The following is a 116,333-nucleotide window of genomic DNA, read 5'->3' on the forward strand; positions in this document are numbered from 1 at the left end:
CTATCTTTTTGGCTTTTTATTTGTGGTTTCTGTCACCTCCTCCCCTCTCCTTCCACTGTCCATTCCTTGAGTCTTGGTGTCCTTAGAGCGTAATCTTCACTTTCTTTTCTTACTCCGTATATTTTTCCTAGCTCAGTAGTTGCCAATGAAAGAAATCTAAGCATCACCTTGGATCCTCCCCTTTCCTTATCTCTCCTATTTGTTCAATCCCAAATCATCTTGACTATCCCTTTATCATTGAGTTCACTCCTTGGATCAGTTAGAATGCTGTGGTTACAAACACAGAAAACCCAACTAAAACTTGGCTTAAAAATAAAGCAATGATTTTCTCAACAAGTTAATATATTTAAAAAGGTGGAGAAAGGGAATTTTTAAAATAAAATAGGACTAATATGACATAATGATTGTCTTCATCTAGTTTTTGTTGCTATAAAAGAATACTACAGACTGGATAATTTGTAAAGAAGAGAACTTTATTTCTTACAGTTCTGGAAGTTGGGGAGTTGAAAGGCATATGGTGCTGGTGTCTGGTGAGGGCCTTGGGGCTGCATCATCCCGTTGTGGAAAAGTGGAAGGGCAAGTAAGCACATGCAAAAGACAAAAGCAGGAGGGGCGGAGCTTGCTTTGTAACAACTCACTCTAGCAACAACTAACCCTGTCCCATGATAATGGTATTACTCCACTTATGAGGAAGGAGCCCTCATTACCTAAACACCTCCTATTAGGCCTCAACTCCCAACACTGTTGCATTCAGTATTAAGTTTCAACATGAGTTTTGGAGGGGACATTCAAACTACAGCAACCATCTACTGCTATGTGTGGACTTTGTTTGGATCTGACGTAAACAAAGCAGCTATTTAAAAGTTTTCTGTAACAATGAAATTTGGATATTAGATGACACAAAAGGTGATCACTAATTTTTGTTAGATGTCACAATGGTGCAGCTATGTCAGAAGATGTCCATATTTGGGAGGAATGTATACTGAAATGTCCAGAGTGAAATTTCTTGATGCGTTTTAAATACTTAATCAGAAAAAGGAAAATAAATGAAGAATTGTGACAGAATCTTGACAATTGTTGAATCTGGTTTTGGGAGATATGAGGGTTCATTATACTATTCTTTCTACTTCTTCAATGCTTGCAATTTGAAATACAAAATTTAAAAAATTATAATAAAGGAAATTTTTACTCTCATAACTAAAAAGTTTAGAAACGGGGTAGACATCAAGTGAAGATTCATATAGTCAACAATATCATCAAGGACTCAGTTTCTTTTTAACTTCCTCATGACTTTCAATGGTGTTTGCTTCATCCTAAGGCCATCTCTTCTCATGGTATAGGGACCATATATCCTGGTTTGCTAGACAGTCTCAGTTATATCTATTGTCTAACATAATTATTTATAGCACTATCTTTCTTTCAAATGTGACCTCGTTTTGGATGATAAATTAAATGGTCACTCTAGTTTATGGTTGTCAAATGACTGCCAACTACAATTAGTGCTTCACGCTTCTCTGTTCATGTCTACCTAAAGACAGAAGCTGCTGTCCCAGAAATAACCAACAAACCTTTTCTATAATCCCAATGTCCCAGAAGGGCAAAGTGTCCATCCATGAAACAGACATCATGGCTAGAGTGATGGGATGCATCGGTTGGCTTAGGTCAATCAGGGGCCACCCTGAGAATAGGGGACAAAGTCAATGGATGGGTCCATGGTAGGTGGGGCCAAGAGGGATTAAATGTGGAGAAGAATCCAGTTAAAGCCACTATACTCCTCCTTGCCTTATCTTCTGCCAGTGCCCTAGTTTAGGGCTCAGCATCTCTTAGACTATTGCAATAACTTTTTAGCTGATCTCCCTCCTTTTGCTTTGGCCTATCACTACATTGCTGCCACAATGATCTTCTTAGTATGTAGATCTGATCATGTCACTGCCAGATTCAACATTTTTTGATGTCCTGCTTTTACCTACGAGATAAAGTCTAAATGCCTCTGCTTATTATATACAGCTGTTCAATACTCGGCCTTTGTCTAGTTATCTGTCCACCCTCATCCATCTTCAGTCTTTTCTTTATACTTTAAACTTCAGCAAAACTGAATGACTTTAGTATTGTTTACATACAAGGCTTTCTCACACATTGTTTCCCCAAGTCTGCCTCATATTTATCAGTTCAGCAAATTTGTTTTCATCCCCCCATTGTCATCTTGATGCTGGCTTCTCCGACTCCTTCCTTGAACATTTCAGGCCCGTTTTTGGTGCCCACTGCAGTTTGTCATACAGTAAAGCCAGCCTCTTTTCTGACCAGACCAGGCTAGTGGTTGGTGGGTTAATTGAAAAACCAATTAAAATCTGAGATCACAACAATATACATATTTTAACCTTTTTTTTTTGAGATGGAGTTTCACTCTTGTCACCCAGGCTGGTGTGCAATGGCGTGATCTCAGCCCCCTGCAACCTCTGCCTCCCAGGTTCAAGCAATTCTCCTGACTCAGCTACCCGAGAGCCTGGGATTATAGGCACCTACCACCACGCCCGCAAATTTTTTTTTTTTTTTTTTTTTTTATGAGAGGGAGTCTTGCTCTGTCACCCAGGCTGGAGTGCAGTGGTGCGATCTTGGCTCACTGCAACCTCCACCTCCCGGGTTCAAGCAATTCTCTGCCTCAGCCTCCCGAGTATCTGGGATTATAGGCACCCACCACCACGTCCGGCTAATTTTTTGTATTTTTAGTAGAGACGGGGTTTCACCATCTTGGCCAGGCTGGTCTTGAACTCCTGACCTCATGATCCACCCGTCTTGGCCTCCCAAAGTGCTGGAATTACAGGTGTGAGCCACCGTGCCCGGCCAGTAATTTTTGTATTTTTAGTAGAGATGGGGTTTCGTCATGTTGGCCAGGCTGGTCTCAAACCCCTGACCTCAGATGATCCGCCTGCCTCAGCCTCCCAAAGTGCTGAGATTACAGGCGTGAGCCACCGTGCCTGGACACTTTAACCATTTTTTTTTTTTTTTTACAACATATATAAATTACTGTTTCTCAACCTTTTTTTTCTTCATTATCTCCACCCAAAAGTTTTTTTTTTGACTTTTTCTCTAATACACTCCCTCTACCCACATGAAATTTCAGTGTCACAACAGACACACTGTATGTGTACTCTATGTACATCCGCAGGGCTGCAGGGCCAAGGCCTTTTATTTGGATGTGGGTCCTCTGGTTCAGTTCTGCCTTGGATTTCTTCGACACTGGTAATCCATCCTCTATGATTCCTAATTTGAGTTCGTTTAAAATGAAGGTGGAGCAAGACATTTTAAAAGCAAGCAGTATAGAATCACAGTCAGTATTTGTGATTCTCTTCCCATGCTCACCATTCAACAGCTTTTTAAAAATAACCTGTTTTATCAAATATTTCCAAGGCATTTAATTTCATTTTCATGAAAACAACTATTTCCTCTCCCACAATTATATTTTATCACTATGCGATGTTAGTCAGATTTTGTAATTTCAAAGACAAGACAATTGGTTGGGGATCAACACAACTGCTGGGGGAAGGAGGCAGAGCTAGTGAGAAAAAATACACAAGGAAATAAATCAGTGAAAGAGGTAACATAAAGATAATAGTAACTAACAATTTTGTAGAAGTTACTAAGTATCAAGCACTGTTCTAGGAGCTTTTCAAAAGTGAACTCATTTAATCCCTACAAGAGAGGTGCTATTATTATCACCTACTTTACTAATGAGGAAACTGAGGCACAGAGAGGTCAATTGTCTTTGTTTTTTTTTTGTTTGTTTGTTTGTTTTTTCATTTTTTATTGATCATTCTTGGGTGTTTCTTGCAGAGGGGGATTTGGCAGGGTCACAGGACAATAGTGGAGGGAAGGTCAGCAGATAATTGTCTTTGTTAAAAGTCCTTTCAAACAATAAATTTTTAGAACATTTTCCGCTGAGATGTTTCGAAGACATACTACCAATGCAGTCTGCCTTTCTTTTACAAAGTCTATTGAACATAATGTAATCTGTCTTTGAAGTGGCATAACTAATAAAAGTAGGCCAATGAAAATTTAATGTGGCCTCCCTTTTGGGTTTCACAAAAATATTTTTCTTTGTTCTCAAGAAGCTAGAAAATTGAGTTTAACTAAATCAGGAAGAGATCCTTGTGGGGGAGAGGAAAGGACTTCATGCCCTTTTTTCCATCCTTTCTTTGCTGAGGAGGGTGAATTTACCAAAGAACCAAAGGCTGGGAACTAAGTAATCTTTGTGGATGAGATTTTTCTTTAAAATTGGCTACATCTGCAAGAGTGGATGCCTGAGGCAGCAGTGGAATGAGGTCAGTCAAGTCTACAAGCAGCCAGCTATCTGATCTCAATAGTTTGGGGTCTGAGCTGAGATGCAACCCTGCTGAGTCCACCTCACCTCCACCTTGCTATATTCTCCCCTTCCCACTTCTTCAATTCCCCCTTTTCCTGGCTTCTGCTCTGAAAGCTTCTCTCCAGTTCCTGAGCAGGGGCAGTAGCTGCCCTAACAGGAGCTGAAGCTAACCTGGGTCTTGCTCTAATTGTTCATTTGTTTCAGGCCAGCAGCCTGTTACTGCTAGGGCCTAGCCGCTAGAATACTCCAAACTCCAAGGAATCAGAGACCTTATTTGTATGTTTGACTGTATAGGTCCAATGCCTAGCATAGTTCCTCATATCTAACAGATACTCAATAAGTATTTATTGAATAAATAAATGAATGGAAGAATGACCTGTAGGCCTTGATCCAATTCATTTGCTTAGTTTACTAGTGTCCTTCATAGTTGTGGATCCGTTTAACAAAAATTAATTTCTGTAATGAGATTATTTCTGTGAAGAGTCCTGGAATATTTTTTACCCAGTCCTATAAATTACCGTTTTTCATTTCCTTCCATTTGTTTCCAGTTGAAATTTCTGGCATTTCCTCTCTTCCATCTAGAAAAATGTTACCCATTCTTTACCTCATCTCAATGGCTAAGCCTTCACTAAACCTTCTCCGATGACCCCTGTTAAAAGTGGCCATTACCTCCTGTAAACTCCAAGAGCACTATGGTTGTAACTCTTTTCATAAGTGCATTATACAAGTTGCTTCCATATCCTGTCGTTTTCTTTTTTATCCCTATGTAAATGAAAGAAGAGAATTTAGAGGAGAGAGACTATCCCAATAAACAGTTTGCAAACCTGAGAGCCACAGATTTCAGTGTAAAAGGAAGGTTTGGCTCTATTTTAAGTTAGTCCTAGTTAGCCACTTGGGATCCATCTTGAAGGATTGGTTCTTTGAGGTTTATATTTGTTTGCACAACTTCCCTGAGTCAGAATGTTGGACAAATGTTATTCTCCTTTTACAGGTAAGATTTGGAGAGGTTAATGGATATGTTTAGTTATACAAGCCCAGAAAATAATGGAGGTACACTAGAACTCAGACGTCTTCCTTATTCCTGTAACCACCCAATGGGTTTACTTTGCTGGCTGTCTAGACAGAGCCAAATTTATAAAGACAGGGTAACTGCAATAGACAAAGAGTAATTCATGCAGAGCTGACTGTGCAGGAGACTTGAGTTTCATTATTACTCAAATCAGTCTCCCAGAGCATTCAGGGATCAGAATTATTTATTTATTTATTTATTTATTATTATTACTTTTTTGAGACGGAGTCTCACTCTGTCCTCAGGCTGGAGTGCAGTGGCGCGATCTCTGCTCACTGCAACCTCTGCCTCCCAGGTTCAAGCGATTCTCCTGCCTCAGCCTCCCGAGTAGCTGGGACTACAGGCACCCACCACGCACAGCTAATTTTTGTGTTTTTAGTAGAGACGGGATTTCACCATGTTGGCCAGGATGGTCTCACTCTCTTGACCTCATGATTCACCCGCCTCGGCCTCCCAAAGTGCTGGGATTACAGGCATGAGCCACCGCGCCCAGCTGGGGATCACAATTTTTAAGGACAGCTTGGTGAGTAGGGGGAAGCCAGTGAGCTGGGAGTGCTGATTGGTCAGGTCAAAGATGAAATCACAGGGAGTCCAAGTTGTCTTGCGTTATCAGTTCCCGGGTGGGGGCCACGAGATCAGATGAGCCAGTTTATCGATCTGGGTGATGCCAGCTGATTCATCAAGTGCAGGGTCTGCAAAATATCTCAAACACTGGTGGTAGTTTTTACAATAGTGATGTTAGCTCCAGCAGCAATTTGGGGAGGGTCAGAATCCTGTAGCCTCCAGCTGCATGACTCCTAAGTCATAATTTCTGATCTTGTGGCTAATTTGTTAGTCCTACAAAAGCAGTCTAGTCCCCAGGCAAGAAGGAGGTTTGTTTTGGGAAAGGGCTTTTATCATCTTTGTTTCAAACTATAAACTATGAATTACATTCCTCCCAAAGTTAGTTTGGCCTACGGCCAGGAATGTACAAGACAGCTTGGAGGTCAGAAGCAAGATGGTGTTGATTAGGTCAGATCTCTTTCTCAGTTGTAATTTTGCAATGGCGGTTTAATTTCCAGTCCAGTTCTCTTTATACTGCTATGCAATGCATGTGCTCATGTTCTGGTATGTACTATTATTCTGTGTCAGTGTTATCTTCCCTACAAGATTGTAGGACCTAACTTCTTAGACATGCTAATAATATTAACTAAGTGAACAAATTAATAGACCCTCAAAACTTTAAATTCAGGAATAGAAAAAAAAAATAAAGCTTTTTCTTCCTGTCAGCTGATTTTGCAAAGGGTATAAGGAGCCAAAGAGCTGCCAAGTTGGTACAGAAGTTGGAAAACACCATAAGCTTCAACTGCTGGTTAATTTTTGCTCTAAAAAGCTTGATGGAGGCCAGGCGCGGTGACTCACGCCTGTAATCTCAGCACTTTGGGAGGCTGAAGCGGGCGGATCACCTGAGGTCAGGAGTTTGAGACCAGCCTGGCCAACATGGTGAAACCTCGTCTCTACTAAAAATACACAGATTAGCCAGGTGTGGTGGCACGTGCCTTTAATCCCAGGTACTCGGGAGGCAGAGGTTGCAGTGAGCCACGTTGCGCCACTGCATTCAGCCTGGGCAACAGAGCGAGACTCCGTCTCAAAAAAAAAAAAAAACCTTAATAATAAAATGGGCTTTTATATATACAAATCAGCACAAACTCATTTGAGGGAGAGTAAGATTTACCTACTTGCTTACAACTTTTTTTCCCCTGCCTCAGGCTCCTGAGTAGCTGGGATTACAGGGACGCACCACCACACCCAGCTAATCTTTGTATTTTTAGTAGAGACGAGGTTTCACCATGTCGGCCAAGTTGGTGTGATCCACCCGCCTCGGTCTCCCAAAGTGCTGGGATTACAGCGTGAGCCACCGCACCCGGCCACAACTTTCTTCTGTGTAATTTCACCTTAAATACAGCCATTTACTTGGGGGTGGAGTAAGCAAATTGCCTCTTTAATTTCTCTCCCGGGGTGGGAGAACTGTGGCATTAAACAGAAGTGCGAACAGAAGTCGAGGATGGGAAGAAAGGCTGCCCGGAAGGGGGTCAGGAAAGCTCAGGCAAAGCCCACCCTCAGGCACTACAGCTAGACTCCGAGCTTACTGGGCAGTCATCTGATTCCACCAACATCAGTTCGCAGGGCTTAAGCCCAGTCCCTTAGGGCGGCCTGGGGAGGGGCCAGGCCCAAGTATATAAAGCTCCCTGAGGGTCCGCCTTGGCTTTGCGCCTGCGAGTGTGATTCAAGAACGTCCCAGTGCCCTTGGCTCTTTTCGGAGTGTGACCCCGGGCTTGCACGGGACACGTTACCCAGCTCGGGTGAGAAAGGTATCTTCCGGGACCCTCGCCTTTAATAGCACAACGAGCGCAGAGTCCACTGGATCTGCGAGAAGAAACCGCGCTAACTAGTTTGTCCCTACGGCCGCCTCGTAGTCACTGCCGCGACGCCTTGGGCCTCCGGGCCGCATTGCCATGGCTGCCCGTGGTGTCATCGCTCCAGTTGGCGAGAGTTTGCGCTACGCTGAGTACTTGCAGCCCTCGGGCAAACGGCCCGACGCCGAAGTCGACCAGCAGGGACTGGTGAGTCCTGCCAGCGGCCCCCACCCCTCTCTGGCTCCCTTGTAGTTTCTGCTTCAGCCCCCTCTACCTCCTCACCCTTGAACCTTTGTACTCCCCCGCATTCGCTCACAGTCTGTGCCCTAGCGCTCACTTGTTCAGTGGAGAGACCGCTTTGTGCTGGGCTTTGACGCCTGGGCGTGGAAGATGGAGCAGTTCTGAGGATCTGTCTCCTCAAGGAGCTTCCAGTCTTGTCTGGGACACAAACGAGAAAACAGGCAATTGCAAATATAGTAAAATAAGTGCTGTACGTGGATTTTCCTATCTCATAGGAGGCCCTAATACGGTCTTGCAGGGGACGTGGTGGGATCAGGGACGCTTCTTGGAGAAAGCTGTAGTTAAAAATTAAGATCTGAATGAATAAAAACAGTCCATTCAGCAAGGAGAAGGGGAAAAAGTGTTTCGGGTACCAGGAGTACTGTCTCCAAAGTCTCCGGCACAGAAACAGGGCCCAGTTGGAAACTCCAAGTGGTGTATTCAGGATGAACTGTAGAGCTGGAAAAAGGAAGGGTCTAACAGAAAACTGTTCAACAGAAACATATTGTGAGCCACATACGTATTTTTACGTTTTTTTTCTTTTTTTTTTTTTTGAGACGGAATCTAAATAGAAAGTAAACTTATCCTTAAACAGTATGTTAATTACTTTTTTTTTTTTTTGGGACAGAGTCTCGCTCTGTCGCCCAGGCTGGAGTGCAGTGGCGCGATCTCAGCTCACTGCAAGCTCCGCCTCCCGGGTTCACGCCATTCTCCTGCCTCAGCCTCCCAAGTAGCTGGGACTACAGGCGCCTGCCACCACTCCCGACTAATTTTTTGTATTTTTAGTAGAGACGGGGTTTCACCGTGTTAGCCAGGATGGTCTCCATCTCCTGACCTCGTGATCCGCCCGCCTCGGCCTCCCAAAGTGCTGGGATTACAGGCGTGAGCCACCGCGTCCGGTGTATTTTTAAGTTTTTTGTAGCCATGTTAAACAAGTGAAGAGAAACAGGTGGGTTTGATTTTAACAATGTATTTTCTTTAACCTGATACATGCACAGTTGCACGGTAATTTTCGACATTCAATATGAAATATTGCCCAAGTGGTGGTTTAGGCTTGTAATCCCAGCGCTTTAGGAAGCCCAGGCAGGAGGATCACTTGAGGCCATGAGTTTGGAGGCCAGCCTGGGCAACATAGGAGACTCCATCTCTGCTAAAAAAAAAAAAAAAAAAAAAAAAAAAATTAGCTGGGCGTGGTGGTGTGAGCCTGTAGTCCTAGCTGCTTGGGAGGCTGGGTCTGGAGAATCACTTGAGCCCAGGAGTTTGAGGTTATAGTGAGCTATGATTTCGCCACTGCACTCCAGCCTGAGAGACAGAGCTAGACCCTGTCTCCAACAAAGAAAAAAAAATGAGGCAATAGAGATTTAGAAAGTTTTAAGTAACTGGTCCAGGATCATCCCTGGTAAGTGGCAGATCTACGATTCCAAATGCTATACTTTTTCCCTTATGACTTGCTGACTCCTTAGAAATAAGGATTTCTGGATATAGTATTCAGTGTATGATATAGCTGAACAAGATTAGGCAGAAGTAATTCTTTTGTGGAGAGTTGTAAAAATCCGAGTATCAGGCTTTCAAGGTAGTTGGGAGCTGTGGTAATTGGAAGATAGAACTAATATTGGTGACTTTTACATGTGTAGGTATTTTTACTTGGAAGAGGAGAGAGTTTACAGAATCCAGAGTACCACATAGGAAGCATCTTTAGTAGTCCAGGTACTTGAAGGCTAAAGTGTAGGCCAGTGATTCCCAAACTGTCTGTGTCCTGTAATATCCAGAAATCCTGAAGTCAGATTCATAGACAATAAAATCTACCTGTAAACATAACTTTTAATAATCAATATAATGCTTTAATTGAGACATAAAGGTGAAATATTTTATTAGACAATAACATGTCTACAGGCTGCGAGCGGTGTCTCGCTCCTATAATCCCAGCAATTTGGGAGGCTGAGGTGGGCGGATCACTTGAGTCAGGGGTTCGAGACCAGCCTGGCCAACAGGGCAAAACCCTGTCTCTACTAAAAATACAAAAATTAGCTGGGTGTGGTAGCACAAGTCTGTAATTCCAGCTAGTAGGGAGGCTGAGGCAGAAGAATTGCTTGAACCCAGGGGTCAGAGGTTGCAGTGAACGGAGATCACGCCACTGCACTCCAGCCTGGGCGACAGAGCGAGACTTTGTCTCAGAAAAAAGAAAATAACGTGTTAACATGTCTACAATTTAAATATGTAAATACTTAAACATTACTACATTAGAAAACATAATGAAGTAATTATTAGTTGCTGGCATATTGCACCAATTTGTAGAATCACTGTGTATGTGACAGCTACCAATGCAAATTGTTTATCAAATGTATTATATTGGCTTTTCAAATAGCAGAAGGACCATTGTTCTCTACAAACTTATTTCTCCTAAATGGTGAACAATTTCTGGTAAAAACTTGAACATAACAGTGGAATCTCCCTCAATTTACATGGCACTTGCACTTATGGAAGATTCAGTCTGTACTAAAACAGTGTAATAATGATATATTTATATATAATGAAGTTCTGGACTAAGATTATCTTAAACTTTTCACCTACTTAATCTTTTAAAATTGAGGGATGCAAACAGTTCTTTGTTATACAGGCTTGTCTCATATATTTTAGGACTTCTACTATCAATAGTCCCCCATCCACCAAATACCCTCCCTTCTATTCAAATTATTATGCAACCAAACAGGGCCTCATGTACTTTCAGAATGTCCCTAAGGGGTTGTTCTGCTTCTTTTGGGAGTTGTTGGTCCAGGCAATGACCAATAATGAGGCAGAAGATTGTTGATAATAACTTTAGGGAACTTGGAAGTACTGAAAGCAATGAGAAGCTGACAAAAGGTAAATATTAGGAAAGAAAAAAAAAATGGCCTAGGTGTAGGGCATATTTGGAAATCTTATGGAAAATAGAAAATAATGTTTGTCAATGAGTTAAAGAAAAAACCTTTCACACTGTATTTTAAAAGTGTAATTCATTTTAAGGTTTATGAAATATATCTTGTTGGGCTGGACACGGTGGCTCATGCCTGTAATTCTAGCAATTTGGAAGGTCAGGTGGGAGGATTACTTGAGCCCAGGGGTTCGAGACCCAGGGTGGGCAACATAGTGAGACCCCTGTCTTTCTAAAAGAAAAATCAAAAAGAAATAAATATATCTTGTCATATTTGTTAAATAACTTTTTCTTAGGTAAGCTTCTCTTTTGAAACTAAGAACTAATGTTCATTAGCCTGCTTAGGAGATTAAAATAATTTTTAAAAATAGGCAAAATATGTAGCATCTTGAATAAAGTTAGCATTTTACAATTAATGGTTTAATAGAAGTCATAATCAAACTTTGCACTAGCAAAGCTGTTTCTCATGGAAAAGTAGAAAAGAAACTTTAAGAGATTATTATCAAATTTTAAAGCAGTTTGAACAAAACTCAGTTTGTATGAAACAGTAGTCATTTAGTTTCCATTACTTTCCTGAAAATTGTAACTCCTATTTTTATTTTTCTTCAATTTTTATTTTAAGTTCTGGGGTACGTGTGCTAGATGTGCAGGTTTGTTACACAGGTAAATGTGTGCCGTGGTGGTTTGCTGCACAGATTGTCTCATCACCTAGGTGTTAAGCCCAGCATGCATTAGCTATTCTTCCTGATGCTCTCCCTCCTCCCACCCCCACAACTCTTGTTATTATTAGGATAGTGTAACATGTAAAAAAAACTAGACACATATGTTTCATTATAAACAGTCCTGATATGTGAAAACTAAAACCTGTCAAACTAATTTTCAGGCATTTATTCATTTCCAAAAATAAGACAGTACTTTTACTATTTTGCAATGATAACATGATTTAAAACATGTTTTAACAATACTTTGAAGCTTACATTGGTAATCACATGGATTATGTACTGTATACTCATATTTTTAACTTTTTTTTTTTTTTTTTGAGGTGGAGTCTTGCTGTGTTGCCCAGGCTGGAGTGCAATGGCGGGATCTCGGCTCACTGCAGCCTCTGCCTCACAGGTTCACCTGAGTCTCCTGCCTCAGCCTCCCAAGTAGCTGGGACCACAGGCGCCTGCCACCATGCCCAGCTAATTTTTATATTTTCAGTAGAGATGGGGTTTCCCCATGTCAGCCAGGCTGGTCTCAAACTCCTGACCTCAAGTGATCCACCCTCCTCGGCCTCCCAAAGTGCTGGGATTTCAGGGGTGAGCCACCACACCCGGCCTAACTGATTCTTCCCCGCTGGTTTTTACACCGTAATAGGAGGCTAGAATGTTAAGTTTCATGGACAAGGACTTTATTTGTTCTCTGGTATGTATTTCTAGCATTTATAATGGTGCCTGATGTGTGGTAAACATTCCAAAAAGAAATTGTTGAATGAATGAATGTTATTCTTGAATGGGAAGAAATGAGAAGAACTTTTCTTTCAGTGAGTGGAGTAAGAATTTCCAGATGTCTACCAGTGAGTACCATACACAAAAATAGAAAATTCAGCCTATTTAAAATGTAGCTCATTATAGTCTTCCCTGAACATGATGATTCTCCTCTTCTTTCCCCCTTTCTTGACTAGTGCCATCACGTCCACTTTCTCCTTTACCTCCACCATTCAGTTCATCAGTCACTTAGCCTCATCTCTGTAATTTTTTTCATGGTATTCCTTCCCTTGTTATTTTCTTAGTCTTTATTGTTTCTCCTCTGGCCTGTAGTGATCGCCTTTAAAAACAAGTCTCTTTGCTTCTGGTATTGTATCCTTTCTAAACTTCACACTGCCATCAGTTATTTTTCTACAATACAGACTTGTTAATGACACCATCCCTTTTTATGAGTTTAACATGATCTAAACCTTTCTTAGGATCTTACACAGGACTCTTCATGTACTGATCCTTAAATGATGTATCCAGCCACATTTCCCATCCCCTACATTGCACTGTACCCTGTACTATAGTTACATTAAGTTTCCTTCATGAAATTTTATGGTTCTGTGACTTTACTAGAGCTTTCTCTTCTGAAATTCTTTTCCTGGCTAACTCCTATTCATTTTTTTTTAAAAGACACATCCAGTGTGAAGCCTTCCCTGACCCCAGTTCCCTTTGCCTAGTAGGAGAAAATTGTTTTATACTGTGTGTTTCCTCATGAAGTTGCACAAGTTTTTATTATAGTTTATTAAGATACATCAAAATTATTTATATTTGTATAAGCACCTATGGTGTGAAGTCCTCAGGGAAAACACTTGTATCTGTATTTGTGATTGGCATTGTAATTGGCACATGATAGCCATTTAATTATTTGTCTATGAAATAGCTATTAACTTCTATTATTATTGAGCAACTTAATAAATAAACATGGATATTTGATTTTAATATCATTGACACCTGTATTTTTTCCTTGCAGGGTCCTCTTATATGTTAGCCTCTAAGGGAGAGCAAGAGTCTGTGTCTGTCTTGCTCACTGTTTTTTCCCCAGAACTTAGCATAAGTCCTGTCTGTCTTGCTCACTGCTTTTTCTCCAGAACTTAGCATAAGTCCTGGCACATGCCAAATAAATGTTTATATATTTGTATGGTAAAAGTTAAATAAGTATTTGTTGAATGAGTGAATAGTCTCCGTCTTTCCTCTCTCCATCACAACTACCACCCCTCTTGTGAGGAGGAAGAATACTTTTTTTCTTCTTCATTTCCCTCTGGTACAACTCTTGTTTTTCTTGGACTGAAATGTTCAGTCTCAAAATAGAAGTTTTAGCATTTTATAACACTTTCAGGCAACTTATATTTATCTAAAAAGTTATTTACTGCCTATGTTGTTTAGGGAGAATAAAATGCCATAGGGAATTTGTAAACAATTTTGGTGCCTTTTTTTTTTTTTCCCCAGCTGTAGCAGCTATGATGGAGTGATCTTTTTTCCCAGTTTTCAGAAGTTTTTTGATTCATGGTAGTGGAACATTTATAGTAATTTTTCTGTTTTTTTAATTGTTGCTGTTGTTATTTTGGTTTTTTAGTGGATATTTGAAACCAGGTAGTGGTAACAGATACCTGACACAGCCCATTTGTTGATTTGCTGGCATTATTTAAATAATGTTTCTTCTCTTTGAAATATGCCTTTTTAACTAAAATTAGATATTCTTTATAGATGGGGATGAAGTTTTAAGAATACTCATTCTCTCAGTTCCCAACATAGTACCAGGCACATGGTTGCTCTGCCTCATAAATTTTTGTTGAATCATTAAATTAACAAATGAATGAAACCAACTAGCTTGGAGATAAGTAGATTAGGGAAATGTTATAGAATGATGAACGGACAGCCTTCAGGAATTAAAAAAAGAATAAGATAAATGAGACTATGTCTCTTTGACTTTTGTAATAGTCAGGAGAGGCCTAAAATGTAAGTACCTAATAAATATGTGTATAATCAGAGTACGTATAATACTCTGACTTCTGATGTGCTTTTTCAAGTTTTGATCATTGCTTATTAATATCTGCAATAACACAGGCAGTCTCCAACTTAGAAATAGGTTCTGTTTTTAAAATTTGTCAATTAAATTCATTTTAATAGATTTTTGGGTAACACCAAATATATGGAAGCTATAAACTAAGTGGGTATAGGGAGGATATAAATAAACCAAGATTGCCACCCTCAAGGGCAGAGGATAGCAAACTTAATTTGTAAAGGGTTAGATAGTAAACATTTCAGGCTCTGCAGACCGTATAGCATCTGGCACACATTTACCTGTGTAACAAACCTGCACATCTAGCTGCAACTACACTGTTGTAGACTGAACACATAGACAATAAATAAATGTGGCCATGTTCCAATAAAACTATTTATGAAAACAGTTGCTCTAGGAGGCAAATTTGGAGCAAATTTAAATACCCAATTAAAGACAGTCTCTCTAAGTGCTATCATATTTTTGTTCATTTATTTATTCATCCATTTAACACTTTATTTATGGAGTCGTACATTATTAGGTAAGGTTCTGAGTCTAAGTGCTATAGTGGATACAAAGATGAATCAAATATGCATTTTTTCCTCAAGGGACTTGACCAGAAACTAAACCTAGACTCTGAGACTGGGAACTCCCCAGCAGTGGAGATCCTGTCTGATTCACTTTTGAGAATGACTTCTAGGGCCAAGCACAGCACGGGGTAGGTTGCAGATACTTAGTAAATGTCTTTTCAAGGGTAAGGGAATGAAAGACTAAGGCATAGGTGTCATAAGAGAAATATATGGATAAAATGCTTGATTTCGTAGGAATGAGCCATTGTTTCTTATTTGGGAAATCAGAGAAAACTGAAAAGTGAGTTGAATGAGTAGAACATTGAGAAAAGGGAAGAATGTGAGCTAAGTTAAAAAGATAACAAAATCTTAGGCAGAGGTAGCAAATTCAGATGCTTAAAGGGGGCAGTCAGGTAGCACAAATGAATGAGGGGATGACTGGGTTAAATGGTGTTGCATTATATGAGTGATGATTATAGCAAAATGAGAGAGCACTTGCTTTTCTAAAGGAGGCAGATCATTGGAATAAACCATTATTACCAGATGTTTGATTTTTCGAAAGAAACCAGAAAGAGAGAAACAAGTTTTTCTAAAATGTGGGTTACATCAAGGAAGAAAAATAGGGAAAGGTAGGTTGGGTTAACAACTGTAGATAGCTCCAAATGGCGGGTTAAGGAATGTGGACTAAATTTATAGGCAGTTAATTTTGTAGGAGTTGTGTGATCAGTGGAGGCCTTCAGGAGAATCAAGCCCAGAGCAGTGTTTAAGAAGGGTAGAAACTAAACCTAGACTCCTAGACTGGGAACTCCTCAGCAGCGGAGATCCTGTAGAAGAGGACAAGCCCAGTTGAAAATGCGTTACAGTGGGCAGTACTCTGGGAGTGTAGAGGAGGAGATGATGGCAGCAATAAGAGTGATGATAGCTGAAATGTTTTGTGCCAGGCTTTATGCTAATGTTTTAAATGCATGAACTCATTTAGTCTATATAATAATCCTAGGAGGTATAGATACTACTAATATTATAACCCTCTACTTGTAGATGAATAAATTGAGGCTTAAAGCACTGAAATAATTTGTGCAAAGTCACACATTTGAGAAGTAGATGAATCCCAGAGGTACTCTGCTTTGTTGCCTCTGTGCTCTTATTCAGAATATTATCTTTGTTTCTCTTTTCCCTTCAACTTCTTAAATTATGTCAAGGTCTAACTAGGAAAACATATAACTTAAATAATATAAAACAAGGGAAATGTAATTCAAGGAATTGGCTTCATAGCTAGTGGAGTTGTTGAGAAATGAAACTAGGATGGTGAAGCAATCCAGAGACTGGGAACAGCAAGGAACCACTAGCACTCCTAGAGCTATAGGGCCAAAGGGAGGAGATGGTGTTTTTCAAAACCACTCTACATTGGAACCACGGATGTCTGTTTAGGGGGAGCTGGAGCCACTGCTGCTGCTGGAGCAGTTGCTAAAGATGGAGAGGAAGGGGCGGTAATACTGTGGTTTCTTCCTTGTTTTCACTGTCCAGTCTTTCACCATTGCATCCCATTGGTCTGACTCTCCTAGGACCAGCTGACACAAGAGCCTGTAGGACTTAGCTCTTCTAACAGAACAGAGAATAGCCAAGGAATTGATTGGTGAATGCATATGGGCCTGCGACCAACACATTATCTGTTTTCAGCTGTAATTTGAATTCCACTGATAATAAGAAATTTGAAAGCACAGTCTCCTAAAAGCAGTGTTAGAAAACACTTTTTGAAATGCTAAGTATTCCCTTAATCCACAGTGTAAGGGAAAGAGTATTATTTTGTGGAATTCCATTTGCACTGTCTTATGTCCTTGGAATATCATTTCCATGCTATTGGAGATAAAATAAGTACTGTTGCCAAGCGTGGTGGCTCACGCTTGTAATCCTGGCACTTTGGGAGGCCAAGGTGGGCACATCACTTGAGGCCAGGAGTTCAAGACCAGCCTGGTCAATATGGCGAAACCCCACCTTTACTAAAAAATACAAAAATTAGCTGGGTGTGATGGTGCACACCTGTAGTCCCAGCTACTCGGGAGGCTGAGGCAGGAGAATACCTTGAACCCAGGAGGTGGAGGCTACAGTGAACCCAGATCACACCACTGCACTGTAGACTGGGTGACAGAGCAAGACTCTGTCTCAACAACAACAAAACGAAGTAAGTACTGTTAGCTTATAAAGAAAAGAGGTTTAATTGGCTCACGATTCCATAGGCTGTACAGGAAGCATGATGCTGGCATCTGCTCAGTGTCTGGAGAGACCTTGCAAAACTTACAATCATGGCAGAAGACAGAGTGGGAGCCACCACTTCACATGGCCAGAGCGGGAGGAAGACAGAGACAGGGAGGTGCTGCATACCCCCAGAAAACCAGATCTTGCAAGAACTCACTATCACAGGAATAGCACCAAGGGGATGGTGCTAAACCACTCATGAGAAATTGCCACCATGACCCAATCACCTCCCACCAGGCCCCACCTCCCACATTGGGGATTACAATTGAAAGTGAGATTTGCTGAGGGACACAGATCCAAACCATATCAAGACAATATAGTGAGACCCCATTTCTACAGAAAACTTAAAAAATTAGTCACTTGTGGTGGCACATGCCAGTAGTCTTTGTTTCTTGTGAGGCTGAGGTGGTAGGATCAGTTGAGCCCAGGAGTTAAAGGTTACAGTGAATTACGATCATACCACTGCACTACAGCCTGGGTGACAGAGTGAGACCCTACTGGAAAAAAAATAATAAACCAATATTGATCCATTATTATTAACCCAAGTCATATTTTATTCAGAGTCCCATACTTTTTAGCTGATGTCCTTTTTCTGTTCCAAGATCCCAACCAGGTACCACATTACATTTAGTTTTCGTGTCTCTTTTGGCTGCTTGTGGCTGTGACAGTTTTTCAGACTTGCTTTATTTTTGATGATTGACAGGTTTGAGGCTTACTGGTTAGGTATTTTGTGGGATAGTCTCTACTGGAATTTCTTAGGTGTTTTTCTCATGATTGTACTGGGGTTTTAGGTTTTTGGAAGGAAGATCAATCAGAAAGGTGAAGTGCCAGGCTGGGTGCAGTGGCTCATGCCTGTAATCCCGGCACTTTGGGAGGCCAAGGTGGGTAGATAACTTGAGGTCTGGAGTTTGAGACCAGCCTGGTCAACATGGCAAAACCCGTCTCTACTAAAAATACAAAAATTAGCTGGGCATGGTAGCAGGCACCTATAATCCCAGCTACTTGGGAGGCTGAGGCAGGAGAATTGCTTGATCCTGGGAGGCAGAGGTTGCAGTGAGCCGAGATCATGTTATTGCGCTCCATCCAGCCTGGGCGACGAGAGTAAAACTTCATCTCAAAAAAAAAAAAAAGAAAATGACGTGCCAGTTTCATCACATCATATGAAGTATACATACTATAAACATGTTTGTTGCAATTGATGTTGATCTAATCTGATGCGGTAGTATTTGTGAGTTTTCTTAACTGTAAACTTTATTTTATTTGCATACTGCACTTTTTGAAAGAAAGTCACTTTGTGCAGCCCACATTTAAGGAGTAGAGAGTTATGCTCTCTACTCCTTAAATGTAGAGTAATCTGTCAGATTATTTGGAAGTCTTCTGTATGGGAGATTTGTCCTTCTTTTTTTTTTTTTTGAGACGGAGTCTCGCTGTGTCGCCCAGACTGGAGTGCAGTGGCACGATCTTGGCTCACTGCAAGCTCTGCCTCCCGGGTTCACGCCATTCTCCCGCCTCAGCCTCCTGAGTAGCTGGGACTACAGGCGCCCGCCACCGCGCCCGGCTAATTTTTTGAATTTTTAGTAGAGACGGGGTTTCACCGTGTTAGCCAGGATGGTCTTGTTCTCCTGACCTCATGATCCGCCCGCCTCGGCCTCCCAAAGTGCTAGGATTACAGGCGTGAGCCACCGCACCCGGCCGAGATTTGTCCTTTTACTCCCATTTATTACTTATTTATATTAGTTTGGTTTCATGGATATTAATTTTATGCTTTGGATTATAATCCACTACCACATTTATTTTGTTGTTCAAGCTGTTTTATCTTTGGCCATTGGGATCTCTTTCAGTTGACTCTTGTGTACCTTTGACATACCCCCAACATTGTGGGGGTTTTTTTGAGCACTTCCTTGCTTTCTGGCACTACATGGTGCTCTAGGCTCATTTTGTGTATTTCCTGCCCCAGTCCCAAAATCAGGCATTTCTCCAATGAGTTCTGTGTATATAACATTTTATCTCATGGGGAGCTTCATTCTGGGTCATAACTTCAGATCCTAATCCATTTTTATCCTCCCACCCAAATTTTCCCCAATTCCTTTATCTTTTCCCTATATAGCTGATGAGGTAAGAGCAAAAGATATCCATGTCTTGGTACACATGGCTGCTGCTTTCAGCCCATCAAGGACAGTAGAATTTTTCCCTGAAGCTTCAGTAAAGCGCTTTTGTGTCTGTTTGGTTTGGGCTTTATTTTTGTTTTTCAATATCTGGTGTTAGGGACTGCTAATGGAGGGAGGGTGCTAGGGGATTGTGAAAGGAAGTAGAGAGAGAGAAAGAGACTCATTAACCTTTCTGCCATTGTCATTGTATTTCAAGTTTGTTATAGAATCTTAGTACAGGTCAAGTGAACAGTAAAGAACCTGTCTCTGGGTATAAGGTTAAATATTGCATATTCCTTCCTCCAAAGGACTGAATATGGTCTTCAAGAGAATGATTTTCACTTCTTTTGGAATACCTAGAATTTAACAATCACCACCACACTGAAAAAATAGTTTTTGTATAGTAGGCATTAGAACTGAAGAGAACTAAACCAAGGGAGAAAAGAATGGTACTTTAAATAGCACTTTCCTCCCCAAATAATGCCTAGCTGCAGTGATGTTAAAGTTTAACTCAAGGACTTCATTACTATAAGTACTTAAGAGATTTCTATATTTTTATGTGGTTTTTGAATAATTTCTGTATTCATTTGTAAGTAACTTTTTTCAAAGTACCAATTTATTTTTTAATTTTAATTTATTAATTTTTTTATTTATTTTGAGACAGGATCTTGCTCTGTTTCCCAGGCTGGTGTACAGTGGCGTGATCATAGCTCACTGCAGTCTCAATTTCCCAGGCTGAAGTGATCCTCCCACTTCAGCTTCCCAAGGAGCTGGGACCACAGGAGTGTGCCGTCATGCCTGGCTAAATTTTTATTTTTATATTTTGTAGAGATGGGGGTCTTGCTATGTTGCCCAGGCTGGTCTTGAACTCCTGGGCTCAAGGGATTCTCCCACCTCTGCTTCTCAAAGTGCTGGGATTACATGTGTAAGCCACTGTGCCAAGTCCAAAGTACCAATTTAATTTTACATTTTAAAAATTGGATTCTAAAGGTCTGCCTTCTTATCTGAACACTATTTTTCAGATTCCATTTTATTTTGTTACTTTTTTAAATTGTGATTGGACAAAATGTTTTTCAGTTTCTGTCTTTTTTTTTTTTTTTTTTTTTGAGACAGGGTCTCACTGTCATCCAGGCTGGAGTGCAGTGATGCAATCTCAGCTCACTGCAACTTCCGCCTTCCAGGCTCAAGCAGTCCTCCGACCTCAGCTTTCCAAGTAGCTGGGACTACGGGTCGCACCACCACACCCAGTGCAGCCCTCAACAGAGAGGAGACTGGAGTGGGTAGCTCCTATCTGCAGGCAGGTCATCCTGATAAGGGTGTCTGGTAAGTCTGCAGGTTTTTATGTGCTCAGAATGGAGGAAGTGCATGTTGATTGGTTGATGGGTGGCCGTGGGCAGGCCTGGAAAAAGCACCATCCAATTGGCCGATTGGTCATCATGATATGAACTTCATACTCCTGTTGGTGGACTTCATCCAGAACTGGCAGCCTGGCCCCCAGGCTTCAGGCCAGTCCTAGCTTGAAGGAGGGGTTCCGCCGGGGACCCACCCTTTCCTGCCCAGGAAACTTTCAACCTCTTGCTGCCACCAACATGACCTCCACAGCACCCTGGCTCTAGAGGCTGCGGGGAGCCCACAGGCCCATGCCAAGCTACTACCCTCAGCCCCCTGGCTGGACCTCCCTCCTGGGCTTGTGCCCAAAGTCTAGAGGGGGCCGAAGTGGCAGGGGGCTGGCATGTCATCACCGCTCTTAGTGCATGCACACCCGGCTGGGTTGAGACAGTGCCTCAGCTTAGCCACAACTTTGCCCCACCCTGGAGTGGATGCCGGGAGTCGGGAGAGGCCAGGGAGCGGGAGAAGGCACTTCTAAGCCTGTAGGGGCAGGGGACTTCCTGGGCCCCTGAGAGTGCGGTTGGGCGGCTGCAGCTGTTCCTGGGAGCACTGGCTCCTACCCTGCCAAGCTGATAGGTGGCTAGCCTCCTGCCTGTTCGCAGCTCCCGGCAGCTCTGCTGAATGTCCAGCCCCCATGGTGCCTCCCGCTCTGCAGCCAACATCCTTGTGGGGGCCGCTCCAGACGGGCCGTAGCAGCCACTGCCTTAAAGTAAAATCGGTTGCTGTAAGGGAGTAAAAGTAGCTTTCATTAAAGGGGATGATTTCCCAAGCAAGAAGAAATAAGCAAAACTACAAAATGTTGCAGATAAGGTGTACATCAGATATAAGCCGAAAAAGAGTTTGAGGGGTTCTTGCTGGAGACTTCAAAGTCAGTACAATAAAAGCTTGGAGTACTTGATAGGAAGGAGGCCAACTAGAGATGCAGTGGGATCATTTTTATGATCAGGGTGCAGATTTAAGTGCAAGGATAAAAAGGGAGACACCAAAGATCAATGTAGTTATTCTTGAAGAATGTAAGGAAGAATTCATTTTTAAAGTTTATTTTAAAGTAGACAGGTCAGAGGGTTTTCTGCCTTCTGATGTTAAAACATGTTAAACCCATCTCACCAGGTGAGATCTTCCTTTTTCTTTTTTTAATAACCTTTATTTTTACCTCCTGATTTTAAAAAGACGATTATGTAATGTTATATAGTAATTGTAATAGCTACCATTTGTTGAATGTTTATCCCATGTTAAATATACTAGTTTATATATATGAATGCCCTAACTTAAAAAAATTCTTATCAACCCAAGGAATTACGTGCAGTCATCATCCTCATTTTACAGATGAAGGAACACATGGAGGTCATGTAACTTGGGCAGGTCATGGAGCTGACAAGTAAGGAGCCAAAACTCAAACCATATTTCTTTGATTCTAAAGTCTAATGATCCCAAGACTACGTTTTAATGAAAATATTCTTTTTTTATAGGCTGCTTTTATTCTGTACTTAACATGTGGTTGCTAAACATTCCTCAGTAATATATTTAATTGTTGATCTATATTTTACATGTGCCTTAATTTATTTAATGATTCCCCCATTGTTGGGTAGTCAGATTGTTTCCATTTTTTTGTATTACAAATAAAACACAGTGATGAATTTTCTCTTAAATGTTTTTATGGATTTTTCTGATTATTTTCTTAGGATAAATTTTTTGAATCTTAGTTACTAAGCCTAAAGACATTAGTATATTTAAGGTTGTTGATTCCTGTGATGAAAGTAAGCTCAAGACACATTGTCCCAATTTGCATTCCCAGCATCAGTTCAGGAGATTGTTCATTGAACCATTCTTTTGACAATTTGTAAGATTTTGATTTGTTGGCCAAAATGTATACCTCTCATGATTAACAGGCTGCGTACTGGAGGTATGACAGATTGTCACATGGCCCCATCCAGAGGAAAAGCTGAAAGAGGGACTAGTAATGCCACTTTCATACTTACCAAACGATTCCATTTTTGTATTAAACATAGGAGTATTAAAAATACGACTGGGGAGGCCAGGTGTGGTGGCTCATGCCTGTAATCTCAGCACTTTGGGAGGCCAAGGCGGGCAGATCACGAGGTCAGGAGATTGAGACCATCCTAGCTAACACAGTGAAACCCTGTCTCTACTAAAAATACAAAAAATTAGCCGGGCGTGGTGGCTGGCTCCTGTAGTACCAGCTACTCGGGAAGCTGAGGCAGGAGAATGGCATGAACCCGGGAGGCAGAGCTTGCAGTGAGCTGAGATTGCAGCACTGCACTCCAGCCTGGGCGACAAAGCGAGACTCTGTCTCAAAAAATAGGAAAAAAAAACACACAAAAAAACAGAAAATACCACTGGGGGAAGGGAGACCAAAGAAAATTTCATGAAATAAAGAATTAAGGACACCAAGGACTGGTGCTAGGATCTAGCTTGACGTTAGATAATAAAAATGACACTGTATTCTCTAGAAAATTTAAAAACCTACCTAGTAATAAGTTGTAGAAGACTTTATATGTTTTTTGTGAATGGGCAGATAAGGGTGTTTTGTTGAGTGTGAGCTTACACTGGAAAAAATCTTGAGTAATTTTTATAATCCATTAAAGGTAATGTGAGAGTGACTTCAGATTGTTGCTTGAAGGCATAAGCTCTGGTCTGGAATTAGGATACCTGGGCTCTAGTCCAGTGTAGACACTGATAATTGTTGCTGCAATTTGCAAGTCGTGTAACTTCTCGGGCCCTCAGTGTCTTCCTCATAAAATGTGGGTTTTGGCTAATGTTCTCTGTCATTTTTTTCAACTCTATGATTCCGTGACATTGACTTAATTTATTATTACAGTCAGAAATGTCAACAAAACATTCGTGGAAACTATTGAAAATGGAACAGAAACATCTTTTTGTATAAAATTATAGTGTTTCTATACCTAGAAGTCTGTGTGTGCCTTTGCATGTACCTTTCCATGCAATCAAACAGAAATGAAAAATTTCCAGAAAAGGTCAACAAGTAAATTTACTGAGGGGAGAAGTGTGTGATTGAGTGTCTAGGAGTCTCAGGGGGTGGGGACACCAAGGGAAGGCTAATTTGAAGACATAGGCAAAATAGTTCAGAACTTAATTCAGGACTTTAGAAATTCATTGGCCAAAAAATTCTAATAAAATTTCAGTACAATAATAAAATGATAAAAGCTGTTGGTTGGGTGAAAAAGGCCCTTTCCTTCAAATGTTAGAAAACAAAACTAAGGATACTATTTAAACTTGAAAGAGATAAATTTGGCCGGGCATGGTGGCTCATGCCTGTAATCCCAGCACTTTGGGAGGCCGAGGCAGGGGGATCACCTGAAGTCAGGAGTTCAAAATGACTAACCTGACCAATATGGTGGAACCTCATCTCTACTAAAAATACAAAAGTTAGCCAGGCGTGGTGGCGTGTGCCTGTAGTCCCATTTACTCTGGAAGCTGAGACAGGAGAATTGGTTGTCCACGGGAAGCGGAGGTTGCAATAAGCTGAGGTCACACCACTGTGCTCCATCCTGGGCAAAAGAGTGAGACTCCGTCTGAAAAGAGAGAGAGAAAAAAAGGAAATATATACATTTAGGACTAGTGAATTAAATAGCAGGGATGAGCAAGTTAAAGAATCTCACTCCTAGACCCAAATGAACCTTGAGCTGCCTAGAAGACTGAACCTTTGAGAGCAGCTGTATCTGAAGCTTCAGGCCAAAGAACAATTCTCAGAAGTTGCATTACTAGACTTGACATGTGCCAGCCATCAAGACCCACAAAGCAAAAATATAGAGCCTACTGTAGTTCTTTCTTCCTAACAAATTCGTTTCAAATGCTGAAGGTTTTAAAATATTTTTTCAGGCCGGGTGCGGTGGCTCACGCCTGTAATCCCAGCACTTTGGGAGGCCGAGGCGGGCGGATCACGAGGTCAGGAGATCGAGACCATCCCGGCTAAAACGGTGAAACCCCGTCTCTACTAAAGATACAAAAAATTAGCCGGGCGTAGTGGCGGGCGCCTGTAGTCCCAGCTACTTGGGAGGCTGAGGCAGGAGAATGGCGTGAACCCGGGAGGCGGAGCTTGCAGTGAGCCGAGATCCCACCACTGCACTCCAGCCTGGGCAACAGAGCGAGACTCCGTCTCAAAAAATAAATAAATAAAATAAAATAAAGTAAAATATTTTTTCTGGCTTAATTTTCTAACTAGAATTTGGTTTTGGCTTTGAAATTTTTGTCTCTTTTTGACTTACCTGTTTATCTGTGGGGGTAATAATCTGTTACCTGGTTATCATCTTGAAGTGACCCCATAATGTTAAGTAGGTGGAAGTTGACTTTACATTTTACAAGTTGTCTGGTCTAATCTTTGTTTAAAATATTCTGCAGGCCTAGTCTGTTTTTGACATATTCTATATGAAGGGGTGGGTTGCCCCTCCACACCTGTGGGCGTTTCTCGTTAGGTGGAATGAGAGACTTGGAAAAGAAAGAGACACAGAGACAAAGTATAGAGAAAGAAAAAAGGGGGCCCAGGGGACCAGCATTCAGCATACGGAGGATCTCGCCGGCCTCTGAGTTCCCTTAGTATTTATTGGTCATTCTTGGGTGTTTTTCGGAGAGGGGGATGTGGCAGGGTCATAGGATAATAACGGAGAGAAAGTCAGCAGATAAGCACGTGAACAAAGGTCTCTGCATCATAGACAAGGTAAAGAATTAAGTGCTGTGCTTTAGATATGCATACACATAAACATCTCAATGCCTTAAAGAGCAGTATTGCTGCCCGCCTGTCCCACCTCCAGCCCTAAGGCAGTTTTCCCCATCTCAGTAGACGGAACATACAATCTGGTTTTATACTGAGACATTCCATTGCCCAGGGATGGGCAGGAGACAGATGCCTTCCTCATGTCTTAACTGCAAAGAGGCGTTCCTTCCTCTTTTACTAATCCTCCTCAGCACAGACCCTTTACAGGTGTCGGGCTGGGGGACAATCAGGTCTTTCCCTTCCCACAAGGCCATATTTCAGACTATCACATGGGAAGAAACCTTGGATGATACCTGGCTTTCCTAGGCAGAGGTCCCTGCAGTGTTTTGTGTCCCTGGGTACTTGAGATTAGGGAGTGGTGATGACTCTTAACCACTGCTGCCTTCAAGCATTTGCCTTCAAGTATTTGTTTAACAAAGCACATCTTGCACAGCCCTTAATCCATTTAACCCTGAGTTGACACAGCACATGTTTCAGGGAGCACAGGGTTGGGGGTAAGGTTACAGATTAACAGCATCTCAAGGCAGAAGAATTTCTCTTAGTGCAGAACAAAATGGAGTCTCCTATGTCTACTTCTTTCTACACAGACACAGTAACAATCTGATCTCTCTTTCTTTTCCCCACACTATAGATATTTAACATCTTGTAGATGATCCCTGCCTCCCAACACACACATTGACTAGATTGCAGTAACAGTGAGGTGAGGGCAGAATCTCAGTCAGAATTCAACATCTAACCTTTGTTCTCTCCCTGTATCCTCACATTTCCCTCCTTGGCCTAACCTTGACCCTATGCTTCAGTTTTAGTTCTACTTTTCTAAGAAGCAATCTATGATTCAGAAGCAGAGTACTCAGCCAGCTGGCCAGCTGTCTGTTTTACTGTCTCTCCATGCATATACATCCATGCAGTCAATTAACTGCTAACTTTTATTTAGCCTATACTATATACCGGGAATACAAAGGTGAATGAAGCCTACCTCTTGCCTTCTAGAGGTTCATAGCATGGTGAGGGAGGGAAGTTTTGAAGTGTGGCCTGGGATCACAATGGAGCAGTAAGCTGGGAAGTAGTCAGGTAGTGATATTTAAATAGATAAGACCATAACACTGACATTGATTTCTTTCATGGTTGGATGTTTACTTAATCCTGCTGCCTGTCTATAGTGTAGTAGGCCCCCTCTTATCTGTGGGGTCTGTGTTCCAAGACCACCAGTGGTTGCCTGAAACCATGGATAGTACTGAACACTACATATACAGTGTTGTTTTCCTATAGTACTGGTCCCTTCATACACAATGTTTTTTCCTATATATACATAATTATGATAAAGTTTAATTTATAAATTAGGTACAGTAAGACATTAACAACAAACAATGCAATGGAACAATATATAACTATAGTTGTAATAACACTTATGTGAGTATGGTCTCTCTCTGGAAATATATTATTATAACCATGGAAAGCAAAACTGTAAGAGAGGACTACTATAGTTTTGTTTCTTCCTCCTTCTTAGTAGCTGAGAAGCAATATAGAGCAGGCACTCTCCTGTGTTAGGGACAGGGACCAATCATAACATCTTTACATGAAGGGCGGTGAAACAGAAGGGCAGGAATGCATTAAGAGTCAACTAGGATGGGGGGATATGACTCAAGTGCTCCAGCTCCCAAAGTGAAAGCCAGCAGATTCAAAAGAGGGAGAGCTTATCTTGAGAAAAAATGTCATGGTTCCACATAAGGTAGGGACCAGCTGTGGTGGTGTAGCTGGCAAGTCTAAAATTTGTAGGGCAGGCCCACAGTCTGAGAGCTTTCAGATAGGATGAGATTCTTGAGGCAGTATTTCTTCTTCTTCAGAGAAACTTCAATTTTGTTCTTAAATCCTTGCAAATGATTGGTCCATATAGATTGGCCCACATAGATTATCAAAGATAAACTCCATAGGTGTTAGCCACATCTCCAAAATACTTTCATGGCAACCCCAAGATCAGTGTTTGACTAACTGGGTAAGCATAGTGTAGCCAGGTTGACACATAAAATTAACTGTCACCATGTTCCTGGGTTCAAGAACTTAAAGCCAAATATGCAACCTGGTTTGGCAAGCCTGTGATGAGTTCAGGGACTGCAAGTGCTCTCCAGGCTGTGAGGAAGGACATGGTTGATGACGGGAGCAAGATTTTCTGACCAGTCACATTTATTCACATTTTGGTTTAAAAAAGCTGCTTTTTAAATTTTTTTATTTTTATTTTTTTGAAAGGCAGTCTTGCTCTATCACCCAGGCCGGAGTCCAGTGGTATGATCTTGGCTCACTGCAAACCTCCGCCTCCCGGGTTCAAGCGAGTCTCCCCCCTCAGCCTCCCCAGTAGCTGGGACTACAGGCGTGTGCCACCACTCCCAGCTAATTTTTGTATTTTTAGTAGAGACGGGGTTTCACCATGTTGGCCAGACTGGTCTCGAACTGCTGACCCTCAGTTGATCTACCCGCCTTGGTCTCCCAAAGTGCTGGGATTACAGGCATGAGCTGCCATGCCCGACCTCAAAAGCTTCTTATATTATGGGAAAGTAGAGCCATGACTCACACCATTATTTTGAGTAAATGCAAAACAGTACTTAAAAGATCATTCTTGTTATTATTTATTTACTTATTCTAGACCTTTTCTGACAGTGTGAAAAAGATTATTCTTAAAAAATCATTATCTATAGTGAAGATTTAACTTTGAGGAGTTTTTAATTATGCTGGAGAGTGGAGTAACATTCATTTGGGGTAAGCAAGAGTTTTGTTTCTTAACATGTTTGGCCTCTGATTTTGTTGTTTCGCTCTTTTATTTATTCACTAGTCTTGCTGTGGATACTAATGCTTGCCTGTGGTTTGAGAGAAATTAAGCAACTTAAAAACAGAGCAAATAGAAATGTAGCTAGCTTTGCCTTTCTTTTTTTGCTTAATGTAAGGGTTTCATGGGAATTGGTGTTTTGGGAGAAGTTCAAATGTATTTGCTTTTGGCAGTGGAACAATAATGGTAAAGGTAGGGTGTATTAATGTAGATTGGTTCAATTTAGATATGAAAGTCTGAAATTTATATTGGCTTGAAGATTTTAGGGCAGGATAATTTTATAAATTCTCTTGTTGTCATTTTATCGTGTCTGACACTTTTTCTTGAATGTAAATTCTCCTCCCCTCCTTATTCTTTTTTTTTTTTTTTTTTTTGAGACGGAGTCTTGCTCTGTCGCCCAGGCTGGAGTGCAGTGGCGCGATCTCGGCTCACTGCAAGCTCCGCCTCCTGGGTTCACGCCATTCTCCTGCCTCAGCCTCCCGAGTAGCTGGGACTACAGGCGCCCGCCACCACGCCCGGCTTTCTTTGTGGAGATTGAACCTAATAGTAAGCATAAAACACTGAGTTCAGCAGAAAGTGATTTGCTTGTAATTAACCCTTGAGAATTAACTCACTGCAAGATAATAAAGAATGAATGTTTTCCAAACATCTGACTCATTCTTCTCTTCCATTAGTAGATGAGACCTCTCCATTTACCCTCTAGGTGTTAGGAATTCTCATACTGTTTCGCTTAGGCTTTATCATACTCGTCATGGCATATTGTTAGAAAGTAAGTCCAAAAGAGAGTTCATGGCATACCCTTTCTCTGCCACAGACCTCACAGTCCTTGCAGCAAAAGGCAGTTAGTGTCATTCTTTTAGTTGTTCAAGACAATAACCTTGCCTCTTTTCTTTTCCTTTTAGTTGCTCAAGACAACTAAAAGGTCCTTTTAGTTGCTCAAGACAACTAAAAGGTCCTTTTAGTTGCTCAAGACAACTAAAAGGTCCTTTTAGTTCCTTTTAGTTGCAAAGACTTTATTTTCTTTGTCTTCCCTGAGACTTTTGGATATATTTACCTGGTCCAGGGTATTTTGAAGCATGACCATATGTTAGATTCTTAATTACGTTTAACTAGCATTGTCCATTATATTTTCTCATTTCAAAACCTTGACTCCATATCCAGTCTCTCAGCAAATCCTATTGGCCTTACCTCCAAACTCTATCTAGTATCTCACCACTTTCCTCATTTCCATCATTAATCACTGTAGCCCACGTGACCATTATCTCTTTCATGGATTATTTTAATAGACTTACAACTCATCCCCATGCCTCTGCTTTTCATCCTCTACAATCTATTCTCAACATGACAAGTAGAATGATCCTTAGAATTTTAATTGAAATAATCTTAGGCCTCTGCTCAAAACAATGATGTACTGTATCATTCGGAGAAAAGCTAGTCTTTATGTTGACCGTATAAGACCCATCATGATCTGCTCTCCTTGTGACCTGTTCGACCTTGTTGCCTATTTTTTTCTCTTTCTCTTCCTGCTGTATGCACACTGGCCTTCTGGCTATTCGTTAGGCACACTGGGCACACCTGTGCTTTAGGGACTTTACACTTGTTCCCATTGCTAGTCCAAAATATAAGGAATCCTTTTTCTTGCTTTAATTTTTTTCCAAAAGTCATTTTTTTCAGTGAAGCTTGCCCTACTCACTTTAAATTTGTTGCTCTTGTAGCAGGACGAGCCGCAGGCAAAACCTCTCAGACATCGAGTTATAGAAGGAAGGGCTTTATTCAGCTGGGAACATCGGCAAGCTACTGTCTTAAAATCCAAGCTCCCCGAGTGCACAATTTCTGTCCCTTTTAAGGGTGCACAACACTAAAGATTTTATATGAAAGGGTTGTGATTGATTGAGCAATCTAGGGGATATGTGACAGGGGTTTCATGCACTGGTAGTCGAGAGTGAAACAGAACAGAGCAGGGAGTTTCACAATGTTCTTCCATACAATGCCTGAAATCTATGGGTAACATCGGGTTCTAAGTCATGAGTTAATTTTTAACTACTAGGTTTAGGCCATGCAGGCCCGAGCCTGGTTTTGGGCCTGGGGCTGGGCTGCCTGTCTTTGATTTCACTTCCTTGTTTTTTTCTTAAAACAGGTACTGAGTATAAAATATAAAACAATATGAGAGGGTCTCTCTCTTCCCTCACTCTCACCATACAAACACATACCTACTTCTTTATCTGCTTAATTTTTTTCCATAGCACATATCACTGTGTAAAATAATTATATATTTTTCCTGTTAAATTTGTTTGTTGTCTGTCTCTCTTGCTAAAATGTACCTTCATGAGGATAGGGATTTTGTCTGATATATCCCTAGGGCTTAAAATCACGACTGGCACATAGTAAATACTGAGTATTTATTGAATTAATTAATGAACCAGTCAGAGATGGGAAATAGCCTTCAAATGCCTGTTTGCTAAATTACCTAACCTTTTTATTGGGAGTTTATTTTCCTTAATGTTTGTTTAACAAATTAGTTATTCTTTCATGTTTTCCACATAATCTGTGGATTATCTTCATTTTTTTTTTGTAAGGAAATTTACCAGACATAAGGTCCTAACTTTATTTTCTTTGTCTTCCATGAGACTTTTGGATATATTTACCTGGTCCAGGATATTTTGAAGCATGACCATATGTTAGATTCTTAATTAAGTTTAACTAGCATTGTCCATTATATTTTCCCATTTCAAAACATAATTTCAGTCACCAGTATGGTACACATAAAATATGAGCTACAAGAGACATCTCGGTGGTGGTGAGAGACAGGACTAGTTGGATTTCCTAGGCCGACTAAGAATTCCTAAGCCTAACTGGGGAGGGTGACCGCACCTACCTTTAAACACGGGGCTTGTAACTCAGCTCACGCCCAACCAATCAGGTAGTAAAGAGGGCTCACTAAAATACAAATTAAGCTAAAAGCAGGAGGTAAAGAAATAGTCAAATCATATATTGCCTGAGAGCACAGGGGGAGGGGCAGTGATTGGGATATAAACCCAGGCATTGGAGCAGAGAGTGGGCAACCCCCTTTGGGTCCTCTCCCATTGTATGGGAGCTCTGTTTTCATTCTATTAAATCTTGCAACTGCACACTCTTCTGGTCCGTGTTTGTTACGGTTCGAGCTGAGCTTTTTGCTTGCTGTCCACCACTGCTGTTTGCTGCCGTCGCAGACCTGCCGCTGACTTACACCCCTCTGGATCCAGCAGGGTGTCCACTGCGTTTCTGATCCAGCGAGGTGCGCATTGCCGCACCTGATCAGGCTAAAGGCTCGCCTTTGTTACTGCACGGCTAAGTGCCCTAATCGAGCTGAACACTGGTTGCTGGGTTCCACCGTTCTCTTGCATGACCCACAGCTTCTAATAGCTGTAATACTCACCACATGGCCCAAGGTTCAATTTCTTGGAATCCTTGAGGCCAAGAACCCCAGGTCAGAGAACAAAAGGCTTGCCGTCATTTTGGGAGCGGCCCACCCCATCTTCGGAGCTCTAAGACCAAAGACCCGCCCGTAACAGTGGGAAAGTTTCTTAAGATCATTTTCATGTCATTATACAAACTTTTAGAAAATGACGCTTTGCTAGATTTTGGAAATCCAAAGAAATAAAACACAGTCCCTACCTCCGGAAGCCTACATGTTGGAAGGGATTTGAAATAGGTAAATGAGTATTAACTAATGTAATATATATTACAGTAGAAAGATCTGCTGAATACTATGGAGTACTGAAGAGTTTTGTTTGGGTGAGAGGTGAGTGAAGAAAGCTTTTTTGAGAAGATGAGCTTGAAGTTGATTGCTGAGTAAGATTTCCCAGGAGTAAAGCAGAGAGGAGCAAAAGGAGTAAGAGTAAATAATATGAGAATGAAAAAAGGACCAACATGGAATGTCTGTCACGTTCACATAGGTGCTGGTCATTTTTCATAACCTTGTTTGAATCATTACGAGCATGTTAGGATACAGGTATTTGTATCTTAATTTTATAGATGAGGAAATGGGCCCAGAGAGAATAGCTTAGGATCACAGAATGTTGAATTGGAATTGGAGCCCAGGCCTGATTAACTTGAAGCCCATGGACTTTCCATAGCAGCCCCATACATAGCATTCAGATGTGAAGGAGTAGAAAGTATAAGGGGCTTATGCTTGCTGCATGGATGAAAAACTTGAAGGCTTATTTAGAAAGTAAAAGTTTAGTAAGAGCCATGAGGAATGGGAAAGGGTACTAATTAATGATGAGGAAGATGATGGTACAGAGTAGGCTTGAAGGGCCAGCAGGCATCAGAAACCATAACTGTGTAATGATGCTATTTAGTGAGAACATAAGATTTTTCTTTAGCTAGACCTAGCAGTCTAGGATGAGGATTCTCTGTGGTAACTCTGCCACCATTTTGAAACCATTCGATTTCACTGACAATTTGCCATCTGTTGCTTTCTGCAGTGCTATTATGCATATGCCCGGAAGTTTTTAAATCCAAAATATTCATGCATTGTATATGGTCAGAGAGAATGCAGTGAAAGCTATGCTTTTTGTAATTTTTGACAAGTGTACTCTAAAGTAATGAATTTTAAAAACTTAGGCTGGGTGCATTGGCTCACGCCTATTATCCCAGCACTTTGGGAGGCCAAGGCAGGTGGATCACCTGAGGTCAGGAGTTCAAGACCAGCCTGACCAACATGGAGAAACCTCGTCTCTACTAAAAATACAAAACAAAACAAAAAAATTATCTGGGTATGGTGGCTCATGCCTGTAATCCCAGCTACTGGGGAGGCTGAGGCAGGAGAATCGCTTGAACCCGGGAGGCGGAGGTTGTGGTGAGCCGAGATTGCGCCATTGCGCTCTGGCTTGGGCAACAAGAGCGAAACTCTGTCTCAAAAATAAACAAAAAACAAAAAGCTTAAATACCCTTGTCCCATATCACATAAATTTGTTTTTTGAATATATATCATCTTTTTTTCCCCATGGTGACCATGACAGATTATTAAAAACTAAATTTCTAAATTTGACGTAAGTAGAATGTTAGGTTTTTGGTTTTTCTTACATAGAGACCACTGTTCCCAAACATTAGGCTGGACCAGTTGTAAAAGAATTTTTTTGGTGGCATTTGTAACTGATTTCATTTTTAAGTATATATGTGCATATATTTATAGAAAGATCAGCTTGTTCTATAAGTAGAAGTATGTGCTACCCTAATTTTGTGTAACAACAACAAAAATATATCCAATAATTAGATTTTCTGCAGGCCTAGAAAATGTTAGCTACTTTTTTAAGCCATAAACGTCTGAATCTTCAAATAAAATGTTTCAAAACTAAAACTTGCCCAAGGCAGCCTTGTGACTTTTTTTTTTAAAGAATTAAAAAAAAAAAGCCTCATATGGCATCCACATTCATCATCTACTGCTACATATGTGTGACACTTATGGCAGTTTTAGCCTATACTAGGGTACAGGAATATACTTACTTTTTTAAATCATACTTCCTGATTTCTTTTATTTTCATATCCCAATTTTTCCTAAGTCAAAGAAACAGCAACATTTCTCTGTTTCTGCAGAATTTAACCTGGTTATTGCCTAGTTGGTAGAAAATGACTGTAGTTGTGGTACCAACACTATGCCTGATTCACCATTTTACTATTATGTAGTCTTTTCAATGTCATTTTTTCTCATTCTGTTACTGGCAGTTTAGTTTTAAAGCATCATTGTTTAAAAAACATTCAAAATAAAAATCGAAGTACATCTTCATGTTTACAACTGGACCAGATATGGTGTTGTGCATATAAAAGAAACAAAATACAGATCCTCTTAGCCCAAGGATATGATACTGAAGTTTAGTAAATGAGAAATAGCATAGTGATGAAAGCATGCTAATTTTTTTTCAACAATAGTAAAATAGAGAACATGTTAATGGAATTATCTGATATTTACACAGTTATGCCAAGTAAACCATAGGTTATTCAAAAACCCCAGTGTGTTATAGATGTTATTTTATTTTTAAAAATTAAAGCCAAAGAAAGGTATGGTCAGGAGTTCTGTGTTGAGTTACTTACTTAGACTTAGATTGACTCCCTTTCTCTTATACTTCTGTTTTCTACATTTGAAACTAGTTTCTTTTTCCTGTTTGAGTCATTCATATATGTGGAAGTTTGAGGAGAATTGTTACTGTTTACAGCTCACAAAATCTGTGTCTGAAAAGAAATACCAATGGCTTTTTAGCAAATAAAAAAATGTTAGGTAGTAGATAAATTTTTTTCTAGGAAACCATATTATTCTGGGCCAGTTAAAGTTTTGTTTGTTTTATTTTATTTGTTTGAGACAGAGTCTTGCTCTGTGGCCCAGGCTGGAGTGCAATGGCATGATAATCTGCACACTGCAACTTCCACTTCCCAGGTTCAAGCAGTTCTCCTGCCTCAGCCTTTTGAGTAGCTGGGGCTACAGGCACCTGCCAACACACCTGGCTAATTTTTTGTATTTTTAGTAGAGACGGGGTTTTGTCATGTTGGCCAGGCTGGTCTCGAACTCCTCACCTCAGGTGATCCACCTGCCTCAGCCTCCCAAAGTGCTGGGATTACAGGCATGAGCCACTGTGCCCGGCCAGTTTTAATTGCTTGTAAATCTAACAGCCTTACTATTTCCACAGGAAACTTTATAAGGACTTTTATTCTTTCCTTTAAAATTTTAAAAAATTTTTTAGTTTTTTTGAGACAGGGTCTCACTCTGTCACCAAGCTGAAGTACAGTGGCATAATCACAGCTCACTGTGGCCTCAATCTCCTGGGCTCAAGCAGTCCTTCCACTTCAGGCTCCCAAGCAGCCGGGACCACAGGCACACCCCACCACACCCAACTAACTTTTCTTTAGTAGAGACAGGGTCTTCTTGTGTTGCCGAGGCTGGTCTCACTCCTGGGCTAAATCAGTTCTCCCATCTCAGCCTCCCAAAATGAAGACTTTTATTCTTACTTCACATTACAAAATATGATTGTATAGGATACATGATTTAAAAAAAAATTTCAAGTTGATTTCAACTTCTAAATATGTTTTTGTTTGTTTACTATCAATTGTTCATGCTCAAAAAGTTTTATTTTAATATCAAATTAAAATACAAAGAAGGAGGTAGTTTAGATTAAACCCTTTCAATAGAGAATTTTTAAGATTTAAAAAAATTTTTTAGCCTTGATTTGAAATTGAATAAGGAATTTTAATTCCAGTAAATAAATGGGTTTTTGATTAGCTGTGCTGTATTTTATCGTTTTAGTGTGGATAAGTAAGATTTGATTGCTCAATTTTGGTTATTTACTGAACATCCTTTTTTACTCTAGTGATCTACCTAATTTGGGTTTCTTTTTGTTGTTTTTGTTTCTTGGTATTTTATTTATTTTTTTGAGACTAAGTCTCACTCTTGTCGCCCAGGCTGGAGTGCAATGGCACGATCTCAGCTCACTGCAACCTCCGCCTCCCAGGTTCAAGGGATTCACCTGTCTCAGCCTCCCGAGTAGCTGGTATTACAGGTGCCTGCCACCACACCCAGCTAATTTTTTTATTTTTAGTATAAGCGATGGGGTTTCACCATGTTAGCAAGGCTGGTCTCGAACTCCTGACCTCAGACGATCCATCCACCTCAGCCTCCCAAGGTGCTGGGATTACAGGCGTGAGCCACTATGCCCAGCTATTTTATTTTTTATTTCAATAAGTTTTGGGGCAACAGGTGGTGTTTGGTTACATGGATAAGTTCTTTAGTGGTGACATCTGAGATTTTAGTGTACTCATCACCTGAACACTGTACCCAGTGTGTAGTCTTTTATCCCTCATTCCCACCCATTACCTGTCCTGTGAGTCCCCACAATCCATTGTATCAATTCTTATGCCTTGCATCCTCATAACCTTAGCTCCTAGTTATAAATGAGAACATACAATATTTGGTTTTCCGTTCCTGAGTTACTTCGCTTAGAATAATGGTCTCCAACTCCATCCAGGTTGCTGCAAATGCCGTTATTCATTTTTATGGCTGAGTAGTACTTCATGGTGTGTGTGTGTATGTGTGTGTATATATATATATATATATATATATATATATATCACATTTTCTTTATTCGCTCTTTGATTGATGAGCATTTGGGCTGGTTCCATATTTTTGCAATTGTGAATTGTGCTGCTATAAACATGCATGTGCAGTATCTTTCATATAAACATGCATATGAAAATATGATTGCTTATTTTCCTCTGGTTGGATACCCAAGAGTGGGATTGCTGGATCAAACGGCAGTTCTACTTTTAGTTCTTTAAGGAATCTTCATACTGTTTTTCATAGGGGTTGTACTAGTTTACATTCCTACCAGCAGTGTAAAAGTGTTCCCTTTCACCATATCCATGCCAACATCTATTATTTTTTGATTATTATTATTATTTTTTTGAGGTGGAGTTTTGCTCTGTTGCCCAGGCTGGAGTGCAGTGGCGTGATCTCGGCTCACTGCAACCTCTGACTGCTTGGTTCAAGCGATTCTCCTGCCTCAGCCTTCCGAGTAGCTGGGATTACAGGCATGCTCCACCACAGCCAGCTAATTTTTGTATTTTTAGTAGAGACAGGGTTTCACCATATTGGCCAGGATGGTCTCGATCTCCTGACCTTGTGAAACACCTGTCTCAGCCTCCCAAAGTGCTGGGATTACAGGCGTGAGCCACCACGCCCGGCCTATTTTTTGATTTTTAAATTATGGCCATTCTTGCTGGAGTAAGGTGGTATGGCATTATGGTTTTGATTTGCATTTCCCTGATAATTAGTGATGTTGAGCATTTTTTTCATATGTTTTTTGGCTATTTGTATATCTTCTTTTGAGAATTGTCTATTCATGTCTTAGCACACTTCTTTTTTTGAGTCTCACTCTTGTCACTCAGGCTGGAGTGCAGTGGTGTGATCTCAGCTTACTACAACCTCCACCTCCTGGGTTCAAGCGATTCTCCTGCCTCAACCTCCCAAGTAGCTGGATTACAGGTGCCTGCCACTACACCTGGCTAATTTTTGTATTTTAGTAGAGACAGGGTTTCACCATGTTGGCCAGGCTGGTCTCGAACTCCCTGACCTCAGGTGATCCACCTGCCTTGGCCTCCCAAAAGTGCTGGATTACAGGCATGAGACACCATGCTCGGCCATTAGCATAATTTTTGATGGTATTATTTGTTTTTTTCTTGCTGATTAGTTTGAGTTTCTTGTAGATAGTGTATATTAGTCCTGTGTTGGATACATAGTTTGCAAAGATTTTCCCCTACTCTGTGGGTTGTTTATTCTGCTGATTATTTCTTTTGCTGTGCAGAAGCTTTTTAGTTTAATTAGTTCCCATCTATTTATATTAGTTTTTGTTGCATTTGCTTTTGGCTTTTTGATCATTCAGGAGCAGGTTATTTAATGAAATCTTTGCCTAAACCAATGTTTGGAAGGGTTTTTCTGATGTTATCTTCTATAATTTGTATGCTTTTAGGTCTTAGATTTATCCATCTTGACTTGATTTTTGTATAAGGTGAGAGATGAGGATCCAGTTTCATTCTTCCACATGTGGCTTGCCAGTTATCTCAGCACCATTTGTTGAATAGGGTGTCCTTTCCCCACTTTATGTTTTTGTTTGCTTTGTGGAAGATCAGTTGACTGTTAAGTATTTGGCTTTATTTCTGGGTTCTCTATTCTGTTCTATTGGCCTATATGCCTGTTTTTGTACCATGCTGTTTTGGTGACTATGGCTTTATAGTATAGTTTGAAGTTGGGTAATGTGATGCCTCCAGATTTGTTCTTTTTCCTTAGTTTTGCTTTGGCTGCATGGGCTGTTTTTTTGGTGCCATATGAATTTTAGGATTGTTTTTTCTAGCTCTGTAAATGATGATGCTCGTATTCTGATGGGAATTGCATTGAGTTTGTAGATTGCTTTTGGCAGTACAGTCATTTTCACAATATTGATTCTATCCATCCATGGGCATGTGATGTGTTTCCATTTGTTTGTGTTGTGTGTGATTTCTTTCAGCAGTCTTTTGTATGATAGTTTTCCTTGTAGAGGTCTTTTACCTCCAAGGTTAGATATATTCCTTTGTAATTTTTTGTTTGTTTTTTCTTTGCAGCTATTGTAAAAGGGGTTGAGTTCTTGATTTGATTCTCAGGTTGGTCACTGTTAGTGTATAGCAGAGCTACTGATTTGTGTACATTAATTTTGTATCCTGAAACTTTGCTGAATTCATTGATCAATTCTAGGAGATGTTTGAAGGAGTCTTCAGGGTTTTCCAGTATACAATCATATCTTCAGCAAATAGTGACAGTTTGACCTCCTCTTTACCGATTTGGATGCCCTTTATTTCCCTCTCTTGTTTGATTGCTCTGGCTAGGACTTCTAGTACTATGTTGAATAGAAGTGGTGTAAGTGGGCATCCTTGTCTTGTTGCAGTTCCCAGAAGGAATGCTTTCAACTTTTCCCCACTCAGTATTATGTTGGCTGTGGGTTTGTCTTTTATTACCCTAAGGTATGTTCCTTCTATCCTGATTTTGCTGAGAGTTTTAATCATGATGGGATGCTGGATTTTGTCAAATGCTTTTTCTGTGCCTGTTGAGATGATCAGGTGATTTTTGTTTCCAATTCTGTTTAGTATATCACATTTATTCACTTGTGTGTGTTAAACTATCTCTGCATCCCTGGTATGAAACCCTCTTGATCATAGTGGATTATCGTTTTGATATGCTGTTGAGTTTGATTAGTTAGTATTTTGCTGAGGTTTTTTGCATCTATGTTCATCAGGGATTTTGGTCTATAGGTGTTCTTTTTATTGTTGTTATGTCATTTCCTGGTTTTGGTATTAGGGTGATAACTGGCTTCATAGAATGATTTAGGGAGGATTCCCTGTTTATCTTTTGGAATATTTTCAATAGGATTGGTACTAGTTCTGTTTTGAATGTCTGACAAAATTCAGCTGTAAATCCATCTGGTCCTGGACTTTTTTTTTGTTGACAGTTTTTTTGATTACCATTTTAGTCTCACTTCTTGTTATTGGTATGTTCTGAGTTTCTAGTTCTACCTTGTTTAATCTTGGAGGGTTGTATATTTCCTGGAATGTATCCATCTCCTCTAGGTTTTCTAGTTTCTGCGTGTAAGGGTGTTCATAGTACTCTTGAATGATCTTTTTATTTCTGTGGTATTGGTTGTAATATTGTTATAGGAAATAGAAATAAAGTATTTGGGTAGACGGGGAGAAGAGAGTCCCTGGCAGAAAACTTTCCTTCTAACATAAAGTAGCTCAGAAATAGCTCCCTTCTAACCTCATGCAGTTCAAAGAAATCACTTCTCTAACTAAACAAGCAGCCTGAAAGATCAGGCTGTAAATCACAGATAAACCCCTGGAGCACAGAAGGAGGGCGGGGAGTCTCCTGGGTAATCACCAAACTTCACAATGGGCCCCAGTAAAAACAGTGGGCCTTAATAAGCACATTCCTTTCCCTTTAGGACACCAAGATAGAGAAGCTAAAAGTGGACTTGGGGAGGCGGGGGCGGAGACGTCGTGGGGGAGGGGTGTTGGGGGGATGCCTGCAGCTGCAAGAAGATGTCTGGGAACAGACCCAGAAACTCTCCCTCTCAGATAAGCAAAAGAAGGCATCACAGACTAAGTCTGCCCATGTGATCCAGGAATGAAGTGAGATCTGATAAAAAAAACTCTGCTCTATAAAGATAGCACACCTGGTCCCAACTAAATCGTCAGGCCCTAGGAGGATAAGACATCCCCTCCTCACTGGCACCACCCCCGCCACCTGCCACTAACTCCCTCCTCACTAGCCCATTTATAAAAACCCTGACATTTTTACTAAGCAACCCACTCGGGACCCATCTCTTCAAGGGAGAGCTGTTCTTTCTTTTTGCCTATTAAACTTTGCTCCAAACTCAAGTCTGTGTGTGTAGTGTGTGTCCCCGACCTCCGTCTCCTTGACTGTTCGACGAAGAGCCTTGGTATTTACCCCAGACAACGAGGCTGCTTCAGTATCTCCCGTTACATTTCTAATTTAGCGTATTTGGATCTTCTCTCTTCTTTTCTTGGTTAGTCTAAGGGTCTACCAATTTTACTTATCTTTTCAAAGAACTGAACCAGTTTTTGTTTCACTTTTGTTTTGTTGTTGTTGCTGTTTCAATTTCCTTTAGTTCTTGTCTGATCCTTCTTTCTTTTCTCTTGCTGGGTTTGGGTTTGGTTTGTTCTTGTTTCTCTTTTTCCTTGAGGTGTGACCTTACACTGTCTATTTGTGCTCCTTCAGAATTTTTGATGTATTACATACATTTTGATTTAATATTATGAACTTTCCTCTTAGCACTCACTGCTTTTGTTTTATCCCAGAGGTTTTGGTAGGTTGTGTCACTAATGTCAATTCAGTTCAAATAATTTTTTATTTTTCATCTTGATTTCATTGTTGACCCAAAGATTATTCAGGAGCAGGTTATTTAATTTCTATGTATTTGCATGGTTTTGAGGGTCCCTTTTGGAGTTGATTTTCAGTTTTATTCCATGTGGTCCGAGAGAGTACTTGATATAATTTTGATTTTCTTAAATTTATTGAGACTTGTTTTTTAATTTTTTTTTTTTTTTTTTTAGAAGGAGTCTCACTCTTGTTGCCTAGGCTGAAGTGCAATAGTGCAATCTCAGCTCACTGCAACCTCCACCTCCTGGGTTCAAGCAAGCCTCCCAAGTAGCTGGGACTGCAGGCATGCACCACCACGACTGGCTAATTTTGTATTTTTAGTAGAGACATGGTTTCACCATGTTGGTCAGGCTGATTTTGAACTCCTGACCTCAGGTGATCCACCTGCCTCAGCTTCCCAAAGTGCTGGGGTTACAGTGTGAACCACTGTGCCCAGCCGAGACTCATTTTGTGGTCTATCTTGGAGAATGTTCTATGATGAATAGAATGTATATTCTTGCAGTTGTTGGGTAGAATGTTCTATAAATATCTGTTAATTCCATTTGTTCTAGGGTATAGTTTAAGTCCACTGTTTCTTTGTTGACTTTCTGTCTTGATAACCTGTCTAGTGCTGTCAGTGAAGTAGTGAAGTCCCCCACTGTTATTGTGTTGCCATCTATCTCATTTCTTAGGTCTAATAGTAAATTTGGGAGCTCCAGTGTTAGGTACATATATATTTGGGATTGTGGTATTTTCCCGTTGGACTGATCTTTTTATTATTATATAATGTCCCTCTTTGTGTTTTTTAACTGTTGTTGCTTTGAAGTCTGTTTTGTCTGTGTAAGAATAGCTACTCCTGCTGGCTTTTGGTGTCCATTGTCATGGAGTACCTTTTGCTACCCCTTTATCTTATTATGTGAATCTGAAAATTGTTTTGTTTAAGGAGGCTAAATATAGGACCCAGATTCCTTCTTGATTGTAGGGTTTCTGCTGAGAAATCTACTGTTAATCTCTGATAGGTTTTCCTTTATAGATTACCTGATATTTTTGCCTCACAACACTTAAGATTTTTTCCTTCATCTTGACTTTAGATAACCTGTGTTTGTGCCTACATGATTTTTTTGCAATGAATTTTCCAGGTGTTCTTAGAGCATCTTATATTTGGATGTCTGGGTCTCTAGCAAGGCCAGGGAGGTTTTCTTCAACTAGTCTCTCAAATACATTTTCTTTTTTTTTTTCTTTTTTTTATTTTTTATTGATCATTCTTGGGTGTTTCTCGCAGAGGGGTATTTGGCAGGGTTACAGGACAATAGTGGAGGGAAGGTCAGCAGATAAACAAGTGAACAAAGTTCTCTGGTTTTCCTAGGCAGAGGACCCTGCGGCCTTCCGCAGTGTTTGTGTCCCTGGGTACTTGAGATTAGGGAGTGGTGATGGCTCTTAACGAGCATGCTGCCTTCAAGCATCTGTTTAACAAAGCACATCTTGCACTGCCCTTAATCCATTCAACCCTGAGTGGATACAGCACATGTTTCAGAGAGCACAGGGTTGGGGGTAGGGTCACAGATCAACAGGATCCCAAGGCAGAAGAATTTTTTCTTAGTACAGAACAAAATGAAAAGTCTCCCATGTCTACCTCTTTCTACACAGACACGGCAACCATCCGATTTCTCGATCTTTTCCCCACCTTTCCCCCCTTTCCATTCCACAAAACCGCCATTGTCATCATGGCCCGTTCTCAATGAGCTGTTGGGTACACCTCCCAGACGGGATGGTGGCCGGGCAGAGGGGCTCCTCACTTCCCAGTAGGGGCGGCCGGGCAGAGGCGCCCCTCACCTCCCGGACGGGGCGGCTGGCCGGGCAGGGGGCTGACCCCCCCCCCACCTCCCTCCTGGACGGGGCGGCTGGCCGGGCAGAGGGGCTCCTCACTTCCCAGTAGGGGCGGCCGGGCAGAGGCGCCCCTCACCTCCTGGATGGGGCGGCTGGCCAGGTGGGGGGCTGAACCTCCACCTCCCTCCCGGACGGGGCGGCTAGCCGGCGGGGGGCTGACCCCCCCACCTCCCTCCCGGATGGGGCGGCCGGCCAGGCGGGGGGCTGACCCCCCACCTCCCTCCCGGACAGGGCGACAGGCTGGGCGGTGGGCTGACCCCCCCCACCTCCCTCCCGGACGGGGCGGCTGGCCGGGCAGAGGGGCTCCTCACTTCCCAGTAGGGGCGGCCGGGTAGAGGCGCCCCTCACCTCCCGGACGGAGCGGCTGGCCGGGCAGAGGGGCTCCTCACTTCCCAGTAGGGGCGGCCGGGTAGAGGCGCCCCTCACCTCCCGGACGGGGCGGCTGGCCAGGTGGGGGGCTCACCCCCCCCACCTCCCTCCCGGACAGGGCGGCTGGCCAGGCGGGGGGCTAACCCCCCCACCTCCCTCCTGGACGGGGCGGCTGGCCGGGCGGGGGGCTGACCCCCCCACCTCCCTCCCGGACGGGGCGGCTGGCCGGGCGGGGGTGCTCCTCACTTCCCAGTAGGGGCGGCTGGGCGGAGGTGCCCCTCACCTCCCGGACGGGGCGGCTGGCCAGGCGGGGGGCTAACCCCCCCACCTCCCTTCTGGAGGGGGCGGCTGGCCGGGCGGGGGGCTGGCCCCCCCCACCTCCCTCCCGGACGGGGCAGCTGGCCAGGCGGGGGGCTGACCCCCCACCTCCCTCCCGGAGAAGGTGGCTGCCAGGCGGTGATGCCCCTCACTTCCCAGACGGGGTGGCTGCTGGGCGGAGGGGCTCCTCACTTCTCGGACGGGGCGCCTGCCGGGCGGAGGGGCTCCTCACTTCTCAGGCGGGGCGGTTGCCAGGCAGAGGGTCTCCTCACTTCTCAGACGGGGCGGCCGGGCAGAGACGCTCCTCACATCCCGGGCGGGGCGGCAGGGCAGAGGTGCTCCCCACATCTCAGACGATGGGCGGCCGGGCAGAGACGCTCCTCACTTCCCAGATGTGATGGCGGCCGGGAGGAGGCGCTCCTCGTTTCCTAGATGGGATGGCGGCCGGGCAGAGACGCTCCTCACTTTCCAGACTGGGCAGCCAGGCAGAGGGGCTCCTCACATCCCGGACGATGGGCGGCCAGGCGGAGACGCTCCTCACTTCCCAGATGGGGCGGCAGCCGGGCAGAGGCTGCAATCTCGGCACTTTGGGAGGCCAAGGCAGGCGGCTGGGAGGTGGTTGTAGCGGGCCACTGCACTCCAGCCTGGGCACCATTGAGCACCGAGTGAACGAGACTCCGTCTGCAATCCCGGCACCTCGGGAGGTTGAGGCTGGCCGATCACTCGCGGTTAGGAGCTGGAGACCAGCCCGGCCAACACAGCGAAACCCCGTCTCCACCAAAAAAATACGAAAACCAGTCAGGCGTGGCGGCGCGCGCCTGCAATCGCAGGCACTCGGCAGGCTGAGGCAGGAGAATCAGGCAGGGAGGTTGCAGTGAGCTGAGATGGCAGCAGTACCATCCAGCTTCGGCTCGGCATCAGAGGGAGACCGTGGAAAGAGCGGGAGAGGGAGACCGTGGGGAGAGGGAGAGGGAGAGGGAGAGGGAGAGGAGGGAGAGGGAGAGTCTCAAATACATTTTCTAAACTTTTAGATTTCCCTTCTTTGTCGGGAACACCAGTTGTTCTTAGGTTACGTCATTTAACGTAATCCCAAACTTCTTGGAGGCTTTGTTCCTTTTTTAAAATTCTTTTTTGTCTTTGTCAGTTTGGGTCAGTTTGAAAGCCTTGTCTTTGAGCTATGAAGTTCTTTTTTCTACTTGTTCGATTCTGTTATAACTTTCCAGTGTATAAGTGTGTCTTTCATTTCCAGAAGTTGTGATTGTTTTTTCTTTATGGTATCTATTTCTCTGGATATTTTTATCCATATCCTGTATTATATTTTAAATTTCTTTAAGTTGGTTTTCACTTTTCTTTGGTGCCTCCTTGAGTAACGTAATAATCAACCTTCTGAAATCTTTATCTGACAATATTTCTGACAAGATTTCTTCTTGGTTTGGATCCGTTGCTGGTGAGCTAGTGTGGTCTTTTGGAGATGTTAAAAACCTTGTTTTGTCATATTACCAGAATTGTTTTTCTGGTTCTTTCTCGTTTGGGTAGACTACGTCAGAGGAAAGATCTGGGGCTCAAAGGCTGCTGTTCAGATCCTTTTGTCCCATGGGGTGATCCTTTGATGTGGTGCACTCCCCCTTCCTCTAGGGATTGGGCTTCCAGAGAGCCAGACTGCAGTGATTGTTACTGCTCTTCTGGGTCTAGCCACCCAGCAGAGCTACTGGGCTCTGGGCTAGTACTGGGGAGTGTCTGCAAAGAGTCTCGTGATGTGATCTGTGTTTGAGTCTCTCAGCTGTAGATACCAGCACCTGCTCCAGTGGAGGTAGCATGGGAGTGAAGTGGACTCTTTGTAGTTTTGTTTAGTGAGTTGATTTTCTTGAATACTGGGTACTAGTAGTACAGTTGTTACATGGACAGACTCAGGACCTCTGGTTAGCCAGGATGCTACAGGCAGTGGAAATAGCTGTTTTCTTTTTTCTTAGAGTGTGGTTGTTCTTTTATGAGTTGCTATAATGGCTTGAGTTTGTTGGCTTCTAGCCAGGAGGTAGAGCTTTCAAGAGAGCATCAGCTGCAGCAGTATGGGGGATACAAGCTTGCCCTAAGATCACCTGGATAAGTATTTGGTTTTCTCAGCTGATGGGTGGGGACATAGAGCTCCCAAGAGATTATGTCCTTTGTTTTTGGCTGTGGGGTGGGTTGGTGTGGGTGGTGGAAGGTGGCAGTGTGTAGAGAAGGATCACCAGGTTGGGGAAGGGTGAGGCTTGTCTGAGCTCAGATTGTCCTTGGGCAGGGCTTGCTGTGGCCACTGTGGGGTATGGGGGTGTGGTTCTCAGCACTGGGAATTTGCCCCAGGCTATAAGCCTCCCACTGAGAAAGCAAGCATGGCTTTCAGGCTCCCTGCATGCTGCATCTTCTGTGTTCATATCTGCACTTCCTGTTTGACCCTCTCCCACCCCTTCCTCGATTCCTCCCGGGAAAATTCATGCTCAATTGAAATTATCACAGAGTTCATCTGGAACTTTCCTTCTACCTGTGGTCCTTCCCTAATTCCAATGGCAACCCTCCCGAAGGACCCCTGTGAGATAAAGTCAGAAATGGCTTCCCTGGGGACCAGGAGTGCTTATAGGGCTCTTCCTGCTGTTGCTTCTACTTTTAATTTTCGCTCAGCTCTCTTCAGCTCTAGGTAAGGTTAAATCCTACTGTTTCCTGGATTTTCAGGTTCCCCAGTGAGGATGCATGTTCAGAGGCAGACTTTCCCCCTCTCACACTTTGCGCACTTAATGGTTTTTCTGCTGTCTCATGGAGTCTGCAATGGCAAGCTGCTGCTTTCAAAGGGTCTGTGAATTCTTTTGGTTTTCCTGATATGTTTCTGGAGTAGTTCTTGGAGCAAAAGTTCACGGTGTGAGCCTCCACATGCTGTTTCTGCACGTCCGAGTGGGAGCTGGAAGTTAGTCCAGCCTCCTCTCCACCGTTTTTTTCTTTTTGTTGTTTTTAAAGGTTACAAGCCCTTTGTTTTTCCTTCTGTAAAATAAGTCTTTAGAAGTAGTCTATTAATTTTATTATTAAAAACTCAAGTTTTTATTACATTATTATTGAATGAAAAAGTAAAATATATGTGACAGAACTTCTGATGTGCTCTAGGAGTCGAAAATTGAATGAGAGATCCTCTCTGACTTCAGTGAGCTCATATTTATATTTCTTCTTCTCTTTCTTTTTTTGGAGACGGAGTTTTGCTCTTGTTGCCCAGGCTGGAGTGCAATCCCAGGTTCAAGCGATTCTCCTGTCTCAACCTCCCGAGTAGCTGGGATTACGGGCGTGCGCCACCATGCCTGGCTAATTTTGTACTTTTAGTAGAGCCACCGCACCCAGGATTTGTTTCTTTTTAAAGAAAGATTCTTATGTTGGAGCTTGTGAGCTGAAGGACTTCAGGAAAACCCACGGAATCCCCTCAAATTGTATACAGATTTTTGTGATGTTTGTGTTTTCCTGAGTGTCTCACGTGTCCGCGTGAAGAGACCACCAAACAGGCTTTGTGTGAGCAACAAGGCTGTTTATTTCACCTGGGTGCAGGCGGGCTGAGTCCGAAAAGAGAGTCAGCAAAGGGTGGTGGATTATCATTAGTTCTTACAGGTTTTGGGATAGGCGGTGCAGTTAGGAGCAATGTTTTGCAGGCATGGGGTGGATCTCACAAAGTGCATTCTGAAGGGTGGGGAGAGTCACAAAGAACCTTGTTAAGGGTGGGAGAGATTACAAAGTACACTGATCAGTTAGGGTGGGGCAGAAACAAATCACAATGGAATGTCATCAGTTAAGGCTATTTTCACTTCTTTTGAGGATCTTCAGTTGCTTCGGGCTATCTGGATGTATACGTGCAGGTCACAAGGGATATGATGGCTTAGCTTGGGCTCAGGGACCTGACATTCCTGTCTTCTTATATTAATAAGAAAAGCAAAACAAAATAGTGAAGTGTTGGAGCGGCGAAAAATTGGGGGTGGTATGGAGAGATAATGGGCGATGTTTCTCAGGGCTATTCGAGCGGGATTAGGGGCGGCGTGGCAACCTACAGTGGGAGAGATTCAACTGAAGAAAGATTTTGGGGTAAGGGGTAATACTGTGGGGTTGTTAGAAGGAGCATTTATCATATAGAATTATTGGTGATGGCCTGGATGTGGTTTTGTATGAATTGAGAAAGTAAACGAAAGACACAAGGTCCGAATAAAAGAAGGAGAAAAATAGGTATTAAAGGACTAAGAATTGGGAGTATCCAGGACATCCAATCAGAGCATGTCCAAGGGGGTTCAACGTTATTGTTTGCTTGGTTGGCGAGTTTTTGGGCTCTATCCTTGAGTTTTTTATGTTGTCATATACCAGGCCAGATTGATTTAGGTAAAAACAACACTCTTCATTTAAAAATATACAGAGTCCTCTTTAACAGTAAGTCGAGGCCTCGGTGATTTTGGAGGAAAGAGAAATGCAAAGCCAGCAACTGTTTGTTGAAGAAGGATTAGAAACGTTTGAGGTAAAACCAGGAGCCACTAAATACCAAGAGCCTGAGAAACAGCTTGGGTGATCTGACTAATAAAGGCCGGTCTGTTTTTGGACTGTATAGAGGTGGGAAGGCCAAACTGAGGAATTATGTCTGACAGAAGGGAAGAAATGACTGCCGTGGTCTTCTCAGATCCTGTGGGAAAGGCCTCTACCCACCCAGTGAAAGTGTCTACCCAGACCAAGAGGTATTTTAGTTTCCTGACATGTGAGTAAAGTCAATTTGCCAGTCCTGCGCAGGGGCAAATCCCTGAGCTTGTTGTGTAGGGAAGGGATGGGGCCTGAGAAATTCCTGAGGAGTAGTAGAATAGCAGATGGAATGCTGAGAAGTGATTTCCTTGAGGATAGATTTCCACGATGGAAAGGAAATGAGAGGTTCTAAGAGGCGGGCTAGTGGCTTGTAACTTAACATGGAAGAGGTTATGAAATGATGACAGAATAGAATGGGCCTGTGAGGCTGGAAGGGGATATTTTCCTTGGTCCAAGAACTATTTGCCTTGTGTGGGAAGAGATTGATAGGTGGAAGTTTCAGTGGGGGAGTGGGTGGGAGTGGCCAGATGAGAAGGAGAAAAGGGATAGAAGTTTGAACGCTAGCTGCTTTTTTAGTTACCTTATCCGCATAAGCATTGTCCTGAGCGATGGGATCTGATGCCATTTGATGGCTGCTTTTTTAGCCACCTTGTCAGCATAAGCGTTGTCCTGAGCGATGGGATCTGATGCCTTTTGATGGTCTTTGCAGTGAATGACTCCAGCTTCCTTTGGAAGTAAAGCGGCTTTGAGAAGAGTTTTTATTAAAGAGGCATTGATGATGGAGGACCCTTGCATAGTGAGGAAACCTCTTTCAGCCCATATAACATCATGGTGGTGCAGGATATGTGAAGTGGGAGCAGGCATTTCAAATGGCGGAAAGCAGTACAAGAGAGGGAGAGTGTGGTGGGAGGTGCCACATACTTTTCAATGACCAAATCTCATTTGTATTCAGAGCGAGAACTCACTTATCACCAAGGGAATGGCCCAAGCCATTCATTAGGGATTTGCCCCCATGATCCACACAGCTCCTGCCAAGCCCCACCTCATTACATTTCCACATGAGATGTGAGTGTGGACAAATGTTCAAACTATAAGGATAAAAAGCAAGATCTTTAGGAGATAAGCATAGAGATTTAGGAGATTAGCCTACCTATCATGTTCAAGTTTCTATGTAGAACTCATACGATATAGACCCTTGGGCCAACTTTACCCTGTTGCATGCCCCATCTCTCACATGCAATACAGTGACTGGTATGTAGTGATGATTTTATCAGTGAGGATCCTGGTAGTAATAGGTGGATTTTTTTTTTTTTCAAGATAGTTTATTGAAGGGGCTATTTTCAGAGGTGTGACCGTGGTTTAAGATAACCAAGAAAGGATGATGAATCACTTAGGGACTAGCAACACTTGGAAACTGTTATTCATCCAGGTGACAGGGCAAGGGTAGAAATCATGTTCCAGAACTCAGTGAGAGTTGTAGGCATGAAAGAGGAGCCTTCTCAGCAGGAGCTGTGGCCAAACAAGAAACAAGGCAGGGAAGAAATGGGGAATAAATTATGCCATTATTTCTCTTTCCTTCCACTCTTTCTTTTTCTGCTGATGCTTCCTCTCACTGGTGAAACCCAACCAGAAGCTAAATGGCAAGTGAATCCCTAGAAATAAGGTGAGGCAGAGATGCAGAGCAAGGCAGATAAAACTAGAAAATGGGTCTAGGGGGAGACAAATGGAAATAATCAACAGAGTGCTCAATACTTATTTGTTGAATTAAATTGAATTTTTATTGTTAAAGTGGAAAACGAGCAAATGCCTGATGGTTTAATGTTTTCTTATACAAAACTTGAAATAAAAATCTCTTTGAAATTTTGGAGGCAACTATTTCATCTTTTGAATGGTTGAAATAGTAAAAATGTTGCAATACTTAATCTATAAAAAATTAAATACTTTATATTTTTCTTTTTTCTTTTCTTTTTTTTGAGACAGAGTTTTGCTCTTGTTGCCCAGGCTGGAGTGCAACGGTGCAATCTTGCACCATTGGAGGCTCACTGCAACCTCCGCCTCCTGTGTTCAAGTGATTCTCCTGCCTCAGCCTCCTGAGTAGCTGGGATTACAGGAGCCCACCACCACGCCCGGCTAATTTTCATATTTTTAGTAGATACGGGGTTTCACCATGTTGGCCAGGCTGGTCGCAAACTCCTGACCTCAGGTAATCCATCTACCTCGGCTTCCCAAAGTGCTGGGATTACAGGCATGAGCCACCACACCCAGCCTTTATTTTTTGAGAGAGTCTCACATCTGTCGCCCAGGCTGGAGTGCAGTGGCACAATCTCAGCTCACTGCGACCTCCACCTTCTAGGTTCAAGTGATTCTCATGCCTCAGCCTCCTGAGTAGCTGGGATTACAGGCACACGCTCCCATGCCCAGCTAATTTTTGTATTTTTAATAGAGACGGGGTTTCACCATGTTGGCAAGGCTGGTCTTGAAATTCTGACCTCAGGTGATCTGCCCGTCTTGGCCTCCCAAAGTGTTGGGATTACAGGCGTGAGCCACCGCGCCCAGCTTTTATTGATAGTATTAAAAGCAGTTCACATTTACTGATTGTTTGACATGTCCCAGGTCACTGTGCTAAATCTTTTACATATATTCTTATATTTTATCCTCACATAACCCTGTAACGTGTCAATACTGTTGCTATACTGTTGGGATGCATCACTGTACAAAACAAGTTCCACAAAGGCCACAGATCTTTATATTCTGATATTAATATTTCTATACCATTCTGTTGTTGTTGTTAGTATTCTCTGGTTACTCTTGAAATTGAGCACCTTTTCATATGTTTTAGCCATTTAATTTTGTGTGTGTGTTTTGTGAAATCACTGACTTAGTCTTTTGCCCATTTTCTATTTGGTTGTCTGTCTTTTTATTATTAATTTGGAGAAAGCCTATGTATATTTGGATATGTGCCATTAGCTATGTGTTGCAAATGACTTCTGCCATCTGGGAGATTCAAGCTGAGGTATTAAGAGCAGGTAGGATTTGGGTAGGCAAAGATGAGTGTTTCTAGTGAGATGAAAGAATAAACATAAGGGAAGAAGATATAATTCACATATGAAATAGTTGAATAGTTTGATTGGACTAAGACCAGAAAGCTCAAAATATGTAGCGCCAGGGAAGCGCTAGAAAATGGCAAAAATATACCTCAGCAGAACATTTGCTTTAAATCAATACGTCTTCTATTCAGGAATAACCTGTTTCAGGCAGGCTAGACAACCTGAAAGGAACCCCAAAGATAGTTTGCCTCTCTGGTAGGTAGCTCTAGGCTTTCGCTCCTCTGCCAGGGAATGAATCTTCTTTTACTGAAATGGCCTTGCTGTCATTGCCTTGTGAAAAGGTGTGACTTAAAACTGGAACTGATGGGGGGAGAAACCTAGAGGAAAGTCCTTCTTCTTGTCCTCCGGCTCTAGATTTCTCAGAGTTTTTGCATATTAAAGTTAGAACACCTTCATGCGGCTGCCCTTGCTGACCTGATGTTTCTCATTATAGAGTCATTCCTTGAAGGTTGGGACTTTGATTTCCTATGACTTGGTGTGTATTTCCCTACAGAACTTGAATGCCAATGGCTGAATGGCTTTTTGGTTTTAGCCTCTCTTTAGTCTCAGTCTCCGTCTTACTATGTCTGCACCAATGAAGAAGTCTATTCATTCTGTTCCCTAGGGAGATTGTGCTAGTATTTTAAAAGTCTCTGCCGACTCTTCAGGATTTGCCTCTCCCACCATTTATCAGACAAAAATGTTTCTGTGGTTTCACTTCTTAATTTTGTATCCATTAGAATTTGTTTTGGCTCCAAGTGCCTAAAACCCAAAAATATAGTGGCTTAGGAAGATAGAACTTTTATTTTTATCCCATGTATTAATAAATAAAGGCAATTCAGGGATGGGAAGGCAGCTCCGTGATCATCTGGAACCAATGTCTTTTCATCTCATTGTTCTTCCTACTTTATCCAAGAGGGTTGCTCCAGCAACAATGTATGCATTCCAGCCAGCAGGAAGGAGAAATGGAGAAGGACATCTCCTTACCCCTCTGTAGGACTTCTCAGAAGTTGCATACACTACTCTGGTTGTATCTTACTTGCCAACGCTTAGTTAGCATAGCCATACCTAAATCTAAGGGAGGCTTGGAAAAATATATCTAGCTAAAAACAGGAATTCCTGATCCTATTGAAGAAAAAAAAAAGAGAATGGATATTGAGGATTACCATTGATCCTTGCCACATAAATCTTTTGTTACTGTGACACTAATAGTTTCCTGAGATGTTTAAGGAGAAAAGCTCAGAATATTATGAGTATATAGCCAATTTAAAATAAATTCTCATCGGAATTAGCTTATATCTGACATTCTGAATTTTGGACCCTTATTTTAAAATTTTTACACTGGTCTAGAAGGGTAGACCTGCTAACTTTTGAATTTTTTATCATTTTTGATAAGTTTGGAAGCTTGACTTCTTTCCTAAACATTGATGTAAGGTTTCATGAAATTTTTAAATATAGCAAATGCTGTTGAACATTGCAAATGTAAAATATGGCGGAGGAAATATGTGCTTTTTATCTTTATAGAAGATAAATATATTAAAGCCACTATTAAAAATCATCTATAGAAAAAATTATACCAATAGGTAATATAAAAGCTCTGGGTTAGAGTGGATTAAAATATATGGAAATTAAATGAAAATCTAGAATCAGTTCACTGAGAATTAGCTGATACAGTGAGCAGCAGATATAATCCCATAGATACTGCATATTTTTTTAAGTCCTGGTCTTCACAGTAGAGCTTAAAGAAAGTGTAGTATTGTAACGTAATTATTCTCATTATTAAAAATGATTTACTTTTAAAACCCAGCATGTTACATCATAAGTAATATTCATTTTTTCTTCCATAGGTAAGAAGTTTGATAGCTGTAGGACTGGGTGTTGCAGCTCTTGCATTTGCAGGTAAGATAAAGAATATATACCAATAAATTGCAGGAGAAATCTTTCCAAATAGCATCTACAGTGATTCATGAGTAGACCCTTAGTATTCTGAGGTTTTGGTTTTCAGACATAATACATTCTCATTCTTTCCACCATTTGTAGTTACTGAACATTTGTCATTGTAGCAAAATCTAGATAAACTTTATAGGGAAGAAAATTAGTGATAAAAAGCCAGAAAAACTAGCTCCAATAATAGTTTATTCCTGGCATTTTTTTTCAGTTTGAAGTATAGTATACTACAAAAAGAAATTTTAATATTATGCAATGTAAGTGGCATGGAGTGCCTTTATTCTCTCATATTTATTTTTTCTTGCAGACAGGTTTATACATTTTAAGCTGTCAGTTCTTTCTCATGAGCATAGTTGTTCCGTGTAGTTTATTGATTTGTCTCTAAACGTATTGGTATAATTACCTTGATAAACCCTGGGGAATTTTTTTCACTGCTAAAATTACGTTTTTCGAAAGAATAGTTCTTTTTTTTTTTTTGGAATGGGCAAGACTGTGCCCCTTCCAGAGGCTCTGGGGAGAACCCCTTTCCTTACCCTTCCTGGCCTACAGAGTTTGCCTTCATCCTTGGCTCATGGACCCTTCCTCCATTTTCAAAGCCAACAGCTTAGCATCTTCCAACCTCTGTCTGACTGTCACTCTCCTCCTTCCCTCTTAAAAAGATTTTGTGATTACACTGGGCCCACCTGGATAATCAAGGATCATCTCCCCATCTGAAGATCCTGAACCTAATCACATCTGCAAAGTCAGTTTTATTACATAAGGGTAACATATTCGCAGGTTCTGAGGATTAGGACATAGACATCTTTGAAGGCCATTATTCAGCACAGCACAATGCTAGTTTTTCTTTTTTTTGAGACGGAGTCTCGCTCTGCCCAGGCTGGAGTGCAGTGGGGCGATGTCTGCTCACTTCAAGCTCCGCCTCCCGGGTTCACGCCATTCTCCTGCCTCAGCCTCCCAAGTAGCTGGGACTACAGGCGCCAGCCACCATGCTCAGCTAATGTTTTTTGTATTTTTAGTATAAAAATACAAAATTTAGCCAGGATGGTTTCGATCTCCTGACCTCGTGATCCGCCCACCTCGGCCTCCTAAAGGGCTGGGATTACAGGCGTGAGCCACCGTGCCCAGCCCATTCGAAAGAATAGTTCTGAAGATCTAAAGTAAATTTGCTGAGTCTGTCATTAACTTACAGCAGTTTTAAATTACATAGCTATATCCTAATTAAATGTTAATTTGAGAATATGTCCTTATTGATAAAGATTTACTTTTTTGTTCTAGCATTTGTGTTTGTAAGTTCTATCGGTTTGATCTTGTTAATTGGCTCTTTTAGGCAGAGCTGCATTCCATTTTGGCTATATAGAGTTTAGTAAGATCTAATAGAAAAATGAGAAATAGGAGGGTCTTGTTTTGTATGGTATTTATTTTCTCACAATTATCATTTAAAACACTATTTTAATCTTTTGTCTTGGAAATGATGAAACACTTCAACAACCAGAACTTTAAAATCTAGATCAGTGGTTCAGATTCTCTTGATGTTTTTGTCATCAAGGTCTTATGTCTCAGTTATATAACTTATACTTAATGAATTTCTGAGGTTTCATGAGAAGAATATCATGTCTCAAACAGAATTCTGACAAACTTGCCCCTAAACATAAAGGAATTTTAGTATTTAATTAATGCTACTCTAATTGAGTAGGCATAGTTATGAATTCAAATGTAAGGTTTTGATTTGAAATTAGATAAAGATGTATTTTTTCCAGGGTCGTCTTTGTAAAATGACAAGAATTGGTGTGTGTATTCTGTATAGACCACACTATTCCCAAACTCGTATTACTGACTAGAATATTATATTAAATAACAGCGAGATCTCTTCCAGAGCCAAATACAACCAAATAATAGAATTTAGGAGAAAGTACACTTAGATGTGTTAGAACTAGGTCTTCTAGTTAGAGTAAACCTCCAGATGTCACTTCTTGAAGCATTTAACTGCTTTTTAACTGAGATTAGAAGTCAGTCACTGTGGTTTTGAAGAATTTTGAGGTAATATAAAAGCTACATTTCATACTATTATAAAATCAAATGGAAGATGACATCTATGTGATAAGAGATACAGGCAAGTTAGGGAATCAGCCTCATTTAATTTCACTTTATTTAATGTTCTCCTTTATCTCAAGACCTTTTTATCTTCACATTTTCCCATTTCTGGCATCCTGTCTTTCACTGTAACATGTTTGCACAGAATAACAGTATACATAGGCCGGTAAATTTTTCTAAAAGGTCTAGGTAGTTGAATTTTTGCAGTAGAACTCTTGATTTGCAAATAGGCTTATGGTTAGAGTTGAATTAAAGCCTGTAGTGTCATATACTGGTTTTCTAGCAAGACTCTTGGAGAAAGAGATACTAGTAGAAGACACAATCTGATTGGGGTGCAAAAGATAAAGTAGCTAGATAATATTTTACTCTTATTTGATGCCCTCAAAATAATTTAGAACCTGTTTTACTATTGACTCTTAGTTGTTAAAACTCAGGGGAGTTTTGATTATTGGGATTCCCAACTAGGGAAAGAACTAAAAATAAGTTTTCAGAGAGAGTAGCCATCCTTAGTAAGAAAAATTGATAATTAACATCCTTGGTAAGTATTTCATATGTAATTGCTTTTTTACTTTAGAGATAATTCATTAAAACCATTTCTATGTAGTATAGATCATAAATATAATTTGTTTTCTATATATTTCAAAGTGATTATCATAAAAAGCAATACAATTAATCATTTTAGTATTATAAGTATCTTTTATATGTAATAGGACTTTACAGTTTGTTGTATAAAGAATACTAGGATGTTATTTTTTTGTGACCTATACCATAATATAAACGTAAGATATTATACATAAACATTGAAAATTTCTAGTTTTATGATCATAAACTAGAACTTGATAAATTTAATGGCTATGATAATGGTATTAACATGAAATTTTGCCCTCCAATAAATTAAAAATTTGAAAAAATTGACCATCTTTCTGGTAAGTTTTGAAATACTTATTGCAATAACATATATAAACTATCAATAAATACTGTTGCAAGCACTTTGAAGGTGTTGATTGATTTTGATTATAGAAAATACGTTTGCTTTTATTCCTTTTACTATTTAGGTCGCTACGCATTTCGGATCTGGAAACCTCTAGAACAAGTTATCACAGAAACTGCAAAGAAGATTTCAACTCCTGTAAGTTAAACGTGGCTTTAGTTAGAAGACTCATTTTGATTTTTGTTCATATGACATATTTCAATTAACTTAGAAAATGTCTTGGATTTTCCAATGTTTGTAGAAGTTTGTTTCCTTCACTATATCATTGGTGAGTTTGTCTAATTTACTGGCTCAGTTTCTTTTAAGTTATTGGTCACATTATTTTTATATCTAACTTTATTCCTGGTTTTGACATCTAATTATTATAATCTGTTTAGTAGTATTACATCAAATTTGATGTAACTTACTTTACCCGTTTAGTTACTGTTCATTTATTCAATAAACATTTAGTAAGTCCCCCATCCCTGTGCCAGGAGCTTGGAATAGCTGATGAACAAAGAAGACATGGTTCTTGTCCTGATGAAGCTTTTCCAAGAGTTGATGCCATCTTGTAATTTGAAACTAGTCCCCTTATACCATCATGCCTGGCCATCTCAAACATAAAATTACGAGATTTCAACCATGAAATCCTGTAGAACTTATTATACATTTTCGTACCAGCATTATAGCTACTCTGGGGAGCTGAATGTAAGTGAAAAAATGAATGACAGTGTGTATCCGTAAAAGCAACAGTATGGACTGTAGTTTATAACCACTGAAGACAATATAAGAAAAGTCAGTGAGGCCCTGCAGCATAAACGTTGGCTTCAGGGAAACAGAAGCAGATCTGGGATAGATCAACTTGGTTGAGATTTGAGATTGTCAAATTGCTGCAAACCAAGTTGATCATCAGCTATTCTGAGTTCCTGGCACAGGGATGGGGACTCACTAAATGTTTATTAAATAAACGAACAGTAATTAAACAGGGAAAGTAAGTTATGTCAAAGTTGATATAATACTACTAAATGTAAAACTACTAAACTACCTACTTTATATATGTTATTTCAATAAATATTTCAAAACTTACCAGAAAGACTGTCATTTTTTCCAAATTTGTAATTTATTGGAGGACAGAATGTCATGTTAATACCATTATCACAGCTATTAAATTTATCAAGTTCTAGTTCATGATCATAAAACCAGAAATTTTCAATGTTTATGTATAGTATCTTATATTTATATTATGGTATAGGTCACAAGAAATGAATTGCTTCTTTTAGCAAAGACATTACAGGCTTGTGAGGCTTAGTTAGCCATGAATAATGACAGCACCAAAGGATGACATACTGACAAATAATTAAACTTAGATTCAAAAAAACAGCAAGTGATTTTACAGTCCTATAAATGCATGTCTGTGATTAGAGGGAACATAGGTGTATTTTCTGTTTTCCTATTTATATTTTATTTGGCTAAAATATTGGTAGGTATTCAGTAAATATTCTTGGAGCACCTACTACATACTACATTACCATAGACAGTGGGATATAGTTATGGACCAAAGACATTGCCGTCTAGGAGCTTACATGTTAGTGGAGAGACACAGTGTAAAAAAAAAAATGAAGTAAGATATATAATACCTAAAAGTGTCGAGTGCTTTTGAGAAAACCAAATCAGGGTAAGAGGTTAAAGAGTAACAGCAATGAGGAATCTTTACCTTAGATAGGCCAGGTAAGGTTTCTCCAAGAAGATAAGGGAGCAGGCCATACGAGCCTCTGGTGTAAGAGCTTCCTAGGTGGTGGGATCACTGCAAAGGTCCTGAGGTGCAAATGAGTCTAGCAGCAAGAGTAACTCCAAAGGAGTGTATGAAGGGAATAGTGGTAGCTTGGGCCCAGATCCCTTAGGGCCTAATAGACAATGAAAAAAAACTTCAAATTTTACCTTAAGCGTGAAAGAGAGCCCTTGGAAGGGTTTGAGCATGGAGGCAATGTGATGTGCATTTTAGGTTATCACTCTGCTTGCTACCTAGAGCCAGAGTAGAAGCTGTGAAACCAGTAAGCGGGTATTGAGATAGTCCAGGTGATAGGTGATGATGGCTTGAAAGAACTATGTTACTGTGTCCATTGCTACTACTCTAACATAGTTCTTTAAATGAATTCTATTTATATATTTCCATATATTTATAAATAATAAATGGAAAGAATTTCAGAAATCGTTTCTTTTCTGTTATGGTGATCTTCAGTATAGTGTAAATAGAAAATTACCAAGCTGTGCAAAACTACATTATTTAACATTGTAAAGGAAGAGAGAGCAAGAAAATGAGAAAATCTTCAGTAGTTGGTAGAGGCTTACAGATAAGGCAGGGTAATTCAAGAGATTATAAGGGATATACTCATGTAAACTCTTTATTCAGTGGCTCATATGACCTGCTCCCTCATCTCAGAGGAGCCTTACTTAAGAGTCTGAGCCTGGTACCTGCATTTCTTAAAGGGAAATGATGTGTGTACCCCCTTTTCCCTCTTTGTGGGGCTCAAGGTAAGAAACTTAGCCTTCAATAAATCTGGCTTCTTTTTCACAAAGTGCTACTCTTAGAGTTTGCAGTAAAACATCTCAGAATATCTTTATCATTGTCATAATCATAATTATATTTCTACCTCAGGAAAGATGCAAGTACTTTTAAAGAATTTTAAAACTAGTAATCATTCCAGGGAAACTGAGAAATGAAATATGTGCATACTTTCTGTTGGTACTAATGAATCCCAATGTCACACCTCATAAACACAGTATACACAGTGTTTTGATTTTGTAAATATTATTAATTATTGAACCAAATAGGGTTACTAAAAAGACAGGAACTGTAATTGTGGGTCACTAAATCTCTGTCATTCAAAGAAGATTGTCCAGGGCTCAAGTTTCAATGGGGGTGTCTTTTCATTGTTTCTTTAAACTTTATTTGCTTTCTCTAAGCTTTAACATGTTGTTTTTCAATCTTATCTCTTTTTCATACTTTTTTTTCATCTTGCTGAAATAGTGCCTTGGATAAGTCTTTTATATGGAATGCATGGATGGTAAATGTATTTTCTGCTTTGTTAAACAGTTTGTTTCTTTTGTTCTCACTGTTAATTATCAGCTGCTAGCTCCTTGAAATCTGGTGAAGCCAACATTAGAGAAGTATAGAAATCTCTGCTGAGACTAAGCCTCAGTGCCTGAACTCCCGCATTCCTGCATACTCACAGCTAGATTTTTTGGTGGTCTTATTATTCTTATTCCATTGTAGACAACCTATTGTTTTGGTTTTCTTTTGTTGTTTGGGTTTTGGGGTTTTACGTTTTGGTGGTGGTGGCTTTTATTTTTAGCTCTGAAAGTTTGTAGGATTTTCTCTTTCTTACTGATGTTCTGGAATTTCACGAGAATTCTTAGTGAGCCCTAACTTATTTGAAAATGGTCTTTAGTTCTGTAAGATTTTCTTACAGTTTTTTCTTTTATTATTTCTTCCTTTCATTGTCTCTCTTTTCTGCTTCTGGAACTCCGAACAGAAAGATGAGAAAGATGTTGGACCTGATAAAAAGATGTCTGTCCTCTATGTCTCTTACCATTTTATCTCTTATTTTCCATCTCCTTATCTTTCTTTGCTCTTCATTCTACAATATTTTCACAGCTTATTTTCCAGATCACCAGGTTGGCCTTTAGAAACGTCCATTCTGTTTTTCATCTATCCACCGAATTCTTCACATCGGTAATTTTTTTTTTTTTTTTTTTTTGGAGACAGAGCCTAGGCTGTAGTGCGGTTGCGCAATCTCGGCTCACTGCAACTTCTGCCTCCCGAGTTGAAGTGATTTTCCTACCTCAGCTTCCTGAGTAGTTGGGATTACAGGCACTCGCCACTACGCCCAGCTAATTTTTGTATTTTTAGTGGAGATGGAGTTTCACCATGTTGGCCAGGCTGGTCTTGAGCTTCTGACCTCAAGTGATCCACCCACCTCAACCTCCCAAATTGCTGGGATTATAGGCGTGAGCCACTGTGCCCGGCCAACGTTAGTAATTTTCTAACTTCCAAGGATTCTTTCTTGTTTCTTTTTTCTGGCAACCCATTTTTTAATTAATGTGGTATCCTTTTGAATATTTCTAAAGCCATTAATTAGAATTTGGCCAAATTCTCTTCTGCTTCCTAATTTATCTCCTTTTCCTAAAGTCAGTTGTTATGTGTTCATATTGGTTCTTTTTTTCCCCTCCATGATAATTGGGTTTGCTCAAATGTCCAGTGATCCTTGGTTGTTGATTCATATTTATGATGACTAAATTGACTAATAGAAGTAATGTTCTTGACTTTTCTTCAGCAGTTTGGTAGGGTTGCTTCAACAGCTTAATTGAATGACAGTGTTGACAGTGGGCTGTAAATAACATAGGTGGGTTTGTTAACAGGCATGTCTTTCAGAGCAAGGAGACTAGAGGCAGGATTGGTACCTGGAGAGTCCAGGAGAGGTTGAGCACCGTGTATATTTTACTTCTTGGCATAGCTTCTCACCTCCCTAGGCTTCTGGGTTCTGAAATGGGATCTGCTGGTATGCCTCTTTGGTTCTCTTAGTACCTACCACCCAAAATAAGATGCGTATCAGAAAAAGAGGCATATGGTTCTCTTTCTCAGCCTGAGGGCAAAAGTGACAGGTGCCTGGCCTCTTATGCTCTATATGAGTAGAGTAGGAATGATCTGTTTATATTGTTCTGGTTTAATAAGTTTCGCTGATTTTTTTATTGTTGTTGACTCTGAATTTAGTGTTCTTGTTTTCCTGAAAAGGGTTTCTTTTTTTCTCTGTTTGAAGCTGCTGGGATTTTTCTGTACATGCAAATTTTACCTAGGATTTCTTTAAACTTTCTGGTTTGCTATTTATCCCATTTCTTGTTTTCTAGGCCTATTAAGGGTGTTTTAAAATTTACAGTGTCTTTACTCATTTCAAAGGCACTTCGGAAAGCAAAAGATCTTTATGATTCAGTCTGCTCTTTTGAACAAGTGCCCTTTTGCTTGTTTTTTTTTTTTAATTAATGTATTAATGTATATTATTGACTCAGCCAATGTCTAATTACCCTTAAATTTTTTTCTGGGGGAGAAAACCCATCCTTCATCTTTTTTTTTTTTTTGAGGCTTTTAATTTTCTATTTGTGAATCTGTCCTTTTATTTGAATATAATTTTTTAAATTATTTTGTTTTATGATCAAGTGAAATTTATGGAAAAATGTACTAATTAAAATCATCCTTTGTTAGCTTTAAATCAAATAGATTATTTTACATAATAAAGTTTATAGTTTATGATAAATGTATTCTTTTAAAACTATGGGATGATCCAGTTCTTCTCTAGTTGCCTGGAGGACTTTTGTGTTTCAAGCTATTGAGTGAATGAATTAGCTAATGAAGACTTTGGTTTAACTTAGCAAAGGAGACACAAAATAATCTAACATGGCACTATAGCATTTAGTGCTAATTTTAGAAGGAAAATGATTTTGACTTCTGTCGTTTATATGTACAATATTTTATGAATGGGATAGTACAAAATAATCATTTGTAAGGTCCAGGATGTGTTTCTGTTTTTAGAAAAAAAGGACCATTTACTCCATCTATTTGATGGTATACTTGTTCCTTACAGTAATCTCATTTTTTGGATCTAAACATTTTCTTTGACCTACCACAGTGTTGTCAGAAAATGGTTCTGCAGTGGCTTATACCTGTAAGTCCTAATATAATGCAATATGGGTATATTATTTTCAAGCTTAAAAGGACCTTTCAGTTTTATTAGTGGGGAGGAGTACAGAGTTACAATTTTGTGCTTTCTCATGACATAGATATTAATTCAAACATAATAATGGATTAAAATACTGTGATAACAGTTTTGTTCTATTTAAAGTTATATAAGACCTAAATTTTCTGGAAGTTTAGGAAGCATGATTTTCTCTGAAGAAATGTGTAAATACAGTTGACCCTTGAACAACCTGGGTTTGAACTGCACAGGTCCACTTAATCATGATTTTAAAAAATAAACTCAATGAGCCCTCCATGTCTGCAATGAAATGTAGATCAAAAATGTAGTATTCATGGGATGCAAAACTCACCTACGCTGAGGCCAACTTTTTGTATCTGTGGTTTCTGTAGGGCTGACCGTGGTGCCTGAGTGCAGATTTTAGTATGAGTGGTCCTGGAACCAGTCACCCACAGATACTGAGGGTTGAATGTATTTTAGTAGTGTGTAACATAGCAATTTTTTGTTTTCTCTTTGTATACTTTTCTGCACCCAGCCCCAAATGTTAAGTCTCTATTCTCAAAATGGTCTAGATCTTTTTGGAAGAGTTTGTGTTGATTATATGTATATACAGATTGACTTACTGGTAATAAAATCAGTGTTCATATGAACTTCTTCCCGACACTAGATTTTTGGCAGCCTTTTCTGAAACTCTATGTCTACCTGGGCAAAACTGAAAGTGAAAAAATTGCTCAGATGCCAATACCTGCTTTTAAGATTAATGAGCTTGGTGACTATAGTGGGAATGACAGTTTATGAAACATGATAAATTTATCTTTTTTATTATGCTGGCTCCAAATTTTAGAGCTCCCTAAGGTAAATAAAGACTCATTGAAATATTTTTTTCCTGAGTAAAGAATTATTCTATGTAGTAGTTCAGGCATGATTTAAAAACAAAAGTAGGAGCAAATATTTGGTGATACTTCTGTTTTGTTATGACTAAATCAACTAATTACCTTTAATTTAGGGAGTAACGTATGCATCTAGTAAAAATTTTGGTTTCCTGAAAGAAACCTTAAAACCAGCCCCTATTCCTCTAAGTCCCTCGTTTTTTGAGACAGTCTGTCTCCATTGCCCAGGCTGGAGTGCAGTGGTGCAATTTCAGCTCACTGCAACCTCCACCTCCCAGGTTCAAGTGATTCTCCTGCCTCAGCCTCCAGAGTAGCTGGGATTACAGGCGTGCACCACTACACCCAGCTAATTTTTGTATCTTTAATAGAGACGGGGTTTCACTGTGTTGGCCAGGCTGGTCTCTAACTGACCTGAGGTGATCCGCCCGCCTCAGCCTCGCAAAGTGCTGGGATTACAGGCGTGAGGCACCACAGTCGGCCCCCTTACTTCTTTCCATTTGTATCTGTATCTGTAGTTCTCTCTATATCTCTCTTTATATATGTGCATACTCTCTATGTATGTTTAGAAAGATATAAAATTTGTTCAGGTTAGTATGTGTACTTAACCCAATTTGATTATCCTTCCTCTCCTCAAAACTTGTGTCAGGGGTGGGGGACTATTTGTTTTTTTACTGGATTATAAATTACTTGAAACTTGGAGAGTATATTATATTCTCACAGTATTGATTCATTGATAGACTAGCATCTGTGTCATGAAGGACAGTCCTTGATCTCTTATTTGAAAAGTGCCTGGTACACAGCAATTGCTGAAGTGTTTATTGAATGAATTAATTGCCAGGAATTATTTATTACCAGGTATAAATTTATAATAAGCTGTTCAAAGAGTATAGCTTATATAAATGGCCAGATCTGACTCCCTAGAACCCATTTTTTAAGCTCTAGTCATTTCCTTAGTTTCTTTTAGTATTCTTCTTTTTTCTTTAATTGTATAAATAGCCTGTGCTCATTGTTGAAAATTTAGAAGTTAAAAAAAAGAAAAAATTATAATCCCACCAGCTAAAAATAACTTTAAAGTTATATGCTTTCAGATTTTATTTCATGTAAGCATACCTATTTTTCCCTACTTTTGTAAGGAAATGGTTTCATGCTTAGAAACATTTATGCCTGTAATCATATATGTGTATGTTTCCTCCTAAAAGCTAAGTTTGTCCATCCTGTTTCTCTGTTTAGAGCTACTGAAAATAGTGTCTTTACTTGCTGTCTCCATTCCTTTCTTTCCATTCTGTCTCAAATACACTCTAATCATAACGCTCACCTCACTTTCTGCAGCTCTTCTCAGTTTTTGATGTCCTCTTTGCTAAATCCAGAGGTCAGTTCGTGGCTCTCATTTTACTTTACCTATCAGAAACTTTGAAACCATTTTTCATTTCCTCACTCTTGACTTGTAGTTACCATCCTCCTTTACTGCTAGGCCTTGTCAGCCTCCTTGACTGATTCCTCTCCATTTCTATATCACGAAGTGTTGCAGTCTTTAGGGAAGACTCCTTGGACTTCTAATTTTTAAACCATCTTACTTCAGTCTCATGGCTTTAAATGCTATCTGTACACTAATGACTCTCAAATGTAAAGTCTGATGTTAAGTCAGACATTCTCCACTTGGATATTTAAGACATTTTAAACTTAATATATCCGAAATCATTCTCCTCATGTCTGTTATTCACAACAAATAAACAGCTGCTCCTTTCCTCAGTCATTAAATGGCAATTTGGCAGTTTAGGCCAGAAACCTTGAAGTCATTTGCACAGCTTGGGTTCTCTGGAAAGCAGAGTGAGATAAAGATTAGCAAGCTATACCTTTATTAAAGAGTGCTCTTAGCATAAACAACTCCAGAAAGAAAGGGAAGGACAAGTTAGGCTTCAGTGCATTCCTACAAAAGCCTCAGCCAATCTCACAATAACCTCTAAGCAAGGATGGCTCATTGTAGTTATCCCAAGTTGGGGCAAGGGGTCATAGGATTAAATGACATTACCCAGGAAGTGAGCATATATAAGAAGTCCAAGGACTGAACCCTAGAGAAATGCAATGTTTCTATCCCATGTCAACCAGTCAGTAGATACAGGCTGCCCTGCAAAGTGGGATAAGCTTGACTTCTTAAGGCAAGGCAATTCCTAAAGTGTCTGACAGCTGGGAGCTATCAGCCAGCCACAGCCCCAGTGTCTGGGGAGTAAGTCCTTCACGCCTGATGGGGGATCTGATGAGCACATAACAGTGTCCTCAACATCATTCTTAATTGTTCTTTTTCTCATATCCCAAATTCAATCCATCAAGGAAATGTTAGTTCTGTTTTAAATATACGTCCAGAATCTAACCACTTTTATCACCTCCTCTGCTACCGCCTTAGTTCATACCATCATCATCTGTTGTTCATCTGTTGTTATGTTTTCTGAACTGGTCTGCTACTTCTACTCTTGCACCTTTCTGTTCTCTACATGGCAGTTAGATTAAATCGAAGTTAGATTGTTATTCCAGTGCTCTGGCTTCTCCTCCCACTTAAAATTCTAAATTCCTTCCATTGTTTACAAGGCCATCCACAATCTGGTTCCCATTATATCTCGAGTCCTCCTTTTCTCCTTGTTCACACCTCTCCAGCAGCATTGAAACCTTTTAATCCAGCTTCCCAGCCTCTCTTGGCTTGCCTGTCTGCTAGTGTGACATACTCCCCTCTTCATTAGTTCCTCCCCATTCTCTGTTGGCTAGTGTGATAGGCTAAACGATGTCTGCCATGTCAACATTAAATGACTTCATCAAGGTTATCCAATGAGAAAAGTACTACAGAGCTTAGAAAAAGTTCAAGCATTTTGCTTCTACCAGTCTGTTTTGTTCTTTCTGTTGTATCTTGGTGTAGAAAAATTAATGTTTTAAAGTGAAAAAAAGTATTTTTTAAAACTTCATATTGGTCAGAATTTCTTGAAAAGTTTCATTGTTTGGTGCTTCCCCCCGCCCCGTAATTTTGAGTTGACTTCTAGTAAAATGCATTACTCTCACTGCAGCTACATGATGAGATTGAGGTCATGCCACCTCATACGTGGAACTAATGATTTCTTGCTCTTTCTTTCCTATACAGAGCTTTTCATCCTACTATAAAGGAGGATTTGAACAGAAAATGAGTAGGCGAGAAGCTGGTCTTATTTTAGGTGTAAGGTAGGTGTGCAGCATAAGTATTGTTTTGTTGTGTGGCCAAGCTTGTCTTTAAAAAAGAGAAAACGTTACAATAAGGTTATACTTACACTTAAAATTATGAGTAGGTGGCAGAGGAGAAAATATCAAATTTTTATATTTTAAAGCCTCAAATCTGAAAGTATCCCACTCCCCTAAAAAAACAAAACAAAACAAAACAGGCAAAGTTGTGAAGTACCTTTATTCTTTAACAAGGATCTATAATATTTGAATACTGATGTTTCAGTTAACCAAAATATCCTTTTTTGTGACATTCTCTCTGGACTCAGTTTTATAATTTGATATCATATTTTTAATTATAATCCAGGATATGTTTCATAGTTCTTTTCTGCTTCTGCAGTGTGACATCAAGCATATTTATTGTGCTTGTTTCACCTTAGTATCCTTTTATTGTCTAACTTTGAACAATATGAGAGAAAATTAATGATATTATATAATTGCTGTGTGATATCATTTAACATTTAATGTTAAGAATATTTTCCCCTATGATAATCATTTGTTTACCATATGTTCCCTTAGAGCCTACTCTCAAGTTTTTGTGGGAATTGGTTACAGTATGTCATGTACAACAAATCTTCTGATGATATAATCAACACAATTAAGCAAATTAGATAATAAAGTCCTGTATTGACAAAAATGTTTTGATATCTTGTAAATTTTTTAAAATTTAAAGATTTTTTTAAAAGCCAAAACATTTTATTATTTCTTATGACCTAGCAGAAAAAACAAAAGAGTTGGGAGGAGGAGCCCAGTTTAGTTTGGTGCTTTATTTAAGAGATCTCATCTCTTCTTAAATGAGCTCTCTCCTTACCAGACAATAGAAAATAGGAAATGATTTTAAGCATGAGAGTCAGATTAGGAAGTTTGCTATACTGCCAACTATTTCTTGCTTAATATCATTGAGAATGGCATTGTTATTTTTCCTGAACTTTTATTGGCCTCCCAAAATACCCTGTTGATTATCTTGAAATCTGAGTATGAAACACATTATAAAACCAAGTACAAAGGTTTTTGAGGATATCCTTTAATATTATGCAGGGCACTTACGTTGTTAGGACAGACAGGAGTTGACTATATTTTTACATTCTCTTAAGATATATATTTATAAAGTTTTATCCCATAGAACTGAAAGCTGTATAAAATTCACTTGGAAAATTCAGTGATTAAGAGCACAGACTCTGGTATCAAGTGTATCTGCGTACAAATACCAGTTTAACACCTATTAAATGGGTGACCCCAGTTTCATCATCTGTAAAATAGAGATAATAGATTAGTTTTAACTGCATAAAGTTGCCGTGAAGATTAAATTATATAATATATGTGAACTTCTTTTTTTGGAAGTTTTTTTCTTTTTTAAACTTTTAGGTTCAGGGTTACACGTGCAGGTTTATTATAAAGGTAAACTTGTGTCACAGGGGTTTGTTGTATAGATTATTTTGTCACCCAAGTACTAAGCCTAGTACCCAATAGTTATTTTTTCTGCTCCTCTCTTACCTCCTACCCTCCACCCTCAGGTAGGCCTCAGTGTCTGTTTTTCCCCTCTTACTATTTAGCTCCCACATGTAAGTGAGAACGTGTGATATTTGGTTTTCTGTTTCTGCATTAGTTTGCTGAGGATAATGGCTTCCAGTTCATCCATGTTTCTGCAAAGCCCACCATCTCATTATTTTTTGTGGCTGCGTAGTATTCCATGGTGTATATGTACCACATTTTCTTTATCCTGTCTACCACTGATGGGCATTTAGGTTGATTCCATATCTTTGCTGTTGTAAATAGTGCCACAGTGAACATATGTCTGCAACACATGGTACTTACTAACTACTCAATAAATATCAGCCAAGCAAAGCAGATTCTTGCCCTGATTCTGTCGCTTAGGCGCTGCCCTGTATGATCTTAGTCAAGCTTTTTTGTTTTGTTTTGTTTTTAGCTTTTCTATACTTTGGCTTCTTCATTTTTGAATTGAGAGTAATAATATTCTGCCTTGTTGGAATAATATAAGAATGATATGATGATACCTTTTTACATAATACCTACCAAATATCAGGTGCTGAAAAAAATTTGGCTCCTGTTTCTTTCCATGTCTGTCACAAACGCAGAAGCTAGATATTTGTCCTAACACATTAAGTGGAATGGTAAATGAAACTTATCTGCTTTCCTCTAGCCCTTTCTTTTCAGTCAGGCAATGTTGATTATGACAAGATAATTTTAAGATGTGAGTATATTCATTGAATCTCAGCTATGTAGACTATATAACAGGTAGGTGAAGGCAAAATGGAGCTGATCCTTTTGATAACCTATTTTAAAAATACTGTATGTGTTCTAGATGATACTATACATTCTGACATATTGCATATGAGAATTGTTTATTGAAATGTGTATTTGAGTCTTTGCCTTATGTTTTTCCTTGCAAGAGAATAGTGTCCTACAATATGACTCATGTCTGTAACAAAAAGCCTGAATTATTTTACAAAGCTGCCCAGGAAAATTGTTTTTATACCTGGTATAGTAAGTCCTCACTTAATATCGCCCATGGGTTCTTGTAAACTGTGACTTTAAACAAAATGACTATAATGAAACCAATTTTTTAAATCAATGTTATAAAGAAAGGATGTTGAAGGAAATGACATTATTCAGGGACCTGCCATACATCATTTTGCTTAAAATCACAGTTTTTAAGAACCTATCAACAATATTGTGTATTATATGAAATGATGCACATTTGTGATTTTTTTTTTTTTTTTTTGAGACAGACTCTTGCTCTGTTGCCCAGGCTGGAGTACAGTGGCACGATCTCCCCTCACTGCAAGCTGCGCCTCCCAGGTTCACGCCATTCTCCTGCCTCAGCCTCCCAAGTAGCTGGGACTACAGGCGCCCACCACCACGCCTGGCTAATTTTTTGTATTTTTAGTAGAGACGGGGTTTCACCGTGTTAGCAGGATGGTCTCGATCTCCTGACCTTGTGATCCGCCCGCCTCAGCCTCTCAAAGTGCTGGGATTACACGCAGAAGCCACCATGACTGGCACCTTTATGATTTTTAAGCTTTCTAAAAACTTTTGTAGAATTCTGTTTATAAACTATATTAGTCCATTCTCAAGCTGCTATGAAGAAATACCCAAGACTGGGTAATTTATAAGGAAAAAGAGGTTTAATGGACTCACAGTTCCACATAGCTGGGGAGGCCTCAATAATGGCAGAAGGCAAAGGAGGAGCAAAGGCACATCTTACATAGTGGCAGCAGGCAAGAGAGCATGTGTAGGGGAATTGCCCTTTATGAAACCATCAGATCTCATGAGACTTAGTCACTATCATGAGAACAGCACAGGAAAACCCGCCCCCATCATTCAGTTACCTCCCACCGGTTCCCCTCCCATGACATGAGGGGATTATGGGAGCTATAATTCAAGATAAGATTTGGGTGGAGACAGAGCCAAACCATATCACTATATGTTACTCAAAAGCTCAGTAGTAGAAAAAAAAAGATGAAACCAAAACTGCTCCATTTGCCAGAAGGTCCAAGAACACCACTCCACATACCCCCACTGCCAGCCAGATGCATTCTAGGGAGCTGTTTGAAATCTCTGGTCTAGGTAACATCATATTTAAAGTTATATTTTCAGCTTCATAGTGAAGTTGTGTATACTGGAGGTATATCATCATAGCTACATTTAGTTTTTATACTAAGCTTTAAAACTAGGCTTCTCTCATGTTTAATCTTTACAGCAACAAACATGTATTAATATTAAAATGTATTAAGGTCCAAGAGACTTAATATAATAATAACTAAAAGGAAATAAACACTGCCAGCAAAGCAGAATAGGTCTCATTTCCAGAGCTCACCATTAGGAGTCTGATCATTATTATCTTAAAGGCAGAGTGTTTTGAATGCCATACTTGTGCATATGAACTTTCCTTCCTTGTGTTTACTTTCGTTCAGTGGTTGGTGGACCTCAGTATGCATAATGCGTTGTGGAGTTTTATGTACAAAACTATGTGGAACTGATTTTCAGAGCATTGTAATTAATTATCAAGGAAATTTTGACGGAGTAATTTTCAGATTTTGTTTTATGTGCTCAACTAAAACTTAATATCTAGAATAAAATGGACCTTGCCATGTATCTTCTAAAAAAATATACAATGGTTCAGCAGAACATTCACCTATATATATATATATATATATATATATATATATACACACATATATGTGTGTATGCGTATATGTGTGTGTATATATATGTGTGTGTGTGTATATATATATATATGAAATTTGGATTTTACTGAACTTATCTCATTATTTAGAGGGCCACATGGTGATGAAATTTATGAAATAGGTTTTTAAAGCTCCCCCTTTTTTACTTTAAAATTATTTGCATAGTAATCCTTTATAATATTAGTATTTACTAATATGAAGTATTTGTTATAGTAATCCTTTATAATATTAGTATTTACTAATATGAAGTATTTGTTATTTTAAGGAGTTTACCTTTTTACAGTCATTTTTGGAGTGTGATGTAAAATGCATTAAGCACTTGTATTATATATAATCCTAATTTCTTTTTTTTGTTTTTTTTGAGACGGAGTCTTGCTCTGTCACCCAGGCTGGAGTGCAGTGGCGCTATCTTGGCTCACTGCAAGCTCCGCCTCCTGGGTTCATGCCATTTTCCTGCCTCAGCCTCCCGAGTAGCTGGGACCACAGGCGCCCGCCACCACGCCTGGCTAATTTTTTGTAGTTTTAGTAGAGACAGGGTTTCACCATGTTAGCCAGGATGGTCTCGATCTCCTGACCTTGTGATCTGCCTGCCTCAGCCTCCCAAAGTGCTGGGATTACAGGCGTGAGCTACTGCGCCTGGCCTACAATCCTAATTTCTATTTTAAGATACAAATCATAGCTTCAGCCCTAAAGTTATTTAGAATCTACCTAACATGACATGCCAAATACATACAGAACAGCTAGAAAACATAAGTAATAAAGGCAAGATGTGCCACAGAGCACCTGTGTAGCAAAAAAAGGAGTTGATAAATGTAGATTAGCCACAGAAATCGAAATCATTCTGCTGTAATTTTTCAGTGTAATTTTTTTATTTCTTAATAGGCAATTAAACAGTATAGTGTTCATACCTCTGGTATGATGTTTAACAGTTATTTTCTCAAAATTCAGTTGTCTTTTAACCAGACAATGTTTAATTGTTTATCTGGGAGGTACCTACAAGCCAAAAAGTAAGTTTAGAATGCTGCCTCAAAGACATAGGTAAACAGCCAAGAGGAATACTCTTAAGTCCTTATAGGAAAATATTTAATTCATTTTACTCATGGAAGACTATTTTATGTGCTTACTCAGCAATTAATAGTGCATTTTAATGTGCTTGGTGATCTGTCACTTACCCACAGATCAGAGGTAGCAAGTAACTAGCAAGGAACTGCCAAAGACTAGAACAATAGCAGAATCAGGGATTGACAACTGATAGCATAGGGGAGGCACTGTTCAAAATAGAACTTAAATGAATAACATTCTAGGTCCATTTAGTAGGAGGACAAGCAAACATCTGCAGACCTTGAGAGTTTAATTGGTAATAATGACAATGCTGCGAGCCATCCAAGAAATGTTAAGTTAGGTTATTTACACTTTATTTTCAAAATGCAGGAGATATCTAATACAGTCTCATAAGCATCTTTTACTTTCATGTGTGCTAGGTTATGTTAATCTTTTTACTTATATTATCTAATTTTTCTTTAAAATAAACCTGGGGGTAGGTTTTATTACATGTATGCTACGAATGAGAAAATTGCAACTGAGTTTAAGCAAGACATACTTTCACAGCTAATAAGTAGTAGAATCAAGAATTTGACCCTGTTTCTGACTAACTGTAAAAGCACATGCTTTTAGCTATTATGTTGTGGTTCATCCATGCAAATTAAATTATTTTGAGCTTTACAATAATTACACTGTGCTTTAAAGTCAACTATTATTATCCCCATTTGAGACTCAGAAAAGTTAAGTAGCTTAAACAAGATAGTATAGCTATTAAGTAGCAGTAGTAGGATTTTGTTGTTGTTAGTGTTAATTTTTTTTCCTTGCCTAGAAAATGTACTAATAAGCAACATTTCCAATACTGGATACATTGGGTTTTACCCAAATAATTTTAGGATTATTTAATTATCTACTTTAATTTTTGTTTACAGCATAGGCTTTAACAGCCAAGCTTTTCCCATGGGTTTTTTTTCACAAAGCTAAATAACTATGAGACATAAAGAGTTTTGAGATCCTCTGTAAAGGTAAAAGATAACTATAATGAAGCACTTGCTACATTCCAGGTACTGTTCTAACACTTTGTAGGCATTAACTCATTTAATCCTTACAGTTGCTCTAGCCCTGTTTTACAGTGGGGAAACAAGCACCAAGAGGATAAAAATTTGATCAAGCTTACCCAATCTTAAGTGGCAATGCTGGGATTAAAATCCAGCAGTGGGCCAGACGTGGAGGCTTACACCTGTAATCCTACCACTTTGGGAGGCTGAGGTGGGCGGATCACGAGGTCAGGAGTTCGAGACCAGCCTGGACAACATGATGAAACCCTGTCTCTACTAAAATACAAAAATTAGCCGGGTGTGGTGGCGCGCGTCTGTAATCCCAGCTACTTGGGAGGCTGAGGCAGGAGAATCACTTGAACCTGGGAGGTGGACTTTGCAGCGAGCTGAGATCATGCCACTGCACTCCAACCTGGGCAACAGAGCAAGACTCCTCCTTCTTGGGGGGTGGGGGGAGTCCAGCAGTATACCTCTGGAATCCAAATACTTGTCTGCTACACCGTATATACCACCTTCCCCCCAAATAACTTAGAAGCATAAGTTTTCAAACTTACAGTATTGTCTGCAGAAGCTGACTCCCCTAACCTATATGTTGTTTTGTTTTTTAAATTGATTGAGAATAAAGATTGGCATTACAAAGGACTGAAGAAAAACAGATGTAACATTGAATCAATGATTTATTTTGATGGTTAGTGGAATTAAGTGGAAAGCTGTAATTTCATATTTGTCCACAAGATGGTGAAATTCTCATTAGGTATAATTTCTTGAAACCCATATAAACCCTTAATTTATAATCTGCATTTGGTGCTATTTATTATAAGCACTTTAATTTCTTTTTACAGCCCATCTGCTGGCAAGGCTAAGATTAGAACAGCTCATAGGAGAGTCATGATCTTGAATCACCCAGATAAAGGTAGGTAGAATTCCTATTTTTCATAATATGTATATCAAAATATGCTGTGAATTCCTTTCAGATTAAAGTCATTATATATGATATATAGTTGAGATGGAAGTTTGTGCACCACATGCATTGTGATTTTTTTCTCATAAATGAGCATTTAGATTGGAGTTCAGTGATTCACACAAGTAGTGGATTTATATTATCTGCTTTCAAGAACTTAGTTGCTGGTTTTTTATATATGACTTCCTGAACCCATCTGATGCACCTACCATTTTTATCAAGAAAAATCGGAAACACGAGTTATGGACTCTTTGGTTGTCTAAACTGATTTGGGCATCACGAATTGTATTTATGTAACCTTCAATGTAAAAGCACAAGAGTTAGAGGATTTCCTCCAAATCTGTGAATGTAATATGTCATAGATGATTCTGAATTTCTTAATTTTATTCTGGAAGGCTCTGAGGCTGAGCCATTTGTTTTTAACTGGCCAGGTTTTTAATGTAAATTTATCTTACAGAAAGACAATTATTATAACTTTAACTACACTGCAGCTGCTTGAGAGGGAAAGCCCATATGTTCATTGCTGTTTCTGCTTTAAAATAACAGATGGTAGAAAGTTACACTGTATTTCAGAAGTCAAAGGGGGGTGGGGGAGGAAAGTGAAGGGTTTCTTGGATTCTTATTTACAGACTTTCAGTTTCCTAATTATTTCAAAAAAATTAAAAACAAATTTTGGATTCCTCTCCATCGTAACCAGTACCAAAATAAGGCATTCTTCTTCAGCTTTCTCACTTAATTACTTACTATAAAAGTTTTTTTCGCTAAGCATCATCTCTGTTGGTTTTTGCACTTATTATTCTTTAGTGTGAATAAACATGAGAATAAACTTTGAAAAGAGGTTTTGCTAAAAATTTCTAAACAGTTTCAACAGTTACTGAAAGATTCACTCAGCTAATTTACTTTGCATTGTGGGCTATCTTATGAGCCAGTAGTGTTTAAAGAATTACGATTTATTTTGAGATGGTATATTTATTCGAGGTGGGATTGTTGACTATAGTGGGCTTACTAATATCCTTTAGTCTCACCCTGTGTTGGGTAGCTGGGTGTGAAAGAATGGACTTCGGAGCAAGGAATCAGCATTTTTCTTTGGCTTCTACCTTCCAGTCAGCATTGTGGCCTTGAATACTCCCTTAACTCCAAATATGAGTTTTATTATTTACAAAATGACAGGACTTATTTCTAAAGTCCTTTTTGTTTGCATGATTTAATAACCTTTTTTGCCTATTCAATTAATATAGAGGCTGTACCCTATGTTTCTGTTCAGATCAGATTTTTAACTTAAGAAAGACGCTTTTAATGTTTTTGGATTATTGTTCCCTCTGAGAATATATTGACAACTGTGCACTTTTTTCCCATATAACTGCTCATTCACCCAAAATTTATAAACATTTGGAGTTTCAGAAAGTTCATGCACTTCCTAAAACCCATCCGTATACTCACAGTTAAGAACTCCTGCTCTAGTAAAAGTGTAGTGATAGGAATGTTGGAACTTCTCTCTTTGATGGAGTTGAGAGATGATAACTCATAAATCTCAAGATTATCCTTTGAGAAGGAAGATTGTTTTGTTTTCAATGGGAAGCTAACAGATTTTAAACAAAAATGCCTCATTGCCTTCGGAAAGCGAAATCCAAGAGTATTTGGGGAAGTATGAGAATGGGCAGCTTTTAATTTTGTTTCTTCTTAGAATCCTTCAACATATTTACTTTAGCCAGGTCACCACTGGGTATTATAGGTAGTTGGAAATACTTAAATCTCATTTCCAGTGCTTCTGAATTCATGAATATGTTTCCCCACCCGCCCCCAAGGAACTCTTCTGTTGGTTTTGCTACCAGCTGATAGAACAAGTTTGGAATTTCAAATGTGTGACCAACTATAATTTGTTACACATTTCATTATCAGCTGTGCAAAGAAAGTGAAACCAGAAAATTAGGTGTGGGAAATGGCTGAAAATAAATTGTTGTAATTAGTTTTAAATAAGCATTCAGATGTATTTTGGTAAAAAGGAAATTTTTCTTTTTCAATGTAGTGAGATAAAAAATTAATGCAGTAAAAACATCTCGTGTCCTTGATCTAATGCTTTCAAGGCTAATATCTCTTAGATTACTGCTTTTCTTAAATTGATGAAGAAAGAGGTTGGTGGTTATGAAATGAGTAGTTTTACAGTAATGCATAGTGAATATAGAAGGGGAGAGGACAGATTGCTCAGAGATTTCTTACAGGCTGTCTAATGCAGTCTTAATCAATGTGTATTTTGCCTATTCTTACCAGTCCAGTTTGTGCAAGTTAAAAACAGAAACCAAAAGTAAACATTTAGAAAGCTTTCTAACATTGCCACGATACCCAAATGTGGGATACTTTTGTGCTATGTAAAAGTATTGGTCCACTACAGATTGGAAATGTTTAAAATATTTAAAAAGTACACCTTTGCCATAGCTTGAGCGGCACTGATCTAATCAATGCTGCCTCCTAAATCTGGGCTTTCTGCTCTGTCCCGGGGAAAATGTCCTATTAGCTCTCCTTCAAGACTTTTAGTGATTAAGAGCTTCCTGTTTCACAAGGCAGCTTGCTTTACTGGTGGACAGCTGTAACTACTAGAAAGTTCTTTCTTGCATTTAGATGAAATCTGCCTGCCTGCAGTGGGGAGATTCTCAACCTTTTCCCACTTATACGCCTTTCAGTAAACACGCAGTATTCTCACACTTCCTTATTAAAAACAAGTCAAAGTAATTATACTGTTGAATGGATTTTCTCTAATTACTCTCATTGTAAAATAAGCTAATTTTTATTTGAAGTCCTGATAATAATATATTGTAATTTCTTACAGTATATTACATTTAAAAATGTGTTCTAAATATTTAGAAAAAGAAAGACATAATCCCCAAGAGTCAGCATGGATTCACTAAGAAAAGGTGATGCCTAATTAACTTGGTTTTTTTTGTTGTTGTTGTTAGATTTACTGGACTGTTTTTGGAGGGTTCATCTTTCTTTTCCCTTCATTTCAGCATTTTAGATTTAAGGCTTTGTGTTAACTAATTTTTTTGGTAAAGAGATAATTTTGTTTTATGCATTGATTTTCCTTGATAAAAGCTGAGATCCTTAAAAGTGAAGGACGTGGCTTATTCTTTATAACTTATATGGCTGACACATCAAACTCTAAATTCGTAAGTTTTTTTGGTGAGTAAATGCATAAACAAATGGATAAAAACAAGGCAAACACTTGGTAGGTAAAACAGAATTGGTAGTGATAACTAATATATTAAATAATTTCTTAGATTAGATTGATAGGAAACAACCTGACATCTTCCATTTATTCAAAAATTATTTATTTAGCACCTACTATGTGCCAGGCATTGTGCTAAATCTTAAGACAACTTCAAGACAATTAGATCTCTGTCCCCGTGGGATCATGCATTCTAATGGAGGAGCAGACAAAAAATAAGTAAACCTATTTCAAGTTGTAGCAAGGCAATAAAGGGTATAATGAGCTAAGATATAAAACATAGGAGAGAGGCAACTTTACATAGGATGACTGGGAAAACCTCTGTGAGGAGATGTACAGGATGAGAAGGAGCTAGCTGTGTGAAAAGTGGTAAAGAAAGTAAAGGGGCTAATGTGCAAAGCCTCTGAGGGGGGAAAGAATTTAGTGTGCTTAAGGACCTGAAGGAAAATTAGCGTGATAGGAATATAATAGGCAAGTGGAAAGATAGCGTGAGATAAAGTGGTACCCAGATTTTTAAAACTAGATATGTATTATGATAATGAAATACTGTAGGTTCTATATAAGATTTTCACTTTGTTCCAAATGCAAAGGGAAGTTACTGTTAACTTTTAAAAAGTAGAGTGATATAATTCAGTATACATTTTAAGAAGTCATTTTTCTTTCATCCTCAATCTCTATTTTTGATTTTTAAGTATACTTTAATTGAAGTGTAATTTATGGGCAGAAAAGTGCACAAATGATAACTATATTCCTTTTTCACTTTGCCAGCCTTTGCACTGATGGTGTAAAAATATTGGTGGGTAAAACTGGTGGTGTCTTAACATTAGTCAAGGCAGCGACACCAGTCTATCCATATATATGCATATGGGAAAAATGAATCATGTGATGCCATATGCAAAATTAATTCTTAATGGATTATAACCTGTTAAAAGAAAAACTTCAGATAAATTTAGCAGAGTTTATTTGAGCAATGAATGATTCATGAATTGGGCAGCACTCAGAACCAGAAGAGGTTCAGAGGGCCCCCTTAACAGCATGAGCAGCAAGCTTTTATAGGCCAGATACAGAAGCAAAGCAGATAAATTACCTGATTGGCTTCAGCTAGGCATCTGCCTTGTTTTGCATGGGCATTGTATGATGAAGCATTTACCTTGTTTGAGCATGGTGTGATGAGTTGGCTGCTTGTGATCAGCTGAAACTATCTGTTTGTTATACTTCTAAGTTGGGTTTCAGTTTGTGTAAGTACTAAGTTAGGTTGTAGTTCATTACGTAGGAACTAAGTACAGAGCAGCCCCAGGCTAATGGCATCCTGCTTATTTAATTTAACAAACGTAAATATGAAAGGTAAAACAAACTTCCATATAAAAAAAAACATAGACTTAGGCAAAGATTTCCTATACATGACATAAATTAAAGGGGAAAATTTTGCCTCTATTTATGAAAAAAACTAACTGGTTATTTTGCCTTTTTTTGAAAGTTGACAAATATTGTTATCAAGGTGCTCTGGCCTCTTAAAAGAAACTGGGCAGCATTCTTTACTTTCTGAACACTTATGTAAGATTAGTCTTCTTTCTTTCTTTTTTTTTTTTTTTGAGATGGAGTCTTGCTCTGTTGCCCAGGCTGGAGCGCAGTGGTGCAATCTTGGCTCACTGCAAACTCCGCCTCCTGGGTTCACACCATTCTCCTGCCTCAGCCTCCTGAGTAGCTGGAACTACAGGCGCCCACCACCACACCTGGCTAATTTTTTTGTATTTTTAGTAGAGATGGGGTTTCACTGTGTTAGCCAGGATGGTCTCCTGACATCGTGATCCACCCACCTTGGCCTCCCAAAGTGAGATTAGTCTTATTTCTAGGTATTTGTAAGAGTTCACAAATGAAGCCATCTGGGCTTGGAGACTTCTTTGTGGGAAGGTGTAAAATTACAGATTCAATTTATTTGTTTTTATTTCTTTATTTTTTATTTTTGAGACAGAATCTCACTCTGTCACCTAGGCTGGAGTGCAGTGGCACGATCTCTGCTCACTGCAACCTCCACCTCCCGAGTTCAAGTGATTCTCCTGCCTCAGCCTCCCGAGTAGCTGGGACTACAGGTGTGTGCCACCATGCCTGGCTAATTTTTGTAGATTACTTAGTAGAGATGGTGTTTCACCATGTTGGCCAGGCTGGTCATGAACTCCTGACGTCAGGTGTTCTGCCTGCCTTGGCCTCCCAAAGTGCTGGGATTACAGGCGTGAGCCACTGCACCTGGCCAATTCAGGTTATTTAAAAGATACACATTTCTTTCACATTTTTCATTTCTCCTTAATATCATTTTGGTTAGTTTTTTTCTTAGGAATTTGTTCATTTCACCTAAAATTTCAGGTCTATTGTTACAAATGGGTTCATAATATCTTCTTATTACGTTGGTAATGTTTGTAATTGCATTGTTAAGCCACATTTTTATTCCCAGTATTAGTACTTTATTTGTATCATCTCTTATTAATCTATAAAATAATTTTTGCATCATTGTTATTTCATTCCTTCCACTATCTTTGAGTTTATTTGCTGTTCTTTTTCTAATTTTTTGAAATGAATAGTCAGATCACTGGTTTCAGCTGTCATTCAGTTCAAAATACTGTAATTTTCATTATGATTTTTTTCTTTGACCTGTGTGTTATTTGACATGCATTCCCTCATTTTCTAACAATAGAGGGTTTTGTAGTTATCTCTATAGTATTGATTTCTAGCTTAATTCCATTTGGGAAGAGAACATACTCTGATTTCAATAATCTAGCATATGATCAATTTTGGGAAAAATTTGTGATCACTTGAACAGAATGTATATTCTGCAGTTACTCTATGCAATGTTCTAGATATGTGAGTAAAGTTTGTTGACTGTATTGTTCAGATCTTCCTCATTCTTACTATTTCTTGTCTGCCTACTCCATTATCTGTTAAGATAGGGGTAAAACCTCCTACAGTGATTGTGGATTTGTCTCTTCATTTAGATTTTTTTTGCTTATGGTGAAAAGGATTTTGGGGACAAATGATTTAGGATTGTTAAATCTTACATATGGATTTCTTCCTTGTTTTAAATATCTCTCATTGTTTATAGTACTGCTTTTTTCCATAAAGCCTACCTTATCGAAAATATGTATAGCTGTACCAACTTTCCTTTGGTTAGTGTTTACATGGTATATCTTTTTTTCATCTTTTTATTTTCAGCCTTTTTGTATCTCTCTTGTTGGTTTGTCTCTTCCAAGCAGAATGCAGTCGTTTTAAGTGTGACAATTTTAGACTTTTAATGTAACTACTCAGTCCTTTTACATTTAATGTAGCTTACTGGTATTTGAATATATATATATATGTGTTACTTTTTGTTTTCTATTTGACTCACCTATATTCCTTTTTCTGACCCTTGACTTTTAGCTGGTTCTGTTTTTTAAAAATTTTATACTTTTTTCTTTAGTAACTTGATAGATACATTTTTTTAAAAGACGTTTTTTAAAAGACAATTTATTTTGGGAGGCCTGGGCAGGAGGAATTCAAGACCAGCCTGGGCAATATAGGAAGACCCTTTCTCCAGTAAAAATTTTTAAAAATTAGCTGGACATGGTGGCACATGCCAGTTGTTCCAGCTACTTGTGAAGCTGAGGTGGGAGGATTGCTTAAGCCTGGGAGATGGAGGCTGCAGTGAGCTATGATCATGCTACTGTACTCCAACCTAGGTGACAGAGTGAGACCCTGTGTCAAAGAAAACAAAACTGTTTCTTTAGTGACTGTCCAAAGAATACAGAATACTTTCGTGACTTAACTACAGTCTGAAATAAAATATTACTTTGGCCACTCCTAAAGTAATACTGGGAGTATTAATTTTTTCCAGTTCATTATTCTTTCTTCTACACTGTCTAATTTCCTCTTAACTATCTATTGAGCTCTTAATGTCATTTCTAAAATTTCCAGTTGATTCTTTTTTATGAAATCCAATTCTATGTAAAATTCTTTGTAATTTTACGTATCTTTTCAATCTTCCCTCTGTTTTCTTAAATATATTACTCATAGTTAAATTTTTTTCAGGCCTTCTGTTTGTATGCAAAGTAATTTTTTTGAATGCCATACATTTTGTATGAAAGCAACAGTTTTCAAACTTTTTTGTCTCAGGCCGAAAAAGACTTTATATGGATTCTATCTGTGAGTATTTACAATAATAGAAATTAACACTGAAAAATTGTTTTCTTTTTCTTTGTTTTCATTGAGATGGGGTCTTGTTCCATTGCCCAGGCTAGAGTGCAGTGGTGTGATCACAGCTCACTTCAGCCTCGGCCTCTCAGACTCAAGCAGTCCTCTTACCCTAGCCTCTCAAGTACTTGGGACAATAGGTGTGTGCCAACATACCCAGCTAATTTTTTATTTTTATCTTTGTAGAAATGGACTCTCACTATGTTGCCCAGGCTGGTCCCTAACTCCTGGACTCAAGCCGTCCTGCCACCTTGGCCTCTCAAAGTGCTGGGATTACAGGCATGAGCCACTGTGCTGGCCTAAAACTGAGAAAATGAGTAAAGTGACATTGTTTTACATTTTTGCACATCTCTTTTAATGTCTGGCTTAACAGAAAATGCCCTGATATAAATATCAACCTCTACATTCATTCTGTTGTGATATGTTGTTTTGTTTAAATGTATGAAGAAAATACGACTTCACACAAATAGGTAGTTGGGAAAGGAAAGAGTATTTTATTCATCTTTTCAAATACTTGCAGATATTCTTCCTTGCTACTAAACCAGAACTCAACAAGTGGTAGCTTCTTAAAGATTAGTTGCATTTTGGAACCTGAAACCATGCCAATGAACTTTCAAAGTCTATTATATTAAAATCCATTGGTCTGTCTTTTACTTTGAATTTTTTTTTCCCATCTGTGATTTTGTAACGTCATTCATTGGTCAAATACTGCTTCATTGAGAGTTACAAATCATCCAAATGTTGATGTATTTCATTTTATCAGTATTTCTAAAGATGTGGTCCCCACACTGTCAGCAGCTTCCCCTGGGCAATTGTTAGACATGCAAACTCTTAGGTTCCACCCTAGACCTACTTAATCAGAAAACCTGGGGTTGGGGCCCAGCATTTTGTGTTTTACGAAGCCCTCCAGTTGATTCTAATGTACACTAATGTTTGAGAACCACTGCTCTAAGGGTTCCAGCTGGGTTTCTGGGGTGTTCAGTGGGGTCCCTGTGCGTGGCAGGTTCTGATCTCTAATCGCAGTCTCCTTAGCATTTTCAAACTTCCAAAAACTATGCTTTTCAGAAGCTTCTTGCTTTTTTCAGAAACTTTCTACTTTGCTTCTACCCTGTACAAGTTCAGAATTTGGTATATACTTAGAGGGAAAAATCAGCTGTGTATCAGGCTCTATTTTCAAACTTGCCTTTTTCAGTTGAGTTCTAAATCTTTGAGTCTACAATTTTTGTCTTAGCAGCTTGTGAGACTGCAAGAAGCCTTGCCTGCCCCCAGCAGCAGCCTTCTTGTGTCCATTGCCCATACTTTTAATTTCTTGCCTTACACCAAGAATCATCAAATAATCTAAGGGAAAAAGCAATTTCAGAATGTCATTTTACCTCTCTAAGTTTCCTCCCCTTCTGGAATCTTTGGACCCTCAAGCCATAGTTTTCTTAGAAGTTTCCCTATAACACTAATTCAACAGGTGGGGTTTTTTAGTGGTTGTTTCATTTTTGTTGTGAATTTTGACTGGCTTTTTTAAGTTGCTTTTAATGTGAGCATCTAACACACTACTCCATCATAACCAAAAGCAAAAGTACAGAAAGTTACTTTTGAGACAGTATGACAAATTAATTGGCTAGCCAGTCATCCAGGAGGCTGGTACAGTAATATGAGTGAGAAATAATGATGACCTAGCTTAGGAGGGAGACAAGAAAGTGAATTTGAGATATGTTTTAGAAACAGAAGCAACAGTTACTGCCGCTTGATTTGATACAGGAAATTTAGTATTTCCCCTTGATTTCTGAGTCAAAAAATTAGGTAGATAGTGGAGCTGTTTACTGAAATGGGGATGATCTAGAGTGGACAGGTGATTGTAAACAGGTTTAGGAGAAAAGAAATACTGTCTTGACGTTAAATGAATTAGTCAGTAGATTGTCCAAGTGAAAATGGAGAATAGGAATTGAATAAATGACTCTAGAGTTCAGAGAAGCAGACTGGACTTAAGAATCATCAATGTAAGATGGTGTTGAAACCAACCTTAAGAGGTCATGAAAAGTGAAAGTATGGATAAGAAATAGGAGGAAAAAACCCCGAGGATCCAGGTCTAAGGAACAAAACACTTATAGATCAAGTTAGAAAAGGGAAAAATCATCAAAGGTGACAGAAGGAAAAAAAATGTAAGGAGAAAATGATACCATAGAAGCTAAGAAAGGAATATATTTAAGGGAACCAAGTGATCAACTGGGCTGAATGCTGCTATGAGAACCATTCCACACTGGAAGACTTTGATGACCTTAAAAAACAGTTTTAATTGGTACAGGGCTAAGGAATGAAAAGATGCGGAAGTTGAGTTAGCTTATATACACAACTATTTTGAGAAGTTTCGTGAGGAAGAGGAGGAGAGAAATGGAATATTGTCTGCAAGAGAGGGATGAGTCATTAAGGGAAAAATGCTGTTTTTTGTTTTATTTTGCTTTTTACATTTTTTTTAATTATAAAAGCTTGTTGAGTAACTTTTAGCAGGTTTGTTTGTCAGTGGAAATGATCAACTAGAGAAGGTGATGATTTAGAAGAGATTACATTTTGGGGGAAATAAATGTAATGTTTTAAGTCTCAAAAGTCAATTGTATAACTGTGGGACAGAGATTTGGCAGTGTTTCACATGGAAAAGAGCCATGGGACATGTATTTGATCTCAAGGCCTGTAAGATTCAACAGCATAAAAGCTGCTAAAAATTTTATGCAGTCCTAAGCTGCATAAAGGACACATAGTATCTTTATTAAAGACCAAATATTACTGCAATCCTCTATTCATTTGTTATGCATTCATTCAATTAATATTTATCCAGCTGTACTGAGCTAGGCATTTAGGTCTTATCTAGAATTTTGTGTCTGTTTCTGGATCCCAGATTTTTTACGGATACTGACAAACCAAATAGTATTCAGAGGAAATTGAACAGGATCATGAGGTGTCTGGAAACAATGTCATATGAGCAATTATTCATTCAACAAAATTTATTGAGTACTTAATGTAAGCCAGATAATGCACTAGATACTGAAGAAGATAACCAAAGACCTTGCTGTTATGAATCTTATATTCCACTGTGAGAGACAATAGTAGATAGGTAATTGGTAGTTTAAAAATGGCCACAGATTCTTCATAGCTCCTCCCATCAAGAGGTGGTCTGATTTTTCACCCTTTGTATTCAGGTTGGCCTTTGTCATTTGTTTTGACCAATAGAATATAGCAAAAAATGACATGCGATTTCTGAGCCTAGGCCTCAAGAAGCATTGCAGCTTTAGCTCTTACCTTCTTAGATCCTTGAGTCCACCAAGTGAAGAAGACTAAGCTCTCCTCCTGACGGAAGAAACACCAAGTAGAGAGAGGCCTAGCTATCCCAGCTTAGGCCCTAGTGAGGCCATCCTGGACTACCCAGCTCAGAATAACCACCCTACCAATCCACAGAAAAGTGAGAAATAAAAAGAACATTGTTGCTTTTTGCCACTAAGTTTTGGGGTGGTTTGTTATGCAGAAAAGGCTGATATAAAAAATGCCCATGATGTCATGGATCATAAGTGCTTTGAAGAAAAAGCAGAGCATGAGGTAGAGAATGGCAGCTGGAGGGGAGGCGGTTGCTGATTTACTTATAGCCTTCTTAGAAATTCTCTCTAAGGAGATAATATTTGAGCAGAGACCTAAGGCAGTAAGTCATGCAAAATGAAGAAAGAATATTTCAGGCTGAAGAAACACCAAGGGCATAGGTCCTGAAACGAGAACATATGGTTTGTTTCTGGAATTATAAGCAGACCAGCTGGAGCATAGGAAGCAAAAGGGAGAGTGGTAGGAAATACAATTGGAGAGGAAGCCCAAGGCTAAATGATAGAGTGGCTTGCAAGCCATACTACAAACTTCAGGTTTTACTGTTGGGCATTATGGGAATGCTATTACCTGTTTTGCAGTATTAGGAAGACTATTTTGGCAGCTATGAAGCAAATAGGGAGTCAAGAGTGGAAGCAAGGCAGTCACTAGAGAAAACTGTAGTAATCCAAGAGAATGATACTGTTTTGGATGAGGGTTGTTGCAGTAGAGGAGGTAAAGGGGGAAAAAAAAAGGTCTAGGCCGGGTACGGTGGCTCATTCCTGTAATCCCAGCACTTTGGGAGGCCGAGGCGGGCAGATCACCTGAGGTCGGGAGTTCGAGACTAGCCTGACCAACGTGGAGAAACCCCATCTCTATTAAAAATACAAAATTAGCCTGGGCAACAAGAGCAAAACTCTGTCTCAAAAAGGTCTAATTCAAAATATATTTTGAAGGAACACCCAACAAAGCTTATGAATCAGGGGTAAGAAAAAATGAGGAAAGATCACTCCTGGGTTTTTGGCCAAAGCAGTGGTTAGAGAAAAAGAAAATTTGCTATACTGAGAAACTTAGAGGGGATCTATGCAATATCAAATACTTAAAATGTGGCATGTATATGTGAGGTCCCTCTTGTATGCCTCTATGAGGACAGAATTATGTTCACTGAGAAGAAACTCTAAGCAGTGAAAATTTGACCCCTATAAGGAAGACTTTTCTTCTAGCTGGAACGTAAGACATCAGTCAGCTAGTAATTATTGAGGCTTTCTGGAAGTTGGTAGAACAGGGTACTTTCTAGGCACTGAAGCTACAGCAGTGGAAAAAGTGATGTGCAGATAGAGGCAGCAAAGGTAATTTGATTGAAAACTACTAGAGAGCAACTTATTAGGGATGTCATAGAAGGAATACATTTATTGGGTAAGAGGTAGAACCTTTTCAGACCCTTCCAACTCTGGGTTTCTGTGATTCTCTAATGATCTGATAAACCGAATCAGACTCAAATATTGTTCTTCAGATCCCCTTGTCTCTACATTATTTAATGCTATATTGAGATACCATACCATACAATTCAATTCATCCATTTAAGGTATACAGTTCAGTAGTTCTGGTATATTCTCAGACATGTGCAAACATTGCACTCAATTTTGGAACATTTTCATCACCTCAGGAAGAAACCCCTTTAGCTATTGTCCCCTCATCTTCCTGTTCTCAGTTCAGTTCCATTGATCAGTCTGTCTGTCCTTGTCCTAGTACCACACTGTCTTGATTACTGTTGCTTTGTAGTAAGTTTTAATATTGTGAAATGTGAGTCCTCCTACTTTATTCTTATTTTGTAGAATTGTTTTGGCTATTATGGTCCTTCCATAATAATTCCATATGAATTTTAGAACCAGCTTGTCAATTTCTACAAGGAAATCAGCTGAGATTTTTGATAAGGCTTGCATTAAATCTGTAAATTAGAATGGGGAATTTTGCCATTTTAACAGTGTTAAGTCTTCTCATCCACAGAGACATGATGTTTTTCTATTTATTTAGATCTTCCTTAATTTCTTTCAACAGTGTTTTGTAGTTTACAAGTCTGAGTTTTGGACTTCTTTTGTTAAGTTTATTCCTATTTTGTTCTTTTTAATGCTATTGTGAATGGAATTATTTTTATAATTTTATTTTCAGGTTGTTTATTATAAATGTATAGAAATACAATTAAGTTGTATATTGATCTTTTATCCCACAACCTTGCTGAACTTATTTATTAGGTCTAATAGTTATTGGTGGATTCTTTAGGATTTTCAGTATACAAGATCATGTCACCTATGAATAGTGATAGTCTTACTTCTTGCTTTCCAATCTGGATGTCTTTTTCTTTTTTGACCTCATTAGACTGGCTTGAACCTCCATTACAATGTTGACTAGGATTATTAAGAACAGACATTGTTGTCTTGCTTCTGATCTTAGGGAAAAGCATCCAGTCTTTGCTCATTCAATCTGTGGGTTTTTGTAGATGCTTTTTATCTACAAACATACTAACACTTAGAGAACTTCTCTCTATTCCTAGTTTGCTAGGTGCTTTTTTCACGAAAGGGTGTTGAATTTTGTCAAGTGCTTTTTCTCCATGTATTGAGATCATTATGTGAATTTTTTTTCTTTTGATGAGACTCGCTATATTTATTTTTTGGTGGTTAAACCAAACTTGCATCCCTGTGTTAAATCCCACAGGGATGCAAGGTTTATAATTCCTGCATCCCTTGGTTGGTCTTGGTTTATAATTCTTTTTATATGTTGCTGGGTTTGGTTTGCTAGTATTGTGTTTTAGTATCTTTGCATCCACACTTATAAGATATGTTGATCAGTAGCTTTCTTATGAAAGCTGGTTTTGTGTGGTTTTGGTGTGAAGATAATATAATGTAGGCTTTATAAAATAAATTAGGAAATGTTATCTCTTCTATAAGCCATCAGGGGCTGGGCTTTTCTTTGTGGGTAGTTTTTTGTTTACTGATTCAGTCTCTTGTTACAGGAATATTCAAGTTGTCTCTTCTTGAGTCGGTATCAGTAGTTTGTATCTTTTAGGAGCTTGTCCATTTTCTCTAAATTATCTAATTTATTGACATACAGTTGTTTCTCTTCTTTTTCCATTGTCTTAGGTTGAAGGTTAAGTTATTGAAGCCTTTTTTTTGAAACAGGGTCTCACTCTGTCACCCAGACTGGAGTGCAGTGGCACAGTCATAGCTCACTGCAGCCTCGACCTCCCGGGCTTAAGTGATCCTTCCACCTTAGCCTCCTGAGTAGCTGGGACTACAGGCACATGCCACCTTGCTCAGCTAATTTTTGTATTTTTGTAGAGATAGGGTTTTGCCCTGTTGCCGAGGCTGGTGGTCTCAAATTCCCGAGATTAAGTGATCCATGCTCCCCTCACCCTCCCAAAGTGCTGGGATTACAAGTGTGACCCACTGTGCCCAGCCGTCTTCTTTTTTAACATAGACATTTATAGCAATAAATTTCTCTGCACTGCTATCGCTGTGTCCCATAAGCTGTGGGTGGTGTTATTCATGTTTAATACATTCTATTATTGTCGGAGAATACAGTGTATTATTTCTGTCCTTTTCAACTTATTAAGGTTTGTTTTATGGCCTATTATATGCTCTGTCCTGGAGAATATCCTCTGTGCATTTGAGAAAAATTGCGTATTCCGTTGTTGGGTAGTGTTCTGTAAATATGTGTTAGGTCTTGTTCGTTTATAGTATTGTCTTCTGTTTCCTTGTTGGTCTTTTGTGTGGTTGTTCTGTTATTGAAAGTGGGGTATTAGCTGGTATTTATTCTTCATTTCTTAGTTTCTGTTTTTGTTTTGGTTGGTTTTTGCTTCATATATTTTGGTGCTCTATTGTTAGGTGCACATATGTTTACAGTTTTTCCATCTTCCAGGTTGATTGGCCCATTTTTCATTATGGAATGTCCCTTTTTGTCTCTAATAAAATTTTGGTTTCAAAGTTTACTTTGTCTCATTAGCCACTCTAGCTTTTCAGTGATTGCTGCTGTCAGGATATGTCTTTTTCCATCCTTTTACTTTCAGTATTTTTGTCTTCAAATCTAAAGTGTGTCTCCTGTAGAGAACATATAGTTGGCTCATGCTTGTTTGCTTTTCTTCTGTTTTTAATAGAAACAGGGTCTTGCTATATTGCTCAGGCTAGCCTCAAACTCCTGGGCTGAAGTGATCCTCCTGCCCCAGCCTCCCAGAGTGCTGGGATTATAGGCATTGAGCCACTGCACCTGGCTGGGTCATGTTGTAATTTAATCCAGTGCGACAGTCTTTGCCTTTTGATTGGATTGTTTAATCCTTTCTCATTTAGTGTTATGATTTATTATTTACTTTTATTTCAGTAGTTTTGGGGGAACAAGTGGTGTTTGGTTGCATGGAAAAGCTTTTTTGTGGTGATTTCTGAGATTTTGGTGCACTCATCACCCAAGCAGTGTACACTGTACCTAATGTGTAGTCTTTAATCCCTCATCTCCCTTTTCTCTCTTCCCCCTAAGTCTCCAAAGTCCATTATATCATTCTTATGCCCTTTCACTTATAAGTGAGAATATACAATGATTGGTTTTCCATTCCAGAGTTACTTTGCATAGAATAATGGTCTCCAATTCCATCCAGATAGTTGCAAATGCCATTATTTTATTTCTTTTTATGGCTGAGTAGTATTCCATTATAGATATGTACCATGTTTTCTTTATCCTCATGTTGGTTGATGGGCATTTAAGCTGGTTCCATATTTTTACAATTGTGAATTGTGCTGCTATAAACGTGTGTGCAAGTGTCTTTTTCACATAATGACTTCTTTTCCTGTGGAAAGATACCTAGTAGTGGGATTGCTGAATCAAATGGTAGGTCTTTTAGTTCTTTAAGGGATCTCCATACTATTTTCCATAGTGGTTGTACTAGTTTATACTCCCACCAGCAGTGTAACAGTGTTCCCTTTTCACCACATCCATGCCAACATTTATAATTTTTTTCGATTTTTTAATTATGGCCATTTTCGGAGGAGTAAGATGGTATGGCATTCTGGTTTTGATTTGCATTTCCCTGATAATTAGTGATATTGAGCATTTTTTTTAATGTTTGTTGGCCATTTGTGTATCTTCTTTTGAGAATTGTCTTTTCATGTCCTTAGCCCACTTTTTGATGGGATTATTTATTTTTTCTTGCTGATTGGTTTGAGTTTCTTGCAGATTCTGTATATTAGCCCTTTGTCAGATACACAGTTTGTGAGATTTTCTCCTACTCTGTGGGTTGTCTGTTTATTCTGCTGATTATTTCTTTTGCTGTGCAGAAGCTTGACCGAAAGCTTTTATTATGAATGCGTGTTGAATTTTCTGAACCTATTGACATGATTATGTATTTATTTTGGCTGGGCATGGTGACTCACGCCTGTAATCCCAGCACTTTGGGAGGAGGAGGCTGCAGTGAGCCAAGATCTAGCCATTGCACTACAGCCTGGGCAACAAGAGAGAAACTCCGTCTCAAAAAATAAATTAATAAATATATATTTATTTTTTATTCTGTTAATGTGGTAAATTACATTGATTAATTTTTGAATGTGTAAGCCAGTCTTGCATTCCTGAGATAAACCTAACTTGGCCATCATATCTAGTCTGATTTGATAAGTGAATATTTTGTTTGTTTTGCACCTGTGCTCATGAGAGATCTGGGTCTGTGGTTTCCTTGTGACATTTTCATTAGGGTTTGTTATCAAAGATACGCTAGCCTCATAAAAAGAGTTTAAAGTGTTTTCTTTCTCTTCTGTTTTTCAGAAAAATTCAACAAAATCATGGCCAGGATTTTTATTTATGGGAAGGTTTTTAATTACATATTTAGTTTCTTAAATATTCTTTTGATTTTCCATTTCTTCTATTAATTTTGAAAGGTTTTCTTTTTCTTGGAATTTATCTTTTACATTTTTACGTGCTCTGACATGAAGTTGATTAGTTTTTTAGAGAACTAATCTTTCCCTGTGTTGATTCTCTCTCAAATGCTAATTTCTATTGTGGTATCTTCCTTGATGCATGAGTTATTTAGGAGTATATTGATTAATATTCTAACATTGGGATCTTCTATATGTGTTTAATTTTACCATGGTCAGTTAACAGACTCTGTTTCAATGTTTCTGAAACTCTGTGTTGGAGGACTTTGTTTTTTTTCTCTCAATCTCTGGTGAACTGACAGCTTTTGTAAAATACAATGAAAATGAAATTATGAGAAAATTGAAGAAAAAAGTATGTATATAAGATCCAGGTTTTACAGGGGTACACTGTTATTTCAAACAGGTGTATTTTCTAAACACTTAATCTCAATTTCCAAACCTATCTATGGTCTAATAGCAGTTGTAAGTCAACATTCATCCATGGAACACACTTTAAATAGCACCGTTTATTGTTATTTTAGTCTTTGAAGTTTGTCGAGACTTGCTTTATAGCCTAGCACATGATCAGTTACAGTAAATGTTCCATGTGCAGTTTAAAAAAAGATATGTTCTGCACTTGCAGGGTGGAATGTTGTATGTGTGTCAGTTAAATCAAGTTTGTTGATGTTATTTAACTTCAGTGTTCTTACTCTTTCATTTTGTCTACTTGTTTTATGCATTATTGAGAAGAGGCATCACTCACTAAAACTGTAGATTTGTGTGTTTTTCATTTTGGTTCTCTCCTTTTTTCCTTTGTATATTTTGAGGCTATCTTATTAGGTATATTCAGATTTACAATTGCTTTCTCTTACCAGTAAACTGACCCTTGTAACACTGTGAAATTGCCTGTTTTATTTTTGCATTTTACCTTAACATGTACTTTATCTCATAATTAGTATAACAATGTCAGCGTTATTTTTGATAGTGTATATTTTTTTCTATTTCTTAAAAGTATAGTCTCATAACAATATATAGCCTGCTGGATTTTTATTAATCAACTTTATTGAGATATAATTTATATAGAATAAAATGCACTCATTTAAATGCACAATTTGACAAGTTCTGGCAAATATATATGTGCATGTAACCACTAACAGTCAAGACATATACACCATTTCCATAAGCTCCAAAGGTTCCTTTTTGCCCCTTCCCATTGCCAATCCCTCCCCACAGCCTGGGCAATCACCATTCTTCTTTCTGCCATAGACTATAGATTAAACATGTCTTTTAGAGTTTCATATATATGTGGAATAGTATTATATATTCTTCTGTGTCTGGCTTCTTTGAAGGAAAAAAGCAGTGCAGAATGTTGGGCTCATCATAGTGCATTTCCGTTATCTCCAGGATCTTGGCCCTCAAGACCTGACTGACTTGGTAGCCCTCCAGTGCTTTTATACTGATGTGTTTATATTTTATTTAGCTCTTCTAGTTGGGTGTCAGTGGGAGAGTTGGTCTTAAACGTGATGGTTCACAATAGCCAGAAGCAGAAGACCTCTGGCCATATTTAGTGGTAGAAGTACAAAGATACAGAAATACTAAGGGTGAAGGTGAGTGTTCTAATTAAATGGAACCCACTGAATTCCCCCAGAAAACTGAGAGGGGTTGAAGAGTGTTTTTTTTTTATTCTTTTTCTTTTCTTTTCTTTTCTTTTCTTTTTTTTTTTGGAGATAGGGCCCCACTCTGTCATTCAGGCTGGAGTGCAGTGGTGCGATCAAGACTCACTGCAGCCTCAACCTCCTGGGCTCAAGTGATCCTCCACCTCATCCTCTCCAGTAGTTCAGACTACAGGTGTGCACCACCACACCCAACTAATTTTTTGATTTTTTGTAGAGACAGAGTCTTATGTTGCCCAGGCTGGTCTCAGACTCCTGGGCTCAAGTGATCCTCTCACCTCACCCTCCCAAAGTGCTGGGATTACAGGTGTGAGCCACTGTGTCCAGCCAAGAGTATTTTGTTTTCATTAAATTTAGGGTATGCATCCTATCCTATGTTATCAGTCAGGATTCACTGCCAGCAACTAGGTATTTTAACCAGGAGAGCATTTAGTACAGGTTACATACTGTTGGAAGATCTGAAGGAGCAAGTTCTACACTTGGCCTACAAGAATCATTCCTAAACAATTACGGAGCTACTCTGTCAGGGAAGCTGCTGCCTCACAGGCTGCCACTAGAACTGTGGGAGAAGCACAGTTGCTGCCACCACTATACCACACTCTTGCTTACTAGTAGTAATAATGATAAAGAGGTGCAGCAAGAAAGCCTTTCCCTCATTTCAGCCTTCCAAGTCCCACAAGAATGGCTCTAATTAATGGAACCTAATGTGAATCAAACACTACTTGAAGAGACTATAAGAATTGTAGTTTTGGACTGAGGAACTTTTCCAACTATTTAGAGGTAGAATGAGGGTCACAAGAACCAGTCCAAAATGTCTACCATGTACATAAATTAAAAGCCCTCTAACTTAGAGTGAGTGGTAGAGAATTCAACGTTATTCTGAATAAATTGTCATGTCATTTTTTTCTCTAACATTGCTATCAATAAGTATAATATTTAATAAGACTTTCTATCATCTGTGCCTTTGATTTTTTCCAACTGCTGAGTGAGCATAGTATGGCCTATGATTTAAATATCCATAATGCATATCAATTAAAGGTTATGTTTAAGTTCAATTAATATTTTAATATTTGCTGAGAATATCCAAGACATTGAGGACATCACCCTGATAACTCTAAGAATTTAAACAGCTTACCACATTGACATTACCTAATTCCTGATTGCTAGATTGTCTTCAAAGATAATCATGAAATCAACATATTTCATAACCAAGTGCTTTAAACTTTTTTCAGCTTTCTTTGTAACTCTTATAGCATATTCAGGGACATACTGTGATATATTCCATAAGTGTTTATAGCAATTCAGATCTTGATATGAAAATGTCAGTTGTATCCTCAAGGGCAAAGAGGTAAATATAGCTTTCTCCAGCATTGCCCTTTCTACCACAACACCATGTTTGTTGATCTATTTTCTTTGCTTTCTTTTCCCTTCATAAGCTGGGTGGTATGGTATCAATAAAAGGCCGGAAAAAAGTCAGAACAATTTACACCAATACTAGCTAGATGTTTTTTGGTTTGTTGTAAGCTACTGAGACCTTATGATATTTTCAGCAGCTATAGATGGTTTGCACTTAAGGGGAGAATACAAAATAAAAAACACAAAGAGACTGGTGAGCTGTAATATGATTGTTAGTCTAAGCATTAAACAATGGCAGTATTCAGGACTAGAAGTTAGAAGGTATATGATGTTTAGCTTTCATGTGACAGTTTGGTGCTAGTATTTTTGTATGTCAAATAGGTTCTGTTTGTGATTTACAATGATTCTGCATTTGAAATTCACCTGAATTTTCCTCTTGCTGTTTGCATTAGAAAGAATTCATTGCAAAGAACTCTAAAAAAGAACTGACTTAATTTTATTTTTTGCACTGTAAATCCAAAACTACACTCTGTAAATATTCGAATAGAATCATTTCAGAGAATAAAAAAATTTTTGACATTATTTTTATCTCTCATTAAGATTAGATCATTTATCTAGGTTTTTGGCACTGGGTAGTAGATAGTTGCCTTTTTAAACATGCATTTTATTTTTGTGACATTATAAGACTTGATTAATACTTTAAAAGACCCCTTGGATTGATTTACCTTCTTCAAAAAGATACCCGTTTTCACAGATGAATGTGTCTTTAAAAAAAAAAACAGTCATGGAAAAGACTGTTATTTTATTTGCCTAACCATCCACTTAATTTTAGAAAATTCTCTGGTCAAATACTTGAAAGGTGAATGTCTGACCAGTGCAATAGCTGAATGTTGTTCAAGTTATTCCTGATTATAACTTTCTTTCATCATTTTTCTCAGAGGTTTTTTTTTATTGTTGGATAGTTGTAGGACTTCACTAATCAAGTTTAATTTATACTGTTTTGATTTCTAGTTAGCTTATAAAATAATTTGTCAGGATTAATGTGTGAGACAATATCAAAAAAGTATTTTTATATTTTGGGGACTTTAAAGTATGTCAATGATGAAATGTATTTTAATTCATTTTTCTTTGTTCTCTGAGGTGGATCTCCTTACGTAGCAGCCAAAATAAATGAAGCAAAAGACTTGCTAGAAACAACCACCAAACATTGATGCTTAAGGACCACACTGAAGGAAAAAAAAAGAGGGGACTTCAAAAAAAAAAAAAAAAAAGCCCTGCAAAATATTGTAAAACATGGTCTTCTTAACTTTCTATATGGATTGACCACAGTCTTATCTTCCACCATTAAGCTGTATAACAATAAAATGTTAATAGTCTTGCTTTTTATTATATTTTAAAGATCTCCTTAAATTCTATAACTGATCTTTTTTCTTATTTTGTTTGTGACATTCATACATTTTTAAGATTTTTGTTATGTTCTGAATTCCCCCCTACACACACACACACACACACACACACACAAACGTGTGCAAAAAATATGATTATCAAGAATGCAATTGGGATTTGTGAGCAATGAGTAGAACTCTTATTGCTTATATTTGTACCCTCATTGTCTATTTTTTTTCAGGGAATTTGGGACTCTGCCTGTATAAGGTGTTTTAAATGTCTTGAGAACAAGCACTGGCTGATACCTCTTGGAGATATGATCTGAAATGTAATGGAATTTATTAAATGGTGTTTAGTAAAGTAGGGGTTAAGGACTTGTTAAAGAACCCCACTATCTCTGAGACCCTATAGCCAAAGCATGAGGACTTGGAGAGCTACTAAAATGATTCAGGTTTACAAAATGAGCCCTGTGAGGAAAGGTTGAGAGAAGTCTGAGGAGTTTGTATTTAATTATAGTCTTCCAGTACTGTATATTCATTCATTACTCATTCTACAAATATTTATTGACCCCTTTTGATGTGCAAGGCACTATTGTGCGTCCCCTGAGAGTTGCAAGTATGAAGCAGTCATGGATCATGAACCAAAGGAACTTATATGTAGAGGAAGGATAAATCACAAATAGTGAATACTGTTAGATACAGATGATATATTTTAAAAGTTCAAAGGAAGAAAAGAATGTGTTAAACACTGCATGAGAGGAGGAATAAGTGGCATAGAGCTGGGCTTTAGAAAAGAAAAATATTCAGATACCATATGATTGGTGAGGTGAGTAAGTGTTATTCTGAGATGAGAATTAGCAGAAATAGATATGTCAATTGGAGTGATTAGAGTGCAGGGTTTCTGGAAAGCAAGGTTTGGACAGAGTGGTCATCAAAGGCCAGCCCTGTGACTTACACTGCATTAAATTAATTTCTTAGAACATAGTCCCTGATCTTTATCACTTTACTATTCCAAAGGTGAGAGAACAGATTCAGATAGAGTGCCAGCATTATTTCCCAGTATTCATTTACAAATCTTGGGTTCATTCCAGGTAAACTGAACTACTGCATTGTTTCTATCTTAAAATACTTTTTAGATATCCTAGATGCATCTTTCAACTTCTAACATTCTGTAGTTTAGGAGTTCTCAACCTTGGCATTATTGACATGTTAGGCCAAATAATTTTTTTTGTGGGAGGTCTCTTGTGCGTTTTAGATGATTAGCAATAATCCCTGACCTGTTATCTACTAAAGACTAGTCGTTTCTCATCAGTTGTGACAACAAAAATGGTTCCAGATATTGCCAAATGCCCTTTAGAGGACAATAATCGCCCCCAGTTGAGAACCATTTCAGTAAAACTTTAATTACTATTTTTTCTTTTGGTTTATAAAATAATGATCCTGAATTAAATTGATGGAACCTTAAAGTCGATAAAATATGTTGCTTGCTTTAAAGTCCCCATACGTGTCCTACTAATTTTCTCATGCTTTAGTGTTTTCACTTTTCTCCTGTTATCCTTGTACCTAAGAATGCCATCCCAATCCCCAGATGTCCACCTGCCCAAAGTCTAGGCATAGTTGAAGGCCAAGCTAAAATGTATCCCTCTTTTTCTGGTGCATGCAGCAAAAGTAATATGAATTATCAGCTTTCTGAGAGCAGGCATTGTATCTGTCTTGTTTGGTGTTACATTGGCACCCAATAAATATTTGTTGAGTGAATGATTAAATTATCATAGCACTTTATTCTTCACATGGTACATAACTATAGGGGCTATAGCTTGGTACCTTGTGAAGCAACTCTTGGTGTAACATACCTTATTTCTCATACTAAAATGCAAGAACCTTTAGAGCAAGGATCTTGCCATTCGTCTTTGTAACCTCTTTACTCTGGAGCACTTGCATTTAGCAGGCATCATAAAGTTTTACGTACTAAGAAAATGTTGCTGTTTTCTGAATACTATGCATCAAAAAATGTTACCACTAATTTTTAAAGCTCTGCTAAGGAGTATTGGGGCACCCTCAGATGCACCTTTTAATTGATGTCATATTTTCCTAATCCATACTTTATTCATGAGAATTTGAGTCACCCCAGCATTAGCTTGGAATTTCCTTATTTCCCATTTGCTTTGCAGGTGCCTTGGAGTCAGATCTGGTTTTGAATACTATCTTCCCGTTATGTGATCTTGGGCAGTTGCTTAATTTTCTAGTCAATAACCCGTATCTATAAAATAGAGAAAATAATCCTACACACCGGGGCCTGTTGTGGGGCGGGGAGAGGGGGGAGGGATCGCATTAGGAGATATACCTAATGTAAATGACAAGTTAATGGGTGCAGCACACCAACATGGCACATGTCTACATATGTAACAAACCTGCACGTTGTGCACATGTGCCCTAGAACTTAAAGTATAATAAAAAGAAATTTTAAAAAATCCTATCGAATAAGGTTATAGTAGAGAATAAGGATGTGTAAAGCATTTAGTCACGTAAATGCTAAAAAAAATGTAATTTTTACTTCTTTCACTGCCTCATTTAATTAGTTTTATCTTTAATAATACCTTGGATTCAGGGTAAAGTTTCAGTATGTCCCAGTAATCATTTATTTTACCCTCGAATCTGCAATTTGGATAGAACATGGTGGGGACAGCTCGTCTCTATTCCTTGCAGCATTAACAGGCTGGAGGCACCACTTCTCTGGCCAGCAAAGTTGGGCCTGGTTGTTGGCTGAGAGCCTCAGTTCCTTTCTGCATAGGTTCCTCTTTACATAGGCTTCTCAACAGTACTACTAGAGCATCGTCACCATAGCAGCTGTCTTATAACAGAGAGTGGTTGGTCTGAGAGACAAAAAATGGAAGCTGCCAAATTTTTCTGGGTGTGGAAACTGTCAGGGCATCACTTGTGCCATATTCAGTTGGTCTAAGAGTTACAGAGCCTGCCTCGATTCAAAGGGAGAGGATAGAGAGGACTGAAGGAATCAGTGCTCATCTTTAATATGCAGCAGGACAGGTTTGGGATTTTTTTTTTCCCCTTGAGTCTGTGAAGGCATTACTTAAGAACAAAATCAGGCATGTATAATTGAACTACAGTTACTTGAAATATAAGCCCAGAAAGTTTCAGATAATAAATACAACTATTTTTCTGCTGTTACCCTTGTACCTAAAGATGCCATCCTAATCTGCAGATCTCCACAACTATACCTACATAGTAGAAGGTTAAAATGTATCCCTCTTTTTCTGGTGCGTCCAGCAAAAGTAATATCATGAATTATGAGCTCTCTGAGAGCAGGGATCATATCTGTCTTGTTTATTGTTGCAGTGAACAAGTACAGTTGCAGATATTCAGGAGTAATTATCTAAATGGCAGTATGCTTATAAAACTGAATTTTCACCAGCCACACCCTCCCCCAACTCCTTATCTGTAAAAAGCTTATTTGAGTGGTTACCTGTCTTCAGTAAAGATTGCGCTTGCATATTTGCTGTCATTGCATATTCTGCTTAATTAAGCTCTGTTGATATTGCAGTTTCTGTGCATACTTACATCTTAGATGCAATCTGAGGGACTAGGAAGGCCTTTTAAAAATAAAACAATTCAGATTGCAGAGAAAGTGTAAGTCAAGGACAGTTAATTCAAGGGGAACATAGAATGCTATTTAGATTTTAGTTGATGGTGCCAGTCTTCAGCGTAAAGTCAAAAGTGGAGGGAAGTTTAGTAAGGAAAAAATGTTGGGCTTGGAATACATTGTTTAGTCTTCAAAGCACTTTTTATGAAATATATTTTAGACATTCAGCAAATATTGAATACTTACTATATCAGGCAGTAAAGATATAAATTCATTCTTAAAATGTCCAACATGTTCAAACTGAAAAAAAATATGTTCTTAAACAGGAAACTTTTTCCCTCATACTTTTTAATTAACAAGACGTATAAGAGTTGCATTAATGGGCGTGCTTATGATTGATCACCCAGCAGCGTCATTAGAAATAATATATTTTATACATGTGCAGAAATCTTTCGGTTGTCCTGGGGAACCTTGAACACAGAAAAGAGCTTTTATTGATAAGGTAATTGAACACACTTGACAATTAGCTTAATATGGTTTAATATCATTTGTGGGAGAAGATGAATCAGCCAGGCTCTTTACGTCAAGAATATGAAGTTTCTCTTGACTCAACCAACTTAAGATGAGCTACGGAGACTGCAGTGAAAAGTTAAATATCCAAGTACACCAGCCAATTTCACACAGTGGAACCATGCTGTCCTCGGGCACCCTGCACCTCGCCCAACAGTCATCAACTAGATAGAGGCTCCTGGCTGCAAGGAGGATTTGATGGGAATGAGTAAATGTGTCAGCATAGTCCCTCCCTTCTAATGGAAAAGCAACCCAAAGAGCAAATCCTATTAATGGCTGGATCAGTATCATCTACTTGTCAAAAACATTCCATGAATTATGAGTCAAAATTTTATTTATGGTGGCATTACACACATTAAGAGATTAGGACTTCTGTTAGCGTAATTTATTAGCTGGAAATGTTGAGAAGGTTCTCTGGACTCATTTTTATAGGTGGAACCTAAGTGATCTGGATCATTGCCCACCAGCAAAATTGCTGGGCATGGCGGACAAAGAAAATGTTCCTTCTAATGATTTTTTATGAGCTGAGTAGCTATTGTTCCCAGCTGAGTGCTCTTTTCCTCTTTTTGTTGCTGAGCAAAAGAATTTATAAAAAGCTCTTTCTTTTGTATTAAAAACCCTGCTCAATTGAAATGCAAGTTCATTAAGTAATCTTCATTTCTCTTCCTGCCATAATAACCCTTTCCCTCTCTGTTTGATTCAACAGTATCTAGCAGTACTGGTCCAAATTTTAAGTCTGAACAGACTATATTACATAGATGTAGAGAAATACTCAATCTTCAGCATTAAGAGGGAGCTTAATTTCACACGGGTAGAATATGATCACTCAGGCTAGATGTTGGCCATAAATTTCAAATTAGTATCTCAACTTAGCGGGGGGAATCAACAGTGGCAAACTTCAATTATGACAGGATAAAAATCACATAGAGATATTGGTTCAATATGGACATCTAAACTATAATGCTAAAAGCCAATAATTAGAATAAGTTCATTTTAAGAGAAGCATTAATAATATTAGCTAACGTTTAGTACCTGTGCCAAACATTCTACCTATGTTACCTTGATTTTCATAGCTAGCTTAAGAGGTACTATTATGTATCCCCATTTTACAGGTTAAGAAACAGGCTCAGAGGAGTTTAGGATCTTTTCCAAGATTACATAGCCAGTAAGTGGTGGGACTAGGAACCAAATTCAGACTCTGAAACGCATGCTGTTTATATTATATTGCACTCATTCTAAATATGTGGGAATCAGAATGAAGGGGCTTGTATGACTTTTGGCTCATTTTTTGATGCATGTGACCTGGGATTATAAATGTGAAATTAGGTTTACGAAAGGATCCAGTGTCATTGTGCACATTGGCAAGGAGTACCTAATCTCTTTAATTCTTCCCTGGAAGCTTATGATGTCCATCCAAGTGCACATAGCAAAAGTTCTGTTGTAAAGTTTAGCAGAGTGACTTTCTTTGACTCAGAGTGATGATGGAGGAAGCTTTGATAAGATTTTATCTGAAATGTTCATGGACAAGAGCTTTCAAGGAGAACATCCAGAGCAAGGTTCTGAAGACAGCTCATGAAAGTGAAGCAGCAGACCTTGCACAAGAAATGAAGAGAGAGCTCAGTGTATTAAAGATGAAAACAAGAAGACCGAATTTATTGAAAGGAGCAGAGAGGCAATGAAAACAAGACAACTGAAATGAGGTAACTTGCAGCAATTGAAAGGGAATTTCAGTACTTTTATAGAATTTTTAAAAATTGTTTCCTGCTGTTTATTTTCAATTTTGAACAGGGTTATTTGTCCATGCCATACTTTTTTTGCCAAATTCCAAAATTGTGTATAGTTCTATAGTTGTCTGGTGGAGTCAATGGAACTTTAGTTACCAGTCTAAGAATGTGTCTTTGAGATTGTCCAGTTAATTCTCTATTTCCAGTAGCTGTAATAAATGGTGAAAAGGTTTCTGACTCCTGGAGAAAGTTTCTAACTCCTTATGACTAATATTCATAATAGACTTGTGAGTTCCTTGAACATGGATACACCTATATGCAAGAGTGTATTCCAAAGCTAACTCAGTGATCTTTCCATTTATCTATTCTTGGATTAGTGGTGCCTTTGCTCTTTCCTTCTGTAAATGTGAATAGTTAAGAGTTGACTGCAGAAGTGTTTACACTTTGGCTTCCATGCCTCTGGAATGTTTGTGCTTTGGTGGTGAGATGTGAGCCTATATTTGTATAGTCTGCATCTCTCAGCCTGCCCCAGAATGTTGTACAGTGCAGTGCTGAAGAAAGCAGCAGGTACACACAGAAATGCAGCCTTTCCTGGTTAACCCTGCTTGGATCTGAGTTACACTTTGTTTCCTGACTTCTTGGGACTTAGGTAATCAGTTTGCCTTCTACTCTATCTCATTTTGTACTCGCTTACATACTACATTCTTGTTTGGGCTTTCCTTTCTTCTTGTAAGCAGAGATTTTTAAAAATCCAATATGTGAAAATACGGATGCACTACAATTAAATAAATAAAATGCTGTTGTGTTTGTTTTGCTTTAAAATTGTAAAGGATAAACAATAAGATAGTTTTATCTATGTGGTTTTCCCAATGCAGTTAAAATAAAACCTAACCTGCTAAAATTGAATTTACACTCAATTTTTCTGTTGTATAACTCTTGAAGAACACCTCGTGTGTTATATAACTTCATCTACATTGTGAACTCTTTTATTTATTAAAAGTCTATCTTAGTCTTTCACTTTTTCTACACTTCCCTTTACTTCCTCATGAGATGCTCAGCCCAGTTGTCCCTCAGGACACAGTATCGATTGGTTCACTTTTAAAAGCAGCTATTAGAAACCCAAATCATAGACATGTGAATTTTCTCAGAAGCCATTATTGAAACTTGGATTTTTACCTCTCATACCAAAATAAAGAAGGGAAAAAATAGAAATCAGCCCAACAATACTTTTAAATTGATTTTTATATTTATGTTGTAATGCAAATACCAAAGAAAAGTGCCTAGTTCCTTGGTTTATTTACTTATATCTTGCCTCTGTTATCTTCATATCAATTTTTGGCCTTAGCACTTTTGACTGCATAAAGAACTCTAAACATAGGCAATGGTAATAGAAATGCTGACACATCTGAACTGTCAGGCCCAGAATATATTATTGAATATGACTGCACAAATGCCTGGAACCTATACTTAGCGTAAACAATAAGGCTGCTGTTTTCAACTTCCAACAGGAGGAGAGTACAGACATATGTGCCCTCTGTTTCCCCTCTCTGGCTCTTTCATTGTCTTTCCCCTATGTGTGCATGCAGGCAGGCACACATACAAACACATCCTGCCCCATGAAGTGGTCACATCTTAATATCTACTAAGGCCAGTTAGACATTCTGTGGGCCGAGTGTATGTTGCAGTTGCTTAACTGGCCTAAAGGTCTCATGATGTCATGGGCACTATCGAGTGATCTGTTTCCAAATCTGTAGAAGGAGGAGGACTGGTAGTGTTGGGCTTGCATAACATAAAGGGCCTGTCTACCATAAAACAGGAGCTTGGATTTGTTTTTTCAGGAGATGAATATGTTTTTCACAGCAGTCTAGTGAATTCAGAACAATACACAGAATCCCACAGCGAGCGTGTTCTATTTGACTCTGTTGATGGGATTTATGTATGGAACAACAATTTTCTGTATAGACATAATTGAATACATATTACCATGATCTGAAACCATGCAAGAATATGTATGGTGTGTGGGAAACCTGAAGACAGATACAACTGATGAAATTATTAGTTTACATTTTTTACTCAAAATATTTGTGAAGCAGCTATTCCCTACATATGCTCTATGTAGAAATGCAGAGACAAGTAGATGATTATAATGTGTCACCATCTCTTTTTTGGACTGATTTTTTTTTTTTTTTAAGACGGAGTTTTGCTCTTGTTGACCAGGCTGGAGGGCAATGGCACAATCTTGGCTCACCGCAACCACCACTTCCTGGGTTCAAGTGATTCTCCTGCCTCAGCCTCTCGAGTAGCTGGCATTACATGGGCTGAATTTTTAATAGAGCAGGAATGCCAAAAGGGAAGTCCCTCAGATCTGGTGTGTGGCTCAATAATGCGCTCAGTTCCATGCAGCTTCTTCCCTTAGGGCTCTGAGTAAAGTCTCTGGGGTCAGAAGGTATGAGGGTCTCTTGTATTTAATAATATCAAGGGAGTACAGTGTTTTCCCTCAAAGCCTGGCCAGCAGTTACTCTTGGAGAAAGAAGAACAATCTGGTTGACAAATGTGTCACCCATGTAAACTGACCAGAAATATCTAGAGCCATGAACACCTAGTGGGGTCAGCAATAGGTCAGGCAGTAATTGCTCAGTGCCTCATTCGCTAGTAGCAGTGGGAACTGCTGTAGTGTAAATTGGTTTTAGGGGCCAAATTGATCAACCAAAAGAGGCTTAGAGATTTTTGGTGTTTGGGTTACTGACGAGGGTTCCGACTTTCTGGATCACATGATGAAATGCATGGCAGTTGACTCTGCTATCCTCTAGGTTTTGTGTCTCCCTTCCAACCCCCATCAGCAACTGTTTCTTGTTCTTGAGGCTGCTTAGCCTAAGAACTTTTGGTCTTTGCTGTCTGGGAGTTACAAATCCACAATGGCAGTGAAAGCTTTTCTTTCTCCCTCATCCTTTGTCCTTTCCTACTTTTGGCCTTTTTTTGCTTTTGCACCAGTTACACTTGCGTCCATCTGCTAGACACCCACAGCATCAGGGTGCTTGGGAGTGGTTCCTGCTGGGCAGTTGAGGAGCTCTGGGTCCACAACCCAGCTCCCCAAGCTGCCTCACCTTGTTTTCCCCTTCTGAAATACCACTCACCTACCTGCCCACAGAGAGAGACAGTGAGACTAACGAGAAGGACATAGGGAGTAATGAGAAGAAATGCACAGCGTGTTCTGGACTCCTCGAAGAGAAGTGTTTGTTCAAGGCATTATTAATATTTTTGCAAGGCACAGTAACATTGATTTTTTCATCCAAGAACCATTTTGCATTTGCACAGAGCAGTCACTAGAGTGTTGAACCATTTTCTTTTATACATGGAGGAAGTGGCTCATCCTCGACCTAAGAGCACCAAATTTGAGTTGGCATTTTTTATTTCCAGTTCCAGGCATGAACCTTTGCTCCATTTTGCAGGTAGCTGGAAAATCTTCTGTTTGTTTAAATCCACGTTGGGTAATACTGCATCATTTTAAGTTTTCTGTCTGGAACCCGGTATAGGAATTCACCAATGCCAAGCACGGACTCTGTGCGTAGATGCCTTGTATAGGCTCCAAGCTGCAAGCCTCCCACACTGATGGATTTAAATTTTTATTTTACATCCCAGCCAATCAGGTGTCTGACTATAACTTGAAGCCAATTAGTATTTTTCACAGAGCCAGGTGCAAAGCTGCCAGGTAACATCTGCAAGTGACTTGCATTGCTCTAATGGGATCTGCATATGTTCAGCTCTGTATGAAGTTGTTTTTCACTTGACGTGAAGTCATCTTTGGTCTTGTTCTCCCTCGACTCCATTAAGCAGACACATCTACGTGTGTTGCCAATTTGATCCACTTTCAAAGGAGGATGGTGCCTAGTGTTTCTTTTCATGATCTAATATTTATGCTGATGCATCTTGGAAAACTGTATCTACCCATCCAAAGTGCTTTGAGAGGGGAGGGGAAGGGGTGTGGCAACACATGTCTCAGTTACTATCAAGGCATTTTCTGATAATACGTGGTCCAACCTAAATTATCCAATAAAGATTTACTTGAGGACTTTGTAAATTTCTTTTAAAAAATATATCTGATGGAGGCAATTTTCTTCTCAAAGAACATACCTGAGTTCCTGTAACTTTGAGGAACAAAGATGTGGGTTCTAGTCTCCTAGTTTGCAGCTAATGAGCTATGTGACTCTAGGCAGGACAGCCTTTGCTGAGCCACTTGCATAGGTGCTCACTGATGGCCATAGTACCTGTAGAAGGAGCACACCTTTCCGAGTCACACTGACCTCAGTTTGAATCCCTGACCCTCTCTGTTAGCACAGTCATCCTGTGGCAGTTTTGTAACCTCGCTTTTGGTTTCCTGACCCATGAAATGGGTATAATAATACATACCTCAGAGGGTTATTTGGAGAGTTTAATGATTTCATATAGACATGCCTGCTTAGTGCCTGTACATGATAACTTTTCAAAAACTGCTCATCTTCACAGCCTGTCTTTTTTACTCCACTGCTTTTATTTTATTTCAAGTACTATACAAATATTCCAAGTGGATTTTTAAAAGAATGGATAACTACCAGTATTTCCAACATCCTAACCTCAACTATATTCTTTTTTTCTGGGGTCTCTTCTAGTACATATTCACATAAAGCCTTAGGAACTGATCTTATAGGAAATGCCTGTAGGCAAATATGCTCATCTCTAGATTGGAAATTGAACCAAAGTATTTTACAACGACACTGTGGCTAAATAAGAAAACGTGTTTAACAGCTGAAAACGTCATCCAAGAGCATTTAGAGGAAAAAAGAAACAGTCCTTTGGCCAGGATTATGGCAAAGCAAGGTATGATAATATTAACGGCTGTTAATTACTAAGTGCCTGATATTTGTGCCAAACATTCTTTTATATTATTTCTTTCATCCTTACAGCACCCAGTTAGCTATGCATCTCTTTTCAAATAATGTTTTCAAATGCATAACAAAAAAAAAATTTCACAGGAAACCAATTAGTTTAAAACAACATTTTTTATAAAATTGAAAAACATTTGTGATATAGTAACGTATGTGCCTCATTATTAATGCATTAAATTTCAAGTTTATTTCACAAAGAAGGGGTTCAAGAGCATAAGTACTTTTCATAGAACCACATCGTCAGGAACGGTTCTGCTCCCAGGTCTTCTACCTGCATAGTCTGTCCTCTTTCCCCCTTATCTTGCTGCCTGAAGACACTTAGGGAGCTTAAGACTCTTAGCCTAAGTTGCTGAAAACTTCTCTCCTGGCTTAAAGTGAATGCTGGGTAATTTATTTAGTCTGCTCGGGGTAGTCATTCATTCCAACATGATTGTAGTCCAAGGACCTCCCTTCCTTTCAGAACATTTGTCACTTGTCACGTTGCATTTAGGACGCCAGAGGAGGCATCCAGTGAAATGAACAGGAGGCACTTTTGTGACAAATAGACTTCGGAAGCCAAAGCTGGAACTGGAAAAGACCTTGCAGATCTTCAATCCTCCTTAAGGTGCAGCCTGATGGATTTCCAGATCCGTGACATTTTTTAAACACTTGATCACAGCAAAAAGAATAAACACTGATTTAAAAGGAAGACGCCGGGCCTAGGTGTAAGAGAGAATGTTGCCATTTTTGTGTCATCTTCACAGGGAAATAGCAGATTTCATGAACTCAGACTTTGGAGAAAGGCTAATGTGGATTTAAATTCCGGGTCATATACTTACTTGTGTGGCTTTGGACAATTTACTGTAAAATGGAGGTATATCACCTACTTCACAGGATTACTGTGAGAATGAAATAAAAGTGATGCGTGTAACACATTGACACATGGCTGGCGCTCCGTAAATGTGTGCACAGTACAATTCCTTTCACTAAACCAGTGATCCTCTGCTTTGCCTGTTTCTTAGAATCCCCTGTGTAGCTTTTACAAGTTCTAATGCCCAGACAGCACCCCGGACCATCAGACTTTCTGGGGTGGGAGCCAGGCAATAGTATTTCTCCATATCCAGCCAACGTTGAGCATCCCTGGACTAGATGCAGGCTGAGTGAGGCCCAGGCACAGAGGGCAGCCTGTCTGCAAGGGCTCTGCAGGAACACAGCTCCGGAGGGCAGCAGGGGTCAGGGCCTGGGGCAGCGGGTGGACCTCTCAGCTCACTCCAAGAGCTGCAGGCAGGGCCATCCCCAGGGCCTAACTGAGGGCAAATCACTCTGAGGGCTTTTCTTCTGCCACAGCACTTTTATATAAGCGAAACAGAACAAAAGGGCAGCCTGGAGAAGGATTATGATCAAAGCAGGCAGCTTAAAGAGTGATGGTAAGGAAAGGGGGAAGGAGACAGCCAAACGGGGTGGTGAGAACCAGCCTGCACCCGCACATCTGACAGCGAAGGCTCTCTGACTTTCAGTGCAACTGTCCAAAGTGATCGTCTCTTTCACCCGCTCAGAAGTCAAGGACTGGGAGACTCATTACTTTGAACAGAGTTTCCCCGAATCATTATTGGGAAGTTCAAGTGTGGTCCCAGGATCAGCAGTGCAGCATCATCGGAGAGCTGGTCAGAAATGCAGAATGTTAGACCCTGCCACAGACCTGCTGAGTCAGAATCTCGAGTGGTGGAGCCTAGGAATACGCATTTTAACAAATTCACAAGTGAGCATGATTGAGAAGCACTACTGTGTATAGTGAAAATAGAGCAAACTTTAGGGGCAAACAGCACTTTTGAGTTTGAGCCCTGGCTCTTTCACTTACTGTGTGATCTTTGAAAGGTTGCTTAACTCCTCTGAACTCGTGTTTCCTCATTTGTAAATTGGGGATACAAAGATTTACCTTAATAATGGAGTCCAAGGAAATTGTGAATGAAATAGAGGGGGGTCTTTGGACTTGGATTGGAAAAAAAATCATTTTTGTTTTTCACAAATTTCTAACTAAAATTCAGCATTTTCTTTTATTATGAATGTCAGCAACATTTGTTAGCAGCCTGTGACTTTGTCACCAGAACAAGCCACACATATTTCTTTTTCTATTTCTTTCTTTTTTTTTTTTTGAGACGGAGTCTCGCTCTGTCGCCCAGGCTGGAGTGCAGCGGCACAATCTCGGCTCACTGCAAGCTCTGCCTCCCGGGTTCACGCCATTCTCCTGCCTCAGCCTCCCGAGTAGCTGGGACTGCAGGCGCCCGCCACCACGCCTGGCTAATTTTTTGTATTTTTAGTAGAGACGGGGTTTCACCGTGTTAGCCAGGATGGTGTCGATCTCCTGACCTTGTGATTCGCCCGCCTCGACCTCCCAAAGTGCTGGGATTACAGGCATGAGCCACTGTGCCCCTATATTACATTACAGTTGTTACAGATAACTCCAAATATCATTTGTATTCATCCAGTTCAAAATTACAATTGCTTTTAAACTTGCCGCTAGATATTTAATGCATTAGTAATGAGGCACATACACCATGATATCACAAATGTTTTTTAATTTTATAAAAACTGCATTTTGAATTAATTGGTTTCCTTTATAATTTTTTTATATGTAGTTGAAAACATTATTTGACGAGAGGTCCATAGACTCATGGCACAAAACACTTTCAAAAGCCCTCCCTGCCTGGAAAGTTGTGATGATTCAGTGATGGAATCAAATGTGTCCAACACTTTTTAGTGATTCAAATAACAGTGCCCTGATTGTCCTCCCCAACATTGTCATGTCTTGCTTTGTCCTAAGCCTGGGCCAAAGATTCTCTAGACTTTCCTGGGGGTGTGTGAGAATACACACTGTCTGGTCAACTTTCCCTGCAGGCATTTCTCTGGCTAATCCTGGTTTTATGGAATGAGAGCTGTTGTGTGTTGAGTGCCTGCTCTTTGCTAGATTGGTGAAGTATGCTGCCTTGAATCACATGGCCAGTTAAGTGGGAAAGCTGGTGGGTGGTCTCCATGCTGCCATGTATATTCCTGGGTGGAGCTAAGTCCAGTTGTTGGCGGACAGACTAAGGACTCCTGCATCCTCCCAGTACAAGAAGATGACAGAAGGGCTATCAGTGAAATCACTAAGCACCTACAATCTCTTAGTTCTTGTACATTCAATAAGCATTAATTAAGCACTTACTATGTGCCTGGCCCTATGCTAGTCACTGGGATACGCAGCTGGATCAGCCGTGAGCCTTGGCTCTAAGAAGACTCTATGGGCCCTGGGAGCAGAGAAAGGTATCCCCTAAACCAGTGGGGCAAGAGGAGGGGACTGAAACAAGGTTCCCCTGAGCAGGTGGTTAATTTGTCAAATTGGCTGGGCACTGTAATGCCCAGGTGTTTGGTCAAACATTATTCTGGATGTTTCTGTGGGGTGTTTTTGGATGAGATTAACATTCTAATGGGAGGACTTTAAGTAAAGCAGATTGCCCGCCATAATGTGGGTGGGCCTTATCCAGTCAGTCAAAGACTTTCATAGGACAAATACTGACCTCCTCCAAGCAAGAAGGAATTCTGCCAGCAGACAGCCTTCCGACTTCAGCTGCAGCGTGACTTCTTCCCTAGGTCTTCAGCCTGGTGACCCACCTGGCAGATTTTCAACTTTCCAGCCTCTATAACCTCCTGAACAAATCTCTTAAAATGGATCTCCCCTTCTATCTGCACCTCCCATTGATTCTGTTTCTCTGGAGTGCCCTAATACAAAGTCCAACTGGCTATATTCATTTGTGATTATGCTCCTATGTTCTTTACTTTTTATTTGATTATGTCTCATTACACAGTTCCTGTCCTGGGGCTCTGGGCCCCTGAGGGATTTTCATTTTATTACATAGACCCCTTGTGACAATGGTGTATCTGGGCTAATGTAACCAGTGCTGTTTCATTGGGCACAGACTATTTGGGGTGCACTGGGAAGCATGCATGTAGGAGGGAAAAGGGAAGACATTTATTAGTGCCCACTGAGTGCCAGGCCCTGTGCATTTTACACTAATTTCAACCTCTAATACTCGGTATACAACAAGGTAAACAGAATTATTCCCATTGCACAGACAAAGAAACTGAGGTCTGGAAAGGGTAAGTGACTTGTCTGAGCACACCCAGCTAATAAGAAGAATCAAAGATGGCACCCAAATCTCAGGATCTGCCTGACACCCAAGACACCCGAGGCCAGGCTCTTTAAAACATAAAATGCTGTTTCACACAAAAGGTGCCAGGCCAAGGGAAGAGGAGCCCCTTCTCAGGACAGTTGTGGTTCCATAGTCCATTAAACCTTCCCACCACCAAGGGGCCCTGCAGCCACCCCAACCCCTCCCACGAGAGATCCTCTGCACCTTGCTTGAAGCTCATCAGGAAGGTCACCAAATTGTAAAACAAAGGAATCCTTCAGTCTCAGGAGGATCTTTGAAACACCGCACCTCAATCCTTGGCCCCAGAGCCTAGGATCCACCCAGGGCTCCAGGGCCTCAGGCATTTGGCCCATCAAGTGCTGCTTGACTCCTCTGTATCTCACCCCATTGGGACCCTGGCATTTTGCTCAGCTGATGAGGATATCATGTCGGGCAGCAGTGCAGCTCTTGTGCAGCCCGGGAGATTGCATCTATTGCTTGTTTCCTTATCTGTGTGCTCTTTCATTCTATCAGACAAGGAAATTAAATTGGTCTGGCACCATTTGCTCTCTAGAAAGCTACTTTGGCTGCTAAATCCACCAAAGGGGGTGGATTTATTTGGGTGTTTCTTTCCTAAGTGAGTGAACAGGCCTTTTCAGAGCCGCCCACAATTAACTGAAAGGCCCGAGCTGCTGTGCCAGGCCCACCTGTCGTGGGGATGGAAGCCAAATGGGGCAGATGGGATCGAAGCGGGGCCAGAAAAATAGCCTCTTAATTTAGCACCAGAGTCCTCTCCCACTCTGCTCCAGCCCCCCTACAACTGGAAAAATGTGGAAGGCACAAATATGAGTCAGAGAAAACCATCCAGGAACCTGGGTGTTAAAACCCCACCTCCAGACTGCAGCAGGGAATGTTAGGAAAAAAGGGCTGAAAACCGAACATCAATATTGGTTTTGCTCCTGATGCCTGGAAGGGTCTCCCTTGCCTTGTCCTCTTCATGAATGAGCATTCACCTCTTCATCCTCCAAAGGGGGCCCTCGCAGTTTTCCGCAGCCTCCGCGTCCCCATGTCCCCAGGCAGAGAGCCCACTGGCCCTTTTGCATCTCCGGCATGTTGAAATGACCTGTTGGCATACTTACGGGCTGATATTATTATGGTTTTTTTTTTTTGATTTGCCCCAAAAAGGAGCTGAGGTGGATTACAAACTTACAACTGAACTTTAAAATAAATCACTCACTTGAAAGTTGGTGGCAAGATCAGGGCAAAAGGAAATAAGAAAAATTTATGTAAAATATTTACTCTGGGGTCTTCTTGGTGGGCCATGGCTTTGGCTCTCAGCTTTCCAGCAGCCAACCCGAAGCTGGTGCGTATCAGTTCCTTGATTCACGCTGTTCACAGCTGGTCAGGCAAGGCACGGCTTTTCCAGTTCTGAGGCCTAAGAGGAACTTTGCTCATAGTTTCTTGTAAAAAGGACCCTGTGAGGGGTCACGAACGGTGTCCTCAACATGTCATGGACATTGTCCTTAGGTAGACATATGTTTCATGGGGCTGTGTATCATATAACATCCTTTCTGTCCGCCTATGGCACCACATCACCATGCCCTTCGGGGAAGGCAGTTCTACAGGGTGGCCAATACAATGGGACTTGGCTGTAGTTTCCTGTTAGCCTGCCTAGATTCACAATAGGCTTTCCGGAATCTAGAGGATTCAGGATGCAGTTCTCGCTTGCCTCAATGGAGACTTGAATGAGTTTATGCAGTAGTCATGAATGAATATTCATTCTTACCATCGCTGCTGAGCATCTGAGCCCGCTCCTTGGCTTTGTGGAATTCCCTGAGCTAAGGCAGATCTTGCCTCCCATTTTAGAGGCTGAAAGTGGCAGCTACTTGCTTTTCTAGCCTCCTTTGCAGCTAGCAGGTGGCCAGATGGCCCAGTCACCACCAAACAGACACATCGCCCCCAAGTTATAACCATGACAAGGGTGCTGGCAGTGGCTGCAGAAGGATAATCTTTTTAGGGCAGCACGTGCAGCACACTGAGTGGGGGCATCCAGTGACTGGAGCTAGCAGTATCAGCAATGGAGACTGTGACCTCCTCACTTGACCCAAGCTACTGTCCAGGCCATAGGAGCCTGAACTTATTTCTTCTGCCCTCCTGCTGAATGTGTGATCTTCTCGATGTCCTTGTAATGAGTGTATATTCTGCTTAAATCAGCCTGAGTTGGCTTGGTTGCAAGAAAAAACCTGCTTGATGCAAGCAGCTGTTCTTCTCTGCTCCCCGCCCACCCACATGCAAGGCATAGGAAAGTCAAACTGCTGTGAAAGCCAAGGATGCGTACACGCATAAGGACACAAGCCGGGTCTGCTCGCAGAGTTCCTGTGATAGATAGATGGATAGAAAACTTGAGGGCCCTGCCTGCAGCACAGGCCTGGGGGCAGAAAGACTGTCCCAGAGCTTGCTAGCCTGGAATCCACAGTCTAGATTTATACTGTCCAATATGGTAGTCAGTAGTCACATGTTACTGCTTACATATGAATTTAAATTAGTTAAAATTTAGTAAGACCACTATGGAGAATGGTTTGGAGGTTCCTCAAAAAAATAAAAATTAGGCTACCATAGGATCCAGCAATCCCACTGCTGGGTATATACCCACAAGAAAGGAGATCAGTATATAGAAGAGATATCTGCACTCCTGTGTTTGTTGCAGCAGTGTTTACAATGGCTAAGATTTGGGAGCAACTTAAGCATCCATCAACAGATGAATGGAAAAAGAAAATATGGTACATAGGCCAGGCATGATGGCTCACACCTGTAATCCCAGCACTTTGGGAGGCCAAGGCAGGTGGATCACCTGAGGTAAGGAGTTCAAGACCAGCCTGGACAACATGGTGAAACTCCATCTCTACTAAAAATACAAAAATTAGCTGGGCGTGGTGGCGGACGCCTGTAATCCCAGCTACTCAGGAGGCTGAGGCATGAGAATCGCTTGAGCCCAGGAAGCGGAGTTTGCAGTGAGCTGAGATCATGCCACTGCACTCCAGCCTGGGGAATAGAGCAAGATTTTGTCTCCAGAAAAAAAAAAAGAAAGAAAGAAAATATGGTACATATATTAATACATAATGGAGTACTAATCAGCCATAAAAAAGAATGAGATCCTGTCATTTGCAACAACACAGATGGAACTGGAGAACATTACGTTAAGTGAAATAAGATAGGCACAGAAAGACAAACATCTCATGTTCTCACTTATTTGTAGGATTTAAAAATCGAAACAATTGAACTCATGGACATAGACATAGAGACTAGAAGGACAGTTACCAGAGGCTGGGAAGGGTAGTCAGGGGCTGGATAGGGGGAGGTGGGTATAAAAAAATAGAAAGAATGAATAATAACTACTATTTGATAGCACAACAGGGTGACTATAGTCAATAATAACTTAATTGTACATTTTAAGATAACTCTAGGAGCGTAATTGGATTGTTTGTAACTCAAAGGATAAATGCTTGAGGGGATGGATACCCCATTCTCCATGATGTGCTTATTTCACAATGCATGCCTGTATCCAAACATCTCATGTGCCCCATAAATATATACACCTACTATGTACCCACAAAAATTAAAATATAATGAAACAATAAAAACATTAAATTAAATTAGTTAAAATTAAATAGAATTAAAAATCTGTTTCCACAGGCACATCTGCCACTTACGGAGTGCTCAGCAGCCACATGCACCTACAGACTACCATTATGTACAAGACACATAGAGAACATGTCCAGCATCGCACAAGGTTCCATTGCACAGTGATGACCTAGAACCTTGACATTCCAGGCTGAGTGGCAGGATTTCTGCCTTTTTGAGTCACACCTATTGCTTCTGGTGGCTGATGAGGCTGGGAGTTCCCAAGCAATGAGGCAGCAGTTCCGCCCTCCTCCATCCTGGTGGTCTGAAATCCACACCAGCTACCAGGACCACAGAGCACTGGGCCAAGGCTCTGGGAACCCTCTTTTCCCTGCTGCATCTTCGTCTATGTCCCTTTTGCTACCTCTTGTTGGCTGCTTCAGGGGGAAACAAAAGTAAAGACAACCTTGGGTCAAGTTCTCACCATCATTCTCATTATCCTGAAACCTGGACCAGGCTCTGCAGCCTGGGCTGGTGCAGAGGCCATCTCAGGTATGCAAATGAGTGTGTTATGCAAATAAGTGCTTCCTACAAATAAATGCTTTATGCAAATGAGTTTTTGCATTCTCTATCTCTCACACTGGGCTGAGCAGGGACTTTGTACTTACCCCAGGACCTGGCACAGTGCTTGACACATCAAAGTACTCAGGAAACATTCACTGGGTACACATGGAGGTAACACAGATCCCGACGGACCTGATGTATGACAATAATTTCCATGCAGAGTGTCTTCCTTTCAGTCCAAGGGAAGGGGGGCGACACAGTAATAATGATGATAATGAGAGTGATGATATGTATATGAAAAAATGAAAATATAGAGTATGAGTTTATTATAAAAATGTAAAGAAATTGGTAACATGTGTAAAGAAATGTGGAGTTATGGGCATATTTTTATTTTAAAATTCCTTCAACATTGTTATTACCCATATCAGAGTAGTTAAGAATATGCTCAGACAGACATGGTCCTCCTTTGTGAAATGGGAGCTGTTACCTCATTTGGCTATGTAAGGACTAAATGAGATAATGCATGAAAAAATTCAGCGCTGCCTTGGCATATAATAAATGCTAAGTACAAGGGAGCAATTATTGTTATTTTTGCCTAGAAATTCGTGTGATAACAATAGAGTGGAGCGGGACTCTTGGCGTCCCTGTCATTTTGTGGCTGTTGCTTCCCTCCCCACTGGAGTGGATGGAAAGCTCTGGGCCTGGGTGTGATTTCTGTCCTGACAGCCCAGCCCTCTGCCCACAGGGCAACTGGGCCAAGTCCCCACTGCGTGCTCCCAGCAAGAGGGCACTGCCAACCTTCTCATACCTTTTTATGCTTCTCAGTCTAAGCCATGGGGGTTTGGAGGGATTTTTTTTTTTTTAATTTGAGATCTGTCATCCTTGCAAATGAGTTTGCCCTTTGCAGCAAATCCACACAAAACAGGGACAATCTCCAGTTTTCTTTCTGTTGCCTTTTCTCCTCCCTTCTGTTCGAGTCCTGCAGCTACTAATGAGGGCCTCTGTCCGCTCCCTGGGAGGACAGGAAGAGCTGCCTTCGCTCTCCTCCCTCTCCCTCTGTCTCTCTCTCTCCCAAACACACACACACAGACTCAGGAGAGCTGCTCTTCTCATCTGGTCCTCCTTTTCCTCCTTTCCCCCATCTTCTGCCCTTTATCTTGCTGTTTTCACACTTTCTTCCTCCATCTCTCCTGTGACTCTTTTTCGCTGAATCTCATCATCTCTTCTATTTCCTCTCACATAATAAGTGTGATATAAGTATTTGCTATGATTATGATGTCTCCCCCATCTCTTTCTCTCTTTCCCTCTCTCTCTTCCTGTGTCTATCTTTGTAATCTTTCTGTCTCTCTTGGTAACTGGCTATTTCTGTCTCTCACTGGCTCTGTCTGTCTCCCTCTCTGTATGTATTTCTCTGTCGTCATCTTTCTGTGTGCATCTATTTCTGTCCCTCTCCTCTCCCTCGTCTGTGGCTTTTTGGCTGGCTCTTCATGTCCCTTAAATCTTCTAAGCCCCTCTGAGGGCTGTGGTCTGAGCACAGGAAGTAATAAGGAGGAGTATGCCCCACCCTGACCCCAGCCACCCCAAGTCCTCACCACAGTGCCTGAGAAGTGGATCCGCTCCCCCTTGGCCCAAGATAAAAATGCATCTCTCTTCTTACAGCCTCTTTTCCTACAGAGAACATACTGTTCATGGGGTCCTGCCTGGAAAAACTTCTGGTTGAGGAAGTCATTTTGTGATGCTTGCAAAACAAACTTTCAAAAACCAAATTTCTTGAAACAAAATCTTTGTGGCTGTTTAACTGATTTAGTCTACTGGTAGGCACACAGAATAACTAAGAACAACACGTTTATAGTTAAAGCATTGCACTTTATCTTCACCCTTTCATAATCCACTTTTTGCTACTTCAGCCCACGCTTCTTGTTTCTCAGCATAACCTTTTTGTAGTGGGAGAGGTGCCATTATTATTATCTCCATTTTTAAAAGTGGGAACCGATACTCATAAAGATGCAATGATTTGCTCCCTGTCACGGAGTTATTTTCAGTGCCGCAGGGCGCAGAACACTTATTCCCTAGGGACCACGAGCCCCTCTCGCGCCCCTCCATGCCCCTGTCAGCTCTAGGACTCTGTGATTTCCACCAGAAATCCCAAACATCTCCCACCAAACCTGCCCAAGAGAGACTCTTTGTGGCTTTTTCGCACATCGTGTCCTTTGTAAGTCATCGTTCCCGCTGCACACGCGCCCACCATCTCCAGGCTGAACGGCTCAGAGATTTAATCACGTTCTCGGACTCAGGCCATGGCAGTGAATCTTGGAGCCACGCAGCCAGAGCTGTAGCAGAAACCCTGGCAACGGAAGGAGCTCTCTGAGGGTTTGGTAGAATAAATTACTCAAACACTTGCATTTCTACAAAAGTAGTGACACTTAATTCCTGTTATGATATTAGGATATACAAAATGTCATCTGCCGCATTGTCCTTGCCCATCCAAATCTTATCTTCTTTTTCCGTGTAAGTAATTGGGGAAAAAAATTACAGAAACCTTCTGGAGTATTATCGTATTAGGATCCGATTTTAACCAGAATGCTGAAAATTTCATACTGAAGGCAAGTGCACAGTTGCGGTAAATGCAGGCGAACTTCAAGGTGAAGGAACTCCCCTGTACCATCGCGAATGCAAATGTTTAAAGCCACTCAACAATTTTCCCCTTGCAGCTGCCCGTTTTATCTCTTGCAAAACTAGTAATGATACAAGCAGTTGATTATGGTTTACAATAGCAATAAACCTCTCAGAATTGGTTGTTTCCAAAATAAATAGCCATTCTGTTAAATGTTAAATAACAAGTCATAAACTGCTGAA

The 116,333-nt window shown here is 39.7% G+C and overlaps 1 protein-coding gene across 2 annotated transcripts; it reads left to right on the forward strand.

The window, feature by feature from the left end:
• Window positions 1-7,429: 7,429 nt before the first annotated feature.
• DNAJC15 (DnaJ heat shock protein family (Hsp40) member C15) lies at window positions 7,430-96,099 on the forward strand. Of its 2 annotated transcripts, none has more exons than XM_004054439.5 (6): window positions 7,430-8,032; window positions 52,961-53,012; window positions 56,207-56,280; window positions 65,883-65,959; window positions 73,142-73,212; window positions 94,089-96,099. In XM_004054439.5, the coding sequence occupies exons 1-6, from the start codon at window positions 7,925-7,927 to the stop codon at window positions 94,157-94,159; spliced, it is 453 nt and encodes a 150-aa protein (XP_004054487.2). In that variant the 5' UTR covers window positions 7,430-7,924; the 3' UTR covers window positions 94,160-96,099. The 2 variants fall into 2 exon arrangements, with proteins under 2 accessions (XP_004054487.2, XP_063553377.1); XM_063697307.1 differs by lacking the exon at window positions 7,430-8,032 and adding an exon at window positions 12,058-12,422.
• Window positions 96,100-116,333: the final 20,234 nt, after the last annotated feature.

Source organism: Gorilla gorilla, chromosome 14 (genome assembly GCF_029281585.2).
Source record: "Gorilla gorilla gorilla isolate KB3781 chromosome 14, NHGRI_mGorGor1-v2.1_pri, whole genome shotgun sequence".
Taxonomy (NCBI): domain Eukaryota; kingdom Metazoa; phylum Chordata; class Mammalia; order Primates; family Hominidae; genus Gorilla; species Gorilla gorilla.

Coding starts and splice junctions, on each gene's coding strand:
- DNAJC15 (XM_004054439.5), top strand. CDS start 7,925: ATGGCTGCCCGTGGTGTCATCGCTCCAGTTGGCGAGAGTTTGCGCTAC. Junction 56,281..65,882: donor CAAAGAAGATTTCAACTCCT/GTAAGTTAAACG, acceptor TTTCCTATACAG/AGCTTTTCATCCTACTATAA. Junction 73,213..94,088: donor CTTGAATCACCCAGATAAAG/GTAGGTAGAATT, acceptor TTGTTCTCTGAG/GTGGATCTCCTTACGTAGCA.